We start from the raw sequence: 133795 nt of genomic DNA on the forward strand, positions 1-133795 counted from the left end.
AATTTGTGGCAAAATGGCTTAAGGACAACAAAGTCAAGGTATTGGACTGGCCATCACAAAGCCCTGACCTCAATCCTATAGAACATTTGTGGGCAGAACTGAAAAAGCTTGTGCGAGCAAGGAGGCCTACAAACCTGACTCAGTTACACCAGCTCTGTCAGGAGGAATGGGCCAAAATTCACCCAACTTATTGTGGGAAGCTTGTGGAAGGGCACCCGAAACGTTTGATCCAAGTTAAGCAATTTAAAGTCAATGCTACCAAATACTAATTGAGTGTATGTAAACTTCTGACCCACTGGGAATGTGATGAAAGAAATAAAAGCTGAAATAAATCATTCTCTCTACTATTATTCTGACATTTCACATTCTTAAAATAAAGTGGTGATCCTAACTGACCTAAGATAGGGAATTCTTACTAGGATTAAATGTCAGGAATTGTGAAAAACTGAGTTTAAATGTATTTGGCTAAGGTGTATGTAAACTTCTGACTTCAACTGTATGTTGTGAAATTGTTAGATATTACTTGTTAGATATTAGTGCACAAGCATTTCGCTACACCCGCAATAACATCTGCTAAACACGTATGTGACAAATAAAATTAGATTTTATTCTTGAAGAATATAAATGCTTAGTTTAACTGTCGAATCCCATCAGAACCCCAAAATACTTTTGTTTTTTACTCCAATGTTTGTAAACAATGTAAAACACTGTATAGGCTCCAGAACATGGTTACAACTATAGTTCTGATATCATGGATGTCCTAGCATCCATATCTGTCTATGCATTTGAGTGATTACATTTCTCCAGCCCCATCCCTGAGCTTTTTACCAAAACAGTGGCAGGGAAAAGGCATTGTTATTGTTTCAACAGCTGATTGGCCTTTTAAGCATTTTAGTGAATGGGTGTTATATCATATTCCTTAAAAAATGTGTTGTACCCCATTTTCAACCAGTCTGAACTAGGCCAGAAATAGATCTTGCCAATAGATGGAGCTAGAGGAGTGCAAACACAGCACTCAGCCAATTCTAGCAGTTGAGTCTACCTTGCCCTGGCACTCTGGGGCGTGTGCTTAATTTATTTAAACATTATTTAATTACTGGTACTTGTGTGTGTGTAATCTCGGCAACACAGAACCAAATCTTGCATGAAGGCTTTGAAAATCTTGCATTGCTTTGGAGTGTATCCTGTGAAAATGTACTGAATGCATTACCTGTCAATCCCTTACTCCCAATCAGCTGTAGTTCTCAGAACCTTCGAATAACAACCCACAGCCAGTGAACAGTATGACATTAACCTTTAATATTATCCACAGATTTAAAAACATAAACGTCTTCATTATTAATAATATACCATCAGCTTGCCTCAACTGTACACTGTCATCTTATCTTTATGGACATAAATTGTTTTAGAAATATTTGATTATATCTATTCTTGAATATCATACACACACATATATTATATATATATATATATATATATATATATATATAAAGGTTCTGCACCTTTTGCTCCAGTGAAATAACCAGACGCTCTTTTAAAACACTCCAGCTGAACACATTTGTAGAGGGCCAGTGACTATTTTACCTTGGGCTAGTGGCAGTTAAGTGACATATTTTAAGGACGAGGGTAGCTTACAGCAGCAAATTCCTTGACATCATTGAAAAAAACAAGATGTTGGCCACATTTCATGTGAAAATCTTGGTAGTGCAAATGTGCTTGAGAAAATATATCAGAAATAGAAGCTAAGCAATGTTTACATTATATTGCCTCAGACAGAGCAGTAAGTCCATTAAGTTAAAGACTGGCTGACTGACTTCCATTCTATTTCAATGGTATAGTAGTGGTAGTTATCATAGGCTTTATGTGATTGCTCAATTGCCTTGATCCTGTAGTTTTGGCTTTAAATTCCCCTGTCAGTTCTTAACTGTCTACACATTAGCTTTAGTGCCACACTGACATGTTCAAGTACAGAAAGACGATTGGATTCTGTATCGCTACTCAGTGTGTCAGCGCTGCTGCAATGGTTTCTGGGTCCTGAGATTAAACAGAAAAAGACACAGGAAATAAACGTGATGCTTCTTGCTCTGTTGTCATGGACACGTGGGCCAGATGGCTGGGAGAAGTGCTCTGCTAGGATAGAAACAAACACTACAACAAACATCTCCCATACTGCACTGGGATGCCTCATGGCTTTGGCAGGAATTTTCTTCTAGACCAACTCCATATCCCAGAACTGTGTGGCCTGATCAGCAGCGAATTCATTGACAACCAGGTGGTCCCTCTCGAAACCTGTTCCACCTGAAAGACATGACACAAATTGTTCCTTTTAGGGGACAATCTTTATTTTACTGTGTCTAATAGACAACTGAAAGTAAGTTATGTCCATGTTTCTTTTCAAAAGATTGGTGCTTGCAGAAGAACTGGAAAGCAAACAGCATTTCATGATGGTTCCCCCAATAACTAATTCTATAACAATTTGATTTCTAGCTCTTTTCTGAGACGACTCTGTGAAAATGGTTGTTATGATCTCAAAATAGATCCTCCACTATGTATAGCATACGGTAGTTGAGTTCAGCAGCAGTACACAACAGAAACCTGTCTGATCTCCACTATGTCAGTGTTATCAAAGACCATAAATTATAGTGGAGCTCTATTGTCTCACCTCTGAATTCCAGTACTAGTTTGTGGTTGAGATGGGAAGAGATGGTTCCGTTGTGGTTCAGGCTCCATCTCTGGTGTGTGCGTCCATGCTCCGCCCACAGGGCCACTCTGGCACCCACTGTGGCCTTCCCTCCGATCACTGACAGACACGCCTTACTAGCCTACAGGCAACACACAACAGGTCAATATCACACAGATACTGTACATTACACACACACATGCACAGATGCTTACCAAAGCATACTATAGGGAAGAGGATTTATTGAGTGACAATCCAAGGTAAACATGTCTCCAATACTTGAAGTGTGAGTCATGTGCAATGCTCAATTCCCAAACCTCTTGCTACTTAGCATTTCGATTATGCACTAAAGATAGAAACGTAGCCTCCTGCATAAAAGGGTGGCAGGTAGCCTAGTGGTTAGGAACGCTGGGCCAGTAACCGATAGATCGCTGGTTCAAATCCCAGAGCGGAATAGGTGAAAAATCTGTCAATGTGCTCTTGAGCAAGGCACTTAACCCTAATTGCTCTGAGTGAGATATGCCAAAAAAAAAACATTTCCAATTCACATATGCGCTTGTACATGTGTGAAATAGGACAAATGTAACCACCCACTTAATTATAATAATATTTAGAGCAGCAGCTTTATGTACAGTTGGGACACCAGACTAGGCCATGACAAATTGTGGAGTGATCACTGGCTGGCTGCAGACTTTAGCTTGAAGCGAACAGTCAATCAATATTGTAGATGACTGATTCCACTTTTCACTTTTATTTACATATTTCCCAGAATATTCCCATGCTAGTTTTGCTTAAAGGTTGACAAAACTTGACCCCTTTCTCCCTTCATGCATGCACACACGCACATCACAAGAGGATGGTGGCACCTTAATGTGGTGGACAGGCTCGTGGTAATGGCTGCAGCGGAATGGAATTAAATACAGTACATTGTTTCCATGTGTTTGATGCCATTCCATTCACTCCATTCTGCCCATCCTCCCCTCAGCAGCCTCCTGTGATGCACATATGGTTGACACATGCCCTCGGGTACACCTCTTCCGCTGCATGCACACACCACACCCACACACACACCTTGCAGCAGAGCAGCCCTCCGGTGAAGAGCCAGCGCTGGGTGTCCAGAGAACAGGCCGGGGACAGGGACACTCTGGCCAGGGACAAGTCATCCTGGACACTCTCAGAGGTCAGCACTGAACCCAGAGCACGGCTCCTTACATGTACATACAGCCTGGGCTGGAGGGAGACCACACACAAAGCACGCACAGTACAGACTGAATGAGGATCAACAACTTTCACAGCACTTTATATAGACCCTAGACATTTCTGCAGGGAAACTACATTTTTCACAAGGGTTAAACAGTTGTATTGTACTCCAATTACACTGAACAAAAATATAAACGCAACATGTAAAGTGTGGTCCCATGTTTCATGAGCTGAAATAAAAGATCTCAGAAAGAGAATTCAATGTTCATTTCTCTACCATAAGCCGCCTCCAACGTCATTTTTAGAGAATTTGGCAGTATGTCCAACCGGCCTCATACCGCAAACCATGTGTATGGCATCGTGTGGGCCAGCGGTATGCTGATGTCAACGTTGTGAACAGAGTGTCCCATGATGGCGTTGGGGTTATGGTATGAGCAGGCATAAGCTATGGAAAACGAACACAATTGCATTTTATCGATGGCAATTTGAATGCACAAAAATACAGTGACGAGATCCTGAGGCCCATTGTGAGGCCCATTTTAAAAAAAGTATCTATGACCAACAGATGCACATCTGCATTCCCAGTCGTGTGAAATTCACAGATTAGGGTCTAATTTATTTCAATTGACTGATTTCCTCATATGAACTGTAACTCAGTAAAATCAATGAAATTGTTGCATGTTGCGTTTATATTTTTGTTCAGTATACATACTTTTGCAACAATTAAATAATTACAGGTACTATCCTACTGTCTGGTAGTTTCTCTAAGGTTGGGTAATGTAAGAAACCCTGCTATATAACACGTCAGGCTAACGTAAATCAGTCTAGAACTATGTACAGTGCTTTCAGAAAGTATTCACACCCCTTGACTTTTACCACACTTTGTTGTCCTCCATGCTGAATTTAAAATGTATTACATTGAGATTGTGTCACTGGCCTACACAAAATACCCCATAATGTCAAAGTGGAACTATGTTTTTAGACATTGTTACAAATGAATTAAAAACAAAAAGCTGAAATGTCTTGAGTCAATAAGTATTTAACCCCTTTGTTATGTCAAGCCTAAATAAGTTCAGGAGTAAAAATGTGCTTAAATCACATAATAAGTTGCATGGACTCACTCTGTGTGCAATGATAGTGTTTAACATAATTTTTGAATGACTACACACATACAATTATCTGTAAGGTCCAGTCGAGCTGTGAATTTCAAACACAGATTCAACCACAAAGACCAGGGAGGTTTTCCTCGCAAATAAGGGCACCTATTGGTAGATGGGCAAAAAAATAAAGAAATTGAATATCCCTTTGAGCATTGTGAAGTTATTAATTACACTTTGGATGGTGTATCAAATACACCCAGTCACTACAAAGATACAGGCGTCCTTCCTAACTCAGTTGCCAGAGAGGAAGGAAACAGCTCAGGGATTTCACCATGAGGCCAATGGTGACTTTTAAACAGTTACAGAGTTTAATGGCTGTGATAGGAGATGAAGATGGATCAACAACATTGTAGTTACTAACGTAATTGACAGAGTGAAAAGAATGAAGCCTGTACAGAATAAAAATATTTCAAAACATGCATCCTGTTTGCAACAAAGCACAAAAGTAATGCTGCAAAAAATGTGGCAAAGCAATTAACTTTCCCTGAATACAAAGTGTTATGTTTGGGGCAAACCAAATACAACATATTACTGAGCACCACTCTCCATATTCTCAAGCATAGTTGTGGCTGTATCATGTTATGAGTATGCTTGTAATTGTTAAGGACTGGGGAGTTTTTCAGGACAAAAAAGAAAGGAAATGGAGCTAAGCACAGGCAAAATCCTAGAGGAAAACCTGGTTCAGTCTGCTTTCCACCAGACACTGGGAGATGAATTCACCTTTCAGCAGAACAATAACCTAAAACACAAGACATGTGCTTAGCTCCATTCAGTTTATTTTAATACACTGGAGTTGCTTACCAAGATGACATTGAATGTTCCTGAGTGGCATAGTTATAGTTTTGACTTAAATTGGCTTGAAAATCTATGGCAAGACTTGAAAATGGCTGTCTAGCAATGATCAACAACCAACTTGACAGATCTTGAAGAATTTAAAAGGAATAATGTGCAGATATTGTACAATCCAGGTGTGCAAAGCTCTTAGAGACTTACCCAGAAAGACTCACAGCTGTAATTGCTGCCAAAGGTGATTATAACTCACTCAGGAGGTGTGAATACTTTCACAACCAGTCAAAAGTTTGGACACCTACTCATTCCAGGGTTTTTCTTTATTTGTACTATTTTCTACATTGTAGAATAATAGTGAAGACATCAAAACTATGAAATAACACATATGGAATCATGTAGTAACCAAAAAAAGCGCTAAACAAATCAAAATATATTTTATATTTGAGATTCTTCAAATAGCCACCCTTTGCCTTGATGACAGCTTTGCACACTCTTGGCATTCTCTCAACCAGCTTCATGAGGTAGTCACCTGGAATGCATTTCAATTAACAGGTGTGCCTTCTTAAAAGTTAATTTCTGGAACTTCTTACATTTACATTTTAGTCATTTAACAGACGCTCTTATCCAGAGCGACTTACAGGAACAATTAGGGTTAAGTGCCTTGCTCAAGGGCACATCGACAGATTTTTCACCTAGTTGGCTCGGGGATTAGAACCAGCGACCTTTCGGTTACTGGCACTATGCTCTTAACCACTAAGCTACCTGCCGCCCAGGCAAATGCAACTTCTTAATGCTTTTGAGCCAATCAGTTATGTTGTGACAAGGTAGGGGGGTATACAGAAGATAGCTCTATTTGGTAAAAGACCAAGTCCATATTATGACAAGAACAGCTCAAATAAGCAAGGAGAAACGACAGTCCATCATTACTTTAAGACATGAAGATCAGTCAATACGGAACATTTCAAGTTCTTTGAAAGTTTCTTCAAGTGCAGTCGCAAAAACCATCAAGCGCTATGATGAAACTGGCTCTCATGAGGACCACCACAGGAATGGAAGACCCAGAGTTACCTCTGCTGCAGAGGATAAGTTAATTAGTTACCAGCCTCAGAAATTGCAGCCCAAATAAATGCTTCACAGAGCTCAAGTAACGGACACATCTCAACATCAACTGTTCAGAGGAGACTGTGTGAATCAGGCCTTCATGATCAAATTGCTGCAAAGAAACCACTACTAAAGGACAGCAATAAGAAGAAGAAACTTGCTTGGGCCAAGAAACACGAGCAATGGACATTAGGCCGGGGGAAATTTGTCCTTTGGTCTGGAGTCCAAATTGGAGATTTTTGGTTCCAACCGCTGTGTCTTTGTGAGACGCGGAGTGGGTGAACGGATGATCTCCGCATGTGTATTTCCCACCGTAAAGCATGGAGGAGGAGGTGTTATGGTTTGGGGATGCTTTGCTGGTGACACTGTCTGTGATTTATTTTGAATTCAAGGCACACTTAACCAGTATGGCTACCACAGCATTCTACAGCGATACGCCATCCCATCTGGTTTGGGCTTAGTGGGACTATTATTTGTTTTTCAACAGGACAATGACCCAACACACCTCCAGGCTGTGTAAGGGCTATTTGACCAAGAAAAATAGTGATGGAGTGCTGAATCAGATGACCTGGCCTCCACAATCCCCCGACCTCAACCAAATTGAAATGGTTTGGGATGAGTCTGACTGCAGAGTGAAGGAAAAGCAGCCAACAAGTGCTCAGCATATGTGGGAACTCCTTCAAGACTGTTGGAAAAGCATTCCAGGTGAAGCTGGTTGAGAGAATGCCAAGAGTGTGCAAAGCTGTCATCAAGGCAAAGGGTGGCTATTTGAAAAATCTCAAATCTCAAATATATTTTGATTTGTTTAACACTTTTTTGGTTACTACGTGTTATTTCATAGTTTTGATGACTTCACTATTATTCTACAATGTAGAAAATAGTAAAAATAAAGAAACCCTTGAATGAGTAGGTGTGTCCAAACTTTTGACTGGTACTGTATGTAAATGAGATATTTCTGTATTTCATTTTCAATAAATTAGCTAAAACATTTAAAAACATGTTTTCACTTTGTCATTATGGGGTATTGTGTGTAGATGGGAGACAAACAAATTGATTCAATCCATTGTGAATTCAGGCTGTAACAACAAAATGTGCAATAAGTCAAGGGATATGAATACGTTCTGTAGGCACTGTAGTACTGAATCATCAGTAAAATAGCACTAGGCTTGGGCTGTATACTGGTTATACTGTATACCGGGGTATTTTGAAACTGTAACATTAGTATCATGTTACACTGCACAGACGAGAGTGCTGCACTCAGAGGTAAATGGGAAACGTGACCCATGCCACATCATGGAATATGTGTAAGTGGAATAACTTATATAGCTGCATATGGCTTCAGTCAAATCAGCTTGAGTGACAGGTATAATTCACCACGACCCCTTTCACACCCTGTCTGTCTTGTCAACAAACAGTGTGAGAGTAGTGCTCCGCCACACACACACACACACACACACACACACGTCAGTGCTAAGCCTTGTCTGTCTCTCACAGGGTATAAATAACTTTCTGGGAAGTGGGTTTTATCAGTACCCAGCAGGCTTCAGGCTCAAAGTCCCAAGCATGGAGCTTCTGTGTGTTGACTGCATGCTAGAACTCAACAACAACCCCATATGCAGAAGAGTACAACACTCTCTCTCTCTTCTAAAAACATGCACACACGCATGCATGCACATACACAGCTAAAATAATAATACTGTGTCAGTCACACAACCCCCTAACACAGTTACACTACAACATCACCACACACATGCACAACCCCCCAATGGAATGTGAACATACAGGTAAAGCCGGGTGGACACTACACGACTATAAAAATCCTAACATTGCTGAGCCTCTCGCATGAAATGACCGTCTTTCCTGTAGTTTATTTTGTGTTGCCAATGTAGTGGTGTGCACACTAAACTATGTGGCACAGACAGGGTCAGACACTACAAGATTCTTCACTTGGTCGTGAGGATTCTCGATACCACGCTGTCTCGCGAAAACAATGATGTGATTAGATTTAACGTAGCTACGAGCTGTGGCTCAAAGCAGCCTCATAAACGTTCAGTCAGATAGTCACGCTTGCCATTCGGAGTTGAAATATCTAGCCGACATTTTGAATTGAATAACATTGCTTGTGAACTTCAGAGTTGTAACGATTTGACACTTTGGCTTTGGTTAAAGGCAAGTACAAACGCATACTAGTAGTAGTCATCGCTCCTGCTGGAGAGTCTACACATTCTGGGTGATGCGAAACAACGTCATCATCTCATTGGCTTCTTCTCTGGCAAGCTCTTATTGGCTATTGCTCATCACCGTTCTCAAAACTTGTCGTTGCACATCTCACACTGCAAGAGCACTGCAGAATTTGTGCCGATAAAATCAAACATGTTTGAAAATATCGGGGCGTCTGTGACTGCTCAAAGACGAGATCGATAGCCCTCAGATTGCGTCTTTGACCCGCTCACATTAAATGAGCGTCGGCGACGGCCCCGCGCCCCCAGTAGGCAACGACATGGGGATTTTGTTTCCGATCTCAAAAGCTTGTGTGGGACAGCTAAATCAGGGCCAAAATCGAGTAGTGTACACCCGGCTTAAACTAGTCAGTGGAATCTTATGCAGTAACAAAGGACACTTTGATGAGAGCGACTCAAATGTCAGTTTTGTGTGTATTGTACCTGTTTGAGGGGCCGTAAGGAGCCAATGGTGTCCCAGCCACTGTGCTCTCCCCACACAGGAAGCTCCCCTGGCTGCAGGAGCATCTGACGGCCCTTATAGTTACTGTATTCATACACCACCCACCTGCCAAAGACACACATATTCATTAGTGCACAATGTAGAGAAACGTCTTGAAACAAGTTAGGGTAGTACCTCCCTGTTTCACTTGTTTTCTTACTGAACATGACACAGGTCTGAGGCCAAAGAAACTGTGTTCCTTCTCTATGTACTGTATAGTGTCTGGCAATAATGTTAGCTGTTTAGTGACATATGAGATGACAGGCTCTCTCTCTACTCACAGTCCACTGTCAACCCGCAGAGACTGAGTGAAGAAGTCCTTGATGTGCTCTGTGGGTGTTACGGCAACCATCTTCAGGCCCTCAAAGGAATCCAGGGAGAACAGGCTGATGGATGGGTCGGAGAAACTCTACAGACACAACAGGAAGGGAGGGCAGCCATCTCAGATGAGAACGCCATTGGATTTACTGTATGCATGTTATATCCTTTTTCAAAGTGACTGTATTGAACTATATTAGGACACAATACAAAACCCCCTTATATTCGTAAAGCAGTCCACAACTTTTGGCCAGTCATACTAAGACTTGTCTCTGGTCAAAGGTAGTGCATTATGGGGAATAGGTTGTCGTTTGTGTCACTGCAATGGTGGAAACTACCTTAATCTATTTATCATGGCATATAATACGGTTAAACTCCATGTGTGCTCACGTATCTCATCTAGCTTGTTGTGCTACCTAAAGATATCTGTAAATGGGCTGAGGTTATGCCAGGTACACTCACATAGGGAATGGGTCTCAGTGATTTGACAGAAGTGGCCACACAGCCACAGGAAATGAGGTCGGGATAAAGACCCTCTCCCAGGACGTACTGGTTTCCACAGTAACCATCCTCATCAAAGAGCAGCCAGCTGGAAAGGGTCAGGAAGAGCAGTAAGTGTGAGTAAGAAATAAATCAGCATCACAGACACATGTTCTCTGCCTCCTATGGCAACTACAATTAAAGATACATTGTGGGGTACTGACAAGCCATAATAAGCAACCTATAAGGGGGGGGACATAACTCCACCTCTAGGATCAGTACAGATCCAATAGTACAATGGTAGGTAGTCCTCCAGTACTCACTTTCCCCTGATGACTCTGAAGGACATGGGGGAGGCAGATCCACAGTGCCCTGCCTCCCCCTCGTACTGCTCACTCATTCCCCCGTAGTGGGGCTGGCTGTAGGCCCGCAGCTGGAGATACAAAAGCACACACTTCACGGCTGAATCTCAATACAAAAAAAATTGCCCCTTTCACTAGTCTCCTTTTGACAGGTGAAAACAATATGGTGAAATTCCATATACATACCAAGACCATTGGTTCTCCGGTGCCACAAAGGTCCTGCAATAATAAAAAAAAGAGTTCTTGACATATTTCCCAAGTCATATTTTCCAACATCTATAGCATACACTGAGTGTACAAAACATCAGGAACACCTGCACTTTCCATGACATAGACTGACCAGGCGTCACCTGTTAAATCCACTTCAAATCAGTATAGATGAAGGGGAGGGATTTTTAAACCTTCAGACAACTGAGACATGGATTGTGTATGTGTGCCATTCAGAGGGTGAATGGGCAAGACAAAAGATTTAAGTGCCTTTGAACGGGGTATGGTAGTAGGTGCCAGGCGCACTGGTTTGAGTGTGTCAAGAACTGCAACGCTACTGGGTTTTTCATGCTAAACAGTTTCCTGTGTGTATCAACAATGGTCCACCACCTAAAGGACATCCAGCCAACTTGACACAACTATGGGAAGCATTGAAGGGAAGCATGGGCCAGCATCCCTGTAGAACGCTTTCAACACCTTGTAGAGTCCATGCCCTGGCGAATTGAGGCTGTTCTGAGGGCAAAAGGGGGTGCAACTCAATATTAGGAAGTTGTTCCTAATGTTTTGTACACTCAGTGTATATTTTTCATTGTGCCACATAGGAGAGACATAGGAGGGATATCATCTGCATATTTCACTCCTTTGTCACTCTTATGACACTCTTATGACACTCTTATGACACTCTTATGACACTCCTATTTGTACAAATACAAATATGTAGATCTATTCCTCTAATAGGTTATGAAACGGAGCTCACCAATCGTATGGGTCTGATAGACTTGGCTGCTCCATAGTTGCCACCCCAGTGCAGAGTGGCAGGATGTTTGCCTTTCTCCAGTATGTACTGCTCTCCGCTGAAGCATCGCTCGCTATACGCCACCCATCTGAAACCCAGCAAAGCCCGGAGACCATCAGCAACACAGAGGTACAGAGAGTAGTGAATGACAAAGTCATATGAAACTATGTGAACTTTATATTATTGAGATGTTATTGTAACTGGTCTTCTGCAGGGTTGGGGTCAATTCCATTTAAATTCAGGAAGTAGACATAATTTCAATTTACCTGATTTGACCCCAACCTTGGTCATCTGATTGATACTCACACTCCACTCTTCACAGAGATGGCAGTAGTCTCAGTGGCTCCAGCCTTCTCCAGATCAGGGACATCCAGATCCAAAATGTCCCTCCTCCCGGCTCCAGAACAGCCAGTTTCCTCCTGCAGTGACACTGAGGGCTCTATGAATTCCTGGCAATGGGAACCATGAGTAAGACTGCTTTATAAAATAGCTACAACAACTTTTACACTGACATAGCCTAGTGTATAAACAGAGTTAATATGAAGAAATGTGGGCTGGTTAACTGTATATAAACGAACACAACTGTAAGAACCACCTTTATCCAAGTTTCCATTCCTCTTGTTCTTTCATGTTCAAGTAGCCTCAAACTGAAAAACTATACAAGTGCATTTACATAGCTGCTGCATTTAGCTTAGGTAGTTCATTGTGAACCCCTCTGTAAGCACTATCCATGGTGGGAGCTTTACAGAATGGCTGCTGGCGATTACACGTCAGTGTAGAGTTGATCAAAAGAGTGGTGCTTCTAACAGCTACAGGGCACGAGGGGTAGAGGGAACTGGAATGCTAATGAACCTGCCGTATGATAAGACAGCTAGCAATGAGCTCTACCTGTTTAATCCCATTAGGAGCATAGCCTTGCCTATCCTAGCTGTAAGAGTGCTTCTACTAGCTAGCGCTTCTGACTGATACTTGGAGGCTAAAATAGACACTTAGCCCCCGTTCAGTGGTGAGATGACTGAAAGGGAGTGGACTAGAGGTTTGCTGGCTGTCAGACTGGGACACACCAATGGCCAATTTAAAGAATTTGGCCTGGTTTCAGACAAATGCCTGTGACATTGAGGGTTGGAAAACACACAGATGCACACCCACATGCAGGCACATTCACAGCCCCCAACACCAGAGTTTCCTCTAGCCGGTAATAGCCAAAATAAAAAAAAGCTGATTAAAAGAATTGGCACTGGCCAATTGTCCTCAAAAAAGTATAATCCCATTGCGAAATAATGCAATTTAGTCTCTTAATTGATTTAAATACTAGTCAATGTAGCGCTCGAGCAGCTGCTACAGCTCATCAATCAACTGTTGGTTGCTGCTAGAGTGAAACAGGCTTTTATAAGCCCAATCATTGCGCAACAATTCTAAACGGAATTGTGTGTTAAAAACAATGGCCACGATTAAAAAGAGCTACTATTTTTATTTCTCAACAGTTTTTTCTTTTTATGAACATATGACCTTTCTCTACGGCACATCTGCCCTGGCAGACTCAACAAGTAGAGCTCTTGGGGGAGTTATAGGAAAAACTAAAACACTCTAAGATATTGGTTATGCCACATATTCCAAACTGTATCAGACATGCGTGTGTCCTGTTCTGGACTGTTCAGCAGGAGTGTGGGGTGCTAAAAGGTATCGCAAAAACTAACATGTCCATAACAGAGCAGTTCGTTATTTCTTTTTAGGTATTCACAAGTTTGCACCTATACTGGCAATAACTGGGGACATGGGCTGGGAACCCTGTGAGGTGAGATGAAAGGCGTGTCTGGTGAAACTTTGGAATAGACTGTTGGATATGCCAACTGCCAGAATAGCCAGCAGTTTTTCAATGGGCTCTCTCTATAGGGGGAGCCTGGGCAACTAAAATGTCTGACCTTTTCCAATAGTCTGACTGTGAAGAGTTGTACGAAAACCAAATTAAGGGAGACATAGACGCTATTAAAAAACAACTGATGATGCAATATACATTTACGTAATTTAGCAGATGCTCTTATCCAGAGTGACTTACAAATTGGTGCATTCACCTTATAGCCAGTGGGATAACCACTTTACAATATGATGTTTGTTTTTTTGGGGGGGGGGGAGGGGGGGTAGAAGGATTACTTTATCCTATCCCAGGTATTCCTTAAAGAGGTGGGGTTTCAAGTGTCTCCGGAAGGTGGTGAGTGACTCCGCTGTCCTGGTGTCGTGAGGGAGCTTGTTCCACCATTGGGGTGCCAGAGCAGTGAACAGTTTTGACTGGGCTGAGCGGGAACTGTGCTTCCGCAGAGGTAGGGGGGCCAGCAGGCCAGATGTGGATGAACGCAATGCCCTCGTTTGGGTGTAGGGTCTGATCAGAGCCTGAAGGTACGGAGGTGCCGTTCCCCTCACAGCTCCGTAGGCAAGCACCATGGTCTTGTAGCAGATGCGAGCTTCAACTGGAAGCCAGTGGATGAAAATAAATGGGTGGAGGAGATTAATCATAAACCCAAATTGAGAACCTTTTGTTTGATTAAGGGTGAATTCGTTAGTGAGAGGTAAGATCAGGGATATTGCCCTGAGTATTGAAACAGGTCGGTATTGTGGTGAAATGGAAGAGGAAAGACTATGTAACTATTGTGACCTCGAAGAAATAGAGAATTACATTTTATCCTCTACTGCCCTTTCTACCACGACATACAATCAATTTTTCAATCAATTTTATTTTATATAGCCCTTCTTACATCAGCTAATATCTCGAAGTGCTGTACAGAAACCCAGCCTAAAACCCCAAACAGCTAGTAATGCAGGTGTAGAAGCACGGTGGCTAGGAAAAACTCCCTAGAAAGGCCAAAACCTAGGAAGAAACCTAGAGAGGAACCAGGCTATGAGGGGTGGCCAGTCCTCTTCTGGCTGTGCCGGGTGGAGATTATAACAGAACCATGCCAAGATGTTCAAAAATGTTCATAAGTGACAAGCATGGTCAAATAATAATCAGGAATAAATCTCAGTTGGCTTTTCATAGCCGATCATTAAGAGTTGAAAACAGCAGGTCTGGGACAGGTAGGGGTTCCATAACCGCAGGCAGAACAGTTGAAACTGGAATAGCAGCAAGGCCAGGCGGACTGGGGACAGCAAGGAGTCACCACGGCCGGTAGTCCCGACGTATGGTCCTAGGGCTCAGGTCTCTCAGTTGGCTTTTCATAGCCGATCATTAAGAGTTGAAAACAGCAGGTCTGGGACAGGTAGGGGTTTCGTAACCGCAGGCAGAACAGTTGAAACTGGAATAGCAGCAAGGCCAGGCGGACTGGGGACAGCAAGGTGTCATCATGCCCGGTAGTCCTGACGTATGGTCCTAGGGCTCAGGTTCTCAGAGAGAAAGAGAGAACGAGAGAATTAGAGAGAGCATACTTAAATTCACACAGGACACTGGATAAGACAGGAGAAGTACTCCAGGTATAACCAACTAACCCCAGCCCCCCGACACATAAACTACTGCAGCATAAATACTGGAGGCTGAGACAGGAGCGGTCCGGAGACACTGTGGCCCCATCCGAAGAAACCCCCGGACAGGGCCAAACAGGAAGGATATAACCCCACCCACTCTGCCAAAGCACAGCCCCCGCACCACTAGAGGGATATCCTCAACCACCAACTTACAATCCTGAGACAAGGCCGAGTATAGCCCACAGAGTCTCCACCACAGCACAAACCAAGGGGGGGCGCCAACCCAGACAGGAAGATCACGTCAGTAACTCAACCCACTCAAGTGACGCACCCCTCCTAGGGACGGCATGAAAGAGCACCAGCAAGCCAGTGACTCAGCCCCTGTAACAGGGTTAGAGGCAGAGAACCCCAGTGGAGAGAGGGGAACCGGCCTGGCAGAGACAGCAAGGGCTGTTCGTTGCTCCAGAGCCTTTCCGTTCACCTTCACACTCCTGGGCCAGACTACACTCAATCATATGACCTACTGAAGAGATAAGTCTTCAGTAAAGACTTAAAGGTTGAGACCGAGTCTGCGTCTCTCACATGGGTAGGCAGACTGTTCCATAAAAATGGAGATCTATAGGAGAAAGCCCTGCCTCCCGCTGTTTGCTTAGAAATTCTAGGGACAATTAGGAGGCCTGCGTCTTGTGACCGTAGCGTACGTATTGGTTTGTACGGCAGGACCAACTCGGAAAGATAGGTAGGAGCAAGCCCATGTAACGCTTTATAGGTTAACAGTAAAACCTTGAAATCAGCCCTTGCCTAAACAGGAAGCCAGTGTAGGGAAGCTAGCACTGGAGTAATATGATCAAATTTCTTGGTTCTAGTCAGGATTCTAGCAGCCGTATTTAGCACTAACTGAAGTTTATTTAGTGCTTTATCCGGGTAGCCGGAAAGTAGAGCATTGCAGTAGTCTAACCTAGAAGTAACAAATGCATGGATTAATTTTTCTGCATCATTTTTGGACAGAAAATTTCTGATTTTTGCAATGTTACGTAGATGGAAAAAAGCTGTCCTTGAAACAGTCTTGATATGTTCGTCAAAAGAGAGATCAGGGTCAAGAGTAACGCCGAGGTCCTTCACAGTTTTATTTGAGACGACTTTACAACCATCAAGATGAATTGTCAGATTTAACAGAAGATCTCTTTGTTTCTTGGGACCTAGAACAAGCATCTCTGTTTTGTCCGAGTTTAAAAGTAGAAAGTTTTCAGCCATCCACTTCCTTATGTCTGAAACACAGGCTTCTAGCGAGGGCAATTTTGGGGCTTCACCATGTTTCATTGAAATGTACAGCTGTGTGTCATCCGCATAGCAGTGAAAGTTAACATTATGTTTTCGAATAACATCCCCAAGAGGTAAAATATATAGTGAAAACAATAGTGGTCCTAAAACGGAACCTTGAGGAACACCGAAATGTACAGTTGATTTGTCGGAGGACAGACCATTCACAGAGACAAACTGATATCTTTCCGACAGGTAAGATCTAAACCAGGCCAGAACTTGTCCGTGTAGACCAATTTGGGTTTCCAGTCTCTCCAAAAGAATGTGGTGATCGATGGTGTCAAAGGCAGCACTAAGGTCTAGTAGCACGAGGACAGATGCAGAGCCTCGGTCTGACGCCATTAAAAGGTCATTTACCACCTTCACAAGTGCAGTCTCAGTGCTATGATGGGGTCTAAAACCAGACTGAAGCATTTTGTATACATTGTTTGTCTTCAGAAAGGCAGTGAGTTGCTGCGCAACAGCTTTTTCAAAATTTTTTGAGAGGAATGGAAGATTCGATATAGGCCGATAGTTTTTTATATTTTCCGGGTCAAGGTTTGGCTTTTTCAAGAGAGGCTTTATCACTGCCACTTTTAGTGAGTTTGGTACACATCCGGTGGATAGAGAGCTGTTTATTATGTTCAACATAGGAGGGCCAAGCACAGGAAGCAGCTCCTTCAGCAGTTTAGTAGGAATAGGATCCAGTATGCAGCTTGAAGGTTTAGAGGCCATGATTATTTTCATCATTGTGTCAAGAGATATAGTACTAAAACACTTAAGTGTCTCTCCCGATCCCAGGCCCTCGCAGAGCTGTGCAGATCCAGGACAGCTAAGCCCTGGAGGAATACGCAGATTCAAAGAGGAGTCCGTAATTTGCTTTCTAATGGTCATGATCTTTTCCTCAAAGAAGTTCATGAATTGATTACTGCTGAAGTGAAAGCCATCCTCTCTTGGGGAATGCTGCTTTTTAGTTAGCTTTGCAACAGTATCAAAAAGAAATTTTGGATTGTTCTTATTTTCCTCGATTAAGTTGGAAAAGTAGGATGATCGAGCAGCAGTGAGGGCTCTTCGGTACTGCACGGTACTGTCTTTCCAAGCTAATCGGAAGACTTCCAGTTTGGTGTGGCGCCATTTCCGTTCCAATTTCCTGGAAGCTTGCTTCAAAGCTCGGGTATTTTCTGTATACCAGGGAGCTAGTTTCTTATGACAAATGTTTTTCGTTTTTAGGGGTGCAACTGCATCTAGGGTATTGCGCAAGGTTAAATTGAGTTCCTCAGTTAAGTGGTTAACTGATTTTTGTCCTCTGACGTCCTTGGGTAGGCAGAAGGAGTCTGGAAGGGCATCAAGGAATTTTTGTGTTGTCTGAGAATTTATAGCACGACTTTTGATGCTCCTTGGTTGGGGTCTGAGCAGATTATTTGTTGCGATTGCAAACGTAATAAAATGGTGGTCCGATAGTCCAGGATTTTGTGGAAAAACATTAAGATCTACAACATTTATTCCATGGGACAAAACTAGGTCCAGAGTATGACTGTGGCAGTGAGTAGGTCCAGAGACATGTTGGACAAAACCCACTGAGTCGATGATGGCTCTGAAAGACTTTTGGAGTGGGTCTGTGGACTTCTCCATGTGAATATTAAAATCACCAAAAATTAGAATATGATCTGCTATGACTACAAGGTCTGATAGGAATTCAGGAAACTCAGAGAGGAACGCTGTATATGGCCCAGGAGGCCTGTAAACAGTAGCTATAAAAAGTGATTGAGTAGGCTGCATAGATTTCATGACTAGAAGCTCAAAAGACGAAAACGCAATTTTTTTTTTTGTAAATTGAAATTTGCTATCGTAAATGTTAGCAACACCTCCGCCTTTGCGGGATGCACGGGGAATATGGTCACTAGTGTAACCAGGAGGTGAGGCCTCATTTAACACAGCAAATTCATCAGGCTTAAGCCATGTTTCAGTCAGGCCAATCACATCAAGATTATGATCAGTGATTAGTTCATTGACTATGACTGCCTTTGAAGTGAGGGATCTAACATTAAGTAACCCTATTTTGAGATGTGAGGTATCACGATCTCTTTCAATAATGGCAGGAATGGAGGAGGTCTTTATCCTAATAAGATTGCTAGGGTGAACACCGCCATGTTTAGTTTTGCCCAACCTAGGTCGAGGCACAGACACAGTCTCAATGGGTATGGCTGAGCTGACTACACTGACTGTGCTATTGGCAGACTCCACTAAGCTGGCAGGTTGGCTAACAGCCTGCTGCCTGGCCTGCACCCTATTTCACTGTGGGGCTAGAGGAGTTAGAGCCCTATCTATGTTGGTAGATAAGAGGAGAGCACCCCTCCAGCTAGGATGGAGTCCGTCACTCCTCAGCAGGTCAGGCTTGTCCTTATTCCAGTAAGCCCACCAGATATACCCTGGCATTATATTTCTGAGTGATGAGGAGAAACTGCAACAAAAATAATTGTCCATTGTGTATTTGCAGAATTTTTAGATAAAGCCCCTATAAAGCCCCCATATAGCAAATGGCACGTATGTATAGATTGTGTGTAGGCCTGTCTTACACTTGAATCTTCTCTTTGTGCCAGACTTGGTTCAGATGCCTTCCGTTTAATTTTTCTGTATTTATTTATCTGTATTCATACAACGGGTGGGTCTAATTCTGATTGGTTAAAACCGCATTCCAGCCGGTGTCCATTCCACAAATGACCACTGGCTAAATCTATGACGTTGAAATGCCTATTTACTCTGTTTCATCAGCCGAGCCAGGCAATTTATAAACTTGATCTGCACTATAAAAAGCATCTAGACATTATCTCACATTTCTTTTAGACTAACATTTAGTTTTCAACAGTGGAGATTGGTATAAACCTTGCTGTCTGTCTCTCCGACATTTGTAACATTGTTTCAATATTCACATTTAATCTCCAGCTGTCCCATAGTAATGAACATGTCGGGAGTCAGGATTAGGGATGAGGCAGACAGGCAGGCAGCTATTCTCAGCCAGTCAAAATCATGAATCAACATCATTTTTATGGATATATACAAATAACTATTAATAGAAAACAGGTCAAACGAAACTAAGTGCAGCTACGTTGCTGTCTTTCCAGCTTCAGTTTGAAGTGATTGTGTTAGCTGTGTTGTTAGCTAGCTCCTCTGAACAACAGGGTCCTGACGAGAGAGCAAATTTTCTATACCAAGCGAAATACCACATCATTAGCTCATTGTTATGGATGTATCCAAATAAATGTCACTTGAAAACAGCTTAAGCAAACGCAAATGCAGCTACTAACATTTTTAATGAAAATATGTAAATCATTATTTGAATATGTTGGTAACCCGTTGTATAAAAGTGATAGTGCCCGAGAAGCCGGTGTTTGGAGGATATATTAGCATGGTTTGCCAGCCCTCGACGAACCCGTGCCAATATATCCTCCAAACACCGGCTTCTCGGGCACTATCACTTAAATATACAGTTTTTTATTATTCTTTTTACTGCTCTAGGGATATAATTATTGCTTGGATAACCTTATTTACTATTATGTATTTATTTATTTTTCACTCTTTATGTGGTGCGCACTGCACAGAACACCAGATAAATTATCACTGAATTATCACAGTGAATTATTGTAATGTTTTTTTTAGGAGTCAATTATCCATAAGGGATGGCGATTTGACACGAAAACAAAATGTAATTCATTAATTCGTCATTCATTCATTGAAGCGCGCTTCCTATTTGCCATTCAAGTGCATAGGCAACTAGGCAGGCTTCAGCGTGTCACACACCACTTTGCAATGAGCTGGAGGCAGTATGCATTTTGAAAACGTATACTTAATTGTTTTAAATCTGAATGTGTTACTAAATATTATATTTTTTTTTTCAGGGGGTAGATCAGCTTTAATATTGCAGATAGATTGTAACTTCCATCAATGTAATTGTCTGCATCACTTCCAATCCACTATATGGTTTTTCCCCGCAAATATACAGTCGTGGTCAAAAGTTTTGAGAATGACACAAATATTAATTTTCACGAAGTCTGCTGCCTCAATTTTTATGATGGTAATTTGCATATACTCCAGAATGTTATGAAGAGTGATCAGATGAATTGCAATTAATTGCAAAGTCCCTCTTTGCCATGAAAATGAACTTAATCCCCAAAAAACATTTCCACTGCATTTCAGCCCTGCCACAAAAGGAACAGCTGACATCATGTCAGTGATTCTCTCGTTAACATTTACATTTTAGTCATTTAGCAGACACTCTTATCCAGAGCGACTTACAGTTAGTGAGTGCATACATTATTTTATTTTTCATACTGGCCCCCTGTGGGAATTGAACCCACAACCCTGGCGTTGCAAACGCCATGCTCTACCAACTGAGCTACACAGGTGAGAGTGTTGACGAGGACAAGGCTGGAGATCACTCTGTCATGCTGATTGAGTTAGAATAACAGACTGGAAGCTTTAAAAGGAGGATGGTGCTTGAAATCATTGTTCTTCCTCTGTTAACCATGGTTACCTGCAAGGAAACACGTGCCGTCATCATTGCTTTGCACAAAAGGGGCTTCACAGGCATGGATATGAACTTCAAGGAGAGAGGTTCAATTGTTGTGAAGAAGGCTTCAGGGCGCCCAAGAAAGTCCAGCAAGCGCCAGGACCGTCTCCTAAAGTTGATTCAGCTGCGGGATCGGAGCACCACCAGTGCAAAGCTTGCTCAGGAATGGCAGCAGGCAGGTGTGAGTGCATCTGCACGCACAGTGAGGCGAATACTTTTGGAGGATGGCCTGGTGTCAAGAAGGGCAGCAAAGAAGCCACTTCTCTCCAGGAAAAACATCAGGGACAGACTGATATTCTGCAAAAGGTACAGGGATTGGACTGCTGAGGACTGGGGTAAAGTCATTTTCTCTGATGAATCCCCTTTCCGATTGTTTGGGGCATCTGGAAAAAAGCTTGTCCGGAGAAGACATTGTCCTGAGACCATTCATTTGTGGGGTTGCTTCTCAGCCAAGGGAGTGGGCTCACTCACAATTTTGCCTAAAAACACAGCCATGAATAAAGAATGGTACCAACACATCCTCCGAGAGCAACTTCTCCCAACCATCCGAGAACAGTTTGGTGACGAACAATGCCTTTTCCAGCATGATGGAGCACCTTGCCATAATGCAAAAGTGATAACTAAGTGGCACGGGGAACAAAACATCGAAATGTTGGGTCAATGGCCAGGAAACTCCCCAGACCTTAATCCCATTGAGAATTGATGGTCAATCCTCAAGAGGCGGGTGGACAAACAAAAACCCACAAATTTTGACAAACTCCAAGCATTGATTATGCAAGAATGGGCTGCCATCAGTCAGGATGGATGTGGCCCAGAAGTTAATTGACAGCATGCCAGGGCGGATTGCAGAGGTCTTGAAAAAGAAGGGTCAACACTGCTAATATTGAATCTTTGCATAAACTTAATGTAATTGTCAATAACAGCCTTTGACACTTATGGAATGCATGTAATTATACTTCAGTATACCATAGTAACATCTGACAAAAATATCTAAAAACACTGAAGCAGCCAACTTTGTGAAGACCAATACTTGTGTCATTCTCAAAACTTTTGACCACGACTGTATACAGTGAGGGAAAAAAGTATTTGATCCCCTGCTGATTTTGTACGTTTGCCCACTGACAAAGAAATGATCAGTCTATAATTTTAATGGTAGGTTTATTTGAACAGTGAGAGACAGAATAACAACAACAAAATCCAGAAAAACGCATGTCAAAAATGTTATATATTGATTTGCATTTTAATGAGGGAAATAAGTATTTGACCCCCTCTCAATCAGAAAGATTTCTGGCTCCCAGGTGTCTTTTATACAGGTAACGAGCTGAGATTAGGAGCACACGTTTAAAGGGAGTGCTCCTAATCTCTGTTTGTAACCTGTATAGAAGACACTCCACAGAAGCAATCAATCAATCAGATTCCAAACTCTCCACCAAGACCAAAGAGCTCTCCAAGGATGTCAGGGACAAGATTGTAGACCTACACAAGGCTGGAATGGGCTACAAGACCATCGCCAAGCAGCTTGGTGAGAAGGTGACAACAGTTGGTGCGATTATTCGCAAATGGAAGAAACACAAAATAACTGTCAATCTCCCTCGGCCTGGGGCTCCATGCAAGATCTCACCCCGTGGAGTTGCAATGATCATGAGAACGGTGAGGAATCAGCCCATAACTACACGGGAGGATCTTGTCAATGACCTCAAGGCAGCTGGGACCATAGTCACCAAGAAAACAATTGGTAACACACTACGCCGTGAAGGACTGAAATCCTGCAGCGCCCGCAAGGTCCCCCTGCTCAAGAAAGCACATATACAGGCCCGTCTGAAGTTTGCCAATGAACAACTGAATGATTCAGAGGAGAACTGGGTGAAAGTGTTGTGGTCAGATGACACCAAAATTGAGCTCTTTGCCATCAACTCAACTCGCCGTGTTTGGAGTAGGAGGAATGCTGCCTATGACCCCAAGAACACCATCCCCACCGTCAAACATGGAGGTGGAAACATTATGCTTTGGGGGTGTTTTTCTGCTAAGGGGACAGGACAACTTCACCGCATCAAAGGGACGATGGACGGGGCCATGTACCGTCAAATCTTGGGTGAGAACCTCCTTCCCTCAGCCAGGGCATTGAAAATGGGTCATGGATGGGTATTCCAGCATGACAATGACCCAAAACACACGGCCAAGGCAACAAAGGAGTGGCTCAAAAAGAAGCACAATAAGGTCCTGGAGTGGCCTAGCCAGTCTCCAGACCTTAATCCCATAGAAAATCTGTGGAGGGAGCTGAAGGTTCGAGTTGCCAAACGTCAGCCTCGAAACCTTAATGACTTGGAGAAGATCTGCAAAGAGGAGTGGGACAAAATACCTCCTGAGATGTGTGCAAACCTGGTGGCCAACTACAAGAAACGTCTGACCTCTGTGATTGCCAACAAGGGTTTTGCCACCAAGTACTAAGTCATGTTTTGTAGAGGGGTCAAATTCTTATTTCCCTCATTAAAATGCAAATCAATTTATAACATTTTTGACATGCGTTTTTCTGGATTTTTTTGTTGTTATTCTGTCTCTCACTGTTCAAATAAACCTACCATTAAAATTATAGACTGATCATGTCTTTGTCAGTGGGCAAACATACAAAATCAGCAGGGGATCAAATACTTTTTTCCCTCACTGTATACACACATATATATACACACATATATATACACTGCTCAAAAAAATAAAGGGAACACTAAAATAACACATCCTAGATCTGAATGAATGAAATAATCTTATTAAATACTTTTTTCTTTACATAGTTGAATGTGCTGACAACAAAATCACACAAAAATGATCAATGGAAATCAAATGTATCAACCCATGGAGGTCTGGATTTGGAGTCACCCTCAAAATTAAAGTGGAAAACCACACTACAGGCTGATCCAACTTTGATGTAATGTCCTTAAAACAAGTCAAAATTAGGCTCAGTAGTGTGTGTGGCCTCCACGTGCCTGTATGACCTCCCTACAACGCCTGGGCATGCTCCTGATGAGGTGGCGGATGGTCTCCTGAGGGATCTCCTCCCAGACCTGGACTAAAGCATCCGCCAACTCCTGGACAGTCTGTGGTGCAACGTGGTGTTGGTGGATGGAGCGAGACATGATGTCCCAGATGTGCTCAATTGGATTCAGGTCTGGGGAACGGGGCAGCCAGTCCATAGCATCAATGCCTTCCTCTTGCAGGAACTGCTGACACACTCCAGCCACATGAGGTCTAGCATTGTCTTGCATTAGGAGGAACCCAGGGCCAACCGCACCAGCATATGGTCTCACAAGGGGTCTGAGGATCTCATCTCGGTACCTAATGGCAGTCAGGCTACCTCTGGCGAGCACATGGAGGGCTGTGCGGCCCCCCAAAGAAATGCCACCCCACACCATGACTGACCCACCGCCAAACCGGTCATGCTGGAGGATGTTGCAGGCAACAGAACGTTCTCCACGGCGTCTCCAGACTCTGTCACGTCTGTCACATGTGCTCAGTGTGAACCTGCTCTCATCTGTGAAGAGCACAGAGCGCCAGCGGCGAATTTGCCAATCTTGGTGTTCTCTGGCGAATGCCAAACGTCCTGCACGGTGTTGGGCTGTAAGCACAACCCCCACCTGTGGACGTCGGGCCCTCATACCACCCTCATGGAGTCTGTTTCTGACCGTTTGAGCAGACACATGCACATTTGTGGCCTGCTGGAGGTCATTTTTCAGGGCTCTGGCAGTGCTCCTCCTGCTCCTCCTTGCACAAAGGCGGAGGTAGCAGTCCTGCTGCTGGGTTGTTGCCCTCCTACGGCCTCTTCCACGTCTCCTGATGTACTGGCCAGTCTCCTGGTAGCACCTCCATGCTCTGGACACTACGCTGACAGACACAGCAAGCCTTCTTGCCACAGCTCGCATTGATGTGCCATCCTGGATGAGCTGCACTACCTGAGCCACTTGTGTGGGTTGTAGACTCCGTCTCATGCTACCACTAGAGTGAAAGCACCGCCAGCATTCAAAAGTGACCAAAACATCAGCCAGGAAGCATAGGAACTGAGAAGTGGTCTCTGGTCACCACCTGCAAAACCAGTCCTTTATTGGGGGTGTCTTGCTAATTGCCTATAATTGCCACCTGTTGTCTATTCCATTTGCACAACAGCATGTGAAATTTATTGTCAATCAGTGTTGCTTCCTAAGTGGACAGTTTGATTTCACAGAAGTGTGATTGACTTGGAGTTACATTGTGTTGTTTAAATGTTCCCTTTATTTTCTTTAGCAGTGTATATACACACATATACACATACACATATACATACATACACACATATATATACATACATACACACATACATATATATATATATATATATATATATATATATATATATATATATATACACACATACAGTGGGGGAAAAAAGTATTTAGTCAGCCACCAATTGTGCAAGTTCTCCCACTTAAAAAGATGAGAGAGGCCTGTAATTTTCATCATAGGTACACGTCAACTATGACAGACAAATTGAGAAAAGAAAATCCAGAAAATCACATTGTAGGATTTTTAATGAATTTATTTGCAAATTATGGTGGAAAATAAGTATTTGGTCACCTACAAACAAGCAAGATTTCTGGCTCTCACAGACCTGTAACTTCTTCTTTAAGAGGCTCCTCTGTCCTCCACTCGTTACCTGTATTAATGGCACCTGTTTGAACTTGTTATCAGTATAAAAGACACCTGTCCACAACCTCAAACAGTCACACTCCAAACTCCACTATGGCCAAGACCAAAGAGCTGTCAAAGGACACCAGCAACAAAATTGTAGACCTGCACCAGGCTGGGAAGACTGAATCTGCAATAGGTAAGCAGCTTGATTTGAAGAAATCAACTGTGGGAGCAATTATTAGGAAATGGAAGACATACAAGACCACTGATAATCTCCCTTGATCTGGGGCTCCACGCAAGATCTCACCCCGTGGGGTCAAAATGATCACAAGAATGGTGAGCAAAAATCCCAGAACCACACGGGGGGACCTAGTGAATGACCTGCAGAGAGCTGGGACCAAAGTAACAAAGCCTACCATCAGTAACACACTACGCCGCCAGGGACTCAAATCCTGCAGTGCCAGACGTGTCCCCCTGCTTAAGCCAGTACATGTCCAGGCCCGTCGGAAGTTTGCTAGAGTGCATTTGGATGATCCAGAAGAGGATTGGGAGAATGTCATATGGTCAGATGAAACCAAAATATAACTTTTTGGTAAAAACTCAACTCGTCGTGTTTGGAGGACAAAGAATGCTGAGTTGCATCCAAAGAACAACATACCTACTGTGAAGCATGGGGGTGGAAACATCATGCTTTGGGGCTGTTTTTCTGCAAAGGGACCAGGACGACTGATCCGTGTAAAGGAAAGAATGAATGGGGCCATGTATCGTGAGATTTTGAGTGAAAACCTCCTTCCATCAGCAAGGGCATTGAAGATGAAACGTGGCTGGGTCTTTCAGCATGACAATGATCCCAAACACACCGCCCAGGCAACAAAGGAGTGGCTTCGTAAGAAGCATTTCAAGGTCCTGGAGTGGCCTAGCCAGTCTCCAGATCTCAACCCCATAGAAAATCTTTGGAGGGAGTTGAAAGTCTGTGTTGCCCAGCGACAGCCCCAAAACATCACTGCTCTAGAGGAGATCTGCATGGAGGAATGAGCCAAAATACCAGCAACAGTGTGTGAAAACCTTGTGAAGACTTACAGAAAACGTTTGACCTGTGTCATTGCCAACAAAGGGTATATAACAAAGTATTGAGAAACTTTTGTTATTGACCAAATACTTATTTTCCACCATAATTTGCAAATAAATTCATTTAAAATCCTACAATGTGATTTTCTGGATTTTCTTTTCTCATTTTGTCTGTCATAGTTGACGTGTACCTATGATGAAAATTACAGGCCTCTCTCATCTTTTTAAGTGGGAGAACTTGCACAATTGGTGGCTGACTAAATACTTTTTTTCCCCACTGTACATATACACACACATATCCTTTTTTTAAATGTATTTTCCTTTGTTACTTTCAAATCCCACCACCCCTCCCCTTATTGGAGTAAACTAGTGAACAACAACGCTTAGGCCTCTACTTCCAGCTCATACATACTATATACATTTTATGGACACAGTCAATTTTACAATAATTATATTTTGTTTGTTTTTACTCCTGAACTTCCTCTACCCTCAACCTCTCCGATCATTTTCATGATGTCCATCCGGTTTGCCTCTACATGCCATTTCCCCAAACTGTGCTATTTTTTCACAAAAGTTCTCAACCCAGTATGTTTTACATGACTTATTTTGTTGTTATTAGTTGTTATTAGTCCCAACCTTCAGCTCCATTCAACCCCTCCCATCTATCTCTTAACACAATCCATATTGGATTTCTACTTGCCATATATTTTTCAACTGTACTGTGATGTTTCACAAAAGTTCTGAACCCTTCTATTATCATTGTTTCTACAGATTGTAAATTGAAAATTTTTTTTTTTGCTAAAAGTATTTTTATATTATTGATCGTTTGACTAGAAAAATGTTACGTTTTGAATCTGCCGTTGTTATGCGTATCAGTTCATAACCCATTTGCCATGGAATCGGTAAGACAATTTTCTTTAACCAATTATGGTCTTTAATGCAGGGCCGACAGACAAGTTCCTTACTTTTTCCCCCTTCCACTTTCCTCTTCCATTTTTGCGGTAATGCTACAATTATTTGGTTGTAATTTTGGGTAGAACAGACATTTCCATATGTTTCTGTTAGCTGCATAACTCCACCAGTTCTACCTATGATATCATTTACGAAGATTATACCTTTTTTATCAATGAGTATATTTGAGTTTAACCACAATATTTGTTGCATTGTTTCTGGAGGATTAAATTGAAATTGCAACCAACTTTCTATGGCTTGTTTTAGAAATAGTGATATTTGGGAGATGATTCCCATATCTTACCTTGCTTCAAAGTAGCCTAGCCAAAATTCGACCAAACGTGCAGGCAATTATTTTATAAAGAGTTGGGTTTATGATTAATCTCCTCCACCCATTGAAACCAGTTTCCTATTTCTCTCATGTTCTATTGATTTTCAAGTCAACTGTCTTTCATTGTCCAGTAGCCAAAGGCGCAATCCTAGTCATATTAGCAATCCAGGCTAGTTTTCTTTAGCTCTCCCCTCGCCAAAAAATTCGAAAGGATATTTTCATCTCTGTCTCGTGAAATAGCTTGCATGTGCAGTGTGCTTTTGACAACAGTGTTTTCCTGCTAATTGCATTATGGAACGAACATTTGCACGTAGCTTACTGCCTTGTGCGCATTGCTGCCCTTATCATGTGAATAAATAATATTTTATCAACATTCTACGCTAAACGTTCTGATCTGTTTCATGAGCCTCAGTGCTCTTTAAAAATGTTTAAGGATGTTGCCTAGGCCTGTATGAATTTGGGATCTATCATCCCACAACTGTCCCAGAGTCTGTTTGGAACAGGCTATTTCTTTCCTCACACAGAACGACAAGCTGACAAATAGAATAGGTAAACTGTTCTACTATGGGGGATAGTAGATTGACATTGACTAGTGATTTTGCTGTTCATTACTCCTCTTGTTGACTGAGGAAAAGTAAACGTGGACAGTTATTCTAACATCTTCAAATTGCGCATCACAATTTGGTAAGGACACACACGGTTGCATCCTGGAGTTGCATGTTCTGTTAAGATGAATTACCATAAACTAAATGTGATTTCTGTTATTCTGAGCAAAGTGGGTGAACGCCCTAATGAGGTTAAGCACCCAATGCATATGGGTCCGGTAAATTTCTTAAATGTCTGGTAAATTAAAATGCTGCCATTCAAATGTCCGGAGCCACATTTTCCTAACGGAAACCCTGCCAACACATTGAATTGACTTCCCTCATTCTTTCAAATCAAGTATAGGCTTTCAGGATTTGTACAGGTACACATTCCCACATAGGCCACATATACTGAATACATGTTAAACTGTAAATAACCATATCATTAAAACCCTGTAACTTACTGCCTGTAAGAAGCGGAAGGAGAGCAGCAGAGAGCGGTCGGCTCCACCCAGATCTGCGCAGTCACTGTATTCTCCCTCCTCCAGTAAATACTGCCATCCTGTGTAGTCCTCTCCAGTGTAGCCCACCCATCTGTCAAACACATAGGTCACAGGTCAAATCACAGCTAAATACTTCTACCCACACAGCTTGAATAGGAGCCTGAGTGTCAATGATACAGTGATGCTGATAACAGTATCTTAGTGGTGGATATTCCACTTGAGATACTGCCAAGGAATGCCTCTGACAAAAAGCAGTGATATCTTTATTGTTTGATTGATCGTGATGTTTGGGTTTTTTGAGATGTTACACTTGAAATGTTATCAGGCTTACCAACCCTCCCTGTTACACACCACACCAAAGCATGCACGCACACACACTTACATATGAACGCACACATACTTCCGGTTCTGCATGGATCATGTTTGCACAGGGAGGTGAGCTACAGTTGCTCTATATGACAGTACACTACAGTAGAGGCAGCATTCCAGAGTAATCACGACCAGCAGATTGTGAAACTGTTTTCAGCAGAAAGACACACGTTATAAAAACCTTAAATCAAGTATGCAGCTTGGACTCACACTCCACCAATGACCCGTAGCGACAACGCCCCCTTCAGCCCAGCCACAGCTCCCAGACTGGGGGTGTGGTTTCCCAGCTCTCTGCCCCGCCCCTGGAAGAGGGGCTGCTCGAACACCAACAGCTATAAAAAAAAAAACTATATCTCATGCACTTTTCAAATTAATTTTCTTCCATTATCATTATAATTAATCATCATCATCATCGGGAAAAGTGATGTGATTATTTAACTGCAGGGTATAGGGGTTTATGCTGTACTTTCACTATTGATAATGTCTTGCTTACCTTAGGATCCAGAGGTCTCCTCACTCGGAGTCCTCTCTGTCAGAGAGACACAGAACACAATGAAACCTAACCTTGATGAGAACAAGGCTCAGTCTTATACAGTGCCTTGCAAAAGTATTCAGACCCCTTGGATTTATTCACATTTTATTGTGTTACAGTGGAATTCAAATGGATTTAATTAACAATCTACATTTACATTTTACATTTTAGTCATTTAGCAGACGCTCTTATCCAGAGCGACTTACAGTTAAGTGAGTGCATACATTATTTGTTTCTTTTTTTTCATACTGGCCCCCCGTGGGAATCGAACCCACAACCCTGAGCTACATCCCTGCCGGCCATTCCCTCCCCTATCCTGGACGACGCTGGGCCAATTGTGCGCCGCTCCATGGGTCTACACAAAATACTCTAATGTCAAAGTGTAAGAAATGTTTTATATTTTTTAAAAGATAAATAAAACATTCTGAACTAAAATATAGTCGTTGCATAAATATTCAGCCCCTTTGTTTAGGCAAGCCTAAATTAGTTCAGGAGTAAAATGTGGCTTAACAAATCCCATAATATGGACTCACTGTGTGAAATAATAGGGGTTGACATGATTCTTGAATGACTAACCCTTCCTCTGTCCCCCATACATACAACATCTGTAAGATCCCTCAGTCAAGTATTGAATTTCAAGCACAGATTCAACTACAAAGACCAGGGAGCTTTTCAAAACCCTAATAAATAAGGGCAGTGATTGGCAGATGGGTAACAATAACAAGTCAGACATTGAATATCTCCTGAAGCATTGTCAGGTTAATAATTATGCTGTGGATTATGTATTAAACCCCCAGACACATCAAAGATACAGTTGTCCTTCTGAACTGAGATGCAGGACAGGAATGAAACTGTTCAGATATATTACCATGAGACCATTGGTGATTTTAAAACAGCTACAGAGTTAAATGGCTGTGATGGGAGAAAACTGAGGATGGATCAACAACATTGTAGTGACTTCACAATAATGACCTAAATTACAGTGAAAAGAAGAATACAAATATACAGAATACAAATATTCCAAAAGATGCAAAAACACAGCAAAGGAATACCATTTTTGGCCTAAATGCAAAGCCTTGTTTGGGGCAAATCCCACACAACACATGACTGAGTAACTGCCTCCTTATTTTCAAGTATGGTGGTGGCTGCATCATGCATGGTATGGGTATGCTTGACATCGGCAAATACTGGAGAGTTTTTCAGGCAAAATCCTAGAGGAAAAACGTCTTCAATCTGCTTTACACGAGACTGGGAGAGGAATTCATCTTTCAGCAGGACAATAACCACACAAGGCCAAATCTAGAGTGGAGTTGGTTACCAAGAAGACAGTGAATGTTCCTGAGTGGACAAGTTACAATCTGCTTGAAGATCTATGGCAAGACTTGAAAATTGCTGTCTAGCCATGATCCCAAATATCTTGACAGAGCTTGAAGACTTTTGAAAATAATAATAGGCAAATATTGCACAATACACTTACCCAAAATTAATAATTAATTAATTAATCAATTAATTAAATTAATATGCCATTTATCAGACGCTTTTATCCAAAGCGACTTACAGTCATGCGTGCATACATTTTTGTGTATGGGTGGTCCCGGGGATCGAACCCACTACCTTGGCGTTACAAGCGCCGTGCTCTACCAGCTGAGCTACAGAGGACCACAAAAGACTCACAGCTGTAATAGATGGCAGATGTGTTTCAAACATGTATTGAATTAGGGAGCTGAACACTTATGCAACCAATATATCTTACTTATTTAATGTTTATTAACCTTTAAAAAATGTTCACATTTTTCTTCCACTTTGACATAATATTTTGTAATTGGTTGTTGATCATTGCTAGATAGCCATTTTCAAGTCTTGACATAGATTTCTTCAAGACGATTTAAGTCAAAACTGTAACTAGGCCACTCAGGAACGTTCAATGTCGTCTTGGTAAGCAACTCGACTGTATATTTGTATTTGTATTTATTATGGATCCCCAAAATAAATACAAATACATGGATCCCCATTTCTCTTCCTGGGGTCCAGCAAAATTAAGGCAGTTTATACAATTATAAAAACATTACAATACATTCACAACAGATTTCACAACACATTAAGTGTGTGCCCTCAGGCCACTACTCTACTACCAGATATCTACAACACAAAATCCATGTGTACGTGTGTGTATAGTGCGTATGGTATCGTGTGTGTGTATGCATTTGTCTGTGCTTGTGTCTCTTCACAGTCCCCGCTGTTCCATAAGGTGTATTTGTATCTGTTTTTAAAAATCTGATTCTACTACTTGCATCAGTTACTTGATGTGGAATAGAGTTCCATGTAGTCATGGCTCTATGTAGTACTGTGCGCCTCCCATAGTCTGTTCTGGACTTGGGGACTGTGAAGAGACCTCTGGTGGCATGTCTTGTGGGGTATGCATGGGTGCCCGAGCTGTGTGCCAGTAGTTCAAACAGACAGCTCGGTGCATTTAACATGTCAATACCTCTCACAAATATGACATGCATATTATTAATGTTAGCTCTCTGTGTACATCCAAGGGCCAGCTGTGCTGCCCTGTTCTGAGCTAATTGCAATTTTCTTAAATCCCTCTTTGTGGCATCTGACCACACGACTGAACAGTAGTCCAGGTGCGACAAAACTAGGGCCTGTAGGACCTGCCTTGTTGATAGTGCTGTTAAGAAGGCAGAGTAGCACTTTATTATGGACAGACTTCTCCCCATTTTAGCTACTGTTGTATCAATATGTTTTGACCATGACAGTTTACAATCCAGGGTTACTCCAAGCAGTTTAGTCACCTCAACTTGCTCAAATTCCACATTATTCATTACAATATTTAATTGAGGTTTAGGTTTTAGTGAAGGATTTGTCCGAAATACAATGCCTTTATTTTTAAAAAATATTTAGGACTAACTTATTCCTTGCCACCCATTCTGAAACTAACTGCAGCTCTTTGTTAAGTGTTGCAGTCATTTCAGTCGCTGATGTGTATAGTGTTGAGTCATCCACATACATAGACACACTGGCTTTACTCAAATGTCGTTAGTAAAGATTGAAAAAAGTAAGAGGCCTAGACAGCTGCCCTGGGGAATTCCTGATTCTACCTGGAATATGTTAGAGAGGCTTCCATTAAAGAACACCCTCTGTGTTCTGTTAGACAGGTAACTCTTTATACACAAAATAGCAGGGGGTGTAAAGCCATAACACACAGTGCATTCGGAAAGTATTCAGACCCCTTGACTTTCTCCACATTTTGTTACGTTACAGCCTTATTCCCCAAAAAAATTGCATCTCATCAATCTACACACAATAACCCATAATGACAAAGCAAAAACAGTTCTTTAGAAATGTTTGCAAATGTATAACAAATAAAAACGGAAATATCACATTTACATAAGTATTCAGACCCTTCACTCCGTACTTTGTTGAAGCACCTTTGGCAGCGATTACAGCACACCTGTATTTGGGGAGTTTCTCCCATTCTTCTCTGCAGATCCTCTCATGCTCTGTCAGGTTGGATAGGGAGTGTCGCTGCACAGCTATTTTCAGGTCTCTCCAGAGATGTTCGATCGGGTTCAAGTCCGGGCTCTGGTTGTGCCACTCAAGGACATTCAGAGACTTGTACCGATGCCACTCCTGCATTGTCTTGGCTGTGTGCTTAGGGTCGTTGTCCTGTTGGAAGGTGAACTTTCGTCCCAGTCTGAGGTCCTGAGCGCTCTGGAGCAGGTTATCAAGGAATTTTGAGTCTCATAGCAAAGGGTCTGAATACTTATGTAAATAAGGTATCAAAATATATATTTTATTTATTTTGTATAAATTTGCAAAGAAATCTAAAAACATGTTTTGGATTTATCATTATGAGCTATTGTGTGTAGATTGATGAGGAAAAAAAACAATTTAATCCATTTTAGAATAAGGCTGTAACGTAACAAAATGGTGAAAAAGTCAAGGGGTCTAAATACTTCCCGAATGCACTGTGTCTTCCAACGCCCCTGGGATAATGTACATTTGCTGAAGCATTTAGACAACTCAGCGACACAATGGTAGGGATTAACTGAGCTTGGCTTGGGTCATTGATAAGTCATTGTCTCAACGCAGCCTTATAATGCTGTGAAACAATCCAGGAACCCAAATGATTTGGGTGGATCCCATCCTCCTTATAAAACGAGCTTTGTTTCCAGAAGATAGTCAATAAATGTTACACCCACAGAGCTGCAATAGTCTCATAGCCAGTTATAGAGGGCTAAAAGTCTGCTGAAACATTCAATGCCACGATTTAGGGAGAGAGAGGGCCATTATGGAGCGTTTGTTGGTGTCAAGCAGTGACCCAATCAGTTCTTTAAAATCCATCTTCAAAAACTATCAAAGAGCACAAGTACAGGACATCAATAAGCTGCCCTTCATAATTTCATTGAATCCCACATGAACTATGATAGACTCAATTTCCTGATGCTTGTTTAAAATGTTTGGGAGCAGCTTATTGATGTCCTGTACTCTTGCTCTTAGATAGCACAACGTTTTTGCTCCAGGAACTGAGACATTTCTCAGCATTGAACTGCCCAACACAACGGTCGGAGAAGGGAATGGAGAAATCCGCCCATTCCTACCCCTCATACAATTCGTTGAACCTTTCACGGGTCCACGAGAATCAGTATAGCGTACGCCCGCTGCTCCCGGCAACAGGTCCAGACCTCCCACAGCAGGCAGTGCCCCGTCAGATCCAGAGAGAGGGAAAGGAGCCGAACTCGACAACGAAGCCGGTGCTGGAGACAGCGTAGTTGGAGTCAGCACCGCCGTCGCAGACACAGGCAATCCCAGCGATGAAGGCGCAGGTAGATCAGGCACCAGCGCAGTGAAACTATTCCTTATATATTTGGCCTTGTGTTTTAGGTTATTGTCCTGCTAAAAGGTGAATTTGTCTCCCAGTGTCTGTTGGAAAGCAGACTGAACCAGGTTTTCCTCTAGGATTTTGCTTGTGCTTAGCTCTATTCCGTTTCTTTTTATCCTCAAAAACTCCCTAATCCTTGCCGATGACAAGCATGCCCATAACATGATGCAGCCACCACCATGCTTGAAAATATGAAGAGTAGTACTCAGTGATGTGTTGTATTTGCTCCAAACATAACGCTTTGTATTCAGGACATAAAGTTAATTTCTTTGCCACATTTTTTGCAGTTTTAGATTAGTGCCTTACTGCAAACAGGGTTCAATGTTTTGGAATATATGATCCATCCTCAGTTTTCTTCTATCAAAGCCATTAAACTCTGTAACTGTTTTAAAGTCACCATTGTCCTCATGGTGAAATCCCTGAGCGGTTGCCTTCCTCTCCAGCAACTAAAGTTAGGAAGGATGCCAGTATCTTTGTAGTGACTGGGCATATTGATACACCATCCAAAGTGTAATTAATAACTTCACCATGCTCAAAGGGATATTCAATGTCTGCCTTTTTTTTTTACCCTTCTACTAATAGGTGCCCTTCTTTGCGAGGAAAACCTCCCTAGTCTTTGTGGTTGAATCTGTGTTTGAAATTCACTGCTCGACTGAGGGACATGACAGATAATTGTATGTGTGCGGTACAGAGATGAGGTAGTCTTTAAAAAATCAATTTTAAACACTAGTCCATGCAATTTATTATGTGACTTTTTAAGCAGAATTTTACTCCTGAACTTATTTAGGCTTGTCATACTTATTGAATACTTCTTGACTCAAGACATTTCAGCTTTTCATTTTTAATTAATTTGTTTTTTTAAATCACTGACATTATGGGGTATTGTGTGTAGGCCAGTGACACAAAATATCAATTTAATCCATTTTAAATTCAGGCTGTAACACACATTTTTATTGGAAAAAGTTAAGGGGTGTGAATACTTTCTGAAGGCACTGTATATTTCTGAGAGATGTTGAAACATAGCCTATTACATTGAAGAAATCCTATGGGCAAATTCTACCCGGCTAAAACGATGGGCCAATTCCAATGTCAAAATCAAATATAAATTCCTTTCCTGCGTGGATAGCATTGAAATGGAATTGAGCCCAACCCCGACCACAGCCAAGCAGTGTCAGCCACCTCGGAGTGATGTCACCTTGGTGAAACCTTACCATTCTGAGGGGTCTCAGTGACCTCACAGCGGTGACCTGGGGATGACCTGCGCCAGATGTTGGGGAGCCACCTGCTTCCATAACTGCATAGTTCCCATGGAAACCAGGGTTGTCATAGGCAAGCCAACTAAGGTGGAAAAACAAGATCAAGGCATTATAATCTAATCTCTCTTGTTTGCTATTCAGATGCTTTTGCTACAAGCATCTGGTGTATTTGACATTGTTTTCAAGTTACAGGTAAACATTATCAATTTATGTCAGTGGAGGCTCCTCAGAGGAGGAAGGGGAGGACCATCCTACTCAGTGTATTTCAGAAACATTTTAAATAATGAAACATTAAAAAAGTTATCCTTTTTAGATAAAATTATACTAAATATATTCATGTCACCAAATACCTGATTAAAACACAATGTTTTTCAATGAAGGTCAACAGTAGTCTCAACAACACATTCTAGGCTAGCACCATTGTGTAGCCAGAGGACAGCCATTTCCCCTCCTCCTCTGGCTACATTGACTTCAATACAAAACCTAGGAGTCTTGTAGGCCTTACCCCCTTCCATAGCCCTACATGGTAATTATGACCACTTCCGGAGGACGTCCTCCAACCAATCATAGCTTTTGCAATATGAACTGACATGTTGCCCATCCAGTCATAGGATTAGGATCAGAGAACGAACCTAGTGTGGTGTATTGGGGTTGTGCCACAGAGCATTTTGGGGTTTCTATGTGTTGAGAAGCTTGGTGAGTTGGTGACATATTGGATAGAGATTGAGAGTGAAGCATTAGTTGAGCATAGTTGAGCATTTTTAGGATATCATTCAATTAAAATTAGTTTATTCAAACTACAGGAGACGGAGGAGGTAGATTATATATTGTTTTATTGGTTTTAGAACTTTATTTTTGTGTGGAGTTAGCAAGGCAAATTGAAATAAATTGCACTAACTTAGGTATCAAGTAGCTAGCTACCAGAGTGCAGTTTTCTCCGCCAGAATGGCTAGCTAATGCTAACAAAAATGTTGTGGATTTTTTGTTGAAGAACCCCTTTCATTGCCCACATCAGATTCAAGCTGTAATGGACGAACGTCTGCATATTCAAATTGTGCAACAACAACAAGAAGGTAAGAAGAAACAGGGTCACAAGCAGCTTATCGGCAAGAGTTGGCTTTTACTTAAGGGCACGATGAGCAGGAAAGTTCAGATAACAAGGGCAACTACAAGGAGCTTGCAGAGATAATTGCACATTACGATGCTTTACTTGCTGAGCATATGGAACTTCCTCATGTCTTCTCTGGGATGTCGAAATCAATTCAGAATGATTTGATTGCTTCCATCGCATCATCCAATAAAAGTGAGATTAAAAAGCGAGCTTGACTCCGGACAGACACAAATAAAAACTAATTACATAAATGTTGCAGCAGCCTAGGCTACACCTAAACATTAGAAATCTGACATGCTGTATGGGATGAAAACCAGATGATTTTTCAGTCTGATCAACTGTAGGCTACTAATATAGCAGCTGCATACAGCCTATGCACCCTGTCCATCTGGTAAGGGTAAACTAATTGGTAACGTTAAGTATTTATAGTCCATTTGTGTGTCAGGAGAAAATGTGAATGTGATCAAATTTGGTTTATATTCAAACTTGGGCTGGCTAGGCTGCCTATACCTTTTCAATCCAAAATGATTAACTGGAATTAATCAATCAACATAATAGTGATGACATAGACTGTGAGTAAATGTTTAATTAGGCCTACAATATGATGTACTGTTTTATATTTTGTTTTATATGTAATGTAAGTGTTTTAATATGTTTGGACCCCAGGAAGAGCTAATGGGGATCCCTAATAAATACAAATACAGTTGCATAGGCCTGCATGATGCAAACATGCATTAAGCAAGCTCAGCCCTGTGAGTTCTATTGTCCATCCATGTTGTCTCTCTGTCTGGGTAGAGGAAACCCCCCTATTAGTCTAGTCTAAATGTATAAGGTTGCTGCAGTTTGACAGGGTTCTCATCCTCCCCAGGGCCAGGAGTTTTTTTACAGGAGTTTTTTTAAACTATGTGATCTGATTCGAAAAACTGGTCCCATCATAGCCCGTATAAAACCTTTTTAATCACTGTCATACCCTATAGGGTCTGGAGTTTTCCTGGTTAGTTTACCAGATAAGGAAAAACTCCAGATCCAAGGGGGAAAACATTTCCCCACCACTCTGGGACCTATGGTGCCACCAGTCTGCTCGCAGTTGTCAGTTATCGTCAGGTATGTGGATGATCAGAGCTTTATTCAGAAACGTTTCTTGGGCTACTTTGATGTGTCAAGTGGGAGAAATTCGCAGTCTGTGTTCAACTTTGTGAATTCTGAGATGTCGGAGTTTAACTTCATGGAGAAACTTGTTGCCCAAACCTATGATGGCGCTGCTGTAACAGAATGTATCTGCTATTTATATTTACAAGTCCTTTCCTGTTCCTGATTAAGAGGTGATGACCTCTCCACTCCACTACCATTGTCAACTCTCTCCTGACATTAACTGAAGCCATGTTTCATGTGCCCTCTCATCCACTGGCACAGTGAATGTTTCCTCTTCAAGCACTGTGAGTAGACCTGTCAATTTTTTGTCATTATTGTATGTAGAGTCAATCACATACACAAACACAATCATATTATTACACATCAATGATTATACTCCTTGCTTGGACAAACAAATTCTTAGCTCTTTTGTCTAACTGTGTAGTGTGTTGTGTTATTGTTTTTTGTCTTCCCAGTCAAATCATGTCCTGCCCTCAGTGGAAGAGTTGAGCTTTTCTCCAACACCATCCATCCATGATGGTCCTGCACTGAAGCCTATGAACACCTCAACCCCTGTCCTGCACTGAAGTCAAGCCTCTGAACACCTTAACTCATTACATTTACATTTACGTCATTTAGCAGACGCTCTTATCCAGAGCGACTTACAGTTAGTGCATACATTATTATTTGTAATTTTCATACCCCATGGGAATCGAACCCACAACCCTGGCGTTGCAAACGCCATGCTCTACCAACTGAGCTACCTCCCTGCTACAGCAGAGCCTGGATTCGAACCAGGATCTCTAGTGGCACAGCTAGCACTGCGATGCAGTGCCTTAGACCACTGCGCCACTCGGGAGACACAACTCATGCCTCATACCCTCATTCAATCACTGCTGTGATCCCTTCCCAACACTCTAAGTAGCCCTCTCACTCCCATTCCCCATTATATTGTACTATAAATGTCTTTATTAAATGCTTTAGGTTAAAATAATTAGTCCGACGGTTTTTTAAACACGGTTTGTTGTCTCCATGCGGTCCGCGCCTATGTGGGTCTCCCATCCTCCTCAATGTTCAAAGTCACCAGCCTCTACTGATTTATGTGGCATCGCATTTATGGAGGCTTCTAAGTTCATTGCTTAATGCATGAACTGTATGAATGCATGATCAAAAACCAATACTTGGGATATACACTGAGTATACAAAACATTAAGAACACATGCTCTTTCCATGACATAGACTGACCAGGTGAATCCAGGTGAAAGCTATGATCCCTTATTGATGTCACTTGTTAAATCCATTTCAATCAGTATTTATGAAGGGGAGGATACAAGTTAAATAATTATTTTTAAGCCTTGAGACAATTGAGACATGAATTGTGTATGTGTGCCATTCAGAGGGTGAATGGGCAAGACAAAAGATTTAAGTGCCTTTGAACGGGGTATGGTAGTAGGTGCCAGGCGCACCGGTTTGTGTCAAGAACTGCACCGCTGCTGGGTTTTTCATGCTCAACAGTTTCCCGTGAATATCAACAATGGTCCACGACCCAAAGGACATCCAGCTAACTTCACACAACTGTGGGAAGCATTGGAGTGAACATGGGCCAGCATCCCTGTGGAACGCTTTCGACACCTTGTAGAGTCCGTGCCCCGACGAATTGAGGCTGTTCTGAGGGCAAAATGGGGGGGGTTGCAACTCATTATTAGGAAGGTGTTCCTAATGTTTGGTATACTCAGTGTATATTGAGAACTCTCACACTGTATATACAGTGCATTCGGAAAGTATTCAGACCCCTCCATTTTTCCACATTTTGTTACGTTACAGCCTTATTTTAAAATGGATGAAATAATATTTTTCCCCTCATCAATCTACACACAATACCCCATAATGACAAGGCGAAAACAGGTTTTTAGAAATGTTTGCACATTTATTAAAAGTAAAAAAACAGAAATAGTTTATTTACATACGTTTTCAGACCCTTTGCTATGAGACTTAAAATTGAGCTCAGGTGCATCCTGTTTCCATTGATCATCCTTGAGATGTTTCTACAACTTGATTGGAGTTCACTTTTGGTAAATTCAAATGATTGGACATGATTTGGAAAGGCACACCCCTGTCTATATAAGGTCCTATTTAAGCAAAAACCAAGCCATGAGGTCGAAGGAATTGTCCGTAGAGCTACGAGACAGGATTGTGTCGAGGCACAGATCTGGGGAAGGGTACCAAAACATTTCTGCAGCATTGAAGGTCCCCAAGAACACAGTGGCCCCCATCATTCTTAAATGGAATAAGTTTGGAACCACCAAGACTCTTCCTAGAGCTGGCCGCCTGGCCAAACTGAGCAATCGGGGGAGAAGGGCCTTGGTCAGGGAGGTGACCAAGAACCCGATGGTCACTCTGACAGAGCTCCAGAGTTCCTCTGTGGAAATGGGAGAACCTTCCAGAAGGACAACCATCTTTGCAGCACTCCACCAATCAGGCCTTTATGGTAGAGTGGCCAGACAGAAGCCACTCCTCAGTAAAAGGCACATGACAGCCTGCTTGGAGTTTGCCAAAAGGCACCTAAAGGACTCAGACCATGAGGAACAAGATCCTCTGGTCTGATGAAACCAAGATTGAACTCTTTGGCCTGAATGCCAAGCGTCACTTCTGGAGGAAACCAGGCACCGCTCATCACCTGGCCAATACCATCCCTACGGTGAAGCATGGTGGTGGCAGCATCATGCTGTGGGGATGGTTTTCAACACCAGGGACTGGGAGATTAGTCGGGATCGAGGGAAAGATGAATGGGGAAAGTACAGACAGATCCTTGATGAAAACCTGCTCCAGAGCGCTCAGGACCTCAGACTGGGGCGAAGGTTCACCTTCCAACATGACAACAACTCTAAGCACACAGCAAAGACAACGCAGGAGTGGCTTCATGACAAGTCTCTGAATGTCCTTGAGTGGCCCAGCCAGAGCCCGGACTTGAACCCGATCGAACATCTGTGGAGAGACCTGAAAATAGCTGCGCAGCGACGCTCCCCATCCAACTTGACAGAGCTTGAGAGGATCTGCAGAGAAAAATGGGAGAACCTCCCCAAATACAGGTGTGCCAGGCTTGTAGCATCTTACCCAAGAAGACTCAAGGCTGTAATCGCTGCCAAAGGTGCTTCAACAAAGTACTGATTAAAGGGTCTGAATACTTATGTAAATGTGATATTTCCATTTTGTATTTGTAATACATGTGCAAAAACCTGTTTTTGCTTTGTCATTATGGGGTATTGTGTGTAGATTGATGAGGGGAAAAAACAATTTCATGCATTTTAGAATAAGGCTGTAACGTAACAAAATGTGGAAAAAGTCAAGAGGTCTGAATACTTTCCGAATGCACTGTATACAGTACATTTTCACTCTTCTTTTTTTTGGAAGATGCTTCATTATTTGCCAGGAAAACTATAAAAAAAGAGTACATTTTACATTTACATTTTAGTCATTTAGCAGACGCTCTTATCCAGAGCGACTTACAGGAGCAATTAGGGTTAAGTGCCTTGCTTAAGGGCACATTGACAGATTTTCCACCTAGTCGGCTCGGGGATTAGAACCAGCGACCTTTCGGTTACTGGCACAACGCTCTTACCCACTAAGCTACCTGCGAGTAATGATGAGTAGAATTCATTTTCTTATTTGCTTATTGTACCATGTTAGATTTTTTTGAAGACCTCGACATTGTTGTTGCTATTTTTTGTGTGCTTTGTGTATATGTTGTATTGTGTTACGCTGTTTTTGGTGATTGTGTGTGTGTTTTGTGTATATGTGGTATGTTGTTGTTGGTGACTGTGATATATTTAAAATAGAAAATAACATGATTGAAAGAAACAACAATACTTTGTCCAAAGTCATACAGTCAGTGTCACTAATCTCCACTACAATAGAAACCCCTTTATCTTCTCTGTGAAAGAAAAAACATTGTATTGAAAATCTGTTACTATGGAACAACTAAGATGTCTTGACCTTTTAATGTTTCATTCTGCTTCAATGCAGAAGGTGCAGTGGGTGGTAGTTGAACAATATATAACTATTTTAATGGACGCCAGACAATGTTGACAAAGACGTATAATCTTGTAAAAACTGCTAATGGCCTGGCGTAAATCCTGGCATGCTTCCAAAACATTTAATGTTTGCTGTTGTTGGTTCATCAATCTGTCAGAATTATCAGAGGCTGCTGCATCATACTATGGCAGTCAAATTCCGATCCTAAATGTGGCTTTCTTCTACCGTAAATGTGGGTGTGTTTGTGAAGTTTTACAGAGTCTTTATTGAGGAGTTACCTCAATAACTAGGCTACCTCACTACCTCCACCCTGAAGTGAGTCATGCGAAAACTTCATTTCAAAGTGTTCATTCCTGAACTGGACAGGGCGTCACTTCTACTTGTATATTAGCACCCTATTCTCTTAAACATTCCTGTAATACCCAATGTTTGTGCTTTATAAACACACCTGAAAAGAATACTTTGAGCAGGAAATTGACTTTCCTAGCAGGTGCATGCTAGCAGCTGGAGCTCAATGACTCAGCAGAGAACAATCCACCCAAATTCAGTTGAAACAATTAGACGCCGGTTGGCAAGGACACATCTCCTCAATTAGTAATTTCCCCCGTTGTTTTAGCAATGATGGCGCTTCCTATTTTAGTCTATTTAGCCTGTAGCTACTGAAGCTCTCCCTCACACAATGGCAGTGAGTTCCTCTACACAGTTACAGTTACCACTAACAGGCTAGGAATAGGATAGGGCTCCTCACCAGCCAGACTTAACAGTCAGGTTTGACAGGTGGATAGGTCCACCACGTGTTCCCAAGATGTCCACTTCCGAGTGGAGATGCTCCGTGGCTCCTCCTGGCGCTCCGATCGGAAGCAGATGAATTTCTGGAGTGCCGTCATCCTGAACGGTGAGAGACACACAACAACATTCCCTCAACATGTGGAGACATTCCTCTACACACCGCTCTATCAATCCTGCTCTATCAGGCCCCACTATAATGCCTAAGGCTGAGAGGGAAAGATAGAGGGGAAGAGAGAGTAAGAGAGAGAGAATGTCAGAGAAATAGAGGAGAGAATGAAAGGAGGAGGATTAGACAGAGAGACCCTGGCCCTCTGCCAAAGCTTCAGTGTCCTTCCAGCTGCGTGCTTTTCTGCATTTTACCCCTGTTGTATCCTTTGAGACTACAGCATGGCTACACTGTTCACTTTACAACTGGTCTCTATTCTATTTGTAACAGGGACAGGTTAGTTGAAAACGACAGAAAATCCTATTCAAGCCATGCCATTTAGATGGAGAGGATTAATTAATACAATTTATGATTGACTGAGACCGGAGGCAACTGGTAGGTCTAAATAACTGAACCATTGTCTCCCAATAGAAATGTTGGAGAGAAATCACTAATGGCACATGGCAATGTAATTTAATGGTAATAAATATACCCACCTTTACTAGTCTTCTTATGGAGCCGATGGTGATGGTGGTGGGCTTGTTCTCTGTCCCCTGGCTGACCTGCTGCTGGCCTGGTTGGTGGCTCAGTACAGTCTCCCCTTCCTCCAGCAGCACCCAGGGGCCCCGGAACCCCGGCTCCAGGTACAGCAGCCAGCTACGACACACACACACACACACTGTGTGAGCACCCACTTCGATCTTGCTCTCACACACACGCATTCACACTCTCATTCTCTCTCACCCACTAGTACAAAAAGAGACGCCAGCCACCAACTGACTGCACAGAGCACACACAAACAGAGCAGGGTCATTGCCATGGAAACCTTGGTGACAGGGCCTAGAATTCAAAGACCCCCCCCCCCTCCCTCAACCCCTACCAGTACACACACACACCCAACACAATAACTATAACAGTTGGTGATTAAAGTTACATGTCGAAGAGAAGATTACAGCACTGTGCTGACAGTAATGGAAATCAATTGGGCTCTCACAAATGTTTTTTTCTTCTGTTGAAATATTAAAAGCTGCTTACTCATGCCCCTGAACGACAGGCCCAGAGCACACAGTAGGGGGCATTGGGAAACCCAGCAGAGTCCTTCAATAGTTCAATATCCCTGCTGAGACCTGACCAGAACACTGCCTTTTATCTGGGGATAAACTTGCCAATATTGTGGATTCTGAAAATAACACGGCGTTGTGATGTATGCAGTGTAAACAACACTATTGTGTGTGTGTGTGTGTGTGTGTTTGTGTCGCCAGTAGCCCATAAACAAGTATTTTCAGGGACTTTTTCCCATGTTAATCACTGTCCCCTTCCATAAATAATCTATGTGGATGGTCAGGAACTGCTTTGAATCGGTAGCAATCTGTCTATTTTGACTCAGACAGTCAGGATTCTCCTAAAAGGCTTAGGCTGCTTTCACTGATTATACATCCACCATGAGAGACAGAGATCAATAGCTCCTGATAGGATAGGCTGCTGGGGATGAGGCCCAAGGAGGGAGGAAGCATCTCACGAGAAAATCTATTCCCTCATAATTAGCATGTAGGGGAACGTATTTGTGGCTCACACCTTCACTGATGAACTTGAACTGAATTCAAAACGTTGAATGACCAACACTCTGGGCATCCACTAGTAGTTTGCTGAGTCAGATAGTTGAAAATCTGTCAAACTTGAATAAGTCAACCTGTAAAGTAGCCCTTGTACTGCAAATCAAAACTAGTTTGGGGAAGAACTAAACGGTCCTTCACATTACTTCCTCTGTGGACCGTAGAGGGAACAATGGGACGCCAGTCGGTCGGTTAACCTAAGAAGTGGATGGGGGAGAACACAGAAGCACAACAACGCAGCTGCAACGTGATTCGCTTCCTCTCTCTCCACCACTCTTGTGGACGGGGGAGAGAGCTCCCACTCACATGGTCTGAAAGCTGCTTTGCCTTTCCCACTTTTTGTTTGGGAATGACGGTTTGGTGTAAATAATACAACAGGACTAGAGCTCTGAAAGGGGGGCTGAGCCAATGTACTAGTACACAAATGGAAGGTGGGTCCATCCATTAAGCATGAGATATTGCGTAAGGCACCAAACTTTCGCTAGTGATGCCGCGCAGAGTCGAGCGAGCCTGCCTTTGCGTGAGTCGTTTGACAAAAAGCACACGGCGGCAGAACATGTTCGCAAGACTGAAGGTTTCTCGTTCTGCATCCATTAAATATGAGAGCAGTCTTACAGCATAGCGCACAGCTGCCAGACTTCTCTGTACGTAAATCTGCTTTGCCCCTGGCAGAGAGGCACAGAGACACACTGTCATGTGCATTAGTTAAACCTAGTGCAGCATGATATGAATATTAACAACTAAACTTATTGCTAGTATATATGAATACTTTTGAGCTTTTCCATCATGAAATATAAATGGAACCACCGCAGTAGTAAGATGATATGGAGCTGATAGTACATTGATGTACAGTGTTTTTCCTATATTCATTTAGCATCGGCGCACTACCGCACCAGTGCAGTGACGGCAGTGTTCGTGTGGCTTATTACGCAACCCTTATGACTAATTGTGCCGCCTCACAATGTGATTGGGGCAGAAAGCAGCTTGTGGCATCACATTAAAAGAAGGTCTGGCGAGGGTAGATTAATCAGCAGACAGGCCTATTCAATGGGAGTGAAAAGCGATAAATGACCCAATCACTGTCTGTCACCACCAGCCCAGGAGATTAACCCCCCCCCCCCCACACACACACACACAGTGGGAAGGAACATTATGGGGGCTCAGAGGAATCAATCACGATTTAAACAAAATGTTCTGATTTTGTCTCTTTTTCCATAAGAGTGCATGAGTAAGACAGGGAGGGGATGAGACATGGGTAGTAGTCCAAAGCAGAGGATGACGCTACAGAAGGGCTGGCTCATTCTGATCCAGGTGGGCTATTTTACAGGGGACTTCTACAAGTTTGACAGATTTTCAACTATCTGCTTCAACAAACTCTAGGCCTTGGTCCGTAAGAACCACTTCTGGAAGCCCAGACAGTTGGTCATTCAAAGATGTATATACAACCTCATAAAGAGCATCTTTCCTGTTTTTAGTGAGCAACCTTAAAAGAAGTCCACTTGCTCTAAAGGTCCTCTTACCATCCTCCCAGGACTCGCACCGAGGCACCCTGCAGAAACACCATCCCAGAATCCTCCTGGTCTGTGTGGATCTCCCACATCTCCCCAGAGAATGTCACACCATCATAGATGTTCATCTGAAGAAACAGAGAGGAAGTCATTAGGAAACAGTAGAAAGCAACATGTGCGCTATATTGTAAAATAGATGGTCTGACAGACGACCTCCGCAAATGATCTTTAAACAGAGTTTGATTTATTGACTCAATACAGAGGACACAAACAATAATTAAATGTCATGCTTTTTCAAAGTTTGATCATATTTGTGTTACAGCTGAACTGTGGCGGTTTGGTGTTGTTTTCATGATAAGCTGGGTGCGAGTGAACACAGTCAGGTTTCAAAAGCCAGAGGGGAAGGGTTTCCAGCATGGATCACGGTGCTGAGTGACTATGCCTGAGACCCCTAGACTTAGTTCTGATGAGGAAAAGGGAGAGAGGAGGGGGGCCTAGGACGAGAGAAGGGTGTCCTTAATCCCCCAACCAGCCCACAAGTTGCCTCAAGCAGTCATTATAAAACACTGCCTCTTCTATAATTAACACGCTGTTTTTTCATCCGTTAATCCTACCAGCCTACAAGACTCTGCCTGCTTTCATTCCAAGTCTTGATAGTTTTGCTGCTTTGCTCCCTTTGTTTCATCCTTCAAAACAAATACTTTCTCAGCACGGCTAATGGTACAGAAAAGCTTGGTTGTGTTGTTGCAAGGCAATTCCATTAGTGATTGTGTGAAACAACAATGCAGACAAAATCCCTGGCACCCAGTGCTTTGTTCACTGCCTGTGTTGTGAGCCTATAAACTTCATAATCTATGTAAAACTGCATACAAGTTGTTTGTGGGAAAAACCCATTCCTGATTTGTTTTATTTGGATGAAACAATCTACATATACAGTGCTAGACCACAGGAATATTACTGTGATTGTGCTCCAAGATCCTGACTCACTGTTTCACTGTTGTATTCAGCTTTCAAGGCTGCAGACTGCCATTGGAGGTGGTTTTTACTTGTCATTAGAGTGCTATAGACGAGATCCGCACTCCTTTGTACAGATCCTGAGAAACTACAGCCCTCATCAGCAGATGGGATAGCCTTTTACAGCAATGAATAGGCAGTTGCATAATTGAGATCTCATTTCCATTTAGTAAGAGATTAAACTAAAAAAAGAAGAGTTGCTGCCCTACTTTCTACAGCCTGAGGTATCATTAGCTAATGGAAGAGAAATGTTCTGTCCAGCTCAAAGGCAGTCTGGCATCTCCAATCTATTAAGCACAGCGATTAGGAGGCAGACTGCCTCAGAAATTAGCGTGCCAGTGAGAAAGTACTAGTCATGTAAAAGATGGAAACTCACCAGAGTAGGCCTTGGGATGACCTTTCCACAACTCCAATTTCCCCCCTAAAATTATATCAACAGGAGTCAAATATTAGCATATATTAACTTCTTAATGTCTGCATAATGAGCTTTTTATATAATATTGTTGAATAAAAATGTCAGTTGCTGTTGAACTTACCATGTCAGTTGCTGTTGATGGACACTTGTTATTACGGAGGCACGGAACGAGTTTGGCATGATGTTTACTGTTGTCATCATCAGGCTCTGGCAACACTGGCTGCGCTAATTTCAAGTACTGATACATGGGTGAATCTGCAGGCTTTTGGATTGTAATCTGAGGGGTGGACAGATTGTTCAAGTCTTCCGTTGGATCCCCTTCTCGAAGACCCATAGTGAATGGATCAGTAGGAAGTGTCAGAGAGCCTGGGCCCTCCTGCTTGCTGCTTTGGTCTCCATCCATTCCCTGGTCATCCCCCTCCTCACCCTCTGCCTGGCCCCTGTTAAAGAAGTCCCATAGGGGGCGCCGTAGAGGAGGGGTGGAGGGCTCCTCTGAGTCTGCGTCCATGTCGGAGTAGCCACTGGACTGCAGGCGCTCGCTGACCGACTGCAGCAGGGACAGGATGGACAGAGAGGAGGATGAGGCCAGCTGCTCCATCCCCACACCTCCGCTCAGACTCCTCAGCTCCTCTGTGGCTGGGGGCACCATGAGGCCCCTGTCATCCCACGACAGGCTCCCCTCCACCGCCTCCTCACCGCGGAGACTGTCCTCCTCCACGATGGGTGACAAAGAGAAAGGGTAGGCCTTGGCCCGCCGCGCTGTGGGGCTCAGCATGGGGCCTGTGTCATTGACAAACACGGCATCCGTCTCCTCTTCCTCGTCGATAATGGAGAAACCACTCGCCTCCATGTCGTGGAAGGCAAGCTGGGGGACTGGGAGGAGAGGTTCCAGGGCTGGGACTCTCCGGCCTCCTGTAGCCCCTGTAGCATGGAGCCCAGCTAGCCTGCTGCTCAGGTCCTGGTGAAACCCTGCCATAGCTGCTGCTGAACCTGCACCACCGTGTCCTGGTGTCTCTGAGTCCTGACTCTGCTGCTGCGGAGAGACATCGCAGCGATACGCTCTCACCGAGCTCCTCTGTGGCATGTCCTTGTTACCGGAGCCAGGGGCTGAATTAGACTCAAGGCCCTCTGAGGTGCTCAGGTCCGTGGGGAGTCTCCTTGAGGAAGAGGGGTCCACGCAGATGGTTCCTGTGGGTCTGCTGTCGGCCCCATCCTCCTCACCCCCAGAGTCAGAGCCACCTGAGACTACAGAGGCTAAGCAAGTCTCAACCAGGGCAAAGCTTTGATCCCCATTGACCGTAGTGTCATTCGGCCCATTGGTCTCAGTCTGAGGAACATTCAGTGTTATTTCAGGACCGCTCTCTTGGCCTTCATCATGAAGAGTTATACAGGCAATAGGCTTCAGACTTTTAGCATGTCTGACTTGAGATGGTTGTAGTAAGTTTTGCGTGTGTTTTGGTCTGACGGACATAAGGTCTGCCTCAGAATTGCCCTTAGCTTCATGTTTGGAACCTTTCCTAAGCAGATCAGGCTCAGGAAATGCTGTTTGGTTTCTGAAGGAAGTATTGTCATTCAGAGTGCTGTTGAGCTTATTAGGACTTTCAGAGTTATTTGACACAGAAACAGGACCATATTGAGCATTACCATCTTGTTTAGGACTATGTCTGTTGCTTTCGATATCATCTTTGGCTACGTGGACTGCTCCATCTCCTACCTGTGTTTCTTTAACGCCTAGCACCTCGTTATACCCATTGTCCCCTAAAGTGCCGAGCACTTGATCTTTGTTTTCATTTGATTTCCCTGAGACAGACTCATACTCATGACTCGCTCTCATTATTTGAATAATATCCCCACTGTCACCATGGATACCTGGTTTCTCGAAGGACACTCCACCGCTCAAGCGAGGCAACACATCTCCCTGGTGCTTATCGCCACTGTATTCACACGTGATAGGTTTGTTTGGCTGGGAATCCTCTTCCCCTTGCGGATGCTCATTAGCATTAGCATCCATTAGCTGTTGACCTTTGACCTGTACCTGGTGACCAGTGCCTGGAGTCCCCTCGGCACAGTGTTCTCCCTGCCTGTGGTCTGAGACACAGATGGTGGGTGCACTGGTCTCACAGGCCGGCCCAGGGCTGCTCCTGATGTCAATGTCCGAGCCTGCGATAGACTCGTACCCCGAGGAGGGGGTAGACCTGGGGCCCTCCGCCAGAGGGTTAGGGTTCAACGAGAGGGTCTGTTCTGCCGGGAAGGCTGAGGGGTGTTTGTCATCCCCCCTCTCTGAAGGCCTTACCTCCAGGAGCTTATCTGGCTCGAAGGACTGCTCCATGCCCCCCTCCTCTCGACCTACAGATAGGACCAGGTAAGTCTCCTCACTGGCCTTCTGGAGCACTTCATCCCCCTCCAACTCAGAGGATTCTATTCTCTCCTGGGCCGCTAAAGCATTCCTCAGAATGTTATCCACCATCACTTTAGACTCCAAATGAAGGGCCTCATCAAACAGATTGTCTGAAGGACCAGCATCCCCCTCATCCTCCCCTGACTCAAAGCAGTGCAGTCCAGCACCAGCGCCTGAATCCAGTACATCCCCAGAATCTGAGTGCATAGTTGCTGGCATGGGTCCCTGGCTTTTGGCCACTGATGCAAGCGAGGCGGACGGTGAAATGGGATGCGGAGCCAGCTGGCCTCCATCGACATCAGAAACACCAGCAGGCAGGTGAGTGTGCTGCGCAGTCCCCCCGGCGCCTGGCGGCTCGCTGAGCCACGCAGCAGCAGCTAATGAAGGTGACCCAGTCTGGACACAGTGTGCAGATAAGGTTTCTGTCTGCTCCATCAGCCCTGTGTCTCTGTCCCTGTGTGTGTCCTCGCTGGCCATCTCTGTATGAGTGATTCTATCCCGCGGGCTCTGCTCCCCACTATGGCTCTCACTGCCTGCTGTACTAGTCCTGGCATCAACAGAGTCCTCTGTGGGTGCGTGAGGGGGAGGGGAGCCTGTGACTGAGCCAACACCAGAGAGAAAGTCCTTGGCCTGGGCTCCTACAGTAGGCAGGCCTGCCTCCCTGGGTAAAGGGAAGGCACTTTGACTCCCAGCCCTTTCTGCTGTCTCCGTTGTTAGTGGAATGTGACTAGAGCCAAGTCCAGTTGGACCCAAAACAGCAGAATCTGTTTTGGAAGTCCAAGCTCCTCTCTCATTGGTCTCTGAGGTTGGAGCTCTAATCTGATTGGTCGATATGGTCTGAATGTCACTCTGCTTTGAAATGGTGAGTTCTAAACTGGAGGGTGTCACCCCACCCAAGGGGCTACCCTCCCCCCCGGAGGTTGAACCCCTCCCATGCAGGGCCTCATCCCCCTCTGAGATGGGGAAGTCCACCTGCACCTGGTGCCTCCGCCTCATCCTGCGTCTGTCCCTCTGGCCGCGGTACGTCCCGTATGTCACCACAGGCGGACAGGCCAGGGCCAGCCGCCGCTGATACTCGTCCACCTCCGCCTCACCTTCGCGCAATGGGCCGCTGTCTGCCGCTGCTTCGCCCTCTGTGCATCCTTCCCTGTGGCCTTCCGTCTGCGTCTCCTCCAAGGCTCTATTCATAATGCACAGAGAGACAAGGTGTATAACAATACAGACAAGGACACACATATCTCCCAGTGCTGCTTTGGGTGAGGAGAGGGGGGTTGGGTGATTCATGCATATAAGCAGTGTTGTGTAAAAGGCAGCCACTCATACAGCAGTTCAAGAACATCATCATCAAATATTTAATCAGCAGCTATTGGACAAAGATACGGCATGCCCCAGGGCAATGCATTGATCTACCAGCTTTGACACCCCCACAACCAGCACCTTTTCCGTTCCCTTCACCTCCCCCATCTTAATCCTTCAAAGGACTTGATGAGAAATCAAATAGTACAATGCTTCACAAAAGATAATAATGGTGTTCAGGGGGAAAATACATTTTTCAAGGCTTTTACCTTCCAAACACAATGGTGCTCAGTGTTTTTAATGATCCTCCCTGCCTGGAAAAACACACATCAAATAATTACAGCCATTACAATGACCTCCCCACCCTCTGTTAGTACAAAGCAGCAACTGTCCTCGGTCCTCACCCCAACCGCAACTCGCCCAGATGGTGTTCAATTGATACACTAACGCTGGCGCTTGGCATAGTTTTTTTAATTGATTGCTGCCTGTGTTGGTGTGAGAGAAGAAAACTACAGGGGAGATAAATGCAGGTATCTCCCACAAAGTAAACTAGTCATCTCATAAGGAGTGACAGTGGCTTGGATAATAAAATTGTATCTGAGATTAGGGCTGTTGCGGTGACCGTATTACAGCCACACCGGCGGTCACGAGTCATGAAGGCAGTCAAATTCCACATGACCGTTTAGTCACGGTAATTAGGCTTCTCCAAGCTCTGATGCTGCTGATGGTCATGAGTAGCCTACCAAACTTGCTAACTGCCTGGTACTCAGCACTCTATTGTCCATCTAATCACTCTGACATCAATGCAAATGTTTTCGAAAATCGAATCAAACACTTCATGAGAGCTCATGTTGCACAACATTTCTACAGGCTATGCAATTGTGGGAGAAAACAGAGGGATGGCCACTAATAAAAAGAGGAGCTGTCTATAGGCTAGGCCTACTATATTTATTTCTCAACTTTCCTAATATTAAGCACATTGCTTATATCTACAACAGGAGTATAGGCTACCTGGCTGGCATGAAAATAAACCACGGGAAAAGCGTCCTCCATTCGCTATTTAAGTGCATAGATGACATGTATTTTTCCCCACTGCTCCTGCTTCGATACAGGTGCATGATAATGGTCCATTCTAAATTAAAACAAATGTCACACATATATTACTTAGTATATGTAAATTTAAGATTAAATCAAGAACAGTGTGATGGGTGATAATATTAGCCTATCACTTGTGAATGATGCCCAGCATAAGAAACCTTTTTTCTCTCTACTTTTTCTAATCATAGTCGCACACCTCAATAAGGTTTGTATCACAACTAAAGTGGCCAAATAACTTCTTAAAATTAAGCACATTAATCTGCTTTACATGGGGTGTAGAGCCTAACTGGCATATATAAGCAGCGCGTGAGTTTCAAGTTTAATAATAATAATTATTATTATATTATTAAAAAGTTTGGTGAAGATAATTTTCACCATAAAAATGCACCTTTATAATAAAAGCATTACATGCATAATTACATTTGCGGTCACTTTTGATAATGGTGTTTTCCGCTAATGGAACAATTGCGCTTATAGCCTACTACCATGTGCACATTGCTGCGCTTATAATGGGAAGAAATAGCGTAATAGTTTATCAACATTTTAAGCTAAATGTTCTGATCTGTTGCGTCAGCCATATTGCATAAAACATTTTTTGGATGCTAGTGGTTGTGTTAATTTGGGATCTATCGCATCCCACAACTGTCCCAGACTATGTTTGGAATATGTATTTATTGCTCAGAATAGAATAGGTCAACTTTTGTACTATGGAGGATAGTAGATTGACATAGTGCTTTTGCTGTTCGTTAGGCCTACTCATCTTGTTGGCTGATGAAAAGTAAATGTGGACAGTTCTTCCAATATCTTCAATATGCACCTCGGAATTGGATAAGGACGCGCGCAGTTGCGTCCCCGATGTGTCGGTCTTAACTTGTAGCCTGTGAGAAAGACCCGATCACATGACAGAGAGCCATGTGAGTGAGAGACGCTTTGGATTGCTCAGCACACTCAGGGAGAAGGGCACAACGCAACACTCCGGGCCACAAAAGGCATGGATTTTTTTAGGGTGCATTATGGCCACAAAGGGGATGCCGCCATGAAATTCGGGGCATTATCAAGGGCTTGTCAAATTGTGAATGAGAGACTATTGGAGTGTGCAAAAAAACAAAGCAGAGCTCATGCCTTTTAAGCAACTTTTTTCAAATCATCATTAGAGTCTCATCATGCAGCCTTCCAATGTTTTACAAATCAAAACATATAGGCCAACGTTTGTAGAACAACTGAAGCTACATGAATAACTCTAAATTAAGCATATAGGAGTACCTATTTCTTTGTTTACCGCTCAACACAGAATAGCCGCGTGTGCACACTCCCTCAAATCGTTTGGAGAAAATATTTCTATTTTATTCAGCTTTGTTCAATTATAGTCTTCATATTATAAAATAATATAAAATAATGCCACGGAATTATAAGCAAATCTTGTCTGCTAAATGAACTATTGTAGCCCACAGCCATTTGGCATAGCCACATCAGGACCTAACATAAGGACAACTCTGTTCTTCTGAAATAGACTACATTTTCTTCATATCATGCTTCTTTAGACCTGTCTAAAATAAATAATGTATAGGCTATATTACATGGATGTATTATACTTTTTTAAATGGCTTGTAGGCTATGTGTGGAAGCCAGGAGATGCTAAATGTGTTTATGTTAATTCACGGTCAATTATCGTGAGACCGACAGTTATTTGCTTGACAATCACCGGCTGACGACATTTCGTGACCGCCACAGCCCTATCTGAGATGAACTATATAATCAATGTCAATCTAAATAAAGCTGGTAGCTTTTTCAAGGGGGAAAAGGACACAAAACAGCAGGCTGGTATTAGGTTTAAGAGTTCAACTTATTGGATGAGTCAGCCTGAATCATGAGGTGATGAGGTAATTTTGGTTGATTTGAGCCATGTTTTCATGGCTCAAATTATGAGGTTTACGGCCCCAAAGATCTTGTCACAATAAAGCACTTCAGTGGGTCCTTCTACAGAATGAAAAGAAGAAACCCCATTGCAACAAGTTAGAATAAACATATTATTATTTATAGATACTTATTGATAGATATTTCCTTGTAGCTCTACTCTTCACAATCAGTTCTTCTCCAGCTCAAAAAAGCCTTTGGTATAACAACATCTGATTGGATTCTCAAGAGGACTATAAATACAGTACATTGATGAGTAGCTGATTGTTTGTCTGTAGCGTTGTCTTGATGGCTGTCAAGTTTTCAGACTCCAAGGCCCCAGGGGCATCAGTGTAACGTGACAGCTCCCCACAGGATTCCGTGTACAAACTGTGGCTTTGACACATAATAGACAGGAGCACTGATAGATTACTCTTATAGGTGCTTGATTAAGCCACAAAATATGAGTCACAGTGTGTATGATGATGTGTGTGGCATGGGAGGAGTGGATACTTTAGGCCAAAAATATGACACTGTCTTTATTTGACCAACACTATATTTAATGTAAAATTCTATCATGTACGTTTACATTTCCTTTTAGAAAATGACAGTTGTAACACTTGTTAAAGGGTGTGAACCACTCAAGCTACTTGACTGCAACAACATGTTTTCCAATGACTGTGCGACTTCATATTGAAAGGATTCTGTGGTCTGTACAAAGCACTAATCAGTATCGAGAAGGGAAGCCAGGCTGGCTCATTCCTGCAACTGAGCCATGCTCACACTTCCTGCTCCCCAGCCAAATGTCTGAAACCATTCCAACCAGTGATGCTCTTCCTGCCCTGCCAGTATCTCGGACGCACAGGGACGAATCATTACAAACATTTCCCCTCTACATGCTGTGCTGTGTGAATCAGTCTGACGACAGTGTGTGTGTGTGAGCACGTAAGCACGCTCTAGTGTCAAAGGATCAAGATTCCGGTGTTTCCATGCAAAGTCTCCCCACCCTGACTTAGCACCAGTAACTGACTGGCTGCCAGGACAGCTTAGCTAGAGCCAGACGCCCCCACCCACCCACTCACACAATAACCAGGCACCCTTGCCTACACTGGACAATTATCCTGCTCTCTCTAGCTTCCTGAACACACACACAGCCTACATAATACCATGGCTCAATGACAGAACCGCCGGAACCACAAGAAACCATTGTCAAAGAATGTAGCCCTGTAAGATTTGTGCTCTACAATAAGCTACTAAATAAGCTAATAGTTAATCTCCTACGGTAACAAGACTTTCAAAGTCATGCTCAACTTTCAGAAGTCAGCTGCACTTGTGTTTTCAGTCTTGAGGCGAGGTGACACAAAACATTCATATTCAATCAAAAGTCAGCATCCATAACATGTATAGCATAGGGTAGTTGCCAGAATGAGTATGAAACATTGCAATGAAATGTTTCCCCCTCAGTTTCAGTGGTTTTCAGCTCACAAATATGGCTTACTTTATAGGAATGTTGGAATGACATACAATAGCAGCTAGATAAAGTTAACATGCATTCATGGCACAAGTATACATGGGTGTCCTTCATGGTGTGTCGTGTCTGTGGATTCAATGGTGTATGGACTGTGGTGTGAATGTCTGGAATGCTGTCTGCGGACTCGATGTTGCATGTCCTTTGGTGTGTGCGCGCACGTGTGTGTGTGTGTGTGTATGCTGTGGGTTCTCTGGTCTGCTGTGGTCTGTCTTTAGTTATCGGCCGATGGCTTATCTCAAACAGCACCACCCCCTCTGAGAAAAACAACGTCTCTTCCTCTCTCTCCCTCCCACTCGCTCCCTTTCATCTCTCATTCTATTTCTAGCTCATGGTCATTGCGTTTGTGCGATGAGGAGAATCCACTGGTGTTTGATAACTATTGGCCCAGACAGTGCTTTCCAATCCCCTATTTAATCAAATGGCGTTATTTGAGTAATTTCCTTGTTGCAATCAGATGTTTCCCTCTGCAAACCTTGCTGTTACATTTCCCTTCCTACATCCCTGCAGGACAAAATTCTACATCCTCCATTTCATTTATTTTCATTTCATTTGGTTCCCCAGCGTCAGCCCCTGCCGTCTGAGTGGCTACTCCATTCTCCTGTAGTTAATTGCTGTGCTATGAATAGAATTGTTGTTTGGCCTACTTCTTCACCCAGTGAGTGAAAAGCAGTTTCACCTTCAATGACAATTCTGCCGGTCTATCTCGTCCCTCTCGCTCACAGTTACATTTGAGTCATTTAGCAGACGCTCTTATCCAGACAGACTTACAGGTAGTGAGTGCATACATTTTCACACCTCTTTCTTTTTCTCTTCCTCCTTCCTGACCCTTATTCGGGGATGCAGGGACGGTCTGTCTAATAATTGTTTTGTGTGTGCAGCAAACTGAGTAGCATTTTTGAGTTACTTGTACAACTTTGAGCTGGGATGTCTGTCCTACAAATATTTTAGGTCAGAGACTGTATAAAATGTTTGCAATGCGCTCGATAGCATTTAGTTAGCATTTTCTATGGGATTTTACATGTACTTGTTATTATTGCTAACCTTTGGATTAAAAAGGCTCAGTAGGGTTTGAAAATGGCGTCCCTTGTGTTCAATGCCAGTATTACCAAATATCCTGGTATGGCACAAGCTCGGTATGAAGGTATGACAATCTGGACACCGCCCAAACCTAATGCTATATGCAAAACGTAGCTCAAGAGAAAGTGCAAGTGTCCCCTCTCATCATTATTGCTGCTTCAAGTTCAGTAGCCTACCTCTCCTCTCCTAGTTGGGCGTGCAAGAATATGTGTGTGTATGGTATCAATTAAATAGAGTAGGCTATTGGCCAGGGTTCCCCAACTGGGGGTCCACGGGTGGTTTTATTTGGCCCCTCAAGTTTTCTGAGCAAAAATAAATAAAATAGGTTTTTAATTTTTATTGTTGGACATACAGTACCAGTCAAAAGTTTGGACACACCTACTCATTCAAGGGTTTTTCTTTATTTTTACTATTTTCTACATTGTAGAATAATAGTGAAGACATCAAAACTATGAGACAACACATATGGAATCATGTAGTAACCAAAAAAGTGTTAAACAAATCAAAATATATTTTATATTTGAGATTCTTCAAAGTAGCCACTGTTTGCCTTGATGACAGCTTTGCACACTCTTGGCATTCTCTCAACCAGTTTCATGAGGTAGTCACCTGGAATGCATTTCAATTAACAGGTGTGCCTTCTTAAAAGTTAATTTGTGGAATTAATGCATTTGAGCCAATCAGTTGTGTTGTGACAAGGTAGGGATGGTATACAGAAGATAGCCCTATTTGGTAAAAGACCAAGGCCATATTATGTCAAGAACAGCTCAAATAAGCAAAGAGAAAATGACAGTCAATCATTACTTTAAGACATGAAGGTCAGTCAATACGGAACATTTCAAGAACTTTGAAAGTTTCTTCAAGTGCAGTCGCAAAAACCATCAAGCGCTATGATGAAACTGGCTCTCATGAGGACCGCCACAGGAAAGGAAGACCCAGAGATACCTCTGCTGCAGAGGATAAGTTCATTAGAGCTACCAGCCTCAGAAATTGCAGCCCAAATAAATGCTTCACAGAGCTCAAGTAACGGACACATCTCAACATCAACTGTTCAGAGGAGACCGCGTGAATCAGGCCTTCACGGTCAAACTGCTGCAAAGAAACCACTACTAAAGGACACCAATAAGAAGAAGAGACTTGCTTGGGCCAATAAACATGAGCAATGGACATTAGACAAGTGGAAATCTGTCCTTTGGTCTGATGAGTCCAAATTTGAAATGCTTGGTTCCAACTGCCAAGTCTTTGTGAGACGCAGAGTAGGTGAACGGATGATCTCCGCATGTGTGGTTCCCACCGTAAAGCATGGAGGAGGTGTGATGGTGTGGGGATGCTTTGCTGGTGACACTGTCTGTGATTTATTTAGAATTCAAGGCACACTTAACCAGCATGACTACCACAGCATTCTGCAGCGATACGCCATCCCATCTGGTTTGCGCTTAGTGGGACTATGTGGTCCTCTGTAGCTCAGCTGGTAGAGCACGGCGCTTGTACGCCAAGGTAGTGGGTTCGATCCCCGGGACCACCTATACACATAAATGTATGCACGCATGACTGTAAGTCGCTTTGGATAAAAGCGTCTGCTAAATGGCAAATTATTATTATATTACTATCCTTTGTTTTTCTACAGGACAATGACCCAACACACCTCCAGGCTGTGTAAGGGCTATTTGACCAAGAAGGAGAGTGATGGAGTGCTGCATCAGATGACCTGGCCTCCACAATCACCCAACGTCAACCCAATTGAGATTGTTTGGGATGAGTTGGACAGCAGAGTGAAGGAAAAGCTTTCCAGGTGAAGCTGGTTGAGAGAATGCCAAGAGTGTGCAAAGCTGTCATCAAGGCTACTTTGAAGAATCTAAAATCTAAAATATATTTTGATTTGTTAAACACTCTTTTGGTTACTACATGATTCCATATGTGTTATTTCATAGTTTTGATGTCTTCACTATTATTCTACAATGTAGAAAATAGTAAAAATAAAGAAAAATCCTTGAATGAGTAGGTGTGTCCAAACTTTTGACTGGTACTGTAAAAAACTATAAAAACACCAGGAAATCAGCTCCAAGTGATTTTAATTTGGGAAATCTGTTCCTAAGTATTTCCAAGCATATTAAAGAGACACGTGATCATATACAAATGTAAGCAAGGTTTGACATTTTTACATTTTAGTAAAATATTTTATCTGTTTGGGCTTCTTGCAGTCAATTATTTGTAAATATGTTTCGGCCCCCCGACCATCCGCTCAAGGAAGAAAATCGGCCCGCAGCTGAATGTAGTTGATGATCCCTGCTCTAGGCTATACATGGGCGGAGAAGTACGGGGCAGTTATCTTTCCAAGGAAATTACATTCCTAGATATGATTAGGCTATAGTTTACTACATTGCCTTGAAATAAATATTGATCTCCCATATTTGCCTCTGTCTGAAAATCGTCCTGCTCCTAAAAGTTAGACTATATGCAAAACGTAGCTCAAGAGAAAGTACAAGTGTCTTCTCTCGCTCCAACTCTGCTCTCTTCAAACTAAGTCTAGCCTATTGGCTGATATAGCCCAGTAATACCGAGAGCCTAATATAAAAATGGGCCACGTGAGAATCTCTGGTAACATATTTAACATATTTCTTAGGTTATTTTTGCGCATTTTGATATTGCCTATAGGGCGCAAAATTGCTGGGACCATGGCTGCCAAGTGAGCTACGTCACATACACCTAAAATAACATTTGCGGGACTGCGGTCAGGTTCGGGACATGTTCTTGCAGGAGCGGGTGGGAGACACGGACAAAAAGCCAGCGGGAGCGGGTGGGCAGTATGAAGAAATCAGTCCCGTGCAGACCTCCTCATCGGTTTATCAGCTGCACATGCAGAAACTAGAGCTGATGGGGTAACTTACGAAGATAGTGGGAATGTATTTATTGACATCAACAGAGTTGCAACTGATATTAAGAAAATAAACGGATAATTTGTTGATAGTGAGCATCTACAGATCATCTAGGGAGTATCCAAATGAAGTGGGTCTCACTCAGGCAGCCAAATGTCCTGACTCCACAGCTTGTTTGTTAGTTTGCATTTCAAATGTCTGTTTTCTCCTCATGACTCTCGCATTCCTCTGTGATTTTCCCTCATTCTCCCCCAGCACACTACTTCTCTTCTTCACTCCACTTCCCACACTCCCTCTCTTCTGCAGAGGTCATGGTGTCTTTCGGCTTATTCCTTCCTGTCAGAGTCTGACTATTGCTTTCCTCTCTTGTTCCATAACAGGGGGCAGAACCGAACAGAACTGCCTGTGGACCGCAGGGCCTCTGTTTCTCACTGTCTCCCATTACACACCATCTGCGGAGTATACACTATCTCAGACCATCCATCTGCCTTGCTGTCCATCCATATTGAAATCAACAGGCTAATGCATTTCAATGGGCACCTAATGCCTGGATTTGTTCAATATGTGATAAGCCGTCACTTTCACACATACTGTAAACTGCAGTGGTTGGCGGTATAGTTTTGCATACCTAATATCGTTTGATAATGAGATTAGGGGCCATGTGTGGGTGTGGGTGTGTGTGTGTGTCAGGACTTCCGTTAGAAAATGTGGAAATGGACAATGTGACCAGGAAGATTTAAATTTTCCCGGCCATTTAAGAACTATACCGGACCCATATGCATTGGGTGCATAACCCATTAGGGCGTCCACCCACAGTGCTCAGAATGACAGAAATCACATTTAGATTATGGTAATTCATCTTCACAGAACATGCACCTCCTGTAATGAAGCAGCCAATAAAATGTCATTTTAAAACATGTGAGTGGTATATGACAGATGAAAATATCCTTAGAAACTTAGGAAGAGGATGAATCTAAAGATGCAACAACTAGGATGGGTTGCTAATCAAATCAAATGTTATTTGTCACATGCGCCGAATACAACCTTCCCGTGAAATGCTTACTTACAAGCCCTTAACCAACAATGCAGTTTTAAGAAAATAGAGTTAAGAAAATATTTACTAAATAAACTAAAGTAAAAAATTATATATATGAAAAAAAGTTACAATAAAATAACAATAATGAGGCTATATACAGGGAGTACCAGTACAGAGTCAATGTGCGAGGGTACAGGTTAGTCGAGGTAATTTGTACATATAGGTAGGGGTAAAGTGACTATGCATAGATAATAAACAGCGAGTTGAGGCTGTCAGTGAAAAGCATCTAAAATATGTGTGAAGATAATGTGTCGAGTATAATTTAAAATGTTGAGACAAGAAAAAGGGGAGGGGTGGGTGGCGAAAATCGCCTAATGGCGCATCTCTCTCCAAAATGCATGCGCTCAGCTTTCTCCCACCAATTCTTGCGCATTCATTGTTTCATTGTGTGAATTGTTTGCCCTTTGATTGATTCTTTGTATCAATTCCCCATTACATATGTCACCAGTAGTAAATGTACCGTTAATCCCTGTCATTTGGTTACATTAATTTCTGTTAATGAATTGTATTACTAATTAGGCCAACAGTCATTTACCGTTCTCATTCTGAGTGGAAACGTTGTTTGGAGAGTTCACAACCTGCTACACTTGTGAGAAACAAGTTTTGGTTTATTTCATAACCATCATTTACGAGTTGTCATAAAAATATAAATACAAAATGCAAGCAAGAAATAAAAGCAAGGTCATAAAAAACAAACACATTCATCAGTAAAAAGGTCCTCAATCAGCTTTCTGAATTGCCCTAGAGCAGGGTTCAACAACTAGATTTAGCCGCGGGCCATTTTTTCTTGAGCGGATGGTCGGGCTGGAACATAATTACAATTAATTTGTAGACTGCAAATTGGGGGGCCAAATAAAAACAACCTGCGGGCCAAATTCGGCCGCCAGTTGGGGAACCCTGCCCTAGAGGCACCAGAACATCAAATTTAAGAACATTTCGAAGATTCCTGCACCTTATGGGTGGAACAAAACTAAAAGCTGATTTACCTAAATCAGTAGAGACAAAAGGAATTTCCATAGTTAGCCATCCCTGAAACCGGGTGTGGTAACTCATATGTCTAAAGTTTAGTAATGATGTTTGGTACGGTGGGACTTTTTGTAAAAGGGCTGTATTAATGAAAACATACCAATGTATCAACCTAAGTGACATCAAAGAGGGCCAACCAATTTTCTGGTAGAGAATGCAGTGATTAGTACAAAAATTGTTGCCCATAATAAAGCGCAGATGATAAACTACATCTAACGGCTTTAATGAAGTGGCAGTTGCGTTCATATAGATGATGTTGCCATAGTCTAGGACCGATAGGAACATCAACTGAATAATCTGCTTTCTACTATTTAGCGAGAAGCAGGACCTATTTCTATAGAAGAATCCCATTTTATTTCTCAGCTTCATAACTAATATGGACACCATCCAAAGTACATATGCTTACAGTGGGGGAAAAAAGTATTTAGTCAGCCACCAATTGTGCAAGTTCTCCCACTTAAAAAGATGAGAGGCCTGTAATTTTCATCATAGGTACACGTCAACTATGACAGACAAATTGAGGAAAAAAAATCCAGAAAATCACATTGTAGGATTTTTAATGAATTTATTTGCAAAAGATGGTGGAAAATAAGTATTTGGTCACCTATAAACAAGCAAGATTTCTGGCTCTCACAGACCTGTAACTTCTTCTTTAAGAGGCTCCTCTGTCCTCCACTCTTTACCTGTATTAATGGCACCTGTTTGAACTTGTTATCAGTATAAAAGACACCTGTCCACAACCTCAAACAGTCACACTCCAAACTCCACTATGGCCAAGACCAAAGAGCTGTGAAAGGACACCAGAAACAAAATTGTAGACCTGCACCAGGCTGGGAAGACTGAATCTGCAATAGGTAAGCAGCTTGGTTTGAATAAATCAACTGTGGGAGCAATTATTAGGAAATGGAAGACATACAAGACCACTGATAATCTCCCTCGATCTGGGGCGCCATGCAAGATCTCACCCCGTGGGGTCAAAATGATCACAAGAACGGTGAGCAAAAATCCCAGAACCACACGGGGGGACCTAGTGAATGACCTGCAGAGAGCTGGGACCAAAGTAACAAAGCCTACCATCAGTAACACACTACGCCGCCAGGGACTCAAATCATGCAGTGCCAGACGTGTCCCCCTGCTTAAGCCAGTACATATCCAGGCCCGTCTGAAGTTTGCTAGAGTGCATTTGAATGATCCAGAAGAGGATTGGGAGAATGTCATATGGTCAGATGAAACCAAAATATAACTTTTTGGTAAAAACTCAACTCTTCGTGTTTGGAGGACAAAGAATGCTGAGTTACATCCAAAGAACACCATACCTACTGTGAAGCATGGGGGTGGAAACATCATGCTTTGGGGCTGTTTTTCTGCAAAGGGACCAGGACGACTGATCCGTGTAAAGGAAAGAATGAATGGGGCCATGTATCATGAGATTTTGAGTGAAAACCTCCTTCCATCAGCAAGGGCATTGAAGATGAAACGTGGCTGGGTCTTTCAGCATGACAATGATCCCAAACACACCGCCCGGGCAACGAAGGAGTGGCTTCGTAATAAGCATTTCAAGGTCCTGGAGTGGCCTAGCCAGTCTCCACATCTCAACCCCATAGAAAATCTTTGGAGGGAGTTGAAAGTCCGTGTTGCCCAGCGACAGCCCCAAAACATCACTGCTCTAGAGGAGATCTGCATGGAGGAATGGGCCAAAATACCAGCAACAGTGTGTGAAAACCTTGTGACCACTTACAGAAAATGTTTGACCTGTGTCATTGCCAACAAAGGGTATATAACAAAGTATTGAGAAACTTTTGTTATTGACCAAATACTTATTTTCCACCATAATTTGCAAATAAATTAATTAAAAATCCTACAATGTGATTTTCTGGATTTTTTTTCCTCATTTTGTCTGTCATAGTTGACATGTACCTATGATGAAAATTACAGGCCTCTCTCATCTTTTTAAGTGGTAGAACTTGCACAATTGGTGGCTGACTAAATACTTTTTTTCCCCACTGTAAATCATTAGACTTATTTTTATGCGCTCTAGAGAAGAACATATACTTTGTTTTACCTGCATTCAGTACTAATTTCAGATCAATAAAGTATTTCTGTAATACAATGAAGGCAGACTGTAGTTCAGATAGAGTCTGGTTAACCGTGGAGGCAATAGCATACACAACAGTATCATTGGCATACAAGTGCAGGTTACAATTTTTTTTTTACATTGTTAATGTAAACAGTAAAAAGTACAGGACCCAAAATCAACCCCTGCGGGACACCTTTCGTAATATCCAGGAAACCTGATTTAACACCATCAGTAGATATAAATTGAATTCTATCTGTCAAGTAATTTTTAAACCAGTTACATGCAGCCTGGTCTAGGCCAATTGAGGAAAGCCTCTGAATTAGCAGTGAGTGATCAACAATACCGAAAGCCCTTGACAGGTCAATGAAGAGGGCAGCACAATGTTACCTTTTATCTATACGGTTAACCACATCATTTATAACTAGAGATGCAGCAGAGATAGTGCTATGACCTGGTCTAAAACCTGACTGATGTACATTTAGAATACATTTCAATGATAAGAAAATGTATCAAAGATTCTAATATTTTAGCTAGGCAAGAAAGTTTAGAAATATGCCGATAATTATTTAGGTCACAAGGGTCACCTTTGTGAAGAGGGAGTACATGGGTCACCTTCCAAACCTTGGGGCTAGTACCAGATATAATCGTCAGTGTTAAAAACATGGGTTAATGATTCAGCAATCAGGGGGGCAGAGAGCTGCAGCAAAACTGGATCAAGCATATCAGCTCCAGTGGATTTTTATTTACATCAATCTTAAGCAAGGCATCTAGCACGTCACAGATAGTAATTTGTTGAAATGAAAACAAAGATTCACTAGAAGTTGACTGTTAAATGTTTCATTGTCTTTTGTTTGCTCCATGTAAGCAATGAGCATGGGTCTGGTTTATGTTGAGGGAGTGTGCGCGCCTGAGCACGCATTGAAGTAGCCTACCTGGCCTGCTGCGCACAAAAGTAGGAAAGTGGCCATTTGGGGATGTTTAATTTCTGATTGTCTTAACTCACCATGTCCACCACTAATAAGCTGAGCTTCTCAGTCATTTTTCTTCACCTCACACAGTAAGTAAACAAAGTTAGTTTTTTAACATCCATTGTGAATGATAGCCTAATAGTTCCTCACAGTAGGCCTATTTGAAAAATCTTTCCAACAATCCCCCCCCCCCGACAATCACCAAGCCTTGGTGTGAAAGAGCAAAATATAATCATCTGATGATCCCATATATCCAGTGGAAACATCATAAAATACCTTTCCCCTTGCGCAAAAACAGCTCTCTGTTCTGAGCTCACTGGTGTGGTAAACTCTGAGGGCTTGGAATAGGCTAGTTGATAAAATCTTCCAAGTTCGCTAGAGACAGCTTCGGGCGGATCCAGTTGGTTGATTTTATACAATGTTGCACTTCACTAGCGATAGCTCAAGTCATGACAGATAGACAGGGAGGCAGACCGGCTGAGTAGAGAGATGAATGTGATTGAATTTTCATCAGTATATTTTCTAGTGTTTTTATTTGTAGGCTTTATGTAATTTTACTTAGTTGACAATTAATTAATATTAATTAATATGCCATTTAGCAGACGCTTTTATCCAAAGTGACTTACAGTCATGCGTGCATACATTTTTGTGTATGGGTGGTCCCGGGGATCGAACCCACTACCTTGGCGTTACAAGCGCCGTGCTCTACCAGCTGAGCTACAGAGGACCACAATGGAAGTTATAGGCTAACGGCTGCATTGGCCATCTCTGAGTTCCATGCGCTCATTTAGGCTATTTAGCCGCCAATTATCACAGTGTAGCAATGTGTCCATATGGCAGAGGCTGCTGCTCTCTCAGTTGAATTTAAATGTTTATATTTGTATCATTTTAATAAAGATATTTTATAATTAACCACCTGACAATGATACATTTTTTGGGGGGGCCAAAAGCCGGCAATTACCAGCTAATGGAAACCCTGGTGTGTGTGTGTGTGTGTGTGGTGCATAGTCATGGTCACCTCTCAGTGCTGATACACACGTCCACATCAGTGTAATCTGAGCTGATGGGCAGAGGGTAGAGATGCACCACAGGGCCATGACTGGTCCAGGGACAACTCTGTCTGTCCACCTTTGTGCCAACCTAAATAACCACATGCTAAAACCCCTAACAGGCCCTGAAAACAGCATTTAAGGGGAACATTTCAAGTCCAACATAATCTGTAAAGTTACTCCAAACTCCACCTCAGAGAAACCGAACATCACTACCTCAACACTCCCCAGCTCTTGCTGCGGTCCGGTATATTTGGAGATATGGGAGGCATCACTCCTGGCTGATATTGGCACGGACAGGGTGTTAAAACAGCCAAGAGGCCACAGACAGGGACTAGGGAGAGAGAGGGTGCTAGACACCCCAGCCCCACACTGCCACAGCTGTTCATCTAAGACCCAGCTACCAATGTGAGCAAAACACACACATGTACACGTACACACATGCACACACACACACAAACCATAAAAAAAGGTGGGGACTGTGAGGGGACACACACACAAAACACAGACTCACCAACACACATTATTTTTGTTGTTATATTGTTTGTATATCGTTGTATTTTACATTTGTGTGACTGTCCTTGTCTATTAGTGTATCAGTGTTTTATTACTTATGACGTCTTTTGTGGACCCCAGGAAGAGTAGCTGCTGCTTCTGCAAAAGCTAATGAGGAACCAAATAAATAAATAAAATAAACTGCTTCTTTCGGTCAGTGACCAACAGTATTCAGGTTTGAGAGGAGTCTCCAGGAAGACTTAGGAAGAATAGGTGGTTCCTTCTGAGTACTAGCTTGATTTGTGTTCAATGGTGTAGTGACAGCTCATTGTCTACTGCTAGCACGAATCTATAAAGTACTACTTGCCTGTTGTATATGCATTAGCCTCTCTTATCTTTACTGCTCCCATCAGCTACTGTACCCGTGAAGCACATCCAACTGATAAATGCTGACCTTGGTAACCTATCCCTCTGAATGAGATGTGTCCATTGTTTAGACAACGCAGTATGGATGACCGGTTAGCTACACAAATCAATGGTTTTCTCCATGGGGGGCACCTGAGGTAACTGAGGAGGATTAGAGCTAAACAAAAGGCTCCTTCCACTTTTAACTGGCTGTGGGTTTGCATAAAGGTGCCTGCTGATCTGTTAGCATTATCCTGATATGATCTCAGAGCCCAGCTCCTCTCCTTCGAGTGTAGCAGCAACCACGGGAACGCCCTAAATTTCCCAACTTCTTCATAGGCACAGATCTAGGATCAGGTTACCATCCCCCCAAATACTAACTTTAACCATTAGGGAGGAAATGCAAAACTGATTGTAGATCAGCATCTAGCGGGACTTTGCCCTACTTCTGGTTTGGTAGCCACATGAAAGGCAGCACTGTTAAACAGTATGGGTGCCACAACACAGGCCTGTTGTATCCCAAACATTCTGAGATGCCTCGAGGGCTCATTCATCCCACCATGTGATGGTGTAAGGTTCCATAAACGGGATGGTGCCCGTCCGCACGCCCCTGCTACACGGTGCCCATCACTGGTGCCAAGGTGTGCCAACACCTATGCCAAAAGGGCCAACTCAGACCTCTGGAATACAGTGCATTCGAAAAGTATTCAGACCCCTTTACTTTTTCCACATTTAGTTTTACATTACAGCTTTATTCTAAAATTGATTACATTGTTTATTTCCCTCATCAATCTACACACAATACCTCAATGACAAAGCAAAAACAGGTTGTTTTTTTGTTGCAAATTTATAAAAAAAAAAAAAAAACAGATACCTTAAATACATAAGTATTCAGACCCTTTGCTATGAGACTCAAAATTTAGCTCAGGTGCATCCTGTTTCCATTGATCATCCTTGAGATGTTTCTACAACTTCATTGGAGTCCACCTGTGGTAAATTCAATTGATTGGACATGATTTGGAAATATCACATTTACATACACTACCGGTCAAAAGTTTTAGAACACCTACTCACTCAAGGGTTTTTCTTAATTTTTTTACTATTTTCTACATTGTAGAATATTAGTGAAGACATCAAAACTATGAAATAACACATATGGAATCATGTAGTAACCAAAGAAAAGTGTTAAACAAATCAAAATATATTTTATATTTGAGATTCTTCAAATAGCCACCCTTTGCCTTGATGACAGCTTTGCACACGCTTGGCATTCTCTCAACCAGCTTAATTAGGTAGTCACCTGGAATGCATTTCAATTAAAAGGTGTGCCTTCTTAAAAGTTAATTTGTGGAATTTATTTCCTTCTTAATGATTTGAGCCAATCAGTTGTGTTGTGACAAGGTAGGGGAGGTATACAGAAGATAGCCCTATTTGGTAAAAGACCAAGTCCATATTATGGCAAGAACAGCTCAAATAAGCAAAGAGAAACGACAGTCCATCATTACTTTAAGACATGAAGGTCAGTCAATCCTGAAAATTTGAATGTTTCTTCAAGTGCAGTCGCAAAAACCACCAAGCGCTATGATGAAACTGGCTCTCATGATGACCGCCACAGGAATGGAAGACCCAGAGTTATCTCTGCTGCAGAGGATAAGTTCATTAGAGTTACCAGCCTTAGAAATTGCAACCCAAATAAATGCTTCACAAGAGTCCAAGTAACAGACATCTCAACATCAACTGTTCAGAGGAGACTGTATGACTCAGGCCTTCATGGTCAAATTGCTGCAAAGAAACCGCTACTAAAGGACACCAATAAGAAGAGGAGACCTGCTTGGGCCAAGAAACACGAGCAATGGACATTAGACCGGTGGAAAGTTGTCCTTTGGTCTGGAGTCCAAATTGGAGATTTTTGGTTCCAACTGCCGTGTCTTTGTGAGACGCGGTGTGGGTGAACGGATGATCTCTGCATGTGTATTTCCTACCGTAAAGCATGGAGGAGGTGTTATGGTGTGGGGGTGCTTTGCTGGTTACACTGTCTATGATTTATTTAGAATTCAAGGCAAACTTAACCAGCATGGCTACCACAGCATTCTGGTTTGGGCTTAGTGGAACTATCATTTGTTTTTCAACAGGACAATGACCCAACACACCTCCAGGCTGTGTAAGGGCTATTTGACTAAGAAGGAGAGGGATGGAGTGCTGCATCAGATGACCTGGCCTCCACAATCCCCCGACCTCAACCAAATTGAGACGTTTGGGATGAGTCGGACCGCAGAGTGAAGGAAAAGCAGCTAACAAGTGCTCAGCATATGTGGGAACTCTTTCAAGACTGTTGCTAAAGCATTCCAGGTGATGCTGGCAGAGAAAATGCCAAGAGTGTGCAAAGCTGTCATCAAAGTAATGGGTGGCTATTTGAAGAAACTCAAATATAAAATATATTTTGATTTGGTTACTACATGATTCCATATGTGTTATTTCATAGTTTTGATGCCTTCACTATTATTCTACAATGTAGAAAATAGTAAAAAAAAGAAAAGAAAAACCCTTGAATGTGTAGGTGTTCTAAAACCTTTGACCGGTAGTGTAAGTATCCAGACACTTTACTCAGTACTTTGTTGAAGCACCTTTGACAGCGATTACAGCCTTGAGTCTTCTTGGGTATGATGCTACAAGCTTGGCACACCTGTATTTGGGGAGTTTCTCCCATTCTTCTCTGCAGATCCTCTCAAGCTCTGTCAGGTTGGATGGGGAGTGTCGCAGCACAGCTATCTTCAGGTCTCTCCAGAGATGTTCGATCGGGTTCAAGTCCGGGCTCTGGCTGGGCCACTCAAGGACATTCAGAGACTTATCCCGAAGCCACTCCGGTGTTGTCTTGGCTGTGTGCTTAGGGTTGTTGTCCTGTTGGAAGGTGAACCTTCGCCCCAGTCTGAGGTCCTGAGCGCTCTGGAGCAGGTTTTCATCAAGGATCTCTCTGTACTTTGCTTAGTTAATCTTTCCCTCGATCCTGACTAGTCTCCCAGCCAGGTTTCCTCCAGACATGACGCTTGGCATTCAGGCCAAAGAGTTAAATCTTGGTTTCATCAGACCAGAGAATCTTGTTTATCATGGTCTGAGAGTCCTTCAGGTGCCTATTGGCAAACTTCAAGCGGGCTGTCATGTGCCTTTTACTGAGGCGTGGCTTCCGTCTGGCCACTCTACCATAAAGGCCTGATTGGTGGAGTGCTGCAGAGATGGTTGTCCTTCTAGAAGGTTCTCCCATCTCCACAGAGGAACTCTGGAGCTCTGTCAGAGTGACCATCGGGCTCTTGATCACCTCCCTGACCAAGTCCCTTCTCCCCCGATTGCTCTGTTTGGCCAGGTGTCCAGCTCTAGGAAGAGTCTTGGTGGTTCCAAACTTCTTCCATTTAAGAATGATGGAGGCCACAAGGGTTCTTGGAGACCTTCAATGCTGTAGAAATGTTTGGTACCCTTCCCCAGATCTGTGCCTTGACACAATCCTGTTGTTTCGGAGCTCTACTGACAATTCCTTCGACCTCATGGCTTGGCTTTTTGCTCTGATTTGCACTGTCAACTGTGGGACCTTATATAGACCGGTGTGTGCCTTTCCAAATCATGTCCAATCAATTGTATTTACAACAGGTGTACTCCAATCAGGTTGTAGAAACATCTCAAGGATGATCCATGGAAACAGGATGCACCTGAGCTCAAGTTCGAGTCTAGCGAAGGGTCTAAATACTTATGTAAATAAGGTATTTTATTTTGTATTATTATTAGCAAAAGATTCTAAAAACCTGTTTTTGGTTTGTCATTATGGGATATTGTGTGTAGATTGATGAGGAAAAAAATGCATTTAATCAATTTTAGAACAGGGCTGTAACCAAAATGTGGAAAAAAATAAAGGAGTCTGAATACTTTCCGAATGCACTGTACATTCCAGGCCTGGCACCACTAGTGCTAATTACTAGCAGGTCCGCTAAGGCTGCCATTGAAGTTTATCCCTCTTTAAGCTCAGGCTACAATGGTAGGTTTGTCCAGGGTCTTTACACTTCCTGGCTGTTGTTGTTGTTATTGTCCCAATTCTGCTTTAAACCGTTCAATCTACTCGTATTACTACATTGGATCTTAGGGAACTCAAAGTGCCGCTCCGGAAACAACACAGGAAAGGGCGAGAAACTGAGGCTTGGGATTAACAAAAATATGGCTAGTTTGTTGTTCACATATATTGACAATTACATAGATAAACATCTAAGGGAGTTGTAAGTTATTACCGTCTTTCACCCATTACCGCACTCATGAATGTACGCACACACACATGCACGCATGCAGACACACACACGTGAAGGAAGTAGAGTACTCACAGTTCCTCCAGAATCTCTAGGTCTGTGTGTGTTTGACTCCGTGTGGACGTCGCTACACCGTGTAGATCAGACTCTCCCTCTCTCCTGTTCTCTGTCTCTGTGTGCCGAGTGTCCTTGTTTCCCGTCAGCCTCCCGGCAGAGTCACAGTGGTCCTGGTCCCCCACTGCACCACATGTCATTCCTGAGAGGTCTGGCTCAATAGACACCACTACTAATGCTGTCTCCTCCTCCTCTTGTCCTTCTCCTCCCTCCTCTGCCTGCTGCTGTTCCTCCTGATGCTGGGCTCCTCTGGCTGGTTCAGCCTTGAAGTGGAACAAACTCCCCAGTCTCCTGAAGAAGGCATCTAAAGGGGGAGGAGGCGTGGGAGAGCCAGGCCCCAGGGGGCTCACCAGAGAGCAAGTCACTGAGTCCACTAAGGGGGGCGGGACGAGGGGCTGGTCCTCGGAGGACCCCCCAGCATCGTCCGATATGCTGCTGCTGCCCTCTCCTCCTTTCTCCTTTCTCTCGCTCTCTTCGTCCTCCAATGCCTCTCCCAGCACTCCTTCCTCTCTTCCGTTTGCCTCTTCTTCCGTGCCTTGGAATGCCTGGAACCACAAGAGAATGACACGGAAAGAGAGCGGGGTGTGTGAGAGCAATTCAGATTAACTTTCTCAGCAGCAGGCTTGCCACTGACACAGCAGTGCACAGCAGCACCCTGGCAAAAGGGGACGAGAGTGTGAAATTCCGGTAAACTCTCTTTCTCCCTCTTCTCTTTCTCGTTCCACCGGCTGTGCCCTCTATGGCAAAAGCAGCTAAGAGGCAGCAGCAGCTCTCGAATGCAAATGTGTCTATGAAGCACACAAGGTGCTCCCTTCCCCCATAGCCCTGCCCACAATGCGGTTAACTCTCTCAGCACCGCAGCAGCCAGCCAGGGTTGTAAAGGAGATCGAGCCAGCGTTTACAGCATGCTGAACATACACACGTCCCCGCACCTAGCCATGTGAACCGATGGGTCATACAGAGGGAAAAGAGCGCCACATGCATTTGGGCAATTCCACGGAAACAGAGTGACGCTGAGACTCACATTTTGCCAAGCAAAAACCATTGATTGCAAAGTTTAACAAACCATACACCTATATGCACAAGTCTACTTTTAACAATTGCCACTGACGAGGAACAGTGCAGATGCAAAGTTTAGTAACAGAATGACAGTAAAAGCTCCTTACGTTTTTCTACGTGACCTTTTTCCATAAACTCTTAAATTACTCCTAATTAAGATTCAAAGATGTCTGCAGAAAGAATGGGCTGTCAGCTATGATATGAGACCTGGAGTTTGAAAAAAAATCTATTTTGGTTATTGAACTACAGTGGATCAACACCCAACAGAATGAAGGTAACAGGATGACTTCATGGGTCCTTGATCTGTACTATACAGAAATGCGTAATACGAATGTCATTCACTTCATGGTGATGTATCCTGAATAGGTACACAAAGGTAGAACATTTTTATATCCTCCTCCTTTGCATGTTTGGGTATTATACTACACACTGGTTATTATTCTAATGAGCTCAAACAAGACCAAATTTGGCAATCAAATCTTCCCATCCCTGCTCAATTTGGCGCTCCTCTCGAACAGCTACAACGGTATACACATTCACAGTCTACTCTTGAGCTGGGCTCGGGATGGAACTACTGTTTAATAACTTGTGGTCGGATGTGTGTGGGTGGGGCGTGTGCGTGTATGCATCCCACAGTTGTTGCTATGGGGCAATGATGTTAGGGACCGTATAGGATGGAATCACAAGCTGTAATATAAAATAAATAATATCTGCTTGCCTAAATGACGATTTTTTACAGCCGGTCCTTGTTAAAGGTTACAATCCTTCGTATGAAGTGCCTACATTATTAGGCATATTGTTTGTCAATTGTGGGAATTCATTCATGTATGCGGATAACAATAACAATTATATATAGTACAACCGAGGTGAAAGGGTTATAAATGCTTATGGCTGCTAACCTGGTTTGGTACTGTATACTGTATGGCTCTTTGGGCTCTTTACCCATCATGGTAATTGGAGAATTGAGTATAGCTAGCTATAAAGCCAATGGTTTGGCTAATAATAGGAAAATAAGAGCATTTTTACATGGCTCAAGGAGAAGGATTACCATATTTATTGTTTACAGGAAACTCATTCAACATATCTTGACAAAATGGCCTAGGGAAAAGAGTGGGTTGTTAAAATCTATTTCTGTCATGGGCTAAGGAATTAAAAAGGTTTTATGATCCTATTAAAAAACAATGTAGATCTTGAGGTGCAAACCGTTAAAATAGATCCAGAAGGAAGATTGCATTGAATATGTTACTTGATGATAAACATACAGTGGGGGGAAAAAGTATTTAGTCAGCCACCAATTGTGCAAGTTCTCCCACTTAAAAAGATGAGAGAGGCCTGTAATTTTCATCATAGGTACAAGTCAACTATGACAGACAAATTGAGAAAAAAAATCAAGAAAATCACATTGTAGGATTTTTAATGAATTTATTTGCAAATTATGGTGGAAAATAAGTATTTGGTCACCTACAAACAAGCAAGATTTCTGGCTCTCACAGACCTGTAACTTCTTCTTTAAGAGGCTGCTCTGTCCTCCACTCGTTACCTGTATTAATGGCACCTGTTTGAACTTGTTATCAGTATAAAAGACACCTGTCCACAACCTCAAACAGTCACACTCCAAACTCCACTATGGCCAAGACCAAAGAGCTGTCAAAGGACACCAGAAACAAAATTGTAGACCTGCACCTAGCTGGGAAGACTGAATCTGCAATAGGTAAGCAGCTTGGTTTGAAGAAATCAACTGTGGGAGCAATTATTAGGAAATGGAAGACATACAAGACCACTGATAATCTCCCTCGATCTGGGGCTCCACGCAAGATCTCACCCCGTGGGGTCAAAATGATCACAAGAACGGTGGGCAAAAATCCCAGAACCACACGGGGGGACCTAGTGAATGACCTGCAGAGAGCTGGGACCAAAGTAACAAAGCCTACCATCAGTAACACACTACGCCGCCAGGGACACAAATCCTGCAGTGCCAGACGTGTCCCCCTGCTTAAGCCAGTACATGTCCAGGCCTGTCTGAAGTTTGCTAGAGTGCATTTGAATGATCTAGATGAGGATTGGGAGAATGTCATATGGTCAGATGAAACCAAAATAGAACTTTTTGGTAAAAACTCAACTCGTCGTGTTTGGAGGACAAAGAATGCTGAGTTGCATCCAAAGAACACCATACCTACTGTGAAGCATGGGGGTGGAAACATCCTGCTTTGGGGATGTTTTTCTGCAAAGGGACCAGGACAACTGATCCGTGTAAAGGAAAGAATGAATGGGGCCATATATCGTGAGATTTTTAGTGAAAACCTCCTTCCATCAGCAAGGGCATTGAAGATGAAATGTGGCTGGGTCTTTCAGCATGACAATGATCCCAAACACACCGCCCGGGCAACGAAGGAGTGGCTTCGTGAGAAGCATTTCAAGGTCCTGGAGTGGCCTAGCCAGTCTCCAGATCTCAACCCCATAGAAAATCGTTGGAGGGAGTTGAATGTCTGTGTTGCCCAGCGACAGCCCCAAAACATCACTGCTCTAGAGGAGATCTGCATGGAGGAATGGGCCAAAATACCAGCAACAGTGTGTGAAAACCTTGTGAAGACTTACAAGAAACGTTTGACCTGTGTCATTGCCAACAAAGGGTATATAACAAAGTATTGAGAAACTTTTGTTATTGACCAAATACTTATTTTCCACCATAATTTGCAAATAAATTCATAAAAAATCCTACAATGTGATTTTCTGGATTTTTTTCCCTCATTTTGTCTGTCATAGTTGACGTGTACCTATGATGAAAATTACAGGCCTCTCTCGTCTTTTTAAGTGGGGGAACTTGCACAATTGGTGGCTGACTAAATACTTTTTTCCCCCACTGTATATAGTTCATAAATCTATATGGACCAAATTATGATGATCCAAACTTCTTTGAAAATATTTATAATAATCAAATTAGTCTCCAAGATACATATAACTATATTATAATAGTAGAGGACTATAACACAGTTTTAAGTACGTAAATAGACCTTAAAGGAAATCATAATAACAACTATCACCCTCGGCACACAAAGAGATTACGAATATTATGGACACGTTGGAATATACTGATATTCGGAGGTTTAAAAACCCGGATCTCGAAAGATATACTTGGAAGAAGCTAGTCGGATTTATTATTTTCTGGTATCCTTTTCTATGGTGCCAAAAGTGAAAAAAGTATTGGTTGAGGATCGTCAACTTATATCCCTCCATTTAACTATGACAGACTTTCCACGAGGACAGGGATATTGGTAATTTAACCAGGGTTTATTGGTTGACAGTACTTTCTTAACAAAAACGAAGGAATTCATAACATAACTTTTTTTTGCACAATACAGGTTCAGCGGACCCACTTATCATATGGGATGCCTTTAAATGTGCCTTTAGAGGACATTACATTTTCATCCCAAAAATGGTATCGGTCAACTGAGAAAAGACTTACAACAGAAATTAGAAAATCTAACATTACACATGAATGGTGTTGATAAATGTACTAGAGCCCGATTGATTTATCGGTTGATAGATGTCGGCCGATATTAGCCTTTTACGGATGTATTTGTATACGTGTTTAATCCACCTAAAAGGACCGGTATCAGATGGAGAAAACGCAAAACAAAAAGGAAAAAAGAAGCCCTCCTTCATAGTGTCAACTAATAGTCTTGGAAGGATCCTGCTTGATTCTGTTCCCTTGGAGAGTTCATCAATGAGCTTGACGCCTTGATAAGTTCCTTTCCTGAGGATGGCTCACCCCTCACAGTTCTGGATGAAATCTTGCGACTTGTGAGGGCCGGCCGCCCAACAACCGGCCAGCTTGACCCTATCCCCTCCTCTCTTCTCCAGACCATTTCCAGAGACCTTCTCCCTTACCTCACCTCGCTCATCAACTCATCCTTGACCGCTGGCTATGTCCCTTCCGTCTTCAAGAGGGCGAGAGTTGCACACCTCCTCAAAAAACCTACACTCGATCCCTCCGATGTCAACAACCGATGTCAACAACTACAGACCAGTATCCCTTCTTTCTTTTCTCTCCAAAACTCTTGAGCGTGCCATCTCTAGCCAACTCTCCTGCTATCTCTCTTAGAATGACCTTCTTGATCCTAACCAGTCAGGTTTCAAGACTGGTCATTCAACTGAGACTGCTCTTCTCTGTGTCACGGAGGCTCTCCGCACTGCTAAAGCTAACCCTCTCTCCTCTGCTCTTGTCCTTCTAGACCTGTCTGCTGCCTTTGATACTGTGAACCATCAGATCCTCCTCTCCAACCTCTCCGAGTTGGGCATCTCCGGCGATGCTCACTCTTGGATTGCGTCCTACCTGACAGGTCGCTCCTACCAGGTGGCGTGGCGAGAATCTGTCTCCGCACCACGTGCTCTCACCACTGGTGTCCCCCAGGGCTCCGTTCTAGGCCCTCTCCTATTCTCTCTATACACCAAGTCACTTGGCTCTGTCATATCCTCACATGGTCTCTCCTATCATTGCTACGCAGACGAAACTCAATTAATTTTCTCCTTTCCCCCTTCTGATAACCAGGTGGCGAATCGCATTTCTGCATGTCTGGCAGACATATCCGTGTGGATGTCGGATCACCACCTCAAGCTGAACCTCGGCAAGATGGAGCTGCTCTTCCTCCCGGGGAAGGACTGCCTGCTCCATGATCTCGCCATCACGGTTGACAACTCCATTGTGTCCTCCTCCCAGAGTGCAAAGAACCTTGGCGTGACCCTAGACAACACCCTGTCGTTCTCTGCTAACATCAAAGCGGTGACCCAATCCTGCAGGTTCATGCTCTACAACATTCGCAGAGTACGACCCTACCTTACACAGAAAGCGGCACAGGTCCTAATCCAGGTACTTGTCATCTCCCGTCTGGATTACAACTCGCTGTTGGCTGGGCTCCCTGCCTGTGCCATTAAACCCCTGCAAATATCCAGAACGCTGCAGTCCGTCTGGTGTTCAACCTTCCCAAATTCTTTCATGTCACCCTGCTCCTCCGCACACTCCATTGGCTTCCAGTTGAAGCTCGCATCTACTACAAAACCATGGTGCTTGCCTACGGAGCTGACCACCCATCAGAGCATGTGAGCGGAGTGGAGCGGGAGCGAGCGGGGAGCGCGAGCGGCCGGATTTTGGACAGAGCGCAGAGCGGCATTTTTAAATGGACGGAGCGTCGCCCTATGTCCCGCTCCAATTTCGCTCCGCTCACACAACGAGTCTGAAGCATGCTCAAGCCTGACCCAGAATCCATCTGTGTCTTGCACAGTCATCAACAGTAGACTATTTTCAGTCAGAACTCGGCTCAATAATGGAGTTCACCAAGTACTTCAAAAAGGAAAATGAGAAGTCATACAGGTGTACTATTAATATAAAACGAACTAACAATGATAATGTGGTTCAAGAAAAAGAATGTGGTGACATCGTTTCAGTCAGTAAAGATTCATTTTGGAATCTAAAAAGACACATCTCTCGAAAACACGAAAGTGTGCTACGAGAAACATGCTGCGAAGAAAGCAAAAGGTTAGCAAGTTGAATAGGGTAACTTGTAACAAAAGTGTAAAGTAAATATAGCCTAATATTCAAACAAATTCGTTTTGTCATTCAAAGTAGGCCTAATATATGGTTCGTTTAATTTAAATTGTGTCGTCCATGAATTTGTATTTTATAGAGCAAGAGGAGCAGCAGCAGCAACAAGAGAAAAGGGTTGAGGAATTCAAAAGTTTATTCACTGCACACAAAGGCCCAACCACAAAGGCCCACCCCAATGGTGGAACAAGCTCCCTCACGACGCCAGGACAGCGGAGTCACTCACCACCTTCCGGAGACATTTGAAACCCCACCTCTTTAAGGAATACCTGGGATAGGATAAAGTAATCCTTCTACCCCCCCCCCCAAAAATTGTAAAGTGGTTATCCCACTGGCTATAGGGTGAACGCACCAATTTGTGAGTCGCTCTGGCTAAGAGCGTCTGCTAAATGACGTTAATGTGCCCTTGAGCAAGGCACTTAACCCTAATTGCTCCTGTAAGTCGCTCTGGATAAGAGCGTCTGCTAAATGACTAAAATGTAAATGTAAAATAACAAGGGAGAGAAAAAGAGAGCTGGATGTAGCATTTTAAAAAATGATTTACATGGACTATGAACCGCTGAGTAAAGGAGAACGCGAAGGGATGCAACACTTCGCCAGCACAGCTCAACCGGGCTACACCCCCCCCCCCCCCCCATGCTACAACACCGTACGGGACACATTCATGCCACATGCCCTGGAAGAGATGGAAGCCAAACTGCAAGACCTACTGCAAAATGGTGATGGGCTCGTTCAGTCAGTGGACATTTGGACCAGTAGAAGAGGGCACAGCTTCCTTGGCATCGTGGCCAGTTTCATTGATGGGACGTTCCGGGGGCACACGGTTGTGTTGGGCTGTGAGCACATACAGGGGCACCATACCGCAGATCGTATTTACCAAAAGTATGAAAGTGTACTGAAATATTGGAACGTGCAACGACGTGTGATTCGGGTCATCACTGACAGTGCCAGCAACATGATCAAGGCATTTAACCTCCTCCCTGGCACTGAAGAGGAGGAGGAGGGTGAAGTGACCGCGGATGCCAGCAGCAGTGCAGAACATGAAGAGGAGGATGAGGGACCACCTGCGCCCTCGCAAGTCCATGTGGAAGTGATAACCTCTAATGTAGAAACTATGATAAATCTGTACTTTACTGTGTTAAATTTACATCTGAGATGCCCCATTCACATGCTTCAGCTGGCGATCAGACGCCATTAAAGAGCACGACAACATTAATAGGCTGTTAGTGAAAGTTGGGCACCTGGTAAAAAGTGTACGCAAGAGCACCCTGAACACAGAGGAAACCGACCAATTAGGTGTCCGCCCCACAAATGCCTGCGCCACTTGATGGATCACTTGATTCAGTCGTTCATCCGGTTATTCCAAAAAGAACTGTTATGGCAAAACAAACTCAAGTCTAATGTTGCTAACATCACCCTGAATCAAGTACGGCAGCTGACGCACCTTTTCAGTGTGCTGACACCACTGGCAGACCTCACAGACAAAATGCAGAAGGAGCTGGGGAACCTGGGGATGATCCTCCCTGCTGTCACAGAAATCAAATCCCTGCTCACCGATGACACTCACGCTGCACTTTCAATGGGCATCGCTGCTTTTGCAGAAACATTGGCTAACAACGTGTCAATTCGCTATGGAATATACTATACTGATAAACATCTCATTTTAGCATCAGTGTTAGATCCCCGTTTCAAGACAGAATGGATAATCCGAGATGAGTCTGTATGCAACAAACTCGGGGAGATCTGCAACCTCCTCATAAAAGAAGCTGAGGAAATTAACGCTCCCAGCGGGACACCCGAGACAGACACCCCACACGCCGCTGACCTGAATCCCGAGCCTGAACCAAAAAGAGCTTGCCTGTTCGGGTCATACTTCAGTGAGCAGCTACGCATAACCGGAGACGCCAAAGGTGAAGTCGAAAATTACCGCTCATCCCCGAGACAGAACCCGGACGCAGATGTTATTCGATTTTGGAAAGAAAACTCCACGTCTTTTCCCCGCCTGGCTAAAGTAGCTTGCATTGTGTTCAGCATCCCAAGCGGGTCTGCGAGCGCAGAGAGGGTTTTCTCCGCTGCTGGCCTGCTGTCAAGAAACCACCGCATGAGTCTGAAGCCTCAGACATTGGTCAAACTTGTGTTCTTGAAGGTGAACTCAAAAGAACTGTAGATAAGGAAAGCAATTCATTTTTTTAAATTTTATTTTAAAGTTTGACAATGGATACAAGCCTATTTTAATTGTAATCCACGTGCAAGCTGCGCAAAAGTTCAGTTATCAGAATTTTGGCCTAATAGTTAATTTACTTTTAAAACTTTGATGTATAGCCTGTATATTTTTATTTATGTAATTAGGCCCATTGATTCGTTTAATTTTACAGTACTTTTTGTGTATATTCCTTCTTACATAGGCTAGGCCTAATTTGTAATTTGAAATAAAACATTTATATTTGGAAAATGTTGTTGTTGCTCTTTAGTTCTTTGGGAGGTAAGGCTGTGGTTTAAGCTAAAAGTGAAATACATGCAGATTTTTTTCCTTTTTTGGAGCGAGCGAGGGGGCGATTTGAGTGGAGCGCGATGCAAACTTCGTTGAGCGCTGAGCGATAATGAGCGGACTGGTCTGAAGTGGCTTTGAGCGGGGGGAGCGGAGGGGTGAACAGCTCAGTGAGCGAGGAGCTGAGATTCTCACCGCTCCACTCCGCTCATATGCTCTGCCACCCATACACAAAAATGTATGCACGCATGACTGTAAGTCGCTTTGGATAAAAGCGTCTGCTAAATGGCATATTATTATTATTATTATTATTATTATTAGCTGTGAGGGGAACGGCACCTCCTTACCTTCAGCCTCTGATCAGACCCTACACTCAAACGAGGGAACTACGTTCATCCACCTCTGGCCTGCCAGCCCCCCTACCTCTACGGAAGCACAGTTCCCACTCAGCCCAGTCAACGCTATTCGCTGCTCTGGCACCCCAATGGTGGAACAAGCTCCCCCACGACGCCAGGACAGCGGAGTCACTGACCACCTTCCGGAGACACTTGAAAACCTACCTCTTTAAGGAATACCTGGAATAGTAATCCTTCTACCCTCCCCTTTACTACAACTGTCTTTTGTCTAAACTAACACCTGACTAATTTCACCTGCTAGCACTGACTTGTTTAAAGAAATGTACTTATTGTGATCGAGATGTAGTTGTCCCTGATTGCACTGACTTTGCTCACAGCTGCTTGTTTGAAGAAGTGTACTTACTGTGATCAAGACGTGGTTGTCCCACTGGCTATCCTAAGTTGAATGCACCAATTTGTAAGTCGCTCTGGATAAGAGCGTCTGCTAAATGACTTAAATGTAAATAGGGAATGTCTTTTTTTTTTTTGCTTTTCATTATTTGTCCTGAAGGAGGGCGCTCTTTACGTGGCTATAAAGGCGTCCGCATGTTTCCCATCCGAAACAGTCTGGAACAGTTTGTGCATATATTATGATCACATTGTTTATATTTTTATTAGGTTTTGGTCTTCTGCAAGGTTTTTTTCGGCTGTTCGTGCACACACACAAAAATTCTCGAGGCAAGCCGAAGTCGGCAGCCGAAGTCAATGCCCCTTTGTGGGCGATTGGTCAACATGAGGGATTCTGCAATGAAGTGTTTGTTGACATTCAACGAAAGACGACTCGTTTTCATGCACATTTTTTGACCGATTTATTGAATAATCTTAGATTCATTCTGACGATTTTGCGGAAGTGTATACTGGCTACGGCGTCTCAAGATGGACAAACAGTACTATCGCCGCTTTTTTCTTGTTCGGCTAGGCGCCAGCCGAACCGAAGCATGCTGACGCCTTAAGCCTATGTTGCCTTGGCGCGTTACAGCAAGACTAGTTCTCTACTGTGAACTAACTGTTACTGCTTGCCAGCGCAATAAAGTGCCAAAAATGCGCACTGGCCATATACTGTTACGTAAAGTGTTAAGGTAGGGTGTTGGGTGTCGTGACAAAATTCAGAGACACAAAAAACATAGCAGGTTACAAAGTAGCGCTTCATAGCTATGCTTTGATGTATGGGTTGTCAGGGGACTGGTCCAAATTCACGTTTCGCCACCCCCATCTAGCCAGCTAAATAGCTGTGTGAGAGTACTTGACGCTGTTCACTGAGGGTTAGTGCTATCCGGAATCCTTGGGACATCCCTACGCTAAACCCTAATCTTAACCCCTACCCTAACCATAACCCTTACCGCAACCATTTTAAAATGTCAACTTCAATAGGGTAGGGACGTCCCAAGGATCCCCGGATAGCAAGGACCGTTCACTTTGGCAACGCTTGGGGCGAGAGGCAGCGCTGTGCCAGCTGCAAATTTTGTGATTGATGGTTTTCCTTTCAAGTGACAACTACCAGAATTCAGTGGCTACAGTCCTACAATTGATGAAAATATAGCTACTAGGCTTGGGCGGTATATCGTATACCGAGTATTTGGAAAAAGTAACGGGATGGTTTTTCAATACTGTCAAAACTATTTATTTTACGTTTTTTTTATTAATCTGAATATTTGTAGCTACTTAAGTTCATACCTGCAGTCAACTTGTGCAATACGTTAGGAGATAAAGCAGATTGCGTTCTTCATTTCACCTGTCACATTATTTTACAGTTGAGCCAGTCACATGTTTGTTTGTAAATAGCACAACGGGAGAAAGCAGGAGCTAGTGAGTTCATAGTGTTCTATATCTATCTGCGAGTCTCTGTTATTTGGCGCACATGAGGTGATTAAATTACACTTGTATGCAATTCACTACTAAATGTTTGCCATCAGATATCTTCATGGCTTTCTGCCAGAATTCAAAGAGCTCTGGATGAGTTATCTGTGCAGTTGCTATTTTTCCCCTGTGCTTCCTACTAGTGTTTTTTTTCCCTTCACTGTTCTTCTCCCTTCCTTCTCTGTGTACACATGCTGCTCTTCCTTCAGAAAAGCATGCATCACAACTTTGTTCATTAGCACAATTTATGTCGTTCACTTTCGCTTGTAAATGTCCACACTCACCGAAAATGACATTCAGTACCTACTAGCTATGCTTGTATAACTTTATGAGCTGGATTTGCTTGACTTTGCAATTAGTTTGTTTTGCTTGTTAGCATTTAGCTAACTGGGTCTATGTGATTTCGCTATTAGTTTGTGCGTTTTTAGTGCCCCTTGTGTGCTATGCCGGTAATACCATAAATCCCAGGATGAGAGAAGGACCGTATGACGATATGAAAATCTGGATACCCCCGAAGCCTACTAAATACCAATACATTGGCTAGCATGAGGCAGTTCAGTCTTCAGAGCCTAAGCTAATATTTTGCTGGAATCAGTGCAGTTTATCCTCCTTTCACTAGAGTAACACAGTTTTTCCATATAAAAAATATTGTCTTTCTGGTGGCCTAAATTTTATGTGGTGCTTACGTTGATGTTCTTTCCTCAAATTTAAGCAATCAGCTTTCTGAGTATCTTTGTAGGGCTTTTTTAAGCACAATCAATACAGATTTTTTAAAATGATTTTTATTCCAGCTACAATAAAAACTATCGGCAGATATATCAGTTAACGTGAATATTTCCACTCTAAAATCGGATCCAAAAATCCCTTATCAGTCGGGCTCTAAAATGTACTACAGAAGCACTGAATAATCTAGACTCAAAACAAAAAGGAGTTTGAGGAACATATTCAAGATTAATTTATCCAAAAAAAATATATATGCACCAAGATTTTCCAACAATGATGGAGAAATCCTTCTCTCACCAAAGGACATTTTGAATGAGGAAGCAAAATATTTTTTACAAATGTTATTGTCAAGTTCCTCCAACCTGACTTGACGATGAGTTGAGATAATAAATAAAAAATAATGTATGCACTCACTAACTGTAAGCCGCTCTGGATAAGAGCGTCTGCTAAAATGACTCAAATGTAAATGTAAATATTCAAAAAAATCATGTTAAATGTTCTGCGACACCAAAATAAATATTATGAAGACCTTTTTTTGGGGGGGGTGGGTTGTTATGTCAGTGTGGTTGTTATGTCAGTCACTGACAGTCACTCAATTAGCCCATGTCAGCTAACATATTTTAGATTGGTAACAGTCTAGCCAGCTATCTAAGCGTGTAGTAATCATGGTCGAATTACCGACCAGGGGGCCCCCATTGATTTTGTTAGTCACTCTCACTCAGCTATCACATAAAAAATATGAAAACATTTCTCTCCACCCTATGACAAAATATGTATAATTGCAGGAAATTAGCTGTAAAACTGAAAATGTTTCTCTCTGTCCCATGGTAAAATGAGAAGAATTGCATGACATTTGTTATAAAATTGCAATATTTTCTGTACACCACATGTAAACTGTGTAGAATTGCAGGAATTGAACTCTAAAACATCATTTTTTTCACTCCACTGTCAAGAGGGGCACGGCTAAAATGTTTTGCTTGCAAGGGGGGAGGGGAGCCCGAAAAAGGGTCCCCAAAAGGCTCGGCTCTGACTGCATGTGTGGCTATGGATGTGGATACGCAGACCCGCTTGCCACAGCGCCCCTCACGAGGAGTTCAGATTATTGGTGGCCCACACCTCCAACAAAGTTGCCCATTCCTACAATAGAGATATCCAACTTTTTATGAACTACTGAAAGATCCATTACTATCATGTTTTAAATACTTATATATGGATGGTAAACTGTCGGACACAAAAAAAGAGGGACTGATCTCTCTCCGAATGAAAGCAGGAGCCAGCGGGGCAGTACAAAGACACAGTCTTTAAAACATTTTAAATAAGCCCCTCACCATTCAATGTTACAACACAAAAATATTGGCAAAATGGAGACAACATTAGACAACTACTACAAATAACTGAAAACTATGAGAATGCAGGGAAACCAGGTATAATCTATCAGATTTTGAGAAAGCCTTCGATACAGTATGTCTAGAATCTGTTTATAAATGCCTGGATCTTTTCAACTTTGGAGAATCTCTCAAAAGATGGGTAAAAGTTATGTACAACAATCCTTTACAGTGCATTCGGAAAGTATTCAGACCCCTTGACTTTTTCCACTTTGTTACGTTACAGCCTTATTCTAAAATGGATAAAATAAAATCCCATCAATCTACACACAATACCCCATAATGACAAAGCAAAAACAGGTTTTTAGAAATGTTTGCTAATATATTAAAAATTAAAAACTTAAATACCTTATTTACATAAGTATTCAGACCATTTGCTATGAAAGCCAAATTGAGTAAATTAAATTGATTGGACATGATTTGGAAAGGCACACACCTGTCTATATAAGGTCCCACAGTTGACAATGCAAATCAGAGCAAAAACCAAGCCATGAGGTCGAAGGTATTGGCCGTAGAGCTCCAAGGCAGGATTGTGTCGATGCACAGATCTGGGGAAGGGCGCCAAAACATTTCTGCAGCATTGAAGGTCCCCAAGAACACAGTGTCCTCCATCATTCTTAAATGGAAGAAGTTTGGAACCACCAAGACTCTTCCTAGAGCTATCCGCCCGACCAAACAGAGCAATCGGGGGAGAAGGGCCTTGGTCAGGGAAGTGACCAAGAACCCAAATGGTCACTCTGACAGAGCTCCAGAGTTCCTCTGTGGAGATGGGAGAACCTTCCAGAAGTACAACCATCTCTGAAGCACTCCACCAAATCAGGCTTTTATTGTCGAGTGGCCAGACGGAAGCCACTCCTCAGTAAAAGGTACATGACAGCCCGTTTGGAGTTTGCCAAAAGGTACCTAAAGGACACACAGACCATGAGAAACAAGATTCTCTGGTCTGATGAAACCAAGATTGAACCCTTTGGCCTGAATGCCAAGCATCACGTCTAGAGGAAACCTGGCACCATCCCTATGGTGAAGCATGGTGGTGGCAGCATCATGCTGTAGGGATGTTTTTCAGCAGCAGGGATTGGGAGACTAGTCTGGATCGAGGGAAAGATGAACGGAGCAAAGTACAGAGAGATCCTTGATAACCTGCTCCAGAGCGCTCAGGACCTCAGACTGGGGCGAAGGTTCACCTTCCAACAGGACAACGACCCTAAGCACACAGCCAAGACAACGCAGGAGTGGCTTCGGGACAAGTCTCTGAATGTCCTTGAGTGGCCCAGCCAGATCCCAGACTTAAACCCGATCGAACATCTCTGGAGAGACGTGAAAATAGCTGTGCAACGACACTCCCCATCCAGCCTGACAGATCTTGAGAGGATCTGCAGAGAAGAATGGGAGAAACTCCCCAAATACAGGTGTACCAAGCTTGTAGCATCATACCCAAGAAGACGGCTTGAGGCTGTAATCGCTGCCAAAGGTGCTTCAAAGTACTGAGTAAAGGGTCTGAATACTTATGTAAATTGTATATTTCAGTTAATTATTTGTAATATATTTGCAAAAATGTCTAAAAACCTGTTTTTACTTTGTCATTATGGGATATTGTGTGTAGATTGATGAGGGGAAAAAACTATTTAATCAACTTTAGAATAAGGCTGTAACGTAACAAAATGTGGAAAAAGTCAAGGGATCTGAATACTGTATATCCTGCACCCAGACAACATCACACTCAGACAGATGCCTGCCTGCCTCTCTCCCTCTGTTTCCGTGGCGAGACGCTCCGCAGGATGTTGATGAGGGCTGGGAGGGCGGCCGCCGTGAGCTGGGGGAGCGTGTTTTGATGAGCCCATTCTCTGCTTGTTTGGCCTGCTGACAAAGCCAACAAACTGAGGGAGAAAAGCAGCTTCCTATTTTCTGTCGCTGCCGCTGACCTACTTAATGTTTCCAAGAACATCCTTTACAGAGGAAGAGGGTGACAAGCAAGGAAAACTCAGCATGCTATAGCTAAGACCTAACGCAGAGGAAATAGAAAATGAGGAAAGATGCTAATGTTGCTTTGCTATTTGAGAGAGGGGTATGTATGTAACACTTTATTTCAAGGGTACCTACATAACGATGTCATGACACCTTCATAACCCATATATAACACATTCATAAGAAAAACATAGGCATTTCATAAATGCTTAAGTCAGCCCCCCCACGCTGGTCATTGCAGTATACCTACCATAGGTGACATAACAGAAATGTCAACTTGCAGCTGTTGACATAAGTGTAAACGTTTATAAAATACTTACGCACTGCTTACAAATGTGTATGAATATGTTATGATGTCCTTACAGTAGGTACCCTTCAAAGAGAGGTGTTTATTATTGGTTAGGTTCTAGTCACAATGCTGCTGGTTCTCAGTCTTTCCAGCAACTGTTAGCATTTTCCACCCTCTGTAGGCTAAGCATGTGTGAGACACAAAATATGTCTGACTGCCAGGGATAGATACTTTACTTAACACAACATCAACAACAGAGTTCTAAGCATAGCCAATAAGCACATGACTAAAGTGGTATTTTCAGACCAGACAGAGAAGCCAGCAGCTAATGAGGAACCATGTGAGAGAGGGGGACGGCTTGAAGGGAGGAAAAGGGGAACAAGAGGAGGAGGAGATGAAGGGGTAAAGAGAATCCTCAAGGCTAGGAATGCAATTTGGTTTTTCATATTTTGACATTTTGACCTTCCACTGCGGTTGAGGGATTGTGTTGCTAGACAAGCCACAGTAGCAAGACTTCTCATCATTCCCAAACTCTGGAGAGTCTTTATAGAGTTCTCCTAATATAGAACCTCCTGGCAATGAGTCATGCGAGTGCACACACACATCCTTCTACATTATTTACTGTATACTCACACATGAGCAACCCCACCCCCCTATACACACACACTTTCATAGGCACACCGACAGAGAGCTTTGGCACATGTAGGCACGTGCAAACATAGTCACATGACATTGTTGCTGTAAGCTGAGGTCAGGGGAGGTGGAGTCACTCGCGCAAAAACACTTACTTCAGGTTATTCACTCAAAATGTACACTACCGTTCAAAAGTATGGGGTCACTTAGAAATGTCTTTGTTTTTCGAAAGAAAAGCATTTTTTTTGTCCATTAAAATAACATCAAAGTGATCAGAATTACAGTGTAGACATTGTTAATGTTGTAAATGGCTATTGTAGCTGGAAACGGCTGATTTTTTATGGAATATCTAGATAGGTGTACAGAGGCCCATTATCAGCAACCATCAGTCCTGTGTTCCAATGGCACGTTGTGTTTGCTAATCCAAGTCTATCATTTTAAAAGGCTAATTGATCATTAGAAAACCCTTTTGCAATTATGTCAGCACAGCTGAAAACTGTTGTGCTGATTAAAGAAGCAATAAAAACTGGCCTTCTTGAGACTAGTTGAGTATCTGGAACATCAGCAATTGTGGGTTCGATCACAGGCTCAAAATGGCCAGAAACAAATAACTTTCTTCTGAAACCCGTCAGTCTATTCTTGTTCTGAGAAATGAAGGCTATTCCATGTGAGAAATTGCCAAGAAACTGAAGATCTCGTACAACGCTGTGTACTACTCCCTTCACAGAACAGCGCAAACTGGCTCTAACGAGAATAGAAAGAGGAGTGGGAGGCCCAGGTGCACAACGAGCAAGAGGACAAATACATTAGAGTGTCTAGTTTGAGAAAAAGGCGCCTCACAGGTCCTCAACTGGCAGCTTTATTAAATAGTACCCGCAAAACACCAGTCTCAACGTCAACAGTGAAGAGGCGACTCCGGGATGCTGACCTTCTAGGCAGAGTTGCAAAGAAAAAGCCATATCTCAGACTGCCCATCTTAATCTTTTATTTTTATTGGCCAGTCTGAGATAATGGGCCTCTGTATGCCTATGTAGATATTCCATTAAAATCAGCCATTTCCAGCTACAATAGCCATTTACAACATTAACAATGTCTACACTGTATTTCTGATCGATTTGATGGTATTTTAATGGACAAAAAATTTGCTTTTCTATCGAAAACAAGGACATTTCTAAGTGACCCTAAACTTTTGAACGGTAGTGTATGTTTAGACAAGACCAACCCAAGTCAATACATTTTACAGGAGAGAGAGAGATTCAGCAGAAGAAATATGAGCTCCTTCCCTCTCTCAACTGGGCAGCACATACCTGACATAATTCTCCATTTGATTGATGATCTAACGAGCCCAGTAGACTGTATTTATTTTCCCAGAAACTTGTAAGAAAGTATTTGTTGGCTGGAGGATGTCTGGTAGAAAGATGGCTACAGAAATGGTATTCAATTCAGCCCTACTATAAATGGGGACCACTTGAGTCAGGGGCAAATCCTGTTGTTAAGCTGGCTTTAAAAGCTATGCTAGAATTATTTCTGGTTACGTGCAAATAATATACTGCCAGGGTCAGCACTATAATTTGCCAGCAGTAGGCTATGGAAAATGTAAGCCCACAGCCCTGACTGCAAAATCAAACCGCCCTGGTTGATGGTTAGAATTCTTACTTAACGCTACTGTACTAAACAAATGCATGTGTGCATGCACCACACACACACACACACACACACACACACACACACACACACACACACACACACACACACACACACACACACACACACACACACACACACACACACACACACACACACACACAGCCTGAGGGCAAGAGCTTCAAGAGAGCCCTTGGGCCACTTCTTATGCAATCATCCTTCAACTGTTCTACTCAGCATTCGACAGCAGCACTGTTAGTGTTACAGGTTCTCTCTGTGTGAGCCTTGTTTACTTGTACACAGTCATGGGTGTAACCGGTGTGAAATGGCTAGCTAGTTAGCGATGCACGCTTGTAGCGTTTCATTCGGTACCGTCACTCGCTCTGAAACCTTGAAGTAGTTGTTTCCCTTGCTCTGCAAGGGCTGTGATTTTTGTTGAGCAATAGGGAACTATGCTTCATGGGTGACTGTTGTCGATGTGTGCAGAGGGTCCCTGGTTCGAGCCCAGGTTGGGGAAAGGAGAGGGATGGAAGCAATACTGCTACATGGGCACCAGGTATGGATTGACCAATCAGCTCTGCTTGACCTCCATACCTTGGACAGCTCCAGGTCTTCTTGGTGCAGCGATGGTTCCCCTTCATTGGTCTCACTGCTGAGGCTGCTGCTGACTGCATTCTCCTGGCCACTTGTGATGGGAGAAAAAAAATTGATCAGAAGAATAAACCAGAGTTGCACATGAGTTTTATACAGCGGAAGTCCTGTTGGAATTTTGGTTCTCCCTGGCACTCAATTGTTTAATTGATATTACTAAATGCTGCTTGAAAGGCAAGACTGAAAAGAGGCATACATTGCAGCATTAGAGCACTGCCAGCCTTAGAGCACTGCCAGTCACTACAAAGATACAGGAGTCCTTCCTAACTTGGTTGCCGGAGAGGAAAGAAACCGCTCAGGGATTTCACCATGAGGCCAATGGTGAATTTAAAACAGTTAGAGAGTTGAATGACTGTGATAGGAAAAAAACGGAGGATGGATCATCAACATTGTAGTTACTCAACAATACTAACCTAATTGACAGAGTGGAAAGAAGGAAGCCAGTACAGAACAAAAATATTCAAAAATATGCATCCTGTTTGCAACAGGGCACTAAAGTAATACTGCAAAAAATGTGGCAAAGCAATTACATTTTTGACCTGAATACAATGTTATGTTTGAGGGCAAATCCAATACAACACATTAAGGAGTACCACTCTGCATATTTTCAAGCATAGTGGTGGCTACATCATGCTTTGGGTATGCTTGTAATCGTTAAGGACTGGGGAGTTTCAGGATAAAAAATAAACGGAAGGGTGCTAAGCACAGGCAAAATCCTAGAGGAATCCAGTCTGCTTTCCACCAGACACTGGGAGATGAATTGACCCTCTACTGGAAAATCTATAGCAATACCTGAAAATGGTTGTCTAGCAATGATCAACAATCAATTTGACAGAGCTTGAAGAATTTTGAAAATAATAATGGGGAAATGTTGCACAATCCAGGTGTGGAAAGCTCTTACAGACTTACTCAGAAAGACTCAGAGCTGTAATCGCTGCTAAAAATGATTCTACAAAGTATTGACTCAGAGGTGTGAATATTTATGTAAATTAGATATTTATGTATTTCATTTGGAATACATTTGCAAATAAAATCAAAAAACATGTTTTCACTTTGTCATTATGGGATATTGTGTGTAGATCAGTGAGAAAGAAAATATATTTAATTGAGTTTGAATTCAGACTAACAACAAAATGTGGAATAAGTTGCTCATAAATTGCTCAGAAAACGTGTGCGTGGTGGGGGGGCAAATAAAATCTGTGGGCCGCCAGTTGGGGAACCCTGGTGTACTCATTGGGCCTCCCAAACACACTGCTGCCCTGTCATTTGTTTAGCCAGCACGACTGACAGCTAACTCCTCACAGATACATACTTCCCTGACTCAACCAGTTTGAAATGTATCAAGTGCATTTTGCAGAGTATTGACACACCCTCCTGAATATTACAGTACAACTGTGCTTTGTACAGTGTTTGTTATCATTCCATATGACAAGTAGCCTAAGCGTTTAAAATAGTTTTATTATGTTTATTGCGGCCCTACTTTCTATCAGAACAGGCAAAACTAAATTGTTTGTAGAAGAGGGTTACTATGAACCCCTCAATTGTTTCTCCACAATGACAGATGGTCAGATTTGTGCCAGTTCTCGCACTCGCCACTGCCTGGCATGTTGACAATCATAATGCTGTTTAGTTTTCCATTAAAAGCTAATAAATATGGTTACATTGTAGTTAGTAACTGCTTTTAGCAACACGGGTGTATTTACATACACTAGCATTGCTCTGAGTGGCGCAGTGGTCTAAGGCACTGCATCGCAGTGCTAACTGTGCCACTAGAGATCCTGGTTCGAATCCAGGCTCTGTCGCCGCCGGCCGCGACCGGGAGACTCATGGGCGGCGCACAATTGGCCCAGCGTCATCCAGGGTAGAGGAGGGAATGTCCGGCAGGGATGTAGCTCAGTTGATAGAGCATGGCGTTTGCAACGCCAGGGTTGTGGGTTCAATTCCCACGGGGGGCCAGTATAAAAATAAATAAATATGTAAGTCGCTCTGGATAAGAGCGTCTGCTAAATGACTAAAATGTAAATGTAAAATGTAAAAGCAGTCCGCGGGAAGCCAAAAGTTAAATACAATTATATTTCAACTTACTGTGCCGCTGGGCAGGACGGTTAGTCATTATGATTGGGGAAATTTGAGACAAAATATCTAAAGGAAGGTATTAAACAGACCAAACCTAGGTCTGTTGTAGACACACTTCCTCTCTGCTTACCTCATGTCAAAATAAAATATAATTTTTTGGTCCACATATGGCGCACTTGCAGGACTTTTATTTTGACATGAGATATGCAGAGAGGAAGTGGGTCTACAACAGACCCACATTTGGAAAGTTTGTTTAATAATAAACTCATCAAAAAAAGAAACGTCCCTTTTTCAGGACCCTGTCTTGTAAAAATTTGTAAAAATCCAAATAACTTCACAGATCTTCATTGTAAAGGGTTTAAACAATGTTTCCCATGCGTGTTCAATGAACCATAAACAACTAATGAACATGCACCTGTGGAACGGTCGTTAAGACAATAACAGCTTACAGACGGTAGGCAATTAAGGTCACAGTTATGAAAACTTAGGACACTAAAGAGGCCTTTCTACTGACTCTGAAAAACACCAAAAGAAAGAAGCCCAGGGTCCCTGCTCATATGCGTGAACGTGCCTTAGACATGCTGCAAGAAGGCATGAGGACTTCAGATGTGGCCAGGGCAATAAATTGCAATGTCCGTACTGTGAGACACCTAAAACAGCACTACAGGGAGACAGGACGGACAACTGATCGTCCTCGCAGTGGCAGACCACTTGTAACAACACCTGCACAGGATCGGTACATCCGAACATCACACCTACGGGGCAGGTACAGGATGGCAACAACAACTGCCCGAGTTACACCAGGAAAGCACAATCCCTACATCAGTGCTCAGACTGTCTGCAATAGGCTGAGAGAGGCTGGACTGAGGGCTTGTAGGCCTGTTGTAAGGCAGGTCCTCACTAGACATCACTGTTGCCTATGGGCACAAACCCACCGTAGCTGGACCAGACAGGACTGGGAAAAAGTGCTCTTCACTGACGAGTTGCGGTTTTGTCTCACCAGGGATGATGGTCAGATTCGCGTTTATCGTCAAAGGAATGAGCGTTACACTGAGGCCTGTACTCTGGAGCGCAATCGATTATGAAGGTGGAGGGTCCGTCATGGTCTGGGGCGGTGTGTCACAGCATCATCGGACTGAGCTTGTTGTCATTGCAGGCAATCTCAACACGGTGCGTTACAGGGAAGACATCCTCCTCCCTCATGTGGTACCCTTCCTACAGGCTCATCCTGACATGACCCTCCAGCATGACAATGCCACCAGCCATACTGCTCGTTCTGTGCGTGATTTCCTGCAAGACAGAAATGTCAGTGTTCTGCCATGGCCAGCGAAGAGCCCGGATCTCAATCCCATTGCGCAAGTCTGGGATCTGTTGGATCGGAGGGTGAGGGCTAGGGCCATTCCCCCCAAGAAATGTCTGGGAACTTGCAGGTGCCTTGGTGGAAGATTGGGGTAACATCTCACAGCAAGAACTGGCAAATCTGGTGCAGTCCATGAGGAGGAGATGCACTGCAGTACTTAATGCAGCTGGTGGCCACACCAGATACTGACTGTTACTTTTGATTTTGGCTGAGTTTATGTTCCTTTAGATATTGTCTCAAATTCCGCTGTCATAACTACCAACCATCCTGTCCACCAGCACAGTAAGTTGAATTTGATTTAATTCCTGGCTTCCCGTTGATTGTTTTTCTCTGCAACCCAATACAAATGGGAGCAACGCTAGTGTATGTAAATACACCAGGTTGCTAAAAGCAGCTATGTAGTTAGTAGCGCTTGAATACCTCTCTCTCCATAGGGTTTTCAGCGGTTAGCTTCGCCCACACCACAGCTGGCCATGTGAACTACAATTCCGATGCTGAAACGTCAATAATAATCGCTTGCAAAACGGGTTTCGGAACACATGGCCCTTATCTTTCATATCAGTTATAATGAATCTTTCAAATAAAAAATATAAAATTACTCTACCTGATTTGCACAGATTCATATGCTGTGTGCCTCCAGTTGACTTTCCTCCCCAGTTATGTTTACACACAGGTGTTCAGAGCATGGGTAGATAGTTAATAGCACAGGTGGTCACCTCTGTTTTAGCAAACAAGCGCTGTAACAGAGATATGGCTTATGGGAACACTAACCCAATAAAGGTGTGTAAAATGTAAAATGTAACCGATGCGTGTCAACGTTTAGAGCAAGCTTCGGGCCTCTTAACAAAAATCCCTCGGGAAGATAAATTAAGATTAGCGCCTATGAATTGGCTATGTAGTTAATAGATATATAAACAACGAAGTAGATAGCCTAAATAGAAACAGAATGACAATGTTAGATTCCGAGAGAAGTTACAATGTAGATGGAAAATGTAACAGATTGCGACCACTGTCTGCCGCTCCTGCCAAACCTCTTGTCCTCGTGCTTCACATCATATTCAAGCGCGGTTTTGTTTGGAAAACTAGAAGCTGGAAAACCATTACACTAAAGTAGAATTGTTATTTGTTACAATGTTAACTTTGTGGCTCATACCTGATGTTGCTTTCCTCTGTTTTCCCAGGGTCTTGAGATTTAGTTCTTTGAAATAGTCTGGAAAAGTTTCGGGCGATATCTTCCTGCCATGAACTTTGTCGTTTCATGTTTGACATAACGGTTCTGAAACAGTCACATCTGTAGTTGAATAGCTCCGAGTCCCTGAAGTGACCCACGTTATTTTGTTGTTGTAAAACTATAGTTTCGTTAATTCCTTCATGTCTCGACTCGTTATGGACATAATGTGCTCTACTCCAGCCCAACCCCTACAACGCTGTAGCAATAGGAAATGGGGGAGGAGCTATTTGGCATATTCAAATGATATGTCATACAGTAGAAGTAGGTTAGCGTATGGCATGCTTGCTTGCCCCAGTATCTGTGTGTAAGCGTTCACATACTAGTCGGAACTAGGAAACTCGGAAATGTTCGACTTGCTGATTCGATGAACGTCGCACGCATATAACTACAACCAGTTAGCAAGTGCGGCATTAGCGATGTTGACGATGAGTAAGTATAACGTGCCTCCTCGATTGCCGTGTTCAAGACAAATTGGAATTGGGAACTCGGAAATCTCCGACTTCCGACTTCAGTGCGTTCAAGACAGCTGGGAACTCAGGAAGAAAACGAGCTCTGATCCAACTCAGAATTCCATGTCGCAAACTCTGGCATCTTTAGAGCTCTGACTTTCCAACCTGAAGATCACTGAAGTTATGATAGCCAATGACCTAGTTTTTTTCCGAGTTCCCATGGTGCTTTCAAGACAAATGGGAACTCAGGAAAAAAACGAGGTCAAATCATGACGTTGGTAATCTTCAGGTCAGAACTCTAGAAAGATGCCAGAGTTTCCAACTTGGAATTCCGAGTTGGATGACCATTCAAAAAGATTTGTGAGGGTTTTAGGTGCCAAGCCAAATTTCTTCAGCCTCCTGAGGTTGAAGAGGCTCTGTTGCGCCTTCTTCACCACACTGTCTGCGTGGGTGGACCATTTCAGTTTGTCAGTGATGGGTACGCAGAGGAACTTGAAGCTTTCCACCTTCTCCACTGCGGTCCCGTGGATGTGGATAGGGGGGTGCACCCTCTGCTGTTTCCTGAAGTCCATGATCATCTCCTTTGTTTTGTTGGCGTTGAGTGAGAGGTTATTTTCCTGGCACCACACTCCCAGAGCCCTCACCTCCTCCCTGTAGGCGGTCTCGTCATTGTTGGTAATCAAGCCTACTACATTTACATTACATTTTAGTCATTTAGCAGACGCTCTTATCCAGAGCGACTTACAGGAGCAATTAGGGTTAAGTGCCTTGCTCAAGGGCACATTTACGTCATTTAGCAGACGCTCTTATCCAGAGCGACTACAAATTGGTGCATTCACCCTATAGCCAGTGGGATAACCACTTTACAATTATACTTTTTTTTTTTTTTTTGGGGGGGGGGGGGGTTGGGGGGTAGAAGGATTACTTTATCCTATCCCAGGTGTTCCAACTACTGTTGTGTCGTCTGCAAACTTGATGATTGAGTTGGAGGCGTGCTTGGCCACGCAGTCATGGGTGAACAGGGAGTACAGGAGGGGGCTGAGCATGCACCCTTGTGGGGCCCCAGTGTTGAGGATCAGCGAAGTGGAGATGTTGTTTCCTACCTTCACCACCTGGGGGCGGCCCATCAGGAAGTCCAGGACCCAGTTGCACAGGGCAGGGTTCAGACCCAGGGCCTCAAGCTTAATGATGAGCTTGGAGGGTACTATGGTGTTGAATGCTGAGCTATAGTCAATGAACAGCATTCTTACATAGGTATTCCTCTTGTCCAGATGGGATAGGGCAGTGTGATGGCGATTGCATCTCATTGACTAGAATGGTCCCACCTGTTCTTGTCGCCTGCTGATTGCCTTCCATTTTTGAAGACATTTATTTTCATTGTTAGAGCAGCATCTTGAGTATCTGGTCAATATAATGGATCATCTGTGGCACTATGTACTTACAAAAAAGGTCTAAATAAAAATGTACAAGCAACGGAAAAAATGCTTCTTCGGCACCTCCAATGTATTGAGCTGTTGTAGACTTCCGACCTGTGCAATGAGTGACATTTTTATTTAGATCCTATTTTGGAAGTACTTACTGGCCGTAAAGGGAGTAAATGAAGATAGCTGCTCAGCAAAACATATTTGGTGAGTAACAAACATATTTATACATTATAACGCTTGCAGAGCTGTAATGGGAGTTTGAATTGGAGCTTCCTTGGCGTTAGAGAGGAGACATGTCATACTCATCGTTGACATCTCTGACGCACAGATACAGGGGCAGGACAGGCTATGTCCCATTTGAGTATTAAATGCCATATGTCAATATTCCCAGTGTACTCCCAGACAATCCTTTAGTGATTATTAGTGACTGACTAGGCCTACATGTGGTTATAGGCACAAAACGTGGCGATGCCTTCAAGTCAGAATGTTGAATAAACTAAATTTGAACTTACTCTGCCAATTGTCTGTGGTATTGGTCCTTCAGTTGGTAGAAATTTGAGACAAAATATCCACAGGAAAGTGTTATTAATCGACTTTAAAATGCGGGTCTCTGTGTATGACAATCAAGATTTGTTTGCTTGTGACCAAAGGCACGTGCACAAGACTGAAGTGTATATATATAAATAAATAAATTGGTCATTTAGCAGATGCTCTTATCCAGAGCGACTTACAGGAGCAATTAGGGTTAAGTGCCTTGCTCAAGGGCACATCGACAGATTTTTCACCTAGTCGGCTCGGGTATTAGAACCAGCGACCTTTCGGTTACTGGTACAACGCTCTTAACCACTAAGCTACCTGCCGCCCCAAGTATGATACATGTACGCGACGCATGCATGTAACTGAAGTCTGCAGGTGTTTACATCCCACTGGGCACAGACATCAATTCAACGTCTATTCCACGTTGTTTCAATGTCATTTCATTGACATTTCTGGCTTGTACAGAAAACGTAGGCCTCTTGGCCTTTCTCTGAATTTTGTTTGTGTTAAAACTTTAGTTTTGGCATGCAAACTTTTGTTCCCTTTTTTGTATATTTATTTTTGTCACAAATAAAATACCTGAACTGCTTAGGCTGGACAACACAGGAGTCTTGCTGGACCTGGCCCTGGACCTAGGTACATTTGCTATTTTGGGGCACATGCATACAACAAGGCCTACTAATGTATTGAGTTTAGGATACCCTCTAGTCCAGGGGTGTCAAACTCATTTTAGCTCAGGGGCCACATGGAGGAAAATCTATTCCCAAGTGGGCCGGACCGGAAAAATCATGGTATATATAACTTAAAAACAACAACTTCAGATTGTTTTCTTTGTTTTAATACGATCAACATACAACATAAAGCTGGAGCCTGAGGACAGTGTGTCCAAAATAGTACAAGCACAACATCACTATTAATCATAAAACACGTCAAGTTTATTTGAAAATTCTAAAGAAAAAGAACACACAAACACACAATGCCTCAGTGATTAACAGAACTGTTTCACAGATCACAGAAATATATCAGGGTGTCATTTCTCAGGCAGAAATGTAGATAAAAATAATGAAATCCTGTTCCCCAAACAAGTGCAAGAACCACAGAGTCAAGAATAGGTTAAATATACAAATAATATAAAATCAATTAAAAACAATAGCACATCAACATAAAAACATATAAACATAAAGCTGGAGCCTGAGGACAGTGTCCAAAAGCACAACATCACTATTAATCATAAAACACCTCAAGTTATTTGAAAGTTCTGAGGACAAAGAACACAAAAACACACAATGCCTCAGTGATTCACAGAAGTATATCACAGATCACAGAACTATATCAGGGTGTCATTTCTCAGGCAGAAATGTAGATACAATTAATGAAATCCTGTTCCCCAAACAAGTGCAAGAACCACAGAGTCAAGAATAGGTTAAATATACAAATGAAATAAAATCAATTAAAAACAATAGCACATCAACATAAAAACATACAAACATAAATCTGAAAGCGTTGCTCAAACTCCCGTAACAGTCCAGTTATTTTATCTTTGAACCGCTTCATGTCTGCCACATGTTGGGTCGCGCACACATTTTTCAGACAGGGGAAGTGAGCTGCATCACCACCGGCAATTTGCGTCTCCCACAATGACAGCTTCAACTTGAAAGAACGTATGCTGTCATAATACTGCGTGACAACTTTGTTGCGCCCTTGCAGCTGTTTGTTCAAGTTATTCAGGTGCTCTGTAACATCCACCATAAATGCAAGGTCCGGCATCCATTCTGCGGAATGAAATTCTAACACTGGTTTGCCCTTTTCTTCCATGAACTGTTCAATTTCTTCTCGTAAATCAAAGAAACGCCTCAGCACAGCACCTCGGCTTAACCATCTTACCTCAGTGTGGTATGGCAGGCCATAGATGTGGTCTTTCTCTCTGAGAAGGCTGTCAAACTGACGGTGATTCAGGCTTCTGGATCGGATGAAATTAACAGTTTGGATGACCACCTTCATGACGTTATCCATCTTTAATGACTTGCAACACAAAGCCTCCTGTTGCAAAATACAGTGAAAAGTCAAAAAATCACGTCCTCCATTTGCAGATTGCACTTTCTCTCTGAACTTTGTCACAACGCCTGCTTTTTTGCCGATCATTGAGGGCGCACCATCTGTAGCCAGGCTGACAGCGCGGGACCAGTCCACTCCGACCCTGTCCAGCGCGCCGACGAGTGCGGTAAAAATATCAGCTGCTGTCGTTGTATCTGTCATCGGCACCAACTCCACGAACTCCTCGGTGACGGGCAATGTGTCATCAACTCCGCGGATGAAAAAATGGCCAGTTGTGCAACATCTGTAATGTCCGTGCTTTCATCAATTGCAACCGAAAACGCAATAAATGACTTTACTTTTTGCTTCAACTGGCTGTCCAAATCCACTGAAAGATCGGAAATCCTGTCTGCAACTGTGTTTCTTGTCAGGCTGATATTTGCAAAAGCCTGCTGCTTTTCAGGGCACACAATCTCCACTGCCTTCATCATGCATGTTTTTACAAATTCACCCTCACTAAATGGTTTTGAAGCCACTGCGATTTCATTAGCAATGAGGTAGCTAGCTTTCACTGCAGCGTCACTGATGTCTCGGCTGTGAGTAAACACAGTTCACAGTTCCAACAGTTCATTCACCTTCTCTCATCTCCGCTGTCCTTGAAAATTGTCATATTTGTCGGCATGAAGACTCACATAGTGGCGACGAAGGTTATATTCTTTCAGCACTGCAACATGCTCTGAACACACCAAACATACAGCTTTCCCATTCAATTCAGTGATTAAATAGGATGACAATTTTTCTTGGAACACTCTGCACTCTGCGTCCACTTTTCTCTTTTTTGACAGAGACATATTGGGGCAATGAGGGTGCCAAAGCACATAATGTTAAAAGTAGAAGCCGTAATAAATATCGCGGGCAAAACAAAGTAGCTCATTGGCTGCACGTGCTTGACCTACTTGCTCTGCCCCGGTATAAACAGTTTGCTTGCTTAACACAATTGCTATTGCGCCATCCAGTGGACGCAATTGGAACAGCAGTTTATTTTATTAAAAAATTGCAGCACCTTTTTATACTTAAAAAAAAAAAAAAAAAAAAAATATTTATTTTTTTCTCCACAATCATCTCGCGGGCCGGATTAAACCCGTTTGCGGGCCTGATCCGGCCCGCGGGCCGTACGTTTGACACCCCTGCTCTAGTCTATAATATATTTCTATCAAGCCAAGTATTTTTCATAAAAGGTAGTGTTATGTAGTTTACAATGGTTCAATCAGTAAGGCTGGTCTGAATGGCTAGCTCGCTTTAACCTCATACAGTAAGCATTATATAATTAACATAGTTTCCTATTCTACGGGCATAGTGGGAATGTATATGTTAGTGTTTACAAACATTTGCATAATCAGCATTGCGTAATGTTTCTCTTCTTATCACCTTCCCCTCTTTCAACCAATGGGAATAAATCTTGGTATCTATTTATATGTTACCCATGTTCATTTACTTGCTGTGTTTCAGAAAAGGTACCGAAAACCCTCCACCTCCCCACCACCACCAGCTAAGGCCTGTCATTGGACATCCTTTCTCTCAGCGGGGGGTTTCTATGCCAGTTGCCCCGCATAGGGCTACCTGCCATCAAGCATCTGGCTCTGAGGATCATCCCTCAGAGATGAGGCCATTCCCCAAACTATAATGAACAAATATATATATATATATGCAAAATGCAACAATTTCAACTATTTTACTGAGTTAGAGTACATATAAGGAAATCAGTCAATTGAAATAAATAAATTAGGCCATAATCTATGGATTTCACATGACTGGGCAGGGGTGCAGCCATGGGAGGGCATAGGCCCACCCACTTGGGATCCAGGCCCACCCACTGGGGAGCCAGACCCAGCCAATCAGAATGAGTTTTTCCCCATAAGGGTTTTATTAGAGACAGAACTACTCCTCAGTTTCATCAGCTGTCCGGGTGGCTGGTCTCAGACGATCCCACAGGTGAAGAAGCTGGATGTGGAGGTCCTGGGCTGGCGTGGTTACACGAGGTCTGTGGTTGTGAGGCCGGTTGGACGTACTGCCAACTTCTCTAAAATGACATTGAAGGTGGCTTATGGTAGAGCAATTAACATTAAATTATCTGGCAACAGCTCTGATGGATTTTCCTGCAGTCACCATGCCAATTGCACGCTCCCTGAAAACTTGAGACATCTGTGGCATTGTGTTGTGTGACAAAACTGCACATTTTAGAGTGGCCTTTTATTGTCTCCAGCGCAAGGTGCACCTGTGTAATGATCATGCTGTTTAATCCCAAAAGCCTGGAAGGGATGAGAGGGCTAAGCCTATGGGTTCATAGCTTCAACCCCGCAGCACACACACACACACACCAACTGATTAATGGACTGCTGAATGTATATTTGTTTTCTCTTTTCCAAATTATGTCTATCTCTGATAAACTACCCAGGAAAGGGCTGAAAATAGCCCATATTAATATATGTAGCCTTAGAAATAGTGTTCATGAAATCAATAACTTGCTAACATCAGATAACATTAATATATTAGATATTAATTATTTGATGATACAGCAGTAGCAATACAAGGATATAACATCTATAGAAGAGACAGGAATGCTTATGGGGGAGGTGTTGCTGTATGTATTCAGAGCCATATCCTTGTAATGTTTAGAGAAAATCTTATGTCAAGTGTTATTGAAGTGTTGTGGTTGGAGGTTCACTTGGCATATCTAAAGCCTTTTTTATTTTGGGGTGTTGCTATAGGCCACCAAGTGCTAACAGTCAGTATCTAAATAAAATGCTTGATAGTATATGTGATGTAAACAAATAGGTCTACTTTCTTGAGGATCTGAATATTGACTGGTTTCATCAAGCTGTCCGCTCAAGAGGAAGCTTCTCACTGTCACCAGTGCCTGTAATCTGGTTCAGGTTATTAATCAACCTACCAGGGTGTTTACAAACACTACAGGAACAAGATCATCCACATGTATTGATCACATTTTTACTAATACTGTAGAACTTTGTTCTAAATCTGTACCCATTGGATGCAGTGATCACAATATAGTGGCTATATCCAGGAAAGCCAAAGTTCCAAATCTGGGCCTAAAATAGTATATAAGAGATCATACAAAAGATTTTGCTGTGGCTCTTATGTGGATGATGTTAAAAATATTTGTTGGTCTGATGTGATTAATAAGGAGCATCCAGACGCTGCACTTGATGAATTTATGAAATTGCGTCTTCCAATTATTGATAAACATGCACCAGTTAAGAAACTGACTGTTAGAACTGTTAAGGCTCCATGGAATGATGAGGAATTGAAAAACTGTGTGGTTGAAAGAGATGGGGCAAATTGAGTGGCTAATAAGTCTGGCTGCACATCTGACTTACTGCAAATTTTAGAAATTATGTGACTAAACTCAACAAAAATAAGAAGAAACTGTATTATGAAGCCAAGATCAGTGATATAATGAATGATGGGGAAAAAAAACTCTGTAGTACTTTAAATGAAATTATGGGCAGAAAGACAAATTCAACTCCATTTTTCATTGAATCAGATGGCTTATTCATCACAAAACCATTTGATGTTGCCAATTATTTTAATGATTACATCATTGACAAAGTGGGAACACTTAGGCAGGAAATGCCAACAACGAACAGTGAGCCATTGTAAAAAAAAAAAAAAACTATTAATGAAAGAAAAGCATTACAAGTTTGAATTTTCTAAAGTTAGTGTGGGAGAGGTGGAAAAATGTATTGTTATCAATCAATAATGACAAACCTCCTGGCATTGACAACTTAGATGGAAAGCTACTGAGGATGGTAGCTGTCTCTAGCCACTCCTATCTGTCATATCTTTAATCTGAGCCTAGAGGAAAGTCTTTGTCCTCAGGCCTGGAGGGAAGCCAAAGTAATTCTGCTACCCTAGAGTGGTAAAGCTGCCTTTACTGATTCTAACAGCAGACCTATCAGCTTGCTGCCAGCTCATAGCAAACTGTTGGAAAAAATATTGTTTGACCAAATACAATGCTATTTCTCTGTAAACAAATTAACAACATACTTTCAGCATGCTTATAGAGAAGGGCACTCAACATGTACTGCACTGACACATGTCTGATGATTGGTTGAAAGAAATTGATAAGAAGATTGTGGGAGCTGTACTGTTAGATTTCAGTGCAGCCTTTGACATTATTGACCATAACCTGTTGTTGAGAACTTATGTTATGGCTTTTCATCCTCTGCCATATCGTCGATTCAGAGCTATCTATCTAATAGAACTTAGAGGGATTTCTTTAATGGAAGCTTCTCTAATGTCAAATATATAAAGTGTGGTGTACCGCAGGGCAGCTCTCTAGACCCTCTACTCTTTTCTATTGTTACCAATGACGTGCCACTGGCATTAAAAAAAGCATATGTGTCCATATATGCTGATGATTCAACCATATACACATCAGCAACCACAGCTTATGAAGTCACTGAAACCCTTCACAAAGAGTCGTAGTCTGTTTTGGAATGGATGGCTAAAGCTAAGAGCATTGTATTTGGTACAAATCATTCCCTAAATTCTAGACCTCAGCTGAATCTGGTAATGAATGTGTGGCTGTTGAACAAGTTGAGGAGATTAAGTTACTTGGTGTTACCTTAGATTGTAAACTGTCATGGTCAAAACGTATATAGATTCAATTGTTGTAACGATGGAGAGAGGTCTGTCCGTAGCAAAGAGATGCTCCGCTTTTAACACACTGCACTCCAAAAAGTAATGCAGGCTCTAGTTTTGTCTTATCTTGATTATTGTCCAGTCGTGTGGTCGAGTGCTGCAAGGAAAGACATAGTTAAGCTGCAGCTGGCCCAGAACAGAGCGGCATGTCTTGCTCTTCATTGTAATCAGAGGGCTAATATAAATACTATGCATGCCTGTCTCTCTTGGCTAAGAGTTGAGGAGAGACTGTCAGCATCACTTCTTATTTTCATAAGAAACATTAATATGTTGAAAATTCCAAATTGTTTGCATATTCAACTTACACACAGCTCTGTCACACACACTTAGCCCACCAGACATGCCACCAGGGGTCTTTTCACAGTCCCAAATCCAGAACAAATTCAAGAAAACATACAGTATTATATAGAGCCATTATTGCATGGAACTCCCTTCCATCTCATATTGCTCAAATGAACAGCAAACCTGGTTTAAAAAAACAGATAAAGCAACACCTTAGGACACAACGCCTCTCCCCTATTTGAACTAAATAGTTTGTGTGTATGTATTGATATGTAGGCTACGTGTGCCATTTTAAAATTGATATAGGTATGTCCTTGTGCTGTTCTTGTCTATTAATGTTCTGTATTGTTTCATGATTTGTGCGGACCCCAGGAAGAGTAGCAGCTGCTTTCGCAACAGCTAATGGGGATCCTAATAAAATACCACCTGTCAGGTGAATGGATTATCTTGGCAAAGGAGAAATGCTCACTAACAGGGATGTAAAAAAAAATGTGTGCACAAAATCTGAGAAAAGTAAACTTTTTGTGCATATGGAACATTTCTGGGATCTTTTATTTCAGCTCATGAAACATGGGAACAACACTACATGTTGCGATTATATTTTTGTTCAGTATATTTAATAAGTGTTTATACTTTGTCACGACTTCGGCCGAGGCTGCCTCCCCTCCTTGTTTGGGCAGGCTTCGGCGTTCGTCGTCACCGGCTTACTAACAACTGCCGCCCCAATAATCATCACAATTGTCTTGTCTTGTCAATCACACACACCTGGTTCCTATCCCCTAATTAGTCAGTGTATAAGTGTTCCCTCTGCCCCCTTGTCCTTGTGGGTGATTGTTATTTGTGAGAGTAGTCTAGCTCGGTGGAGCTACTCGTAACATATTGTTGCCAGGGTAGATTTCCCCCCGTGCCTATGTATTATTGGATATCCGTTACAGTTTATTTGCCAGGGATGATAGTTTCCCCTGTGCCTGTTTCGTTGATCGCTATTTGAGCGAATTTGTGTGTCTGCGAAGGAATAAACTCTGTATTCGGTGATTACCCTCCTGCGCCTGACTCCTTTCCATCACACACATCACATACTTGCATGTTGTCTATGTTGGTATTGTTATTTATTAGGATCCCCATTACACATGAAACATGACATAATACATAGTACAAAAAAGTATTAGCCACTGAAATATATCAATTTAAAACGTCACACCTAGCCTACATATCAGTACATGCACACAATATAGGCCTAATACATAGTACAGTGCAAATTACAATGCAAGATATATAAAATGGCTGTGTGTCTTCACAGTCACCTTTGTGCAGTAAGGTGTTCTTTTATCTGTTTAAAAGAAAACTGGATTTATTGCTAGCTTGAGTTACCTGTAGTCATGGCTCTATTTAATACTGTGCGTTTCCCAGCCTCTGTTCTGGACCTGGGGACTGTGAAGAGACCTCTGGTTGCATGTCTTGTGTTGTAAAGATGAGTGTCCGAACTGTGTGCCAACTGCTTGAACAGACAGCTCGGTACCTTCAACACATCAATACCTCGCACAAAGACCAATAGTGATGCTGTCAATCTCTCCTCAACTTTGAGCCAGGAGAGACTGACATGTATGTTACTGACACTTTCACTCTGTGTACATCTAAGTGCGATACATGCTGCTTTGTTCTGGACCAACTGCAATTTAACCAATGTCCTTCTTTGCCGCACATGACCACACAGCTGGGCAGGACTAGGGCCTGTAGGACCTGTCTGGTCAACTGAGATGTTAAGAAGGCAGAGCAACGCCCTATCATGGACAGACCTCTTCCCATTTTAGCAACCATTGAGTCTATATGTTTTGACCATGACAGCTTGCTATCTAGGGTTACACCCAGCAGTTTAGTCTCCTCAACTTGCTCAATAGCCACATTAGTCAGTAATAGATCTAAACGAGGTTTAGCATTGAGCGAGTGATTTGTCCCCAAAATTATGCTTCTAGTTTGAGATATGTAGCACCAGCCTATTTCTAGTTACCCATTCTAAAACTGACTGGAGCTCTATGTTAAGTGTTTCAGTTATTTATTTTACTGTTACAGCCGACGTGTATACTGTTGAGTCGTCAGCCTACATAGACACACAGGCTTTATTCAAGGTCAGTGGAAGGTCATTTGTAAAAACAGAAAACATGAATGGCCCCAGCCGGCTGTCCTGCGGTACACCACACTCAACTGAATTTGCATGAAAGAGGCTTCCATTAACGAAAACCCTCTGTGTTCTATTAGATAGGTAACTCTCAATCCGTAAAATGGCAGAGGATGCAAATCCATAACACCAGCAATAGGTTATGATCAATGACATCAAAATCTGCACTGAAGTCTAACAAAACAGTTCCCACAATCTTCTTACTATCAATTTCTTTCAGCCAATCATCAGTCAATCATCAGTGTCAGTGCGGAGCATGTTGAGTGCCCTTCCCTATAAGCATGCTGAAAGTCTGTTTTCTGTAAAATAACTTTGTATTTGATCAAACACAATTTTGTTCATTCAGTTAAATTCATTCAGTTAAGCCTTAAACTCGATTGAAATGAAATCTATTTGCATTCTGCTCCATTTATCTCCTGATGAAGGTCAGCATATAAAGGAGGAATGAAAACAGGAGTGAAAGAGGAATTCAATTCTGTTCCTTAGTGGTGAGGTCAGATTGGAGGCAGCGGTGAGGACAATGGCACTGATTCACCTTCAGCCACCTTCAATCCCAGCTCTGCTACTTCTCCCATAAAGCCATTGTGCTCTCTGATGTCACAACAGCCATTAATAACCTCCACACTGCATCCCGCTCCATCATTATCCAGTAGCAAAGTGAGGCCTTCTGCTGTACCCACCACTTTGTAGGGTAATATAACCCTTCACGAAGAGTGGCATAGGCCCATGTGTCAGCAAATACTGTATTTATCTTTGCCATTAAATAGAGTGGATGATGACACTGTCATGAGTTACTGGGTAGACCACATTGTGTTGTTTGGTCTTTACTTCTGAAGTGACAGACACTTGAACACAAATGTAAGCTGCTGACCGGTTACTCCATGCATTACTTTTCAGTTCCAGGAATGGAATATGAGCAACATAATCCTTTCTCTCACCCATGTACATAATGTGCAACATTAGAGAGTAAAGTGGTATTGTTGAATAGTGTCTTATGAACGGAAATGTCTCAGGACAAGAGAGAGGATTCTTCCTGCAAGTCATAATTTAATAGAAGGCGGTTATTGATCAAGATCTCTTACAGCCTTTTAATAAGCCCCGGCTAGCCTGTAGCAATGCATTCTCTCATTAGCACTGGCCCTGCATAGTGCATACCGTCAGTCAGTGATACCACTGCTGTCGGGGTAAGATGAAGTTGCTCCTACTGCACATTGATTTAAGAGGCAGTCCATATTCCCCCCACTCCACCTAATGGTTAATGTTATATATTTGGGAGGGTAAACTAATCCTAGTTTTGTCTGAATGTTGCTTTCCAAGCTGTGGCGTTGACTAGAAACATATTTTAGAGAAGAGCTCCCTCTGCTGCCTTCCATGCAGACTTACAATTGATATGGCAATACTTAAAGAAAGTGTTCCACAGGGATGCTGGCCCATGTTGACTCCAATTTTTCCCACAGTTGTGTCAAGTTGGCTGGATGTCCTTTGGGTGGTGGACCATTCTTGATACACACTGGAAACTGTTGAGCGTGAAAAACCCAACTGCGTTGCGGTTCTTGACACAAACCGGTGCGCCTGGCACCTACTACCATACCCCGTTCAAAGGCACTTCAATCTTTTGTCTTGGTCATTCAGCCTCTGAATGGCACACATACACAATTCATGTCTCAATTGTAGTAACATATTGTACGAATTGCAATTCGTAACATATTGGACGAATTGTAATTCGTAAAATATAAGAAATGGATAATGGACATCCACAAATTAATACATACCATACGAAATGTAACATATCATACCAAATGGAATGTCTCAGATATACGTACAGAATAATACGAAATGCTCTGAGACCAGGTGACTTGACCTGTTCTCAACACCCTAGACTAGGGTGTTGAGAACAGGTCAAGTCACAGTGAATAGCCGGGGCTGAAATACTACACAGATTCTACGCAGATAATCACTGTAATTTCTTGCAGACATTCTTTTTAATGGCCGTCAAAATGTTTCAAAAAAATAAAGTCGGTTTTGAACTGTTTGGAACAGCGTGTAATTGGACCCACATTTATTAATAGGAACCAGAAAATGAGCCTGACAGCTATATCCCCTTCACTTACGGCTATAGGAAACAGATCTGTTGTATTTTAATTATCTGTTTATTTTAACCTTAATAAATCTTAATGGCAGGGCTTGTTCTCTAATGTGGGAGGCTGGGTAGCAGGCACTGTGTGTTTATTGTAAGTGGGCGAGAGGGCCCAAATTAGGGCGAGAGCTAGTGCAGCTGAGAGGAGAGAGGAGGGTGGAGAGGGCTTGGGTACGACTATAGACCTGTTATTGTTATCTTTACCTGTTGGGGGTCTAGTCTGAGCAATGGCAAATCCCTCCATCTGGACATCTGCTTTGAGCTAGGAGTCTTCTGACAGATAATACACTGCTGGTCTTCATCAGTGCTAAACCAAAGTACTATTTGCAGGAGGTAGAAATGAGAGGCAAAACAAGAGGTAAAGAAGGAATGGAATAATTATATTCCTAACACAAACATTACGAATATCTTTCTGTACAGTACAAGTTTCATGGCCAAATCAACTGACTTAATTAAAGCTGATTTGGACATTATTTTTTACATTGTATGGCTACCTAAATGACTTCCATAAATGTTTTAGCTAGCTGTGGCTAAATTAAACTGGTTGAAACAGCATTGTTTCATCGTAATTTGTAAACGTATTGTGATGTGGAACTATGTGAAAAATACATTGGATTTGAAAAAAGTATCAACTGTTGTTTTGAGGGTGAATTTCAACCACAGGATTATGTCATCATGGTAACCAATTTTCAACATAGCCAAACCTTGTATAAAATATGTTTAATTCGGTACCTTTGAAACAATGTCAGATATTCAACTTTATATCCACTATCAGAAAAAAATGATATATCAACAAGCAGGGCAGCATCACCTACTGGAGTAGATATATCTACTGTTATCCATTTGGTCTCCCATCCAGGGTTTTAAACAAGCCCAACCATGCTTAGCTTTGATATTTGTCACTGACTACTACCAATGTGCTATCGTGAGAATGACTATTGAGAGATCTCTTAATAACTAAATAGATTCACTGTTGCTATTGAAATCATTCCAAAGGGTAGGTTTAACAGAGAACATTAAATGTAACCATACTTTATAAGTCATACATCATAAATGATACTATAGGCCTATATAGCATTTGCGAAGTCATCAACAGCTATTGTTGCAATTCAACCCAGAATTCAACTAAAAATAGACAATCTCTATAGGCCTAGGGTTTCAATCTTTGGTTGATTTAAAATGTAATCTTCAAATTAATAATTAATATGTTTTCTGATGACATCCTACTTACACTTAGTAACCCTGCTATCTCCCTACCAGCAGTCTTAAAGCTGATGGACTCCTTTGGCTCCCTCTCAGGATACAAGATCAACTGGAGGAAGAGTGAGCCTATGCCCACACACATTTCAGGCTGACTTAGTGGGTTCCCCCTTTGTTTGGAAGACTAGTGGCATGAAGTATCTAGGAATTAATATAGTATCCCCCATAACTAAGATATGCAGCCTAAATGGCCTAGAGTTGTCCAGGTCATCAGGGAAGATATTAAAATATGGACAACTCTCCCATTATATTTATGGGGCAGAGCTGAAATTTGGAAGATGAATGTATTACCTAGGCTAGCCTTCCATCCCTCTCCAGTTCCCACAGTCATGGTTTAAGGAGGTACAAACTCTCTCCTCACAGATCTTATGGAACAATCAGAAACCCAGGATAGGGTATAGAACACTGACTGTATTCTAGATTCAAAGGTGGACTGGGTGTCCCAGATGTATTCTTCTACTACTTGTCATATAATTCAAGATATCCCCTTACATGGGCTTACAAATCAGAATATAAGATTGACAGCTGGGAGTGGTTAGAGGAGAGGATAATGTCAGAACACAGGTCTGTCTCCCTGGTGTGGGAGTAGTTACATGTCCCTCTCCGTAAGGGGGCGCAAGGAGACCGAGTTGATAAATACTGTGTTGAAGCCAGATAAAGTCACTCATGTTTCCTACTAACTCTGGTGTCCGCGTCCCCTCACTTCATAACTTAACATGGTATCAGAAGTGGTCAACAACAACCATGCTCGCAACTCAGAGACTCGGAAGAAGTAGTCAGGTTTATTATGTCATGGGTTCAAATTAAAGATGTGAGAACAAGTTTTACCGGCATTTTCGTAGTTAATGTTCTCCTCTAGCCAAAAAGCAAGCTAACTATCTTGCTACATTAATAACAGTGCAAGCACCTGGCATCAAAGTGGTACTGCCCCAAACCCCCTACTGTCCTTGACACTGTAATTATCAGGTTCTCATGTAGAATTGTTAAGATGCTGCACATAAGGTTCGGTGTAAAAGGTCTGTCTCTTCCATCGTGTCCTATCTAGTATAACCCCCTGTTTACAGCTTGGGAAAGACTTTGAATAATACACTCTGGCAAAGTCAGATTGTTAAAGATGATATTCTATACTTTTCCCAAGTGAAGGCAGATTATGGTTTGAGCGATCCTTCATTTTTAGCAGTCATATACAAGGTTCATAAAAAGGAGGGTGCTGAACCTGCCTCTGGTACAGAATAGACTGTTATAGACTGTTGTTTCAGTTAGCATCAAATCAAATTACATTTTATTTGTCACATACACATGTTTAGCAGATGTTATAGCGGGTGTAGTGAAATGCTTGTGCTTCTAGCTCCGACAGTGCAGTAATATCTAACAAGTAATATCTAATTATTTCACAACATATACCCAATACACACAAAACTAGTAAGGAATGGGATTTAAGAATACATACATATATGGACAAGCAATGACAGAGCGACATTGACTAAGATACAGTAGAATATTATAGAATAGAATGCAGTATATACATATGAGATGAGTAGTGCAAGATATGTAAACATGGGAGCGTGACCTCAACACTTCTCTCACCCTATCGCAATGGGATGCTATTTGAATCTGGCCACTTCAAAATGTGTTAGGTATAAAATAATTCAGTTCAAGATATTGTGTAGAGCCTATCACCCTTGTACGTATCTCAAAGATGGATAAAAATCCATCTAACTTATGCTGGCACAACTGTGGCAGCAATGGCTTTCTAATCCACATATTGTGGGAATTCAATGCAGTGAAAACATTTTGGTCTGAAGTTATTTCAGTTTTGTCCGAAACTTTTGATGTCGAATTTTACAATTGATATGGCAATACTTAAAGAAAGCGTTCCACAGCGTTGCTGGCCCATGTTGACTCCAAATCTTCCCACAGTTGTGTCAATTTGGCTGAATGTCCTTTGGGTGGTGGACCATTCTTGATACACACGGGAAACTGTTGAGCGTGAAAAACCCAGCAGCGTTGCAGTTCTTGACACAAACCGGTGCACCTGGCATCTACTACCATTCCCCGTTCAAAGGCACTTACATATTTTGTCTTGCCCATTCACCCTCTGAATGGCACACATACACAATCCATGTCTCAATTGTCTCAAGGCTTAAAAATCTTTCTTTAACCTGTCTCCTCCCCTTCATCTAAGGTGATTGAAGTAGATTTAACGGGTGGCATTAATAAGGGATCATAGCTTTCACCTGGATTCACCTGGTCAGTCTGTCATGGAAAGAGCAGGTGTTCTTAATGTTTTGTACACTCAGTGTACTGTCTAATGTTAAGAACCGTTTGTTATCATTGAATCATTCTTCTTAACTGGAAGGAACATAAGCCAACTTGCTTTTCTGTGGACCGCTGGCTGGAGGACTACTTAGACCTGGAATGTGCAGCTTGCCTGCTCAAGGACTTCGATTTAGGTTTACATGGTCACTGGGACACACTGTACGCAAGTTCTTGGACTCTGGAAATGTACACATGAAAGTTTGTATCCTGTAGTCTATACTTGAATATCTGCCAATTCCAAAATTGTATGAAATGAAAATCTTGTAACTAATGTATTTGACTTTTATACGATGCACTACCCTCCCCCCTCCCCTCCCACCCCTTCCCCTATTTTTGGTTCTGAATGTACTGTTATTCGTGTGTGGTTTCTATGCTGAAAAACAATACAAACTTTTAGCGGTAAAAAATATATATATATGTTGGATTCACGTCGTCATCTCCACCAAAGATAGGACTAAATCAAATAAAACTTTATTTAAAGGTACATTTAAAGTTTGATTTGATCCTATTCTTTAACTTGGATTTTTGGTTGAGATGGAGACATGAATCCAACATATCAATTATTAATTTGCAGACAAACTGGATATGGAATTGTTTGGTAGTCAATGCAACCAAATATCAACATTTGAAGGAGATGTATCTTCTGCTTGGATAATTCTATCTGTGTTACTGACTTTAATTCCAGTTTGTCTACAAATTAGTATTTGATATGTTGGATTCACATTTACATTACATTTTACATTTTAGTCATTTAGCAGACACTCTTATCCAGAGCAACTTACAGGAGCAATTAGGGTTAAGTGCCTTGCTCAAGGGCACAATGACAATTTTTCACCTAGTCGGCTCGGGGATTAGAACCAGCGACCTTTTGGTTACTGGCACAACGCTCTTAACCACTAAGCTACACGTCTCCATCTCAACCAGAAATGAAAGGATTAAGCAAGTGGCTCAGATGAAACTATCCAAGCATTAGATACAGTACATCTCCTTTAAATGTTGATATTTGGTTGCGTTGTCAACCAAACACAATTCAATGTTACTTTTGTAACACAGTAAATAGCCTAAAGTTAAGGCTATTTTACAAACTAATGTTAAGTAACACATCCATGGCCACATTTTGAGGTTACTGTTAATAAATGTCATCTTATGTAATCATAGAAAGCATGCATGTTCAAGATAGCATGCAAAAGTCGCAGGTCTGTGGAGATCTTCACAATTGCTATATTTATCTGGGCAGAATCTCGAACGTCAACTGCAATCCATGTCATTTGGTTGTGCTATTTAAATAAAGCACAGTGATAACATATTAAGTTGTTGTATAAATACAAAAGATCTGACATTGTATTTCCATTTGAGCTTTGTTTGTTTTTTAAATGGTTTAAAGCGCAATAATAACACATTTAGATGACAACTAAATCAAAAATCAGACATTGTTTTTCCATTGGAATTTGGTTGTGCTTTTAGATGGTTGAAAGCATAGTCTTTTTGAGTGGGCGAATAAAGGCTGAAATCTCATTGATCCATTTTTCAAATAAATATTACAAAAATGTCCACGTTGAAATGATGTAGTGTGCCCAGTGGGTAGGGTCTAGCCATAGGATTTAAATCACCTTCTGACGGCACCCCTTTTGTTTTCCCATGGTAGAAGTGGTCAGAAACTGACTTTTTGGACCTGAATGACAAAACATTCAGGAGATCAAGGTGCTCAAAGTTGACCCATTTTGCATACCCCACCCTACCATGAGATGTCCATGTCTTCATCACTGAAAAAGATAAATAGTGGAGTTTGATATAATTTGAAAGCTTACATATAGGGTTGTCAGACTATTCTATGAATTCTTGAAAAAAATGTTTTAATAAAATAATTGCAATTTTTTAAGCTTTAACATCAATTATCTAAAAACACGGAAACTCCGATTTTTCTCATTTTCACAAATGTTGTAGCTTAGACTCTTTTTTGCATCATCTGAAGTGTTTGTGTTGTGCCCATCATCGGTTGAGACACAGCATACTCCTGAATGCATGGTGGGCGTCATTTCAATCATAGAAATATAATTAATAGAATGGACCAATTCTTTCAGACCCCTGCAATTTGCTGGGTCATTCCTACTTTCCGGTGCCTTTTGGACCTCATAACTTTTGAGGGGAAAAAGTATATACAGAACCAGTCAAAAGTTTGGACACACCTACTCATTCCAGGGTTTTTTTTTTTTTTTTACTATTTTCTACATTGTATAATAATAGTGAAGACATCAAAACTATGAAATAACACATATGGAATCATAATATAATAATAATATGCCATTTAGCAGACGCTTTTATCCAAAGCGAGTTACAGTCATGCGTGCATACATTTTTGTGTATGGGTGGTCCCGGGGATCGAACCCACTACCTTGGCGTTACAAGCGCCGTGCTCTACCAGCACGTGCTCTACTCATGTAGTAACCAAAAAAGTGTTAAGCAAATCAAAATATATTTTACATTTGTGACTCGTTTCAAGAAACTAGGCTTATGTCGCGCGTCACTACTTCACAGGAGAGCCATTTGAACATAAACTTCTTTTTTTAAATCAAAATGTGTTTTTTGGCAGAAATGCCTTCTGGAACATCTGAACTTTCATGTGCCTTAATAACAAACTTGTATGCCAAAATTGTTAAATTACGAGCCTAGTTGGTTTAGGCACAGAAAAAGACAGCAACCTTCCTGCTAGCCATGATTGGCTGAGATAATGAGTGGGCTGGACATGCCGAGATATGAGTTCGGATTGGTCTGCCATGTTGCGCGCTTCTGTCTATTTGAGCTGGTCAGTATGTGTAGGTAATCCTGTCTAAAGCGTCTTTAAAAAAAATATATCGCGTAGTAGAACTGCATAACTGTTGCTCTCCACTTTCTGGAGGACCGAGTTTTGAAATCAGTGGAATTAGAGTATGATAGCTAAGGAGATGGAGAAAACACCTGTCTCCGGATTACGTCTTCAAACTAAGGGCAACCATGGCATCTGTGACAGAGAGTGAGAAGCGTACGTCCATGTTTACGGCTAAGATAGTCTAGCTAGCTACATTTTCATATATTACACGTTTCTAATTTTGTCAGAAAGTAGTTTTCATTTCAAGTTAAAGTGTACTGTTAGCTAGCTAGCTAATGTTAGCTGACTGGCTCGCTGGCTAACGTTACGTGTATGATCTGTGTGGTAATATTATTAGTATCTCAGAGCATTTGCTTTGGTAGTTATAGCCTAATGTTAGCTAGCTAACATTAAACCTGGTTGGTCAGCTAACTGCAGATTCATGCAGGGTAGTAACGTCATGAGTTGGGATTATGGTTCATTGTTTAGCTAGCTAGCTAGCTACATGTCTTTACAAAAGACTCCACTATGCAAGTAACATTGAACCTGGTTGGTTAGGTACCTGCAGATTCATGCAGGGTAGTAACATCATGAGTTGGGATTATGGTTTATTGTTCAGCTAGCTAGCTACATATCTTAACAAAAGATGCCACAATGCAAGTAACATTGAACCTGGTTGATTAGCTACCTGCAGATTCATGCAGGGTAGTAACGTCATGAGTTGGGATTATGGTTAATTGATTAGCTAGCTAGCTACATGTCAACAAAAGACTCCACTATGCAAGTAACCATTTCAATAGAATGTTCATGATGTCACTGCGACAACTGTTGATAGACGTAGCTGGTAAATTCCCTCTGGCTATCTACTCCGATTTCAGAGCACTCTCGTCTGAGTGTGGAAGAGCACAGAATAACTGACGAATTTACAAACGCTCAACACCCGTTGAATATGGCCGGTGTCAGTAAACGTTGAAAAAAAAGCATAAATTGTTGCCAGCAGCACAGTTGTCGTTACCAACGCTCGGGATTATATAAAAACAGCCTAACCAGCTCTGCTAGGGCGCCAGCCCAGGACATCCACATCCAGCTTCTTCACTTGCGGGATCATCTGAGAACAGCCACCCGGACAGCTGATGAAACTGTGGGCTTGTACAACCGAAGACTTTCTGCACAAACTCTCAGAAACCGTCTCAGGGAAGCTCATCTGCCTGCTCGACATCCTCACCAGGGTCTTGACCTAACTGCAGCAAATGGTCACCTTCGATGGCCATTGGCACGCAGGAGAAGTGTGCTCTTCACAGATGAATCCCGGTTTCAACTGTACTGGGCAGATGGCAGACTAGTGTCGTGTGGGCGAGCGGTTTGCTGCTGTCAATGTTGTGAACAGAGTGCCCCATGGTGGCGTTGGGGTTATGGTATGTGCAGGCCTAAGCTACGGACAACGAACACAATTGCATTTTATCGATGGCAATTCGAATGCACAGAGATACCGTGACGAGATACTGAGGCTATTGTCGTGCTATTCATCCGACACCATCACCTCATGTTTCAGCATGATAATGCACGGCCCCATGTCGCAAGGATCTGTACACAATTTCTGGAAGCTGAAAATGTCCCAGTTCTTCCATGGCCTGCATACTCACCAGACATGTCACCCATTGAGCATGTTTGGGATGCTCTGGGTCGACGTGTATGACAGCGTATTCCAGTTCCCGCCCATATCCAGCAACTTCGCACAGCCATTGAAGAGGAGTGGGACAACATTCCACAGGACAAAATCAACAGCCTGATCAACTCTATGCGAAGGAGATGTGTCGCGCTGCATGAAGCAAATGGTGGTCACACCAGATACTGGCTGGTTTTCTGATCCACATTCCTACCTTTTTTTAAAGGTACAGTATATGAACATAAAATAAATCGGAGTTTACGCGTTTTAAAATTGATATGCTTAAAAAATTACAGAATTTGTTTTTTTTCTTCTATAAATCATAAAACAGTCTGATAACCCTGTTTATAAGCTTAAAGGTTGATCTATTTCAGTGATGAAGACATCATAGATGTCTCATGGTAGGGTGGGGTATGCAAAATGTCAACTTTGAGCACCTCTATCTCCTGAATGTTTCTGACCACTTCTACCATGGGCAATCAAAATGGGTGTCGTCAGAATGTGATTTAAATCATATGGAACGACCCTAGAGTCTATAGGTTTGGTTATATGTAGGCTGTCTATTCATCTTTCAGCGCAGTCCAGAGTGTATTGGCATTTACTATGCGCTCTCAATTAACTTATAAGTTGAACACTCTTGAACACAATACAGATATACTTTTTTTTTTAAGCCTGGTAATTTAGTGTTTATGAGGGAAAGTATACCGTAAACCACTATTTGATTGATTACCTCAGACAACAGGACCATTTTCTGTAATTATAGTCTAAGCACGTGTGTGTGTGTGTGTGTGTGTGTGTGTGTGTGTGTGTGTGTGTGTGTGTGTGTGTGTGTGTGTGTGTGTGTGTGTGTGTGTGTGTGTGTGTGTGTGTGTGTGTGTGTGTGTGTGTGTGTGTGTGTGTGTGTGTGTGTGTGTGTGTGTGTGTGTGTGTGTGTACGTACGTACGTGTGTGTGTATGTGTGTGTGTGTGCTCGTATGTGTGTGTTTATGCACATATCTGTGAGTTCGTTTATCGGCTGCTTTGCCCGAAGATGACATCTGTTGTATGGCGCACACAAAACCGGAAGCCATATGTCTGCCATCGGGAGGAGAGCAGAGTCTAGGGGCCACCTAACAGACTAAGAACTATTAGTCCCCAGGGGCCATGGGCCCCAGGATAAAACAGAGGCCGCAATATTATAGATGCAGAAGTACATTTTCCAGAGCAAGTCTTCCATCCCGTAGAGAGTATTGATAAGAGGGTCTGGATTTCATCAGAACTAATACCCCAGCTCTTCGCAGAGAAAGGAGCACTTGTTAAATGTTATGCCAGTGACAATTAGCTATTGCTTTTCTTCAGCAATCAGTGTGTGTGTGTGTCTGTGCATGCGTGCGCATGTATGAATGTCTGTGTGTGTGGCAGGGGCTAATGAAAACAATCTTCAATTTCAGGGATCTGGCTTTTTCCTTTTTCCTTCTTTTCTCTTCTAATTCGGGAAGAAGAACAATTTATTCAGCTCTGGTTGCCGTCGTCTGCTCTCTGGTCAGTGCCTGAGTCACTTGGACACTGGCCTGTGGAGTTTGGGTGTACCTGTGTGATGGTGTGTCTGTGTGTGTCTCTGTGTGCCTTAATAGCCTGTGGTCTGTGAAAACACACTCCCCGTCGGCGGGGTTAAATAAGGCTAATTAGACAGGGCTTTGCACATGGGATGGGTCAGAGGCAAAGTGCTGGTTCTGGATTCACACAGGATTTCCACGGCCTGAGCTCTAAATGTGTTCCACATGCTGCAGGGAGGGGGAGGTTGTCCACAGAGGGGCTACCACCTCTAACATTGTGAGATGGGGGACATCGACCTCCCTGAGAGAAAGAGAAAGAGAACTGTTTTAGAGAGAAAGAGAGAGAGAGAGGTCCACCCTGCAACACCCAACACAAGCCAGCTGGCCAGCCCTAACCAACCCAATTCTCACTGCAACCTGCAGTCATGACTCAACATGCACATGAAAGGGCCTATAATATGACACAGTTGCAAACCTGACCTGCCATACATTTCTACTCATTACATCCCTTTAGTGAATTAATTACTTCAATTAATGACACTCTTTATGTAGAAATAATATCGCATCATTGGAAAATCGACCAAGCACTTAGTTATCGGTCACGAACGCGTGCATTGCAACATCAGGCGCAAACCACTTAAGGTTAATCAAACAACCCTAAATGACCAGTGTAATGGTTTAAAAACAAACCATGACCACTTGTATGGCTGCGTAAACAGCCAATGGAGCTCTTTAGCGCTGAGGCCCTGGAAGGAATGGCACAGTCCATTAGCTAATCATTAGGATTAATAGATGGGTAAATGCATCACTAACATGGCTTGTAATTACCACTTTACAGAGCCATGTTTTGCTTATTTTATGTGCGCACGGGTCTGGAGGGCGGCAAAAGCAACATGGTGGATGCCAGAACGACAAAACCATTAAGGCGGCCAACTCATGCCAAGAGAGCGAGAGAGTTTTTAATCTGATGAGACACAAAGGTGAGACATGGTGACCTTACAACCCCCTCTAGGCAATATAGAAGTTGAAACGGAAACAAAAAGAGTCTATTGACAATCAGACATGTTTGTCACTCATAGGCCTTATTTTCACATTGTTCTTCCCAGCACGATTACAGCAACTATGGCAGATGCTTAACCAGGCCAGCCAAGTAGCTCGACTTGGGTTGGCTCGGTTTGGATCAGTAATGCGAAAAGGGTGTAAGGCAGGGTTAGGCAACCCTGGTCCTGGAGTGCCACAGGCACTTCATGTTTTTGATTGAACTGACCTGGAAGACCAGGTATGTTGAATTTAGGCAATCACTGTACTGATCAATTAGCTCATTTGGACAGGTGTGGTGCCTAGTTGGAAACAAATCCTGCAGTACCTGCAGCACCCAGGAACAGGGCTGTGTACCCCTGGTGTAAGGGGTATAAAAGGGTAGTATGAGTTTAGCCCAGGAAAACAGCAAAAGTTGGCCCTTGTGGACTTACTCAGTTCAAGTCATATGATTCTGTAACAATTAAATTAGGATTTAAAATCAGATTTCCAGACCACAATTATGACATCTTGTGCAGTTGAACATGTGATGTTGATCTCCAATAAATGTGCACTATTAAAGATAAAAGAGTAGTAGATTTATTGACAATGCCCAAATACAGTAAAATGTAATTCATAAGAGGCTATTATGAACGTTGTATCCACTAGGGGGAATCCTTGTTTAAAGTACTGTTTAAAGTCCAACTACAGTCTCCTTTTCCCCTCATTTAACACCTGATTTACATAACAAAAGGCACATCTCAATAGGTGGTCCAGGTATGTCATGACATGGCACAAGTGGGGGGGGGTGGGCCTTTCCTCTTTCTTCTCTATTGCTCCTTTATAGTTCCTCAAGCCGATGACATTACAAAGTCACCATCAGACCAACTCCTTGAATGCCTTACTCTTTGAAGTTTGCAGTTGTGTCTAAAAAACACTGTTTTGCTCAAAACATATTTTTTTACCCTTTAGTGTGTGTACTTTACTGTATTTATACTTGGGATATTGCTTTTCAACAGGAAAAGTTGTGTTTTTTTTACGTCAAGAAGTGTGTCTGTGTGTACGTGTGTGTGCAGTAGCCAATTATATACCATCATTCATAATGTTTCATAACTGATAGCACATTTGATAAAACTGTAATGGGCACCTTTTTAAAGCACCAGAAATATTGCCACAATGCCACTTATCAGCAGCCTAATGTTCAAGTTGAACTCAATGATCATGTTCAATCACTGATTTAGGACTTTCCAAAGTAGTAACAATCTGTAGCCTACCCACCATAAAGTCAGAATCATGAGTAAGAATATTGAGCAAGCATTTATTTATTTTATTTATCTTACCTTATTCATGAGCATGTGAATAGCTGTAGTGTGTATAAGTAGGCTACTGTGCTGCACTGTCAGGGTTGTCAGGAATGTGAAATATTAATAAGGCTACAGTAGCCTACATCAGCACTATTACAGAAGCATTGGGCTACATTACCAATATTAGTTGTAAGATATAATAATAATAATAATAATAATAGGTTAGTCTAAATCATCAGCATCATTGTTTGTTATTATTGTATTATCATTATTTATTATCAATGTAATTGTTAAAGTTGAAAAATTTATTAAATGTAATTAGCCTACAGAAAAAAAAGCAAAATAATACTGGGCCTCATAATTACAATAGCCCACATATTTTATAAATAATTTCAGTGAGGATAGAAGAAGCATGCACTTTAATTAATTTACTAGGTGTACATTTCTCTCATGTTCTCCCGCGCGCTTAATGTAAACACTTTAATGGAGTGAATGTATTCAACATTGGTGCAGCTGGCTTCCGGGTTAAGCGAGCGGGTGTTAAGAAGCGCGGCTTGGCGGGTAATGTTGCGGAGGACGCGTGAGTCGACTTTCGCCTCTCCGGAGGCCGTTGGGGGAGTTGCAGCGATGAGACAAGATCGTAATCACGAAACTGTGGAGAAAAATGTTCTACAAAAAATAAAGATAAACAATAAAATAAATAAATAATGTATTCTACAGCATGTTTGCCCCTTGTATCTATCACATTACCAGTCGTGCCTGATTCTTTCCGCAAGTAAAACCATGGATTTATGTGATGTGAAAAACTATCTAGGCATAAATGCATGCATTATTTTCAACCTTTTAAGTTAATATTTAGTTCATGTGAAGTTATATCCTTCGTGTAAAATCAGTAGCTCCAAAAAGTGGCCTAAATTATGTAAACATTTAAATTCTGCATCGGATTTGTGACTTTTTATAGCTCAAATGGACAATTTATTTATTTTTATTTTTTTATAATCTAGAAATGTATGATTTTAAAGTATTTTAATACAGGCCCATTGTGTGGGAAATTATATACATAAGAGGACATTCCTTGAGTGTATGGTCGAATTCGGTAAATCAATGTTCGCCAAAATATAACCTCGATCTTCCTTGCAAACTGGGATTGCAGCTGTGCTATTACTATCTATAAGCTTAGCTCATTTTCTAAAGGTTTTAATAAAATGACCCTGGGGATCACTGTGTGTGTGTTTAGAAAGAGAGATATTTTTTCCCTTTAGAACTGAAACATATCTCCATTCTTTCTTGTTATGTCTAACTCTTTTAATTTATGAATTCCACATGGATCATCATCCATTGAAACAGAGGAGGATGCTTGAATGCTATTTATAATTTTGCCACACACTAAACAGTTACCCTTATCAAATGCCATGACCCTAAATTTACAGGAGCTATTGGACAGATACAAATCATGTGAATAGCCCCAGAACACGAACAACATATACATCAGTCTTTACTTTTATATTTTTCTCTTCAGATGCAGATTTTATGACAAATATTATAACCTTTCAAATCAAATATTGACGTAACTTTCTGGTATTGTCACAGGGCTATTTCCTTGGTATTCAACCACAGGAAGGGCCAACTGTGTGTAATCAGTCAAGTTCAAGTATAGAGGAACATTCCCCACCATCACCAGAAAGCGTCTTGACATCCCTGTCTTGCCAGAGCTGTATGGATGATTCCTCCAAGAGTTCACACAAGCTAAATGACATACTCATACCCTGTGGGCTGCATTACAGCATGAATGGACATTGTTAATGGACTCAACTCTTGGACTCGGGAGACTCGGTCTTCAGACGGCACCCCGAACTGGCCTTAAAAAAGGTAATCCCGCTTAGGAAAGTTAGAGTACTGTGTTTTTTTTCTAACCGTGTGTCATTAGACTGCCTGTATTTCATCCTTTGCTCAAGGAGCCTTCTGTTTTTCTATTAGGCCGGTAGGTCCATACAGTATGAATGGGGTGGGTCGCATGCAGCAGGAATGAATGAGTGAGTGTACGAAGGCCTTCTCTTTCTCACAGGACTGTGAAGCTGTTTCCTCATGGAAATCAGACACACATAAGCACCCATTTCCAGTCCTGCTGAAAATCTATGACTGAGAAATGCAACACATGCAACTAGAGGGGCATAACAATCTTTAGTCAGAAAGTGAGTTTTCGGCAGTTCGGCAGCAGTTGGGTATTTAAAGGGAAGCCCTTTGGAGAGGTTACAGAGCCCCCCCAGTCATGCGGGTGCAGATGGCTCAATGTGTCTGTGGATGTGATCAGTCGGGCTGCCTGCTACTTTGGGGTCTTTACATCATGGTAGAGAACACAGAGACTTCCCAGATAGTCGGCATCATCTTCAGAATAGAATGGCGCCGGAGGAGATGGATGCCGTTTTACGGGCTCCTAACCAATTGTGCTATTTTGTGTGATTTTTCGCGTTGTTTGTAACATATTTTGTACATAATGTTTCTGCCACGTCTCTTATGACTGAAAAGAGCTTCTGGATATCAGAACAGCGATTACTCACCTCGAACTGGATGAAGATTTTTTTCTTTCATGAGTCGGACGCGAAGTCGGACGCGAAGGATTTACTCGAGATAACCGACCAGGCCCAAATCCCCGTCATTCGCATGAAGAGAAGACGCTGATACAGGGGACGCAGGTCGGGGTGCCTTGTGAGAATTTGAGTAACCTGCCTCTACCATCCGTCCTATTGGCCAACGTGCAATTATTGGAGAATAAACTGGATGAGCTCCGTTCAAGACTATCCTACTAATGGGACATTAAAAACTGTAATATCTTATGTTTCACCGAGTCGTGGCTGAACGACGACATGCATAATATACAGTTGGCTGGTTTTTCCATGCATCGGCAAGACAGAACAGCTGCCTTCGGTAAGACAAGAGGTGGCGGTCTGTGTCTATTTGTCAATAACAGCTGGTGCGCAAAATCTAATATTAAGGAAGTCTCAAGGCTTTGCTCGCCTGAGGTAGAGTATCTCATGATGAGCTGTAGACCACACTATTTACCAAGAGAGTTTTCATCTATATTTTTTTGTAGCTGTCTATTTACCACCACAAACCGATGCTGGCACTAAAACCGCACTCAACGAGCTGTATAAAGCCATAAGCAAACAAAAAAATGCTCACCCAGAGGCGGTGCTCCTAGTGGCCGGGGACTTTAATGCAGGGAAACTTAAATCCGTTTTACCTCATTTCTACCAGCATGTTACATGTGCAATAAGTGCATCGATGATGTTGTGACCGTACGTACATACCCCAACCAGAAGCCATGGATTACAGGCAATATCCACACTGAGCTAAAGGGTAGAGCTGCCGCTTTCAAGGAGCGGGACTCTAACCCGGACGCTTATAAGAAATCCTGCTATGCCCTCAGACGGACCATCAAACAGGCAATGCATAAATACAGGACTAAGATTGAATCCTACTACACCGGTTCCGACGCTAGTCGTATGTGGCAGGGCTTGCAAACTATTACGGACTACAAAGGGAAGCCCAGCCGCGAGCTGCCCAGTGACACAAGCCTACCAGACGAGCTAAATTACTTCTATGCACGCTTCGAGGCAAGCAACACTGAAGCATGCATGAGAGCACCAGCTGTTCCAGACGACTGTGTGATCACGCTCGCTGTAGCCGATTTGAGCAAGACCTTTAAACAGGTCAACATTCACAAGGCTGCAAGGCCAGACGGATTACCAGGACGTGTACTCCGAGCATGTGCTGACCAACTGGCAAGTGTCTTCACTGACATTTTCAACCTGTCCCTGGCTGAGTCTGTAATACCTACATGTTTCAAGCAGACCACCATAGTCCCTGTGCCCAAGAACACCAAGGTAACCTGCCTAAATTACTACCGACCCGTGGCACTCACATCTGTAGCCATGAAGTGCTTTGAAAGGCTGGTCATGGCTCACATCAACACCATCATCCCAGAAACCCTAGACCCACTCCAATTTGCATACCGCCCCAACAGATCCACAGATTACGCAATCTCAATTGCACTCAACACTGCCCTTTCCCACCTGGACAAAAGGAACACCTACGTGAGAATGCTGTTCATTGACTACAGCTCAGCGTTCAACACCATAGTGCCATCAAAGCTTATCACTAAGGACCCTGGGACTAAACACCTCCCTCTGCAACTGGATCCTGGACTTCCTGACGGGCCGCCCCCAGATGGTAAGGGTAGGCAACAACACATCTGCCGCGCTGATCCAGTAATACAGCAAGCCTACCCCACTGGGCAAAAACTGGTTGAATCAACATTGTTTCCACATAATTTCAACCAAAATGTTCAATGTGATGACGTTAAATCAACGTGGAAAACTACTTTATGGCCTCGTGGAAATATTATCTTTGACCACATATTTCTCGTTTCTAATAGAGGAAAACATACAGAAGACGTTCCTACCGTAGGAAAATGAGTTTCTCTGCCTGCTGATGTTCTGCATCTGAACCAGTCCAACTCTAGATGTTAGAAGAATTTTGCGCTTTTGAAACCATTGGACGGAATTGTGTCCCCTCATAGGATGCAATGGTGATATACAAACTAACAAACACTCAACACCTTCAAAATACTAACTCTTACAAATTACAGTACAATTCCATGCTACAAACCACCAGGTCTTCAGACAACATCTATCTTTTAGAATTGACAAGTTATTGATTTATTTGGTTGACCTATCCTCAAATAAGCATTTGTGAGATGTTTGTGATGGCAAATCATTCAAGCACCTCAGAGCAAAGAATTCTGTCAATTTTTGCTCAATCTTGCATGCTTTCTCAAACAGCTGTAACTGTATATGCATTCGTAAATCAGGTCCTTTCTTGAGTTGGGCTCGGGGATGTAACAACCGTTGAGCATCTGAGCTTATGGTTGATTGTGGAGGAAAGGGGTTGAGTGTGTAAGAGTATGTGTGTGTGTTTGTATGTGTGTGTGTGTGTGTGTGTGTGTGTGTGTGTGTGTGTGTGTGTATGTATCCCACATCTGTTGCAAGGGGGTAAGGATGTTAGGGACAATATAGGATGAATCACAATAATTGTTTGCTAAAATAATAATTGCTTGACAAAAATTTAATGTAACGCAATGGCAATCCTGGTTATAGGTAACAATCCTTTGCATGAACTGCCAACATTATTATACATATTAATTGTTAATGATGGAAATTAAGATATGCAAGATATTTAAATAGATATATATTTTAAAATAGATAAATATAAAGCAAATTGAGGTGAGTGCATTGGAAATACTTTTAGCGGTTGATCTGCTTCTGTTCTGTGGGTGGCACTGTGTGCTGTTTTCGAAGGATGGGTCCTGGCCTCTCGGGGGGCCTAGGGATCTGGGGGGACGGGGGTGCCGGTCACTGGGATGACAACCCAACTTGGGATGGGGAGGGGTTTTAGCGGGTGGAATAGTGGAGAACAATTGGAGGGTTACAGTGAGGGAATTAAGTATTTGATCCCCTGCTGATTTTGTACATTTGCCCACTGATAAAGACATGATCAGTCTATAATTTTAATGGTAGGTTTATTTGAACAGTGAGAGACAGAATAACAACAACAAAATCTAGAAAAACGCATGTCAAAAATGTTATAAATGGATTTTGCATTTTAATGAGGGAAATAAGTATTTGACCCCCTCTCAATCAGAAAGATTTCTGGCTCCCAGCCTTGTGTAGGTCTACAATGTTGTCCCTGACATCCTTGGAGAGCTCTTTGGTCTTGGCCATGGTGGAGAGTTTGGAATCTGATTGATTGATTGCTTCTGTGGACAGATGTCTTTTATACAGGTAACGAGATGAGATTAGGAGCACACTCTTAAAGGGAGTGCTCCTAATCTCAGTTTGTTACCTGTATAAAAGACACCTGTCCACAGAAGCAATCAATCAATCAGATTCCAAACTCTCCACCATGGCCAAGACCAAAGAGCTCTCCAAGGATGTCAGGGACAACATTGTAGACCTACACAAGGCTGGAATGGGCTACAAGACCATCGCCAAGCAGCTTGGTGAGAAGGTGACAACAGTTGGTGCGATTATTCGCAAATGGAAGAAACACAAAGAACTGTAAATCTCCCTCGGCCTGGGGTTCCATGCAAGATCTCACCTCGTGGAGTTGCAATGATCATGAGAACGGTAAAGACACCTGGGAGCCAGAAATCTTTCTGATTGAGAGGGGGTCAAATACTTACTTCCCTCATTAAAATGCAAATCAATTTATAACATTTCTGACATGCGTTTTTCTGGATTTTTGTTGTTGTTATTCTGTCTCTCACTGTTCAAATAAACCTACCATTAAAATGATAGACTGATCATTTCTTTGTCAGTGGGCAAACGTACAAAATCAGCAGGGGATCAAATACTTTTTTCCCACACTGTACTTAGTAGCAATGCAAATATCACGGTACAGCTACAGTTGAAGTCGGAAGTTTACATACACCTTAATACATTTAAACTCAGTTTTTCACAATTCCTGACATTTAATCCTAGTAAAGATTCCCTGTCTTAAGTCAGTTAGGATCACCACTTTATTTTAAGAATGTGAAATGTCAGAATAATAGTAGAGAGAATGATTTATTTCAGATTTGATTTATTTCATCACATTCCCAGTGGGTCAGAAGTTACATACACTCAATTAGTATTTGGTAGCATTGCCTTTAAATTGCTTAACTTGGGTCAAACGTTTTGGGTAGCCTTCCACAAGCTTCCCACAATAAGTTGGGTGAATTTTGGCCCATTCCTCCTGACAGAGCTGGTGTAACGGAGTTAGGTTTGTAGGCCTCCTTGCTCGCACAGGCTTTTTCAGTTCTGCCCACAAATGTTCTATAGGATTGAGGTCAGGGCTTTGTGATGGCCACTCCAATATCTTGACTTTGTTGTCCTTAAGCCATTTTGCCACAACTTTGGAAGTATGCTTGGGGTCATTGTCCATTTGGAAGACCCATTTGCGACCAAGCTTTAACTTCCTGACTGATGTCTTGAGATGTTGCTTCAATATATCCACATAATTTTCCTTCCTCATGATGTCATCTATTTTGTGAACTGCACCAGTCCCTCCTGCAGCAAAGCACCCCAACAGCATGATGCTGCCACCCCCGTGCTTCACGGTTGGGATGGTGTTCTTCGGCTTGCAAGCCATCCCCTTTTTCCTCCAAACATAACAATGGTCATTATGGCCAAACAGTTCTATTTTTGTTTCATCAGACCAGAGGACATTTCTCCAAAAAGTACGATCTTTGTCCTCATGTGCAGTTGCAAACCGTAATCTGGCTTTTTTATGGCGGTTTTGGAGCAGTGGCTTCTTCCTTGCTGAGCGGCCTTTCAGGTTATGTCGATATAGGACTCGTTTTACTGTGGATATAGATACTTTTGTACCTGTTTCCTCCAGCATCTTCACAAGGTCCTTTGCTGTTGTTCTGGGATTGATTTGCACTTTTCGCACCAAAGTACGTTCATCTCTAGGAGACAGAACGGGTCTCCTTCCTGAGCGGCATGACGGCTGCGTGGTCCCATGGTGTTTATACTTGCGTACTATTGTTTGTACAGATGAACGTGGTACCTTCAGGCGTTTGGAAATTGCTCCCAAGGATGAACCAGACTTGTGGAGGTCTACAGTTTTTTTTCTGAGGTCTTGGCTGATTTCATTTGATTTTCCCATGATGTCAAGCAAAGAGGCACTGAGTTTGAAGGTAGGCCTTGAAATACATCAACAGGTACACCTCCAATTGACTCAAATTATGTCAATTAGCCTATCAGAAGCTTCTAAAGCCATGACATCATTTTCTGGAATTTTCCAAGCTGTTTAAACTTCTGACCCACTGGAATTGTGATACAGTGAATTATAAGTGAAATAATCTGTCTGTAAACAATTGTTGGAAAAATTACTTGCGTCTTGCACAAAGTAGATGTCCTAACCGACTTGCCAAAACTCTAGTTTGTTAACAAGAAATTTGTGGAGTGGTTGAAAAATGAGTTTTAATGACCCCAACCTAAGTGTATGTAAACTTCCGACTTCAACTGTAGATTGCAAAATAGTTGGGAAGAGATTTTTGACGTACCGATTCCATGGCACATGGATACGCAAAACGACGCCGGATTCAAAACTTAACATTTTTCTATTTAAATTATTATACAAAATTCTTGCAACCAATAGAATGTTATTTATATGGGGGATACAACCTTCCCAGCTCTGCAGATTTTGCTGCGAAGAGACAGAATCATTAGATCATTTGTTTTGGTACTGTCCATATGTAGCTTGTTCAGGAATGGCTGAAGAATTGCAATATTTACCTGGAGCTAACCCTGCAGATAGCACTACTGCGTGATCTGAAAAGTCATAGTCAATCGATCAATAATATAATAATACTTTTAGCAAAAATGTTTATTTTCAATTTACAATCTGTCGAAACAATGAGAATAGATTTTGTCAAACGTCACAGCACAGTTGAAAAATATATGGCAAATAGAAATCCAATATGGATGGTGTTAAGAGACAGATGGGAGGGGTTGAATGGAGCTGAAGGTTGGGACTAATAACAACCAATAACAACAAGATAACTAATGTAAAACATACTGTGTCCGTAAAATGTATATAGGTTATAGGTTAAGAACGTTCAAATCAGATGGACATCAGAAATAGACGGGAGAGGTTGAGGGTAGAGGAAGGACAGGAGTAAAAACAAACAAAAAAATAGAACTACTGTAAAATAAAATGTATATAGTATGTATAAGCTGGAAGTAGAGGCCTATGCATTGTTGTTCACTAGTTTACTCCAATTAGGGGAGGGGTGGTAGGGTTAGAAAGTAATTAAGGAAAATGTATTTTTTTAAAGCATATGTATATACAGTACCAGTCAAAAGTTTGGACACACCTACTCATTCAAGGGTTGTTCTTTATTTTGACTATTTTCTACATTGTAGAATAATAATGAAGACATCAAAACTATGAAATAACACATATGGAATCATGTAGTAACCAAAAAAGTGTTAAACAAATCAAAATATATTTTATATTTGAAATTCTTCATATAGCCACCCTTTGCCTTGATGACAGTTTTGCACACTCTTGGCATTCTCTCAACCAGCTTCACCTGGAATGCTTTTCCAACAGTCTTGAAGGAGTTCCCACATGTGCTGAGCACTTGTTGGCTGCTTTTCCTTCACTCTACGGTCCGAATTATCGCAAACCATCCCAATTGGGTTGAGGTTGGGGGATTGTGAAGGCCAGGTCATCTGATGCAGCACTCCATCACTCTCCTTCTTGGTCAAATAGCCCTTACACAGCTTGGAGGTGTGTTTGGTCATTGTCCTGTTGAAAAACAAATGATTGTCCCACTAAGCCCAAACCAGATGGGATGGCGTATCGCTGCAGAATGCTGTGGTAGCCATGCTGGTTAAGTGTGCCTTGAATTATAAATACAGTGGGGGAAAAAAGTATTTAGTCAGCCACCAATTGTGCAAGTTCTCCCACTTAAAAAGATGAGAGAGGCCTGTAATTTTCATCATAGGTACACGTGTTTGGAGGACAAAGAATGCTGAGTTGCATCCAAAGAACACCATACCTACTGTGAAGCATGGGGGTGGAAACATCATGCTTTGGGGCTGTTTTTCTGCAAAGGGACCAGGACGACTGATCCGTGTAAAGGAAAGAATGAATGGGGCCATGTATCGTGAGATTTTGAGTGAAAACCTCCTTCCATCAGCAAGGGCATTGAAGATGAAACGTGGCTGGGTCTTTCAGCATGACAATGATCCCAAACACGCCGCCCGGGCAACGAAGGAGTGGCTTCGTAAGAAGCATTTCAAGGTCCTGGAGTGGCCTAGCCAGTCTCCAGATCTCAACCCCATAGAAAATCTTTGGAGGGAGTTGAAAGTCCGTGTTGCCCAGCGACAGCCCCAAAACATCACTGCTCTAGAGGAGATCTGCATGGAGGAATGGGCCAAAATACCAGCAACAGTGTGTGAAAACCTTGTGAAGACTTACAGAAAACGTTTGACCTGTGTCATTGCCAACAAAGGGTATATAACAAAGTATTGAGAAACTTTTGTTATTGACCAAATACTTTTTTTCCACCATAATTTGCAAATAAATTCATAAAAAATCCTACAATGTGATTTTCTGGATTTTTTTTCTCATTTTGTCTGTCATAGTTGACGTGTACCTATGATGAAAATTACAGGCCTCTCTCATCTTTTTAAGTGGGAGAACTTGCACAATTGGTGGCTGACTAAATACTTTTTTTCCCCACTGTAAATCACAAACAGTGTCACCAGCAAAGCACCCCCATAACATAACAACTCCTCCTCCATGCTTTACGGTGGGAAATAAACATGCAGAGATCATTTGTTCACCCACACCGTGTCTCACAAAGACACGGCAGTTGGAACCCAAAATCTCCAAGTCTCTTCTTCTTATTGGTGTCCTTTTAGTATTGGTTTCTTTGCAGCAATCGACCATGAAGGCCTGATTCACACAGTCTCCTCTGAACAGTTGATGTTGAGATGTGTCTGTTACTTGAACTCTGTGAACCATTTATTTGGGCTGCAATTTCTGAGGCTGGTCACTCTAATGAACTTATCCTCTGCAGCAGAGATAACTCTGGGTCTTCCATTCCTGTGGCGATCCTCATGAGAGCCAGTTTCATCATAGTACTTGATGGTTTTTGCGACTGCACTTGAAGAAACTTTCAAAGTTGTTGAAATTTTCCGTATTGACCGACCTTCATGTCTTAAATTAATAATGGACTGTTGTTTCTCTTTGCTTATTTGAGCTGTTCTTGCCATAATATGGACTTGGTATTTTACCAAATAGGACTATCTTCTGTATACCCCCCCCCCTACCTTGTCACAACACAACTGATTGGCTCAAACGAATTAAGAATGAAAGAAATTCCACAAATTAACTTTTAAGAAGGCACACCTGTTAATTGAAATGCATTCCAGATGACTACCTCATGAAGCTGGTTGAGAGAATGCCAAGAGAATGCCATTATTCTACAATGTAAAAATAGTAAAAATAAAGAAAAACCCTTTTGACTGGTAGTGTATATATTTTCAAAAATATATATGGGGGATTGGAAGTGATGCAGACAATTACATTGATGGAAGCTACAATCTATCTGCAATTTAAAGCTGATTAACCCCCCCCAATTTAAAAAATAAATAATAATAATAATAAATAAAAATAATAATTTGTCATGGCTGAACAATATATTTTGTAGGAATATAATATCCGTTATTCAGCAATAGGCTTATGTCTGTTTTCATAATTAGTGGCGTGTCCAAATTTACAGGCTGTGCTTTGGCCAGGGTACCCAACACCAGCTGGACAGTGAGTCAAGTCAACTCCCACAACCACCCAAAAACATTCCTATAACCACTCCAAACAACTCTCATAACCTTAAAACTAGATCTACAGTCGTGGTCAAAGGTTTTGAGAATGACACAGGTATTGGTCTACACAAAGTTTGCTGCTTCAGTGTTTTTAGATATTTTTGTCAGATGTTACTATGGTATACTGAAGTATAATTACAAGCATTCCATAAGTGTCTTTTCAAGACCTCTGCAATCCGCCCTGGCATGTTGTCAATTAACTTCTGGGCCACATCCTGACTGATGGCAGCCCATTCTTGCATAATCAATGCTTGGAGTTTGTCAGAATTTGTGGGTTTTTGTTTGTCCACCCGCCTCTTGAGGATTGACCACAAGTTCTCAATGGGATTAAGGTCTGGGGGGTTTCCTGGCCATGGACCCAAAATGTCGATGTTTTGTTCCCCGAGCCACTCAGTTATCACTTTTGCCTTATGGCAAGGTGCTCCATCATGCTGGAAAAGGCATTGTTCATCACCAAACTGTTCTTGGATGGTTGGGAGAAGTTGCTCTCGGAGGATGTGTTGGTACCATTCTTTATTCATGGCTGTGTTCTTAGGCAAAATTGTGAGTGAGCTCACTCCCTTGGCTGAGAAGCAACCCCACACATGAATGGTCTCATGATGCTTTACTGTTGGCATGACACAGGACTGATGGTAGCGCTCACCTTGTCTTCTCCGGACATGCTTTTTTTCCGGATGCCCCAAACAATCGGAAAGGGGATTCATCAGAGAAAATGACTTTACCCCAGTCCTCAGCAGTCCAATCTCTGTACCTTTTGCAGAATATCAGTCTGTCCCTGATGTTTTTCCTGGAGAGAAGTGGCTTCCTCGCTGCCCTTCTTGACACCAGGCCATCCTCCAAAAGTATTTGCCTCACTGTGCGTGCAGATGCACTCACACCTACCTGCTGCCATTCCTGAGCATGCTCTGCACTGGTGGTGCCCCGATCCCGCAGCTGAATCAACTTTAGGAGACGGTCCTGGCGCTTGCTGGACTTTCTTGGGCGCCCTGAAGCCTTCTTCATAACAATTGAACCTCTTTACTTGAAGTTCTTGATGATCCGATAAATGGTTGATTTAGGTGCAATCTTACTAACAGCAATATCCTTGCCTGTGAAGCCCTTTTTGTGCAAAGCAATGATGACGGCACGTGCTTCCTTGCAGGTAACCATGGTTAACAGAGGAAGAACAATGATTTCAAGCACCACCCTCCTTTTTAAAGCTTCCAGTCTGTTATTCTAACTCAATCAGCATGACAGAGTGATCTCCAGCCTTGTCCTCGTCAACACTCTCACCTGTGTTAACGAGAGAATCACTGACATGATGTCAGCTGGTCTTTTTGTGGCAGGGCTGAAATGCAGTGGAAATGTTTCTTTGGGATTAAGTTCATTTTCATGGCAAAGAGGGACTTTGCAATTAATCTGATCACTCTTCATAACATTCTGGAGTATATGCAAATTGCCATTATAAAAACTGAGGCAGCAGACTTTGTGAAAATTAATATTTGTGTCATTCTCAAAACTTTTGACCATGACTGTACAGCTCTACAGCAAGACGTTATCCCCTTGTAGCTGGGCAGAAAGTAACGAGAGAAAGAGAGTGAG

At 42.5% G+C, this 133795-nt stretch overlaps 1 protein-coding gene across 1 annotated transcript; it reads right to left on the reverse strand.

Moving 5' to 3' along the window:
• Window positions 1–1277: 1277 nt before the first annotated feature.
• LOC311136255 (uncharacterized protein) lies at window positions 1278–95221 on the reverse strand. Its single transcript, XM_084170386.1, has 22 exons — window positions 94989–95221; window positions 90343–90433; window positions 71673–72256; window positions 48151–51607; window positions 47991–48035; window positions 46613–46728; window positions 43977–44136; window positions 43294–43433; window positions 36227–36353; window positions 30089–30124; window positions 29806–29927; window positions 29188–29317; window positions 12121–12263; window positions 11776–11902; window positions 10998–11030; window positions 10773–10882; window positions 10432–10558; window positions 9933–10060; window positions 9594–9717; window positions 3752–3910; window positions 2663–2822; window positions 1278–2298 (listed from the first exon to the last, which is right to left on the reverse strand). The coding sequence occupies exons 1-22, from the start codon at window positions 95102–95104 to the stop codon at window positions 2210–2212; spliced, it is 6324 nt and encodes a 2107-aa protein (XP_084026512.1). The 5' UTR covers window positions 95105–95221; the 3' UTR covers window positions 1278–2209.
• Between the last annotated feature and the right edge of the window lie 38574 nt (window positions 95222–133795).

Source organism: Coregonus lavaretus (genome assembly GCF_964263955.1).
Source record: "Coregonus lavaretus genome assembly, chromosome: 10".
Classification (NCBI taxonomy): domain Eukaryota; kingdom Metazoa; phylum Chordata; class Actinopteri; order Salmoniformes; family Salmonidae; genus Coregonus; species Coregonus lavaretus.

Coding starts and splice junctions, on each gene's coding strand:
- LOC311136255 (XM_084170386.1), bottom strand. CDS start 95,104: ATGTCAAACATGAAACGACAAAGTTCATGGCAGGAAGATATCGCCCGA. Junction 72,257..90,342: donor AAGACCTGGAGCTGTCCAAG/GTATGGAGGTCA, acceptor TTGTGGTTCCAG/GCATTCCAAGGCACGGAAGA. Junction 29,318..29,805: donor CTACGGGTCATTGGTGGAGT/GTGAGTCCAAGC, acceptor TGTGTTTGACAG/ATGGGTGGGCTACACTGGAG.